The sequence below is a fragment of the Xenopus tropicalis genome, chromosome 1 (genome assembly GCF_000004195.4).
Source record: "Xenopus tropicalis strain Nigerian chromosome 1, UCB_Xtro_10.0, whole genome shotgun sequence".
Classification (NCBI taxonomy): domain Eukaryota; kingdom Metazoa; phylum Chordata; class Amphibia; order Anura; family Pipidae; genus Xenopus; species Xenopus tropicalis.
In genome coordinates, this window is record NC_030677.2 from 80438041 (window position 1) to 80582219 (window position 144179).

The 144179-nt window shown below is 37.3% G+C and overlaps 1 protein-coding gene across 1 annotated transcript; it reads left to right on the forward strand.

Moving 5' to 3' along the window:
* The first annotated feature begins 7878 nt into the window (after window positions 1–7878).
* adamts3 (ADAM metallopeptidase with thrombospondin type 1 motif 3) lies at window positions 7879–121174 on the forward strand. Its single transcript, XM_012955366.3, has 22 exons — window positions 7879–8664; window positions 12758–12785; window positions 20021–20427; window positions 47674–47824; window positions 76057–76256; window positions 76957–77040; window positions 77777–77933; window positions 79000–79105; window positions 81160–81303; window positions 82015–82147; window positions 88644–88757; window positions 92503–92648; window positions 93706–93881; window positions 94161–94294; window positions 94949–95072; window positions 98155–98235; window positions 103134–103297; window positions 104863–105028; window positions 107661–107793; window positions 108132–108339; window positions 115322–115439; window positions 118343–121174. Exons 1-22 carry the CDS (start codon window positions 8593–8595, stop codon window positions 118894–118896), a joined length of 3600 nt encoding a protein of 1199 aa, XP_012810820.2. The 5' UTR covers window positions 7879–8592; the 3' UTR covers window positions 118897–121174.
* Window positions 121175–144179: the final 23005 nt, after the last annotated feature.

Below are 144179 nucleotides of genomic sequence, written 5' to 3' on the forward strand. Positions count from 1 at the left end.
TATAAAACTAGAACACAAAATCTAGTGGCACATACAGAGGCATAAAAGTTACAGCAAAATATCTTTTTACCTTCTGATATGGGTAACTCTGCTCATTAACTCATATTTCTACTTGGTGGTTATAATGCTTGCTCTCCTCTAGCCTGTTGTTCCAGTGCCAACTTTTCAGCCTGTATTTTCAGTCCTGGCTCCCCTCCAGGCTGTTTTTCCATTGTTAGTTTCCTTCCAACCTATGCTCCAGTGCTTGCTTCCCTTTAGCAGCTTGCTCCAGTGCCAGCTTACCTCCAGCCTGCTGATGCAGTGCCATCTTCACCCAGTCTGCTGATCCAGCGATAGCGTCTATTCAACAGCTTGCTTCAGTGCCAGCTCCCCCTATGCCTGGCTATTGCTGGTTTCCCTGCTGCCTGACACAATGTTGGTTTCCTAGCCGCATAACCCAATGCCCACTGTTTTTGCTGCCTGATCCAGTGCTGGCTTCTTACTCCCTAACCCAATATTGGCTTTAATGCTGCCTGACCCAATGCTGGATTGCAATCTTTTGCCTGGAATTGAGCCCCTAGAATGGGAGTCAACCTGACTCTTTGCCCCTTGGAAAGGGACTTTAGCCTGACTCTATGTCCCCTCTAATGAGGGGCTTTTCTACAAATAGAACTAGAAAGACTGCTATGGCTGAAATGATGCAGCTGTATGACTACAGCTAAACCTAACAGATATTCCACAGATAGAATACAAAATATACACACATGTTCAAAGTTCCACACAAGGTTCCATTATAACAACCCATCTTAATAAAACAAAAGCCAAGGCAATTAACTCTCTAATGAGTAGCTCTTCTAACACTTTTTGTTTTACAGACCAACACCTTTATGTCTAAATAACACAATCACTGAACAGAAAATATGATTTATTAGAACTGACATACTAGAGAAGGAAAGGTAAAAACTAAGTAAGCTTTATCAGAAAGATCTATGTAAATACAGCCATAAGCACTCACAGAAAAGCTGCACTGAGTCCTCTATCAAAATTATAAATATTTCTTGTCTCCTTTTTGTAAATATGTTCTTAGGGTATCTGACTTCCTCTCTCAAAAAAATCCTTCATTCCTGGGGCCAGAGTCTGCAGTTCTCTCCCCTCTCCTGTTTCGCCCTCACACAAGAATCCTACGAACTCACTTCCCTCTCCCTTAGGAATGTGTGATCTGAGCTACAACAGCTATAGCTGTAGAGGAAGCTACTTAAAATGGCAGCTGGTTTCTTAAACAAACAGAGAAAGCTTCAAGGGCTCTTTACTATGGTATGGTAATGCTTTCATAGTTATATAGGTTTGATAAAAGACCAGAGTCCGTCAAGTTCATATTCTATGCATTAACATTTAGCATTCTAGGCATGAGAATATGCCATTACAACATCACAAGGAAGGGCATTCCACAACCCCACTGCCCTCACCATAAAAAACCACCTACGCTGCTTTAAATGGAAGCTCCGTTCCTCTTATTTAAAGGGGTGGCCTTTTTATGGGAAAAAAGAAAACCCCCCTATCTGCCTACATTCCCCTCTAATGTACTTGTACAGAGTAATTATGTCCCCTCACAAGCGCCTCTTTTCCAGAGAAAACAACCCCAACCTTGACAGTCCTTGACAACCTTGACAGCCTCCAGCCCTTCTCAAATCCCCACTTCCAGCTCAGACATATTGCCAATATTAACACCATTTATGTCAACTGGACCCCGATCCGCCCACTTATGTCATGGCTCAGCCCCTTTTGCATCACTGCTTTTCCCCATACTTCATTGCCCTACTCCATTTATGTTACTGATCCACTTACTCACTTTTCCACCATTCTTAGTGCCAGCTAGAATTTTAACTACAAAAAGGTGACAACCCTATGCGAGAGAGGGTTTCTCACCTCACCTAAGAGAGGTGAGAAACTTGCTTCAGGTGGACTGAGTGACCATCGAGAAAGGGTAATTAAAAGTAAAACTTAATGATTTTAACAGGAAGTTCACATCTTTTATTGTATGCAAGTACAATAGCATTCTTTACACTAGTGAACCACCCCTCCCTCAGAAGGCGGTACGGGAAGGAAGTAGGGGCAGCATAGCTCTGTCACCTTAAATGCCGTAATACAGCCTTCCTTGCTAATGTCACACTGACGTTTTTTTGACCAGCTTAGTTAACCAAAAAACACTCACCTGCACTGCCAGGCATTTTCCATTGCAATTGCTGTTTCCCATCTCAAGCATTCACAGCTGTTTTACAGCTAGCAGAATTATGCTGGGCTAAAAGTGCCCCATGTGATATTTACCATAAATATTGATATTATGCAGTAAAGGAAAAGGGCAAATAAGCTGAAGAAATATGTGCTGTAATTTTCATTTACAGCTGCAAAAGATATTCTTACAAAATTAATTTCAGATGGCACATGAAAAAAATTATCACACCTAATTAAATCAAGCCCAACAACTCCTGAAATGTCTTATTATAGAAGACAAAGACATATAAAGTCAGGCTTTAATTATTCAAATAAAGAAAGTTAGTGAGTGAATTAACATGTTTAGTATTTCATTCTTAACATAATTTCACAGCTAATCTGAAAAGACTGCCAACTCAGGAAGAATTTTTCTGACTATAAGTAGACACAGTAAACTAAACACAAAAGTTGCCAACTGAATACATTGAACGAAAGGAATTCATGAGCATGTCAATAGAAGTCATATTTTATTCTTCATCAAACAGCTCAGTTTCTTAGAAGGAATCATAAGGACTATGTACAGTGAGACATTAGCACAGTACAAAATATGTGATGTATTAACTTGGTGCCCTTGGTGACTAACACAGGAAACAGTGACCTACCATTAATAGCCGAAAGACTCTACTGTGTAATGTAACTCTACCCTCAAATCCAACCAGTCAGGACACTTGTACTCAATCTTTAAATGGAAGCCCACTTGTACTCAATATGCTGTGTTCCAATACATGGATTTAATATAGGTATAGGCAATTTGATAGCAATCAAATAAAAAGGGTAAAGTTTGCTCCAGGTCATAAAAATCATAGTAAGATCATAGGGCTTATTTAAGAGCACAGTGTAATATGTCATCATTTCAGTCACAATACATCAAAGTTACATCTGTGTCTGATTCTTTAGTTGTAAGTTTGCAGCTTTAATTTATAAAGGCCAGGCGGCAGCAGCCCCGATGCCGCCCCCTCTCTCCAGCTCCACACTTAGAACTTACAGAGTGTGTCCAGAGAGGGCACTAGTAGAGCCAAATTTTAATTTAAAAAAATGAGAATTGGGCTTTTAAAGTTACCAGAGGTGGATTTTTGCCTTCCCTGGTAACTGCCTGCTGTTACTAGGAACCAAGGACTTTTTGTTGTTCTCCAGGAATTGCCTCATTCTTAGGTGGAAAAGGATGACTGCCCAAGTTGTTAGTTGTTGCAGGCTGATTCATTGTCTGTTCCAGGACTGAAACCCCTCTCCTTCCCCATCCTCTCCTCATTATATGTTTGTCAGAAAGTAAAGCTTTGAACAAATGAACCCCCCCATTACCCCACTTTGCTCTGTCCATTCACTTCCTCTTTCCTCTGTAGCTTTATTGTGTCTAGATTATTGTATCTCTGATAAGCATTGCAACACAAAGAGTATTGTATTATTTTATTTTATACATTTTATATATAATTAAGTATATTTTTCAATATGAACTTTCCTGTATTTTAGCAAGTGGAGAAATAGGTAAAACTGCCTATGCTGCCTTTAATTCTCTTTAAAGGAGAAGGAAAGGTAAAACTTAAGTAAGCTTTATCAGAAAGGTCTATGTAAATACAGCCATAAGCACTCACAGAAGAGCTGCACTGTGTCCTCTATCAAAAGAAACACAGGATTTCTTGTCTTCCTTTATATAAACATGTTCTTCAGTATCAGACTTCCTCTCTCTTCAATCCCGGGGCCAGAATCTGAGCAGCTCTCTCCCTTCTTCTGCTCCCCCCTCCCATAATAATTGCTTTTGTAGGTGTCCATTCAAATCTAATAAATATACCCCTTTGCCTTCCACAACAAATCTTGCTCCCTTCAGTACCTGAAAATACCTTTGCTCCATGTGTAAATAGTTGCTGGTTAAAACTGACCTTTTTATGTAACTATGCATAAATGCAGAATGGATGCATGTAGAGATGTATTTTGGGTGCTTTGTTGCCTGTTGTGAATGTGATTTTGTGTGGACAATGAAGTGCTCTGTCTGCCTTGCTACAGCACATGTGGGATATGGGGTTTAATTGCTGCTTCTGTGGAAAAAACACAAAAAACCCCACAATTTCTGATAATGGATAATTCTGATGCAGAAGGAAATGTTCACTGCTCCTTGGTCATCTTGCAAGGTGCTTTTTATGTAATATAATCAGTAGTGGTAATGGGGCATTTTAGCTAACTGGACAAAATGTCCTGTTAGCCATAGCCCTAATAGCTTATACTGCTACTACGGGTAGTTATTAAGGAAGAGAACTGACTGTACTAGCTGTAATTTTAATACAGTGAGAAACAGTGGGAACTTTATCCCCGTATACAGTGAAAAGGCAATGGGTCCTGACACCCCAGAATTACCCTTTCAACAGTTTACCTGAAGTTTGGAGAAGGTTTCAGTATTGAATATATAAAAATGATTAAATCGCCTGCATTGCTAAAAATGCTCTCATGCTCCACCTAGTGGAAGATATGAGAAGAGCAAACAAGCAGCAAAAATAGTAGAAAAAGAGTTCTTCAGGACTGGGAGATAAGGATTGATTAGGTGAGACAACAACTTCCTGAAAGAACTTGCATTTTGATGTGTTGGCTCTTTGTGAAAGCACAGGATTATGCATAATGAGCTAAGATGGCTGCCTAAACTCAATTATAAATGCTAAAAAAATAGATTTATTTGTTCAAGAGTTCAATTTTTTAAGGTATAACAAATTATGTACACATTGTAATACAGTATTAAAAATGATACCATAAAAAATCCTGAATCCATTTAAGTACAGTGCTACCATTATGTCTTTTAAATTTACAGCATGTATAATAAGAACAATCTTGACCCTTTCACCATAGCACACAGGTAGGTAGGGGCCTAGTAAAGGGCTGAAAGTCATAAAAAGGCTAATGTAATGGTTTAATATACAGGAAGAAAAAAATATAAAAAAGAACATAGGATGCAAAACTGTGAAATGCGTTCATATACAGGCCAGTGGTAGCAGCAACCAGCAGACTGAGGCAGAGTCCACTAATGGGCCAGGGGTCAGGGCAGGCAGAAGGCAGACAGATTTCAAAAGACACGCTGAGGTCTGGGCAGGCAGCAGGCAAGCCAAGTCAGAAGAAAACAGTCCAGAGGTCAAAACTAGGAGATCTACAGCAATTGGGCAAGGAGAAGACTGTAGTACATGGAGAAGGCAGGGAACAAGGAACCAGGCAAGGACCAACAAGGCCAAGAATCATAGGAGTTCAGAAGAACAGCAGGCTGAATCAAGCTGGGGAGCTTTAATGATAAAGCAGCTATCTATTGCAAGAGGCAGAGGCAGGCTTATATTAACTCTTAAATGAAAAATCATTAACACATGGAATTAACAAGGTAGGTGCAGGAAAGAGAGCAGGAGGGAAAGATAATAGATCAGCACCCACTCTAAAAGCTTCCACTGGCTCAGTAGATTAAAGGGGTGGTTCACTTCCCAGATAATTTTTAGTAAGTTATAGAATGGGCAGTTCTATTCAACTTTTCAATTGGTCTTCATTATTGATTTTTTTATAGTTTTTTAATTATTCGCCTTCTTCTTCTAACTCCTTGCAGTTTCAATGGGGGTCAGCCAGAAAACTGTTACTTTGTGAGGCTACAGGTGTATTGTTACTGTTAATTTTAAGTACTTATTTTTATATTCAGGTCCTCTCCTATTATTATACCATTCTTTCATTCAAACCACTCCCTGGTTGCTAAGGTAATTTGGACCATAGCAACCAGATAGCTGTTGAAAAGCCAAATTGGAGAGCTGCTAAAAAAAATTGAAATAATTAAAAAACTAGAAATAATAAAAAATAAAGACCAGTTGCAAACTATTTCAGAATATTACTCTCTACATCATACTGAAAGTTAACTCAAAGGTGAACAACCCCTATAACGCAGCAGCAATTCACACAGCACGCATTTCAAGGATCAGACCCAGACAGATCCTAACACACAGTTTAGCTGAGTAATAAAGGAAGGCTGGCCAGCAGAGATGAGCACTCAACCCTAACCCTCCCAAAGATTTAAAAATATGTATTAACCCAACACCCCCTAATGACATTAAAGATAGGCGGTGTATTAGCAGGTACATGATAAGATAGGGCGTAGTATCAGTGGATGCATCTATAAGTGGGGATAATATCAACAATAAAGAGGGTCTGGAGTGCATGAATCTTGGCCCATCACCCCAAATGAACCTGGTGGTTTGTTGACACACTCATCACTACTAGCCAGCTTTCAAATCAAAAGAGCCATTTAAGGCTGGATATAACCACTATGAATAAATATAAATGAAGATCATGCAATATACTTTCAGCTTCCAAGGAAAATTAGGGATAGCCTCTGATCAAAGTGCCAAAATGTAAGTAACACTATAGGGGTCAGAAAGCCACAGAGGGGTCAAAAGGAGCCAAACTGTTGTCAGTTCAGTAATTTCTTGTTAAAGGATATATATGAGGACTGTCTAGAAGGTGCAAAATAAGTATAAAAAGGTACCGGCTTTGGGTCCCAGTGGGGACTAATATATATAGGCTAATATATAAAATAGATTAATATAACACATATGTTTCCATGCATAATACCTACCTTTCTGTGTTATAGACACTGCACTGAATTTAACATCATTAAGAATGTGTGTTACTGGACTCTTCCTTCAGGGCTTGGTTCCTGTTATTGTTTATGGGCTGTATGAGACTGTCCCATGTTGCTTATTGTCTGTGGTCTTTGTACATGAATGGCAGCCATACCTATCCTTGCACGTGTGTCAATTCATAATTATTTAATTGATACTCAATTAACTGCTTATGTGGATAAACTATATAATTAGTATTAGGGCAGGAAAGGAATTGGTCTGTCAACATGTGTCAGTGCGGTTCCATGGCCTGAATTTACTGTTCATGTTTGTACTTATTGCTCAATATTCACAGGTACACAACTCACTTTCTAACTTCCCAGTCAGTCTGCTGCTGGTCCTTTCTGTACCAGTAACGTCAGCAGGGACTGCAACTGTGCTTGTGGACATAAATGAGCCCTTTTGTTACCCATTTTGGATTAGCAAATGTGTACTAACAAATACTGATTATGTCTTTTCACCTGCAAAGAATGACTACAAAATATGTTTTTTAAATCTGTGTATTGTAAACATGTTGGAATTTTATTAATTAGGGATGTAACAAATTCACAATCTTTGGATCTGAATAATGAGCTGAATCCTAATTTGCATATTTAGATTTGAGTAAAATCCAATAAAAAAAATGATGTGGAAAAAATGCAACTTTTAGCACACCAGTGATTTAAAGTAACATGATGCTTACAGTACACATTTGATTCGGCCGAACACTAACAATTTCACAGAAATGTCAGTCCCACAACATGTGCTGCAATTCAGTCGAATCCCTAAATGAATCCCAGATTTGCTGTATCCCTACTAATAATCATGACTCAAGTTGGTAAAGTAGCATATTGTATCAGTTTCTCTTAAACACAAATGTCAAGACATAAAAAATGCCTTAGTAAAAAGATACTCAGAGTCTATCTGTTTACCTGAATTCTAATTGCTGGTTTCCATAATGGAAGCTCCTATGCCCCTTCAGTCCCCTAATTCAGCCTGGATAGAGGGAGGGGGATGCTGACGTGTGAGGAGGAGGTGACTGAGCGCCAGGCCAGTATTAGATGTGTGTGAGGCTTCCCAGGGAAAGCAGATAGCTCTCTGAGCAAAGGGGAGTCACAGGCGGCTCTCTCTCACTCCCTCTCTCTCCTCCCTGCTGCAGGCTTTGCTTCCTTTGCCTCTTTACCAATTCACTTTTAGTTCCCGCTTCTCACTAATCACGGCTTCAAAACCCACACTCCCGTCAGGACTTTTTAAACAGCATTTTTAATTCAATTGGGCTAAAAAGATCCTGTCAAAAGAAAAGGAGCAGGTTTAGAAAGTAGCAGCCGCCTGACTTTTCCTTTCTCTTAAAGGGCTAGCGCAGTTCTATTCTCCCGATCACACTGACCTATTGACAAGAAATCTTCCTGTTGAAGATTTCCACTTTCTTTCCCTTCAGTGCCGAGAGCATGTTTAAGCTGACAAGGCACTCGTGTCCTTTTCTTAAATCCTAACTGGAGAGCTAAGAAATACTACCCCCTCCCCACCATTCAATCGTTTTCTCCAGTTTCACCAAGACTGGTCCTTAGGGACCTGACCGGAGAGAGAGCGAAAGAGAGGAAGAAACGTTGGCAGTGACACATTCGGAGGGACAAATCTGCCAGACTGACCTGTGTAGGAAAGTAACGGCGCTTTTGCGAGTGTGTGTGAACTCTTCCCTGCGGAACGGTAGTTTGTAGGAACTGACTCTGGACTCGTGATGGTTCTCCCGTCACTTTGCCTGGTAGTAGCGGTGGCGCTAGTGGCAGCGTGTGAGACTGCGGCTGAGCAAGTAAGTGACGCTCTGACCAAGTACTACCTGCCTGTGTACCATGCTCCTCTGAGCTTTATTATTATCCTTTAATCAATGTATTCTTAAAATAATTATGTATTATATGTAAGCAATGCTCTAATTATAAAATTAGTGGTTGGTGATATTCATGTGTGGTAAACTCAAAAAGTGTCAGTAGTCGTTCCATGGTATGGGACCTGTTATCCAGAATGCTGGGGACCTGGGGTTTTCTGGATGAGGGATTTTTCTGTAATTTGGATCTCCATAATTTAAGGCTGCTAAACACCATTTAAATATTGAATAAACCCAATAGGCTTGTTTTGCTTTCAATAAGGATTAATTATATCTTAGCTGTGATCAAGTACTAGGTACTGGTTTATTATTACAGAGAAAAAGAAAATCATTTTTAAAAATTAGAATTATTTGCTTATAATGGAGTCTACGGGAGAGGGTCTTTCCGTATTTTGGAGATTTCTGGATGATGGGTTACCGGATAAGGGATCCCATACCTGTACTTGCATGCACAGAGACAGGACTAGACTTAATGGGTTGATGGGCAAGGGCAAGTTATCCAATGCTGGACACCAGAATGGATGTCCTTACACACACACATACAACTTATATAAGTATAGAATAGGGGGCACTGTCTATTTCCAAACTGTCTTATTTGCAACCTGAAGGAAGGCTCTGCACAGGCACAAATAAATCACCTTTCACATAAACCCAAGTGTTATAATAAAGACTAACACATTTGGGAATCATGGCTCATTCATTATGAATCAGCTTTATTAATTAGCTTTATTAATAAAAATATATATGCCAGTCTCCTGTTATAGAGTTAAATGGTACATTGTGTTTTAAGGGGCAGATTTTTTCAAAATGTGAGTTTAGAGCTTAATGCATTAAAACTCAGCCATGTTCTATTCATTTCTATGGGATTTTTATTTTTTCAAATGGTGAATTGATAAATACACTTCTAAAAATGGCAAAGAAATGAATAGAAAGTGGGTGAGTTTTTATGTATAAAGCTCAAAACTCACATTTTGATAAATCAGCGCCCATATGTCAGATTGGTAGCTTTCTACGTTTATTTTTAAATAATTGCCCCTGAACAGTGCAGCCCAGTGGTATGCCAGGGGTTAAGCAATATGACATTTCCCTCACTCTTTTTAAATGTATGTTTTGTCTACCACAAAGCTGGAATTCCATTCATTTGCTGTGTAATGACTTTGCTGCAGCACAGAATTTTTAAGGGTTAGCAGATGACAGAACCTTAATGTAAGGGAAAGATTAGCACATTGGTACGCTCATGTGTAAATACAAAGGAGGGCAGCAGCGATTGTTACAAGTGTCAGCGCTGGGATGTGTTGAAGTTAGCTTGACAGACTGGAGGAGAACAGTCCCGCTGTTTGACAATTCTGTCAAATGGCTGGATTCTGTTACTGATGTAGGGGGAAAAATCTCTGGATTTTATCTCAAACTCTTCTTGCAGTTGGTTGGGAAAACTGAAGAAAGACCCAATGATAAACGAAGTTGAGGTAATAGAATCCAGACCAGATTCTCCAGTATTAGACTTACACCTGATTCTAATTTTCCTGCCTAAATGCTTTTGTGACATTCTTTATTACTCCTCAACATTCACTGACTCTCCACAGAGTACAGTTTTCTTTCCTCTATAGCTAAATGCCTTGTTCCCCCTTGAACAAAAATAGACACAGACCTGCTCTTAGAATACTGAGGCTTTACAGACCAATTTGGAAATAATAGTTCTGTCCTAGTATTTGATATAGTAATAGGTAAGAAATGGAAAAGAACATGCATTGGATCCTGGAGCTAGTCAGCTGTTGCTGTTCTGCAACTAAATTGTAAATTGTTGCTAGGAGCAATATATATGTAGTGTAGCTGTTTTCAGAAGATTTGGGTTTATGGTCAAACAATTAGCCCCTTACTTCATAACAAGATAAACATTTTAACACACTCTGCTGTATCAGTCATTTTGCCATAATTCCAAGAAATTCTGGAACAGCATATAATCATTGAATGTAACTCACATCCCATGTGGCCTTTAGGCTTTTCTTTGAGGAATGACTAGGGCAGCAAAGAAGCATTCAAAATCACCCTATTTGACTTTTCTCTGGGCCTCATGTAGACAGATTTGGCTATAGCTTATGCACAATCATCTTGCAGTTAACTTTCAGTACTTTGTAGACAAATCCATTCTAATTCAATTTGGGTTTTGTCCTTTTATATTTTTTTGAATTTTTAACGTTATTTAACTTTTTGATTCTGACAGTTTTCATATTTCCATATTTATTTATCTCTGTTATCTAGATTCATTAAGCCTCATTTATGAATGCAGTGCATTGTGTAAAGTCCAATATTTGGAAGCAAGTTGCAGTGTTTTTTTTATCAACAATGTGTTTTTTCCCAGGATCCCAGTAAAATTGTGGGCACTCCCTAACTTGTGTCCACTGGAACCTGCTTAGATACACTGATACAGATGTAAAATAGCCCATCCCCACAGGTACCCACAAGTTGCTAGGAGCATGTATAGCAGGGGTCTCAAACTCGCGGCCCGCGGGCCATTTGCGGCCCTCGGTACAATATTTTGTGGCCCGCACCAACGCCTTCTCAAAAGCAATGAATGGATCGCGATTTTTATTGCGATCCAAGGGATAATGCAAGGCTTGGTGGGCGGGAGCTGCTGATTGCGGAAATGACGTTATGCCATCATAACAGTTATTATGGGAAGATGTTCTGTGTGCACAGTTAGCTCCTTAGCAGCTAATTGTGCACACAGAACGTCTTCCCATAATAACTGTTATGATGGCATAACGTCATTTCCGCAATCAGCAGCTCCTGCCCGCCGTTCCTTGCATTATCCCTTGAAAGCCAATTTTTTGTGAAATCCCTTATGCGGCCCAGCCTCATCCTGACTTTGCCTCCTGCGGCCCCCAGGTAAATTGAGTTTGAGCCCCCTGATGTATAGCTTCAAGTACCTCTTGTGAATTGTGTTAGTGTGAAGTTTTTCTTACAAACCACAAGAACACTTGTCACAGGCAGTCTGCTTTTTTATGTGTGGCAGTGTCCCTAACTATTAGCTAGCATCACATTTCATTTTTGAAAAGTGTAAAATAGTAAGGCCAGTCATTCAGAAAGAAGCTAAAAAGGTTATTTATATTGCTGATCTGCAACATACTAAAGCTTAATTTAAAGTTATGTGTCCACTTTAATGTTACAATGAATAGAGTATAGCAAGACTACCCCATGCACACTTCCAGCATTATATACTCATGGCATTTGCATTTTATCAGTGATGATTCTTTTGTATATTAAGTTATGTTATTGGATATTATTTAAAGGGGCACTAAGCAAAAAGTTGCATGAAAGGGAATCATGCAGCTTCTGAAGACTTGTGCCCTCCTATATGGTGTATTGAATGTTATACATTAAACTTTAGGAATGTTTTGGTTAGAGTTAGGTAGGGACTATGGAGCAGATTTATTAATGAAGTATGAAATTAGAGCTCACCACAGTAAAATTCTTCTACCCTCTATTAATTTCTATAGGAGTTTTAGAGGTCTGTTTAATTATGAGCTCAAACATTCACCCATTGATAAATACACCTTTTAAAATCCAACAGGCAGTGGTGGAATTTTACTTTGGGGAGCTTTAATTTCACGCTAAATAAGGAATTGTTTATTTAACATCCCTGTTATTCTGGTTGGTTGCAGGAGTTAGGGCTGTATATATCATTAGGCCATATATATATTAATGCTATGATCATTTTTTCAAGCAGGATCCGTAGCACCCACAGTAAAAGGTGCTTAGTTAGTTTTGGGGTGTTTGGCTGCTAAATTTGTTGGCACAACCCTTTATCTAAGTTATCAATAAAACTTTTGAAATATTGGTGGTAATATATATGTTTATTCAGTCATGGAAAAACCCTGCTAATAAACTTAAAAGTCACTTGAAGCAATTTTGGTTTTCTGCTAAGCGCAGACCATACAATGTATGTCACTGTAAAGTACATGTAAAGTACTTAAACCCATTACACTGAGGAAAACTAACTGTCTACTGTGTTTTTTTTCAGGCTGGAAATGTAGGACTCACCCATATAGGTAAGATCCTTTACATTAAAAAAAATCTAAGTTTAAATGAAACTAACAATAACAGTTTTGTTTAAGAAAATGAATTTACATATAAATCAGAAAAGGACTGTTTCATAGTTCTGTGGCTAAAATAACTGTAGAGAAATGCAATATACTGTATATTGATGTAAATATAGAAAAAGAGATATACAACAAGGCCTTTCAAGTACTGTGAGTGTCTATACATTTTACATAGTTATGTGTTTGCTATGAACTTGTTCCTGTATGATTTGAAATGCTATTTGTAACATTGGGCCAAGTAAAATCCCTTAGAGTTTGAGGTCTTTGAGGTTCTCTCTGGTGTGGCACACATCAAATAGTCCAACAGTCTTGTATGGGGTAGATACTGCTAGTGTAGTTATCAGCCAGTGAGATAAAATCTGAAACCCTTATGCCTAATGTTCTGGGTATACATAGAATGATGTTAGAATACAAACAGCATACGTTGCAACAATAACTTGAAAAAAATAAAATTTAAAAATGTTGCCTTAATCTCTTGTTGTGCTCAACTTGCAATTTTTTCTCTTGGTTCTATGAAGGTGTTATAGACTTGCATTGTTAGTCTTGCCTAAGGCTTCATTATTCTTAGCCTTTCTTATATCCTTCAGTAAACCTTCTGTAGTTTCATAAGTGGGAGTTCACCTTAAAATCGACTTTTAGAATAATGTAAACAATTATGCAAACAAAGCATTTCCATTCTGAATTTCTTCAAACTCTAATGCTATTAAAAAAGCAAATCCTTTTATAGGAACAGTAACACCAAAAAATTTACAGTATACAGGTTATTGAAATATAATGTACTGTTGCCTGGCACTTGTAAAATGTGTGTTTGCTTCAAATCCCTACTATGGTTTATATAAACAAAGCTGACTTGTAGCTATTCAGATTGAAAAAAAGGAGAAAGGGACAGGTTACATAGCAGAAAACAGATAAGATGTGTAGATTGAAGTTGTATTCTACAGAGTTTATCTGTTATCTGCTATGTACCCTGTGCCTTTTCTAAGTTTTTCCAGCTTGAATGGCTGCTCCCATGGCAACTTATTTATATAAATTATAGAAATCTTTCTAAAGCAAACATAAGTGATAGAAGGGATTGGCCGCCTTTGCCTAATGCAGATTTATGAATTTTAGGAGCAGTTACCCTTAGGAAACAATGCCTGTGAAAAGTGTCTGCTGCAACAATGTTGCAACAGATGTTGTTTGATTGCGTGTGGTTGGCACTGGGTAAAGGGCTAGATTAAGCAATGGAAGCCATACAATACTCCATGGCGTACCCAGTTGTTCGAGTCATGGTACCATCACTGGCCCTACTGTGGTCCCATTACTTTAAGAATTTTGAAACTAATAAGTATATTTTTGATGGTTAGTGGTTTGGCCCTTATCCCTACTAGTTTCATAGTGTTTGGATTCACAATGCATATGATAAACTGAGTCTGCTTGTTTAAAGTGATAGACACAGTTATATATTTTTTTTTATTCATCATAAAACATTACTATAGTTTTATAGCGGGGATAAGACTTTGGTTCTATTCTTTTTTTTTTTTTTTTTTTGTCTGTTTGTACAATTGCTGTACTATCATGAGCCAGTAGATGGAGACTGTGGTCACTTTTCATGCTACCTACAGTAACTTAGGTCACCAGCAATGACTTATTTGGCTAGTCTTCAGGCTGAGATTGCTACTTGCAAAATCAATCCAAATGCAAATTGGTAATGCTCACCTATAACAACTGCTTACAGTTATCCACGCAAGCAGCCGATGCAAACTAGTATTTAAGTAGGTAGTACCACTTGAGTGCTTCTGTTTGTATATCTTTTACTTTAATTACAGAAAGAAATTGCCCAGAAAGAAACCTGGATAGCAGAACTAGAAAAAAGGATTGCTTATAATGTGTACATTAGTGCAAATATAGAGGAATAGTTCACTTGTCAAAAAGCTCTTAGTCCACTCAAGGTTAAGCATGAGGAAAGTTGCAGATCTTTACTTGTGCCCTGGACCTGTACTTGGCACAATCTATTAAACTAATGGAAATTTCCATCCTTGTACCGTATATATTAGCACATTTGCTTTGTTTAAAGGGTTTAATTGATGTCCATTGATTGCTGTAGCTGTTGCTCAGTCTTGGACAATAGCGTAAGGAAGACCGAGCTATTCCTTGATCTATAATCCTCCATTACTTTCACTCTAAATATTTATAAAATGATTAGGGAATTAACTCTGTCCAGAGACATGCAGGGAGATAATAGGGCTTATGGTTTGGTCGGCAAGGTGATAAGCTATCCATGTAATGCTGACAGGAGCTTATCCTTAAGGACAAAACATAAGCACAGAACACTGGATGGATGGCAATTAGTATTTGGCTATCACTGGATTTTCTGTATTTCATAGGGGATCTATTATTAATATTTATTTTTTTGTAGCAAAATGGATTGGGATGTTTTTTCTTTTATGGAGGGGTGGGGGGCAATAGGTCAAAGACCAGAGAGTCACGTCTAGAATTCTTTTTTATTGTTATGTTATGAAAGAGTATCGCTAGTTGTTTTTTCTTTTACTTATGGTACTTTCATATTTTTTGTAAGTATTTTCTTTTGCACTATACATTAACAGGTCTTCAACAACAAGCTGCATTTACGAAGCAGCCTTAATCCACACATTCTTGAACTTTGGGTATCCTTTAAAAAAATAAAAAGGAGTCTATCCCAGGCGATAATCATTGTTCTTAATATGTTTTCTCTAAGTAGCAATGAAAATATGTTACCCTGCCTAGAAACATGGCACCAGTAATGGCAGAATTTGCCAGGATGTTATAAATCACATTTTGAAGCTGAAAGGAAAATGATTTGCCATTATTTGGGATGTCAAGAAATAATTTTGCCTGTCTGTCTAACAAACAAATTATTGTAACACACTCCCAATATAAGGGAAAATGGCCCTGGTGCATCCAAGAAAAACAAATATCCACATGATAGATAGATTTAAAAAGGTGTTATATAAACTCTATTGTGTGCTTTGGATATAAGTTAACAACCTTTGTGCATGCTCAGCAGAACCTGTGGTTGCTTAGTAATAAAAGTTGGATAATAATTAAATTAAAGGGATACTCTAATCAGTCAACAATTCCTTTAAAAAAAACAAATTTGAATAACTGTACCTCAAAGATTATAATTTTTAAATAATTGCCATAAACCTAATCTAAATTGGACAGCCTTACTTTCTGTAAATTCAGGACATGACTGATTCAGGGTCATTGTTGTTTCTATCTTCTAAGGCAGTGCTGTCCAACTGGCGGCCCACGGCCGCATGCGACCTCCTCTGTGTGGCCCCCCACCTGTCTGGCTGCTTTGATAGCTTACCTTTATGTAAGCTTTAAATGGTATCAGTACTGGCCCCCTGCATGGTTCTCACCTCAGATTAAGGCTGTAAAACCCCTGTATTATTTAAAAATGTAATCCCCTGTGTTGTTCACACCTTTTAATCCCTACATTTTCACCCTCTGCATTGTTCACACCTCAGGCTCAGACTGTAATCACCCACATTGTTCACTTCTTCACACCTCAACAGTAGAAACCCACAAATAAACCCTGCACACTATAAAAAGAACATATACTAAGGTGGTACTGCAATTAAAAAGTTTTTTAATATATAGTTATTGTGCAGACTGTAGGAGCAGTGCCAGCATTGTGTCAGTGCCTGTGTGTGCCATACTCTGCCTGCCCTATGCTGCCTGTGTGTGCCATACACATAGGCAGCATAGTGCAGGCAGAGTATGGCAGAGTATGGCATACACAGGCAGGGTAGGGAAAGTAGAGTATAGCACACACAGACAGCATAGGGCAGGCACAATATGGCACACAGGCAGCATTGGGCTGGCAGAGTATGGCACACAGGCAGTATAGGGCAGGCAGAGTATGGCACACACAGGTAGAGTAGGACAGGTTTTTGCTGTACTACCACCATTAATATGGGTATGGTCATGGGTGTGGTTTCAAGTTGGTGTGGTTTAAAAAGGGTGTGCGGCCAAAACTGGCTTCCATTATCGGCCATTAAGACCATAGTGCCAGCTTCATAGTGCTGTTTGAGCTGTTTAAGCTGTGCCATAACTTTGTATGCAAAACTTTTTTTTATTATGGCTAGCTATGTAATGGCTTTACGAACATAGCAAGGCTATACAAGGTAGTTCATCTTTTACTTTCTATACAGTCAGTAGAAAAAAATAGCCATACATTTTAATATTGTGCTCACAAACTGTATTCTAAATAAATTTGAGGTAGCTTCATATTTTGTCTATGGATAGACTAAGAGAAGGCTAAACCTATAAAAACAGGTTAGAATAATAAGTATTGCAGGTTTTTGCAATGCCTTAAATATATCTGCATTTTAAATCTTTTGTGGTGGTGGGAAATGCCAAATTGTTTCCTACTCTCTTAAAGTGTGTGTTAAGGTTGCTTTTAGCAGAGGAAGTACATGCAATATTTAACTATTTAAGAAGAATGAATGATACGCCAAAGAAGGTCTGGAAGCAACCAATCAACCATTGACTGGAATTCTATAAGAAGAAAAGTTTACTGGCACACTTTTGTCACGCTATTTAGGTCACATGACAGAACAGAATGCATAGGTTAAATGATCATTGCAAACATATGTTGCACACTCACGCATAATATAACCTGAAGCAAAAATTTTCTTTTCCCACACTGTAAACAAGTCACAAATTCAACACATCTCTTTTTCATTGATGATTCTTTTTCCACACATTCTAATAAGACTGTGCACATTTCAAAATACAGAAAATAACTACCCATTTACTGAAAACAGGTAAGTAAAGGAACATTGATGGAAAAGAGAATACTGGCTGTTAAAGAGAACACTGTTCACTATTCACTAAATGATACATTTGCTGTTTGCCATATAAATTTGGGTCAGATAATTTTAAAATATGATACTGTAATAATAGCTTTGCTACAAGAATTATTCCACTCATTAGCAAATTAAAAAAGATGCCTAAGTGAGTTTCTAGTCAATCTCCACTTTTCAGTACCTGAAAACAGTTTCAAGGCTAGGGAGAAACCCCACAAGCGGATCTTCTCCTTATATGCCCATCTAAGGTAGGGGATATTGGGCTACTTTGGTAGTCGCCACGATTTCTAAAATCCATTTGCAGCAACTAATTGCCACCACTAAGTGGGAGATTTACTAATCCACGAACGGTCCGAAGGCGTCCGAATGTGTTTTTTTTGTAATGATCAGTATTTTTGCGTCTTTTTCATCGCCGTCGCGACTTTTCCTTATGCTCCGCGACTTTTTAGTTGCCGTCGCGACTTTTTCATATATTTTCCACGACTTTTTCGTCGTGTCGCAGAAAAATTGGATTGGTTTTTCCGGCGTTTACAATCGCTCAATATGAAAAAATCGCGACAGCAAGGAAATAGTCACGCAAAATACGTTAAAGTCGCGGCGGCGACAAAAAAGTCGCGACAAATACGAAGAAATTGCGACGGCGACGAAAAGGTCACATAATTTTCGTTTCCAATATGATTTTTTCCCTTTCGGGATTCGGATTCATGGATTAGTAAATCTCCCCCTAAGTGTAACAGGGACTTTTACCACATGGTTGCGCTACTGTATATTTTACACAGTGGTTAGTTGCAGCCGCAACAAATCACCCTGTCTGTTTTCGTCCTAATCTGTCCTAAAAGACTGATGCCCATTATCACTATGGACCATACAAATTAACTGTTCTGATATTTATGTTGACCTGTAAGACCATCTATCTTTCCTACAACCAATGGTTGCTAAAGATCGTTATTATACCGTGTATGGCCACCTTTAATCCTAAGAATTAGAACTTTACCTATAGCCCTGACCTTTTTATTTAGTTTGGGAAATATGTCATTTAGCAACTTACTGACTATTCTATGTCTTTCCTGGTGTTTGACTCACTGTCACTCATCTTTATTTGTTAAAACTGTTGCTTCTATGATTGTCCTGCTCTTTTACTCCACACTCTTTACCACTATTTCCAAAGTAATTTTATCAGGCTGTTGGCATACATTTTAAATGTGAACTAGCCCCTCCATCTATCCCACACATTTCGCAGACTACCTGGATTTTTTAGTTTGGCAACTCTTTGTTGTATCCACGTCAGTACCATGCTCAATTGTGATGTTGAGTTGTCATTAAGTCATTACACTATAGCATAATCTTTAATTGGTGCATAAATTGTATGCTTTTATGCTACCTTATTGGTGGTTTATTCATGTTCTTCTATTTCCTCTAATGGATATTATTTTATCATGCACACACACACACACACACACTGTACAGTATAATTAACAAGTTTGCATTTTGGAACTCTGACTTTGGAAAGTTTGTATTTGCCTACCAGATATATCTTTCTCTCCTTTTTTTATTTAAACATAATTGTGGAATTACACATGGAGATCTTTTCCTACAGAGGTCCCTGTCACTGAATAGACTTCATTGTAACTTGGGACTCTAATTTTTTCTCACTTTCTTCACATTCATGTTTATTTATAAGTATGTTAGACATAAATGATGCTTATTGGCCTTAGGTAACCTACCCAGTCCCACTGTGAAGCCAAATGTGGTTTACTCAAGTCCAAGATGGAAAATACTGAATTTCTCATGTTCAATTTAATTCATATATTTGTTCTAGAGTTTGAAAAGGAAGAGACAGCTACAGCAATGTGTCATATGTATGTTAGTGCCATGTCATAGATGCAGACTGGTCATTTGCTATACCTATTGCTAAATCATTGAACTGCCTTAATTCTTTAAGGTAATGTATTTAATTGTAACATAATAGAATAGGTTTGTTGGGGCTTGTTAAAACTATAACCAGTCGTTGCTATTTTCAGGAATTAAGTATAGGTATTCTGATTCTTCGTTAATGAATCCCTATAAAATTAGGTTTAACATGCAGTTAAAATATAACAAGTAACTGACTGGGCAAACACGCTTTTTAAAATATTTTGCCTGTAAAATACTCTCTTAACAAGCAATGCACATATGCATGGATTATGCAAAAGCAACAGCCTGCCTACTAGAACCTGCTTTATGTGGCCCTGCATTGCTATTTGTAGCATACTGTATATGGATGTTTAGTAGATATATTTGTGAACATTAACCAGACATGAAAGAACAAAAGCTAACATATAAACATTTGTATTTATTTTTTTCCCTCAGACTTATTACAGAAAAAACTAGGAGAATATGAAGTAATAACACCTGTGAGCACTGATGCTGAGGGACGTCTTATGTCAACTATTGTTTCAGTCAACCACAAGAAAAGGTTTACAAGAGATACCTCCCAAGTGCAACACACACTTTATTTCAATGTTACTGCTTTTGGAAGAGAATTTCACCTTAAGCTGAGACCAAATACAAAACTCATAGCTCCAGGAGCTGTTATAGAATGGCATGAAGACCAAGTAAATCTGACTAATGGATTCCATACTGGGAATCAGAACCCTGATAATGATACCGCACATCAAATATGGAGAAAGGAATCTCTTTGGACTAATTGTGCTTATGTTGGAGAAATAACTGACAGTCCGGGGGCTTTAGTTGCTCTTAGCAACTGTGATGGTCTGGTAAGATGTTTTTATTACACTAATTTTTTTTTTATCAAAAATCATTTCAGAATTGAATAAACCCAATAGTATTTTTTTTTGCCTCCAATAGGGATTAATTATATTTTAGTTAGGATCATGTACAAGGTACTGCTTTATTATTACAGAGAAAAAGGAAATAATGTTTAAAAATTAGAATTATTTGCTTATAATTGAGTCTATGGGAGATGGCCTTCCCGTAATTCGAAACATTCTGGATAACGGGTTTCCGGATAAGGCATCCCATACCTGTACAAGTATAGGAGCTGTTTTCCAGAATGCTCGGGACCTGGGGTTTTCCGGATAAGGGATCGTTCTGTAATTTGGATCTCCATGCCTTAAATTTGCTAGAAATCATTTAAATATTGAATAAACACAATAGGCTTGTTTTGCCTCCAATAAGGATTAATTGTATCCTAGTTGGGATCAAGTACAAGGTACTGTTTTATTATTACAGGGAAAAAGGAAATCATTTTCAAAAATTAGTTTTTTGCTTATAATGGAGTGTATGGGAGATGGGCTTTCTGTAATTTGGAACTTTCTGGATAATGGGTTTCCAGATAAGGGATCCCATACCTGTCCATCAAAAACAAACACAACTAAATGAGATTATTATCAAATGGTGTCATAAGTGACTAATTTAGGTATAAATGCGGTGAATCCCGACCCACTGAAACATTTTTAAACAAAAGTTTCAAAATATATGGACAAACAATCCCTATTTTGCTTAAACGGGAAGGGCATTTCTTGGTAGCTTAATGCACTTTAAATTGATAATTTGTGAATGCAGAGGATCTCTTGTTTCTATTAGGGATGCACCGAATCCCAGATTCGATTCAGAATTCGGGCCAAATCCAGCTTTTTTTTTAAAGGATTCGGTCCCGACCGAACCGTCTCCGAATCCGAATTAGCATAAATGAGCATATGCTAATAAGCAGTTTATTTTAGACAACTTGATGTATTTTGTATTCAATAACCCAGCCCCTCAGCTACACTAGGTTACAATGAATGCAAATATTATTTTTTGCATCCACTAATAACTTAAAGGAGAACTATAGCCCCAGGCTATAAAAGCCCCCTTAACTAGCACTGGCTTGACCCCCTCACCTCTCCCTTATCCTTTAAAACTGTCCCTATCCCTGACCCCAAGCTAAAAGAGCAGAGTAGCGCACCTGCGTACCTGGTCATCCTCTTTTCTGGAAATGAACAGTCTTCGGGTCTCAACCCCGACACGGACCCTGCATGCGCATGCACAATTTAAGCAGATTTCCTGCTACCACCAACTGCGCATGCGCAAGCAGGGTTCATATTGGCAGCAAGGCTCGAAGAGTGTTTACTTGTGGGGAAGATGTCGGCCAGGTACGCAGCTGCACTGCTGTGCTGTTTTAGCTTGGGGTTACATAGTTACAAAGTTACATAGGGTTGAAAAAAGACCAGTGTCCATCAAGTTCAACCCATCCAAGTAAACCCAGCACACCTAACCCACACCTACCAATCTATACACTCACATACATAACTATAAATACAACCACTAGTACTAACTGTAGATATTAGTATCACAATAGCCTTGGATATTCTGATTGTTCAAGAACTCATCTAGGCCCCTCTTAAAGGCATTAACAGAATCTGCCATTACCACATCACTAGGAAGGGCATTCCACAACCTCACTGCCCTCACCGTGAAAAACCACCTATGCTGCTTCAAATGGAAGCTCCGTTCCTCTAATCTAAAGGGGTGACCTCTGGTGCGTTGATTGTTTTTATGGGAAAAAAGAACATCCCCCATCTGCCTATAATCCCCTCTAATGTACTTGTACAGAGTAATCATGTCCCCTCGCAAGCGCCTCTTTTCCAGAGAAAACAACCTCAACCTCGACAGTCTCACCTCATAGTTTAAATCTTCCAACCCCTTAACCAGTTTAGTTGCACGTCTCTGCACTCTCTCCAGCTCATTAATATCCTTCTTAAGGACTGGAGCCCAAAACTGAACTGCATACTCAAGGTGAGGCCTTACCAGGGACCTATAAAGGGGCAAAATTATGTTCTCATCCTTTGAGTCAATGCCCTTTTTTATACAAGACAGCACTTTATTTGCTGTAGTAGCCACAGAATGACACTGCCTGGAATTAGACAACTTGTTATCAACAAAAACCCCTAGATCCTTCTCCATTAAGGATACCCCCCGATAAGGACAGTTTTAAAAGATAAGGGAGAGGTGAGGGGGGTCAAGGAAGTGCTAGTTAAGGGGGCTTTTATAGTCCGAGGGTTTTCGTTCTCCTTTAATGTGATGTGAACCTAATGCAAACCTGCCAGTGGCATCACAGAACTTTGGAGCAGGAATGTACAAAAAAGGTAAAAAACGGTAAAGGCTAAAAGCCAAAAGCATAAGGTAACAATAATAATACAGAAGACCCTGTGTATTGCTATAAAAATGAGTCCATGTATAGGTGCTGTTTTATTTGGTACTTAAGCTGCTTAATGAAGATATTTTCACATTTAGTCATGTTCTGCATTACTTAACTTGCTGGTGGATTTTGAGTCTGCGCAGTCATCAATACTGGAAGACTACAGTGCTTTTTGAAAATAAGGCACTCAAGTATAGTGTGGGGTCAGGTTCAAAGGAACATTTTTTAGGAGAAATCTCACATTTTTAAAAGCAGATAAAGTTTATAACTACAAGATTACAATTACAGTAATGTAGTTATAAAGAATTGTTTGTAAACTTATATTCGACCATTGAGTGTAATTACTGAACACAAACACATTATGATCTTCTGGGTATAGGATTGCATATGCAGTTTACATGCATTTTACTTGCAACTGAAATACTGCCATATGTTTCCAGCACAAACCTTAAAAACTCCAAAAATCAAGTAAAGGAGCCTTATATTGTATATGTACCAGTAAAACACACACCTTAAATATTGTAATTAGCTTTTTAACTTAGATCTGTGTCTCGTGTGTATGTCTTTTTGTATATCATATATAATATAATATCTATATATATATATATATGTGTGTGTGTGTGTTTATCCCTCTATACATTTCAATGTCTCTTTTATAATTATGTAAATAGGATCATTCAGAGACCAACAGACTCCATAGGAAAAGCTCCACCATTTAACATTACATGCCTGCTGTTTTTATAATCAGACCAAAGGAGAACTGAATGTTATACAAAGCTTAGGAGCACAGGCTGAAAAAAGTTTTATTGATGATAATTTCCCTTTCAACAGCAATATTTAAAAATGTGCTCAGTGGAATTTCCATGGGAGACAAATGGGGGTCCTTTAAATTACAAAAAGGTACTGTCTAGCTTAAGGTTTTTGGTCTGAAATCAAATGTAAATCAGTGCCAAGTATCCTGGAAGACACTTTGGCCTGAATTTGTATGCCACACTAAACAGTATGTCTGCACAACAGCAGGGGCAGGCAAGTATTTACTGTGGTAACCCCGCGGTCTACCAGGATAAACACTTTGCATTCCCAGATACACACTGCCTGAAAACCCACATATGCTACAAATACTAATTCAATCAGTGCTGTAGAAAAAGAAACACAACAACAGCTGTTTTGTGTTCATTTAGTTACAGTAGAAACTCCCTTTCCTTCAGGACCACATCAGAAAATACACTGGAAACTGAACTTCTTCACTGGCTTTTCTTAAAGAACACTTTATGTAAAACTGTCCATCCTCTTTTTTTTGCTTCTTAACCTTACATTTAGTACAAATCATATTACTATTTGTGATTGTATATTTCATTTGCTTTTCCCTTTAGACCTATCATTATATGAATTCTGTAATTTTCCTAATATGTGCTGCATGTCATGTAGTGGTTACCACAACATAAATAACCAATACATAAATATCTAAAATTATACCAAAAAAGGTGGGCACCTATATGTTCATTTGCAGCCCACATACTAGAGTTCCATAAGAAAGGCTTTGCTTTCTGACTGTACATATTTTACAAATGTTATGTGTGATATTATTCCTGAGGCTGAATGTTTACTTCTACCTGTGCATGGGATCCTTTTTCCGAAAATCTGTTATCCCGAAAGCTTCAAATTACAGGAAGGCCATCTCCCATAAAGTCAATTTTAAGCAAATAATTCTAATATTTAATAACCCTTGTTGGAACCTTGTACTCGAGGTTAATTAAGCTACATGAATCCATATTGGTGGCAAGGCTATCCTATTGGGTTTATGTAATGTTTAATTGATTTTTAGCAGATGTAAGGTATGGTTATCCAAATTATGGAAACCCTCATGAATCCCAGATAATAAATAATATATATGTATTATCTTTTAAATATGATTAACCAGTGGCTACATCTATAAGTGAGGTAATCCATACATTGCTATCATATGTGTATGAGATTGCAAGGGATATGTCTTCATCTCAGTAACTAAATTACTATTTATGAATGGCATACTGTGTAATAATGTCTTAATTACATGGCAATTTGATGCAAGCAGAGCATGAATTGGAGCATTAACAGTACAACATTTAAAAGGGTAGTTCAATTTCAGGTTAACTTTTTTAGGTTTTAAATTATTAGCCCTCCTCTTCTGACTCTTTCCAGCTTTCAAATGCTGGTCACTGAACCCAGCAGCCAAAAAACTATTGCTCTGTGAGGCCATATTTTAATTTTTTAAATTTTACTTTTTATTACTTATCTTTCTATTTAGGCCTTCCTCTATTCATATTCCAGTCTATCTTGCAAACCACTGCCCAATTGCTAGGTTGAATTGGACCATAGCTACCAGATAGCTCCTGAAATTACAAACCAGAGAACTGCTGAACAAAAAGTTAAATAATAAAAAAACTGTAAATAAAACAAAGTGAAGACCAAGTGCAAATTGTTTCAAAATAGCACTCTTTACATCATCCTATTTGTGTCTGTAAGTTACCCTCCCATATAAATTGTAAGCTCTACGGGCGGGGACCTCCATCCTCTTGTGTCTTGACTCTTATCTTATTACAATTGTATCTTTTATTTATTTGTGCTTATTGTAATACTTTGTATTTATCTATTTTAATACCCCCTGTTTATATTAATGTATTCTACTGTACAGCGCTGCGTACATAAAGTAGCGCTTTATAAATAAAGATATACATACATACATACATACTTACTAAAAGTTAATATAAAGGTAAACAAACACGTAAAAGCTCCTGCCAGAGTTGATGTTTGCTCTGCAGTCTCAATTATGATTTGATAACACCCTGACAGACATCAAAAAATTAATTCAAATACTCTAACCAGCAGACTTCTTTAAAGAAACAAAAGGAACAACACCACAAATGGAAAATGTATCAAATATTATATACTGTTTCCCTGCACTGGTAACATTGTGTGTTTGCTTTAAAAAGACTGCTATTGTTTATATAAATAAAACTGGGGTTAGCTATTTAAATTAAAATAGGGCTAAATGGCACGTGCACATAGATAAGCTCTGTAAAACACAACTGTATGGTACAGAGCTTATTTTTAACCTGTGCATTTGCCCCTTTTTTCAAGCTTAAATACCTGCCCCCATGGCTGCACAGCATATTTATACAAATTGTAGTAGTCTTTCTGAAGCACACACAACTTTCACCATTGCAGGGCAACGGTATATTATATTTGAATTACTTTGAAACACTTTTCGGTATATTATATTTGAATTACTTTGAAACACTTTTTTGGTGTTACTGTTCTTTTAAGCATCTTTAAAGCACACAATGAAACTTAAATGTGCACCTTTCTTTTCTCTTCCTTTCTCTAGACTCATTTGTTTAACCCCTCTTTTGCTGAAGTTCAGCATTTAGTGTAATGCTGACAAACTATTTTAATACATTTCAGCTCCAGACTACAAATATAAGGTCCTTAAAGGTGGAGGAAAAGCTAAGTCACTTGGGGGTGCCAAATTGTTAGGCACCCCCAAGTGACTTGAATTGCTTACCCCGTACCCCTGGTGCCCCTGTACAGAGAGAACAGCACCAGCCCGGGGTGCCTGCAGCGCTTCCTCCTTCCTTCTTCGCCATGCGCGCATGCGCAGTAGAGTGAAAAGCCGAACTTTAACAGAGAAGTCGGCTTTTTCACTCTACTGCGCATGCGCCTGACTCACAGTCAAGGCTGAACGGAGCAGGAAGGAGGAAGCGCATCGCCCCAGGTGCCCCAGGCTGGTGCTGTTTTCTCCTAACGGGCACCAGCCCAGGGTACGAGGTAAGCGATTCAAATTACTTGGGGGTGCTTAACATTTTAGCACCCCCAAGTGACTTAGCCTTTCCTTCCCCTTTAAAATGGACAAATGCACAATACATAGGTAGATATACATGGCTTTTGACCACTCCCCTTTTTTAAACTGCACCCACTTCAAACCACACCCATGTTATCACAAAAGCTTTTAAGACCTTGCCCACATTCATAATAGTAGCACAGCAAAACCCCAAAAGGTTGGTGCTCACTGCAGGGATATCACCCTTCATTCATATGTGAAAGAAGTTAATGTTATATTAAGACAAAATCTTTAAATCTATATGCCTCTCCTGTGAATAGCACAGCAACCCCCAACACATAATTACACACCTTAGGGACCGTATAAAGACTACATCTAAAATGCTAACAAACGCCCAGAAAAAACCCCTGCCAGGTTAACCTCCCACAGGCAGCATAGGGCAAGCAGAGTATGGCACAAACAGGCAGCATACTGCAGGCATTATATTGCACACACAGGCAGTATAGGGCAGGAAGAGCCTCGCACACAGGCAGCATAGGTCAGGCAGAGTATGGCACACACACAGGCAGCATAGAGTAGGAAGAATATGGCACACATGAGCAGTATGGGGCAGGCAGAGTATGGCACACACAGGCAGCATAGGGTAGGCAGATTATGGCACACTCAGGCAGCATAGGGCAGGCAGAGAATGGCACACTCAGGCAGCTTGCTTGGCTGTTATGCCACTGAAAAAGGCACTAACTGCATATGTAAATGTATAAAACATATCATATAACACATTTAACAAGTAAACACTGCTATATATTGTATAACATGTTTTGGAAAGTTGTTTAGACTTTCTTTTATTTGGCAAAAATGACTTTTTGGGTTTAATTGGATGTTCACACAACTTGTCCAGCCTTAAGCTTGACATCACAGCTTCAGAAGGCAAGGATAAAGAGTTACCAACACAAGTACGCAAGAACATGGGGCCTTGAGGTGGCAAATTAGGGCCAGTAAGGTTTTTTTTTTCTAAAATCTAAAATGTGATTAGTAGCACTTTAAGTTAGTGCTGGGCGGTATGACCAAAAATTTATATCACGGTATTTTTCAAAATTATATCGGTGTCACAGTATTTGACGGTATTTTTTTTTTCCAATTAACATTGGTTGGCCAGGGCCCCTAAATAGTTTGCAGGCCACCCCCCCCCCTTGAATTACTCTTTATTTGTATTCTGCCTGTATACGGTCAGCTTTGACAATTAAAAGTATATACTTAGAGAGTGTGTGCTATATAGCAATTAATTAGCCTGGTGTGATACATCAGGTCTCCTAATCAAAATTGCTTACCCTCTCAGACATGCATTCAAACATGTCCCCATGACAACAATCCTTAAAAAAATGTGTTATCTCCTCAGTAAATGTATGGGCAAGCTTGAAGTCAGACTTAGGATAGCTGGCCAGGCACCTCCCTAAAAAAAAAAGCAGGATTGCAGGCCAGGCCACCCCTGAAGATAGCGCCCCCATGCGTTCAGTGGAACTTACCTAACTTCGGGATCCTCCAGCGATGCCGCTTCTGTTGCGTACTGACGTCACATACGCACGCGGCACTCGTGCGTACTGACGTCACATACGCACAGGGCGCTCGTGCGTACGGACGTCACGTATGCACGGGGCGCAACCCCAATCCACTTGGAAGAAGATAGGAGGCGCGCGCACACCGGTATTGGGGTATGCAAAAAATTAATATAATTTTTTTTTTAAAAAACGGTATTCGGTATGAGGCGGTATACCGCCCAGCACTACTTTAAGTTGTTTAAATATTCTCTTTATGATTCCTTGTACTTGATTGTAACTAAGCTAGCATATATCCCTGCTGGTGGCAAAACAAATATACTGGATTTTTGAATTTTAAAATGTTTTTGGTTGCCTTAAGGTGTGGCGATCCAGAAACCCCCTAAGCATCTCTTTTAAGATGCTAGAATAGATAGATCCATTAACTGCATAACTGTAATAACAAATTGGCTAGTATTCTTTTTATTCCCCACATGATTAGTTTGCTATTTGCCTGTCTATTTGTTTAAGTTCACATAATATCAAAATAGTACATTCCTTTGGTTATAATTAGATCAAGAAACGGCAGAATAAGACCGTTTAAATATTGCTTCCTTAATAATGGCTATTGCTATAGAAACTCATTTGCTAATTAAAGTTTTGCCAATTATTTGACAAAGAGACTAATATTGAAAGTGGTGCCAATGTCATAATGTTTGGTATTCTCAAAGAATTAAAAAAAAAGTTTTCATTTTAATGAGAAGTTAATCTCTATAAATAAGCCCCTCTTTTCTTCATATAAATGACTAGGATCTTGCCAAAAGGGTACTGGCTCAGCACTTAATTAAAACATACTTAGAGCTCTTACTTTAATAAACTTTGTTTTATCTTAAGATTTACTTTAGTGCCAGTGAATAATTACCCAGCACTGAAAAACTATTTCCAGGGACCCTTTGTGTTTTGGCTAAAGAATTTCTTAAAAAGGAGACATCTACCATATATAATGAGGAAACTAGGCATAATTACATCATGGTATTTCATTAGAAGAACTCCTTTCTGACTGCAACTTACACAGTAAAGGGAGAGCTACTTTATAGTCAAAAGAAATTCAAGTTTTTGTTAATTTGTCCCGGTTTGAACCTGAAAGGTTTCTAGTGTAAAGAAAATTTTCTGATAGTCACAACTAAGGACTTTCCCTGGATAATGCGAACAATTGCATTTAGGAGTAATGTATAACAATCCAGGAATTATTTATTGACTAAAGCTATAAATAGTGTAAAATAACTCAACAATATGTTATTTGAAAGGTTCATTTACAAACACAAATAACACATATGGATGCAAAATGAAGTGATCATTGACACTATTTAGGAAAGCTTTTTCTTCAGACAAATTGCACACAAGTGCATGGATTAATGCAAGAGAACCCCACATTTGCAGCCAGCCTATAATTAGAGGGTTTCTTTAATAGCTGCTACTCACTTGCACCAAGTGAATAGGTTGCTAATTTTGTTGTCAGTGCTATATGCTAGAAGTGACACAATTCCAACACAAATACAAAGGAAATAATGCGAGCTGCAACCTGTACAATTTAAAAAAAAATAGATGCTAATTTGCACTAAACTTCTGGGAAACGTAATGTGGGTAAAAACAGCGATATATGTCTTTTTTTGCACTTTGTGCTGGTAGTTATAAAATATCCCTTTAGTCTTTTATTTAAGGTGTTTAATAATGTCAACTATAGGGAAGTGCAAGAATCATCTGCAAGAAACTTTTAATGAATGGTGTATATGCATTAGGGATGCACCAAATCTAGGATTTGGTTCGGGAATCGGTCAAGATTCAGGCTTTTTTCAGCAGGATTTGGCTGTACCCATGTTCCTGGCCAAACTGAATCCGATCACTTTTCATCACGTAAATACGGAAGTTGAAAATTATTAACTACAGCGCAGTTCTCTTTAACTTTACCATAGCCTAATTTGCAAATGCAAATTTGGATTCAGAGCGGTATTCGCCCAAATCTTCACAAAGGCTTTGGGGTTCAGCCAAATCCTTAAATAGTGGATTCATTGCATCCATAGTAGACATACAACATATTGCACCCATTTCTGCACAACAGCAATTGCGGCTGCTGAAAATGAATGTCAGTGAGTGTCTGAATCTTAGAATACATCAGTGTTTATAAGAATTAAAGGTCAACAGTTCCTTTATTTTTTACTTTTTTTCTGTAAATTAAGGTTCCATCCTATCACATTGTTCTTTATTAGCACTCACAACCTTCCTATAGTGTCATAATCCTTTTACAGAGACTATGGACTGGTGAGAAAAGGGGTATGATCTGATGTAATTGGAAGCCTGATGAGTCAGGAACAAAAAAAAAGGTCAGTTAAAAATGAAACTATATAGGAGGTTATATATTGGCCATCCTTTGAATTATCTGACTGAATTGGCCATTGTGGGTGATTTTGGCATAGCAACGTGCATCCTGCAAGTATAGGGAAATGCTAGAAGCAGCTTTGGATGCTAGTACCTTTATTTAAAGTACATGCATGTAGGAGATATAATTTACTAAGATTAATTTGTAATTTTTATGTCATGCCAGTGCAGAATGCCATTGTCACAGAAATAAACCAGTACACGGGGTACTTCTCTGCACCTTTTTAGTACAGTTTGCACTTTCAGATAGTAAATCATGGAATGTGTTTATAAATATGTGAGATTACCGTGTAAAACTATGGACAGCAACATAGGGCCGTGGACTTACCAGTTGGGCTTACACACAGGAAAAATAAACCCTGAAAGATAATTTATCAGTGCCCTCTTGCTGCACTTCCTGCCAGTGAAACCTTTCAAATGATTTCTAAAAAATCTGTTTAGATTTTACAAAATGTGAAATCTGAACACAGGATTTTAATTCACTATGGTAATTGATTTTTTGCGTGGCAACATGGTATACACTTGAAGTAGCAATAGTTACCTTTTAAGCTCACTTCTTTGGAATAAAAAACCCAGGTCAAAGAACTGGCTGCCAACAAACCTAGATCTTTATTACACAATATGTTACCTATTATTTTACTAGTAGTAGATTTTAGTGTGAAATGTATTCACCTTTATTTCACCAACATGATTCTCCTCTGCTTCATACCAGACTTATCTTATCTTAGAAGTCAGTCTTAATTTTTATGGAATGCCTGTGTTTGCCATCTTTGCAAAACTGAGAATGTTACCAAAAACAATCCCCCATATGTAGTAAAAGACACCAAGGGGATAATTTAAAATCCAAATCCAACAATTCACCAGATAAAAATTGCTGAGATCATGTAGAAGGATCCTTCTTTTGTGTCGAAACTTTGGTTTTTAGAAAATTTTGCAGTTAGGCAACTTTTCTGCTACGTTTTCCTGCACAGATATTTAAATTCAGACTTTTAAGTAAATATCAGTTGGAAATGAGTTTAAAAAAAAAAAAATTATGTTAGAGAAATTTTAAACAAAGAAGACCGCTGGTTTGAAAGAGGTGTAAAAAAGGCTATTCATGTTAAAGTGGAGAAACCATCCCAAACCCCAACCCTTCAACACTATCTGTCTGCTACATATAATGCTGTTCTAACATCTGTACCCCAGCAGTTTCAGAACTCTTTACACATCCATTCATGCAACTCTAACAAGTAACACCTGTTTTGATGAGTTGCATGATACTTTGGTAATCCTTTCAAAGTAACTCCATAGCATTCACACCTCTGTGAGTTTCAGATGTCACCTCTCTGAAGAGTTACAAAGTGCCATTGTGGTTGGATTAGTGGAAGAGTACATATGCTGAGGACTTCCTATACCTGTCAGTTGAACTGATGAAGCGCTCGGAAGAGTAGTAAAACGTCTTCAATGATTACTTAACAAGTCCAGTTGCTTTACATTTATTTATACTAGATATACCATGACCTGGATGAATGAAAATCTGCATAGTCACACTCTTTACTTCTGTTTTATTGTTCATCTCTTACTTTTAGTCCTACACCCTAACCTATTCTTGTCGTCTCTACCCCTGTACTTTTTCATGTATTTTGATTTTTCTCCATTGCAGTGTAGGCAAAATGGTACAATTTTGCTCCAGAGATGCTAATAATGAAACAAAATGCTCAGATTACCTCTCTTACCCTCTAAGCTCTCTCATGATTGTGAAGTAAATTGTGAAGTAAATTGTTTTGCTTTGCAGTCAGCACAGTGATGTTTTTCTTTTACTGAAAACTTTATAATCCAGCATCCCAATGCAAACAGATACTTGTGGCTTTTTGCAGGAACACAAAACACTAGGTTGACCATAGCACAGAACTGTTGGCCATTTGCTGTAGTCAGAGTTTCACAGAGAAGTTAATAGGGATGGAAGGCAGTTTGGACAGCTTATAGTAGACATTAAATACAGGGGTTCCTTGCTTCCTTGGGACAGATGCACTGGGGTGCAACAAGGGCGCTTTATTGTATTGTGTTATGAGAGCTACCATTTTGCACATTTAGAGCTTGCATCTTGTGTTAGTAACGGAGGCCTCATTTCTTTTATTAACTGCTTATCGTGCTGGCTCTAGAATTGAAATGTGGATGATAAGAAACATAAAGAAGGTCATTTTATCTGCCAGTGCAGGGAGGAAACAGCAGCTTCTGGGGGCCTAATAAGTTTTCAGTAGACACATCTATATGGATTCCTTGCTTTTTTCATGATAATTAAATTAATCTCTTAAAATCTCTTACAAGAACTGTGAAAATTAGGCTATTACTTGAAATAGCATGCAAATAAAAATTATTAATGAAAGTCTGTACTCTCAGCGAATTCCAAGTTGAAGAGCTCTGTAAACAAGAGGAATTCTTGACCCACTATTTTTTCAAGTCATCACGTTTTAGCACTGTTTGTTAACGCCAGTTATGGGCAACTTAGCCTTTAGAATGTGTTTGAGGGTCTTATGACAACTGGATTCTATAAAAGATTATTTCATTAATTAAATATAAATTAAATTAAATGCTTGTTGACTGACTGCCATTTAAAAAGTTGGTGATCTAAATAGCAACTTTAGCACAACTTTGCCATTCAGCTTCAAATATGACCTTAATAGCAAAGGGCAATGTTTCCAGTTCAAGGGGATATAAAAGAAATACGTGTAAAGGAATTCCATAATCAAATAACCAAACATGTTTAAAGTTTAAAGGAATTCCAGAATAAAATAAAAAAAAGTTCAATTTACCTACATACATATTTTTTAATTAATACATATGATAATGAATGGTATAGATATAGATATTTAAATTACAGTAATAAGTGACATCTACATTACAGCCTTTTATGAAGTTCCTTTAAGGTATCTGATACATCCCTAATGCCTATATTCTGCTGTTCATTCCTTTCCCAATTTAAAAAACCTACTCATTTTTTATACCATTTTTAATGTTTATAAGTGCTCTGCTGATGTCTCTTTTGCTCCCAACATGCACCCCTGGAACATGCAGTTTTAACTCTAGATACAGTAAAGAACTGCACTGAATAAACAAGGCAGATCAAAAAGCTATTACTGAATGTGTCTTCTGTGTTCTGCTCCTTCAAAATACACTTTCATATGAAGTCTAAGCACCACAGTCAATAGGAACTTTGATTCAGGTTACAAGGATTAACCTATAAAGAGACTGACTATTTCATTTACCTGTTTACATCTGTACATCTACAGTATGTCCCTGTACATTAAAATAATACTAGGGCTCACTGTTTTAATGCTCAATCTTGCCTTTCATAACAGCTATCTGAAGTTCATGCTTAAAAGCACAGAACTTATGCATTTTATATTTCTAAGTGCAAAGGTCTAAACCTTAATTTGTCTCTACACTGAGAAGGTGCTCAAAGCCAGGACCATTGTCTAGTGTATATATTGTTTATTTTCTTTATTACATAGTTTAAAATATATAGTGCAGTATTCATAGCCAAAGACAATATAATTTCTAAAACATTTCTTAAATTGTTTAGATTCATGTCTTTTAACTTAGACTTGAGTGCTTCTAAGTGGAGGTCTGCCTATCACCACCTATGTGTGGTTAGTTTAGTCAGGGCATTTCAATAAATGGCTATTGAAAGTGTTGACAGGTGTATAGGGACTTTTTTTCTGCTGCCATTTTCAGCCTCATTACATCAGTTGTCAAAATGCTTTATGGGCCATAGTCCCAGATGATCATAATATAATGGCATTTTTTGCACTGGGAAATATATTTACCAGCATATTTTCTTTATTTTTCTGAATGAGGGCTACTGCATCTAAATTCCCTTTGTTGATTATATTTTATAATTAATTTAAAGAATACTTGGGACCTGGGGTTTTCCAAATAAGGTATCTTTCCGTAATTTGGATCACATTACACATTTAGTTAAATATTAAATAAACCCACAATGATCATTTTGCCCACAATAAGGATTAATTATATCTTAGCTGGGATCAAGTACAAGGCAATGTTTATTATATTATAAATATTTTATAATATATATTATTGATTAAAATAGAGTTGGAAGATGGCCTTCCCTTAATTCAGAGCTTTCTGGAAACGTTTCCAGATAACAGATCCCATGCCTGCACTACATTTTGCTCCTATTATTACTATATTTTGCAAACTTTAGTTTATAGTTTTTTTTTACTAAAAAAATATACTTAATTATATGTAAAATATACTAAAAGATGAAATTAAAATATATAACAAAAAAACAAACATTTTGATAAACATACATTTTCTGTAATGTCGTTACCATCATAAAACAAATACAATAAACAGAGAGAAGGAGAGAAAGAAGAATGAGAGTTTAGGGTTGGGGAGTTCACATGCCCAAAGGACTTATTTACAGTGTGCAAGGTGGGATGCAAAACTAGCGCAGTCCACCATGTTTTTGCACTTTCCACCTTGCCCTGCATACCAAATTAATTGCTGCAGGTCTATGTGTAGCCACCAATTTAAATATAGAACCAGCTGCATTTGGTAGTGTTGTATTCATGAGGGGAAGAGGAGGCAGGTAAACAACCCCCTACTGTCCTGTGATGGGGAAGGAGAGGTGGACTAGTCCTCTTCTTCCTCAGGTAATGTTTTAGTCCTTAAACAGGCTATATCGGCCTGTGATAGTCCTAGAGAACCATAATACATCCTTAATGCATGGGAACAATCTGTAAAGTACAGAGTGGTATGTGTACAAGTTCCTCAGCATGCAACTCATCTTCCAGGGCATCTACCAGGGTCTGTTCAGAGGGGCAGTTCCAAATGTTGCCCAGTATGAATAAGATTACACGAGCATCTGAAATGTAGAGAACCTAAAATGAAAACAGCACATACAAATTATTATGTAGGTCACTTTAGACAGAAAACCATATATTTTTGGAAAGTACACATACTGACAAATCCAAAATGGGTTAATATGTCTTTTTGCTTTAAACTACCAAACTGCAAAGCTATAATTAACTTGGTGGTTTGTCATTGAATGCTTGAAAATTATATATGAATTTATACTCTGACTTATACTCTGTCTGCTCCAAAATAAGCACCCTGTATGTGTATTATGTGTTATAAGACCCCCTACCCTAAATCCGAAATGGGTAAATATGTCTTTGTACTCTGACTACTAAATTGCTAAGCTACAATTAACATTTTGTATGAAATTTTTTGAAAAATTCTCAGAGCTTGCATTTTACAACATCATATGCCTCACATACTCTAATGTACCAACACAAAACATCCTTAATATGAAAACCAGGGCACTTCTAAACAGTTTGATGCCCAGTATGATTAGATCAGATGTTCCTAGGCAAAACAAATAATCAAGAACTTCACAAAATGCCATAAAATCATTGAAATCCAATAAAACCAATACATTTTTTACCCTGGTAAAAGGGGTGGTCAGAATCTTAATTACAATAGTTTTGCTATTCTAAATAATTATTAATATTATAATATTTGTGAGTGCTCTAACTGTGTAAACCCCCCAAAAAGAATGTGAATATACAAGGTAGGCATGCAGGCAGTCTGAAGAGGACCCTTAGATCTGTAAGAGGGCCGCCACCATGTTCATGATCACGAGTGGGGGGGAGGGGTACTCTGGAGGGCAAAGGGAAGCCTTAAGGTGGCCATACACGAGGCGATTTCGCTCATTGTGCGATGAACGATTATATCGACAAACGATCGTATGGCGATCGAGTTCCCATACGATATGCCATCCACGGGCAACGATAATTCGGGAAAGATTTCGTCGCATCATTATCGTAAAATACGTACGATCGTACATCTACGTACGATCGAATGTCTTTGACTTCCGCTGCTGGCAATCGTGACATGCGCAGAGAACAATCGTTGAAAGACAAATGTCTGACACTCACACCAACTGGCAGATTTTATCGTTAAACGACCAAAATTTTTAAACCTGGCCGATCGATTTTGGGGACGATAATGTCGGCTCGTTTAGTGGGCCGACGATCGTTCGTACACCACCAACTATACGATAACTTAACGATTCCATCGGATCGTTCGGGAATCGGTCGTTTGTAAGTAAAAAATCGGTCCGTGTATGGCCACCTTTAGGGTGTATTTATTATGCTGTGTAAAACGAATTCGCTGAAAAAATGGAGTAAAAAGCTGTGTAAAATAAATGGAAAAGATCACTGTCTGAACGCTGGATATTACGCCGTTATTTTCCGTAAGTTATGGTGGAAGAAAAAACGCGTAAACAAAATTACGCAGATTTTATGCCGTTTTTACGCCATTTTTACACGGCAAAGTTTGGCAATGTGTGGCGAATTTTCTTGCCGTTTTTTACACAGCATAATAAATATGCCCCTTAAACGGTTAAGGGGTTACTACATTGTATAGCATTATGTATGCACACATGTTAGTAGTTAGATAATCTAGAAGTTAAAAAGGGTATGATCATTTATTTTATACCTGTGCTCAGTTCCTTCTCAGGTTGGGGCATTTGAACTGGATGTTGCATAAGTATATTTAATATTTCATATATATATATATATATATATATATATATATATATATATATATATATGAGAGAAATGACGGCACTCGCTGGAATTTTCACACAGGAGACATCAAGTCAAGTGAAAAAAGTGAGGTTTTATTGAGTCCCACGTTCATATCTGCATAAATGTCTAAGTTTTGAATGCTGAATAATACAATAATGATAAAATTATAACTAAATAAATGGAACCTTTTCATGCAATTACTGTATTCACTTTATAATTTCAGTGAAATTGCGGAAGTTTCCTCTCAAGGCAACGCCGCCACGTATGCCATCCCACCGGCGATCTACATTTTCGCCGGTGGGATGGCATTTCGGGGAGATTATTCGCTCGTGAACAGGAAGATTTGTCGCGGGCGACTAATCTCCCCATGTGCCAGAGCCCTTATGCATTTGCCCAGTGCTTTCACATATCTCCTATATTCCTGTATGAGGAACTAACAATTCTCACTGACTTGTTGGCAAAACAATCAGGTTTAAAAACTTCAAGTACCGTATATACTCGGGTATAAGCTGATCCGAATATAAGCTAATGTATCAAATTATACCTAAGAAAACTGGAAAAACTTATTGACTCGAGTATAAGCATTAATTGAGGCATCAGTGGGTTATATGTTTTTAAATATTTCAAAGGAAAACGGTAAACTAGCTCTGTGCGTGGAGAAGAGGGTCAATAAAAACAATATGGTTTCAACAATGATCATTCAAAACTATATATAGTTTATATAGAATATAAAGTGCAATGTCTAGTGCAGGATGGGACAGGTGAGGATGGTAGATGAAGCAACTGAAGGTGGAAAAAGTTGCAGCCAGAGTCTCTAGAAGGATGCCTATGAGTAGAGCATAGAGAGAAGGGGACAGTTATAAAGTTAGGCATAAAGATTAAAAAAATGTGGGGCCACAAACTAAAGTGTCAGACTTTTGGGGCTTAAAAATAAAATTAAAGAAGGTAGCCGTGGGCCATTGGCATTATGGAGTAATGAACCCACCCCCAAAGTTTGCTGCAGCACGATAATTTAGCTCACCAAAGCAGCAGCAAGAAGATCCACTTCTCCGGACTGGTCTAAAAGACTTCAGATTAGAAGGCCCTGCCTGCAGCAAGCGATGATGTAGAAGAGAGTACTAGAAGGAAGGAAGGCAGGCAGCCACTCCCTCCCTCCCTTACGCGCCAGCACCTCTGTGTCCAGCGTGAAGGACGCCAGCGTCACATCATTACACTCATTGTGCATTGGCTAACTGACAACAGACCCGGTCCCGGAGAACACGTGAGGGAAAATATGTATTGCGACTGAGAGTGGGCCAGGGCACTGGAGGGTCTGGTTGTGGGTAGCCTAATTTGCACACAAAGGACAGAGGGTGCTAGTCTGGAGGGACCCATTGCAACTGACTCGAGTATATGCTGAGGGTGACTTTTCAGCACATTTTTGGTGCTGAAAAACTATACAGTACCAATTATTTACAAAAGCAGATCACAAAAAACAATCAGCACTTTTAATATACATTACTATTTTGAAGAGTTTTTTCTTAGTGTCAGTATCACTACTCTTCAAAATAGTAATGTACATTAAAAGTTACCTATAGGTCATGTTGATTGTTGAACAGACTACTGCTGCACAAATATGGCAGCCCCCTTATAGAGGAATATAGGGGGTCAGATAGGTAATGTAAAAGCATTGGCCAAATACTTGAGGCAAAATTAGAAATAGCATGCAAAGACAATGTTGTGAAAGACATAACAAAAATAATTTCTGGTGTCAGTATCTCTTTTTTAATTATTTAACAAACCCAATAGGATTATTTTACCACCAATATGGATTCATGCAGCCTAGTTACCATCAAGGTAACAATCGACTCTTTTTTTATTAAAGAAGAAAAAGGAGATCATTTTTAAAAATTAGAATTATTTGCTGATAATGGACTCTATAGGCGAGGGCCTCCCTTTTGCATTTCTTTCAAAAAATACAGCATGGTTTTGTCATTATAAAATATCTAGCCATATTTAGTTACACAAATGATCATGTTTGATATCAATATAACCATCTCATCAATAAGAACCAATACAGGTGTTATATTGTATTCAGTTCAGTCATATTGTAAGAATTATCGGATGTGTGCTGATGATAAAAATGTTGCCACTAATAATTTCAATAAATTTGTTGCTTGTGGAGTCTGGCAGTTGACATTTTAGTTAAATAATACTGTACACTTGTCAGCTTATTTCCAGACAGTTCCTGTTTGTCATTGTGTCCATATAAACGATCGTATTAGTCGCATAACCAAAAAATCTTGTGTATAATTATATTATAGTTACTAATCCATTTTTTATAATTTTCTTCTATAAATTACTAAAATAATTTCCTTGTCTTGATACATATCTCATCAAAAATGAATCATGTAATGGGTAATTATCAAAATCCTAGTAATCAGCCCAGGTGGTGTCTCCAACACAGAATATAAGCAAACTGACCTTACCAACATTTTTTTGGAGGCTAAAGCTGGCCATACACGCACCAATGATATGGTACAAAACCTCGTTTCGTACAATATTCGGTGCGTGTATGGCAAGTCGACAAGACGACAGATATTGCAGAAGACTGCGGATATCAGTCGACTCGCCGAGGTTAAAAGATTTTGATCGGGAGCCATTGAAGGCAAAATCTACCTTCAGGGCTGAATCGGCAGAAGGAGGTAGAAATCCTATTGTTTCTACCTACATATCTGATGATTCAGCCCTGAACGTCTGTGGAGGGTGGGAACCGATGGTCACACGAAAGATCGAAAATCGCACGTGTGTACCCAGCTTAAATCCCACCTGGTTGAATGCATGTAAGCATTTAAATGAAATGAGTTGTAGAAAAAAAGAAACACTTCCCTAATGCAAAAAAAATAAAGCTGGCCACAAGCATCTGCTAGACTGCTAGCCTGATATTAGGCTAAAAATCTGTAAGATATCAATCATGCTGCTTTGTGAATCCCATCTATGGTTGGTCCTAAGCCCAGTGATAAGATCAACTCAATTAGGCCTAGCATGTGGGTGGCCAAATCAGGCTTTGTATAACCCTCTTTGTCTTATTGCTTTATGATTTTATGACTTTTTAGAAAAGTTAGTCTAAAATAGCTAGGAAACAAGTCTTTAATGATCTTACACACGAATAGCATTAGAACAGATGACTTCCTAGTATTTCTTATAGTCTATACAGAGATATACTATGAAGGTATGCAAGCATAGGTACTCTAAGATCAATTCAGTTTAATGTCCTGGTAAGAAATAGGTTATAGGGGCATAATAGGGATGTAATGAAAGTAAAGTAAATTAAACTGGTACAAGAATGATGAAGATGCTAATTCATAATACATACACATAAAACATTGCTGTTTCAGTAATTAGGTGTTGAAGTGAACAAGTGTTCATTCCAAAACATTTTCTAGACCTTGAAGCTGTGCTTTCAAGGCAATCTAAAAGAGCACAAATCTCTACCTTACTGCCCTAAAGCAGGGTTCCCCCCAAACTGTGCCCCTCATTCCCCACTCCTAAAGGGGGGAAATTACTGATCTAGATCTTTTGCAATGAGTATAAGAAAGTGCCAGAAGACCTAAAAAAACAATATTATCCCCTTTGTAAAATTCTACCATTTATAAATAGTACACTGTATTATTTGTATGATTAATACCCTGATGTAGTGGTACATGGTACATTTTATAATGTGGAGTTTGTGAGTTAATTTGTGGCTTTCCTATCATGCAGGTAATGTTCACTTCTATTGTGTGTTGCACACAGCACCTACAAATGGTTTAAAATGGAACTCTTGTTTCCGCAGCAGACAATAAGGTGTTTTTCAACATAATTTCCTCATTTTACACCCTCTCTTCCAAGCAAATATGCTTTATTAGTAGATTTATACTCATGAGGATTATAAGGATGAGGAATGGCATACCCTTTATTTCAAGTCACAGTTTGACTTACATTGTGAACCCCCTAAAACTTTGATTTTACTACATAAGTCAAACTTGGGCTTTAATAAGTGTCAAGAAGCCTAGATGATATATGTAAGTTCTGTTCCTATTCTTTTATGATTATATTGTATGGTGATGTTAAGACAAACATCCAGGGAACAGATGGCACCATGAGGAAAGAGGACTGCAGGTGAGAATCATTTTATACACTATTAGTGGATTTAACTATACAAGACAGAAGGAAGAACACACAGCTTCATTTACTGCTTGTCAGTTAATTATTGGATTGTTAAAAGCATGACTCCTCAGATAAACTTACCACTCAGAGTGCAAAGGATGGATTGGATATTTTGAAGTTCTCATGTTGTGCCTTTATCCTGTTCATGATAGGTATTCTTAATGTTATATATCGTTGGTAATCCATTTCAAATTAACTTTCCATGATGGCTACAAGTGCATATAATAATGCTTATATTTAATGTAATAGGATTACATATTATGTAAATATTTCCAGGAAATCTACCCTGCAGGGCCATGTTATGCTTTTAAGTTGTCAACATAATAGTGCTAATGCCGGTGCCTTTTTTGAGCTAACTAGATTGGAGAGATTACATTAGAAGTAGGGAATGCACCAAACTCAGGATTCGGTTCGGGATTCAGGCAAGATTCGGCCTTTTGCTGCAGGACTTGGATTTGGCCGAATCCATGGTCCTGGCAAAACTGAATCTGAATACTTAAAATCATGTGACTTTTTGTCACATAAACACGGAAGTTGTAGATTTTTTGCCACGCACTATGCACACGTTTTTTGTTTACCCCCTCTGTCCCTTAATTTGCATATGCAAATTAGGATTCGGTTCGGTATTTGGCAGAATCTTTCACAAAGAATTTGGGGTTCGGCCGAATCCTGTAATAGTGGATTCGGTGCATCCCTAATTAGAAAACTCCGGATACTTCAGGAGCAAGTTGTCTGTTACATAGCTTTTAGGAAAGCATAGAACATGGACTTATAAAGTTACAAATGTTTTTAGAAAACTATAAGATTCATTACTTCCTTTCTGGTATTAATTACCTAAATATTTTCCCATTTTATGTATAACATACTCTGATTTTGTCCTGTGATTAGCTCCCATTAGCTTTTTTTAAAGGGGACCTGTCACCCACACAAAAAAAAATTCTTTTTTAAAAGAAATCATCCATACCTGAGGCATCGGGCCAATGTATGATTAACAGCTCAGATTTTTAACTACAATTTCTTTAACTTTCCATTCAAAACTTCCTAGATATCACCTAGATGGCAAATACATAAGATTTTGGGGTGATACAAAGCTTTCCTTAATAAGTGTTCTCAAAATGACACAGCTTTCCTGCTGGCTGTGACTGTAAATTACAAGACTGAAGGGAAAATAATGAAATAGTTTATATAGTGTAAGTAAAGTTTATTTTGCTCTACTAACATGATAAAAAGGATTGGGAATTATTTTTTAGGGTGACGGATCCCCTTTAAACTAACTGTTGCCTGCTCTTCCTTAACTTAGCTTTTGTGTGCTCTAAATGCAGTGCTCAATTCTACATCTCTCACCCATGAAATAAAATTATAATAATTAATATATTGCCCCCCCCATGTAGACTTTTTAGACTTTTATCAACTTAAACTGTTCTGTGTCTCAGTAGTTTCATACAACCTAGCATTCTTGAATGGAAAATTAAAAAGGTTTAGGCACTTTCTTTGCTTTCTTTCTTGTCACTTGTACTGCCAGAATGTTTTGTGTTGCACATTTGTTTACCCTTATCACATAAAGTTATTCATACATGCATAAATACTAATAAATACTAAATTCAAATTTCTTCCCTGATCACTTTCTTGTCTAATGTAATTCAAAAATAATTTTGACTATCATATACATATTTTGTTCTTTGAAAGTACTACTTATTTAACTAGCATTCCAAGAATTCTTTTAAATCTATAAGTTGAGCAATCATAGTTACTGGAAATAGAACTTTGTGAAAATATGAGATGTTTATATTGATAGTTTGCACCCTCAAGGGAATTTTTTAGCCAAATTATTGTGACCCAAACAGTTTCTACTGTTTGGGTTAAAAAAAAAAAGTAGAAAATGAAACGCAGGTAACTATGACGCAGCCATTGAACTAAGTACATCTTAGAGAAACAGTGAGGGTGAAAGGTGGCTGTGTTCAAGCAGGATTCTGTGCTTTTAGACGAAGCAGCACCTTTTGAATGAAAGCACGTTTATTCTGACTCCTTAAGAAGTTTAGACTAGAGAACTGTCTCTAAAAACCAGCCCCCCGATCACTTCAGCTGAGTCCCATATGTTTGCCTTGGCAGGCAGTGCTGTCTGCTTGGCTAGCGTTAATGCTGGGATATTAAATTGATGGAACACAGAGCTCTTGATCCTTTTCATTGGGGCTTCTATTTAGGTAATGGTAGGCTAGAGTTCTGTCAGCCACCTGCAATTGTCCAAGTATTTAAAACTGAGTTTAGAAGGGTAAAGGAAAGTAGATGAGAGGAAAAATCCTCAAAACATTTCTAAATTGATGAGACACTGGAGGCAGATGCACCTTTATTTTAGTTATGTGTTTTTAGGGTGGTTTTATGTGAATCGTAATATTTTAAGCTCTTGAAATGTAATAAAGGTTAGCAATTTTTGATAACTTTTTTACATAATAATTTTTGAAACAATATAAGTAGATATAATAAGCATGTAAATTACCATACAGTAAGCACTTGCAGTAATGTTTATTTTCATTTGGTGCCAAGGGGCACTCTGATACAGTGATTTTCATTCTAATGAAAATGATCTATGCTTTCACTTGACTTGAAGATTCTCAAATGGATTTTTGTTTGCTGGATATTGATGTCTTTACATAAACTGGACGTGGTTTTATCTAATTGCTGGAGACTCTTAATCACTGTGTTAGATCCCTGACATCACTCCACTGTGGAGAGTTGCAAGAGAGCCCTGTACCTAACACCTGGGTTAACGGAGTACAGGGCTTCCTTTGTGCACTAAGCCCATGCATGTTCTCTATTGTACATTTAAACTTGCACACAGTTAAAATGCATGTATCTGGTCATGATTTACCCCCCCCCCCCCTTCTGCTGCCCATTTTGTCACAGTGCAATTTGCACACCATTTACTAAATTTTGCAGTTGCAGAATTTTTCACAGTATTTGGCACTGGCAGCTGCAGTTCTGCTGGAAACACCCCCCCCTTTGTTTTGTGGGTAGAAAATGTGGCAGAAGCACAGTTTTATATCTTCACAGTTTAAGCACTTTGTTTTACATTTTTCTTCTGTTGTAGGGCCAATTTCACTGTAATTAGAAGAAGTACTATAGGGATCTAAACAGCATGTGGACACATTTTTGGCCCTCATAGATTAAGAATCTTTGCTCTGGTTGATGCTTAAAGGACATGTAAACCCTACATTTTCCTACCATGTTTATAAGTTGGGCACATCTCTCCCACCGATACCGCATAATTTGTACTGCATATATCTCCTCTGTTCGCCAGCACCGTTGCAATTTCCTAAAACAAATAGCAGCTTTCACCAGGTGGCCTTTTTTACTCTAAGATCGTCAATGACATTTACATGCATGTTACATGCAATAAAGAATGCAGGCTTACACAGGCAGAACTTACTTTGATAAAAAAAGATCTGCTTGGATCAAAAACTCTAGTGATTAAGCTGAGCTAAGGAGAGGAGGTTAAGAGAACAACATGTTTCTCCAGCAGACCATAGAGCTAGAGCAAAGTTTCTATGGAAATCAGCATTGCCATCTCTTTATTGGCTGCTAGACTGGAGGGCATGTTTTATAACCCAAGTTCAGATGAACTGAGCATGCTCAGTAGCCAAAAGCCAAAGTAAATTCCTAAGGGAAGAGGCCCAGTAAGTTAGAGGAGCAAAAGGAATCCTAATTGATTAAGGGGATGCTGCAGTCTTACTATTAAAAGGGTTGTTTACCTTTAAGTTAACTTTTCGTATGATGGAGACAATATTCTGATACAATTTGCAATTGGTTTTCATTTTTAATTATTTATGGTTTTCCAGTTATTTAGCTTTTTGTGTAGCAGCTCTCCAGTTTTGGATTTCAGTAGGTATCTGGTTGATTGGGTCTTATTTACCTTAGAAAATAGTTTGTGGTTGGTGATCTAAAGGTTGCCATGGTATTAAGCAGGATTTCTTTCTTCTTTTCAAATTATTTTTCCCAAGTAGGTTTTATTATTTTTTCCATATGTTTTTAAGATATAGATGCTTTATTATTGTGTGTTCTCAACCGAATTTTCCTTACTGCAAACAGCCCAACCAGTTGATTTTTTTGCAGCACACTGCAAAAGATGGCTCATACTGTTGCCAGCCAGTTACACCAGGTGAAATCTGTCAGGGACTTGTGCATTTGTGTGTTGCTGGCAGTTAAGAAAAAGTTTAATATGAAGAAAAGACTGAAATATGCAAAAAAGTCAAGTTACTCAAGGAAAGAATATGTATTATTTTTTTACATGGTACAAAACATACTCTGCAGATCACTGTGTCCACATATTCCCTGTTAATGCATAATAAAACCAGATAGCTTTTGCAGACAATAGCTTCAACCTGCCAAGGTAAAATATTAATTTGTTAGCATGGCAACCATTGGTGAAAAGTTTTGCTAAGAAGGGTGACATGCAATATACTGGCAAGCAGATGCAGTGTGCAAGACTAATACAGCCTTACAGGAATGGAAAGGTGACCGTGAGGCTGTGGCTTTTTCCAAGATTCTCTGTCAGAAAGGCTCAGTGATTTTTGCCATTGGGATAACACTGAAGAAAAGAATCAAGTCCATAGTAGCTACAAATTACATAACATATAAGAAATGTGCTACTCATAAAAAAGGAGTTAATGATGGAAACAGATGACTTTATTATTTCACTGAAGGCTTAGTCATACTGGTAGGCTAGGTGACCTTAAAGAAACTTTCAGAATGAACTAGGCAAAACATGTGGTTTGGCACTCAAGTAAACAAAATATTCTTATTACAAGTGTAGCATCCTGTAAAACCTAAATGAGGGGGATATTAACCATGTCCTTTCAAGGAGAAATTGTATTAATAGTTTTGCTGGTGCCAAAAAAAAATATTATTATTGCCCACATATAATTAAGTGTTAGAATTTTGCCAAATCTGAACCAATATTCTATCAAATCTATTAATATTTTTTTTGTTTTTTTCTTTTCACAATGCTGAAATGGGATAATCAGAATTAAGTGGTTTGCTTTTTTTCTGAGTTTTTGCAGCTTAATGGTATACCTTAAACAGCTGATCTAGGAAACAAAAATGGTGCAGCTCTTTGAACTTCTGTGAAACCAGTGCCCTTCCACATTGTCTAGTTCAGCACCTCTAAGGGCTTGTACTTACAAGCCCTTTATGTGGTCCACTGTGGTGAAGTTTTCCTGCATTCTATCACAGGTGAGCACAGGATGACACACATCCCATTCCTCCATTCTTTATGATGGGCTGTACTAACACACACATGTAAGCACTTAATGCAGGTGAAATGAAACATACTGTGTTCCACCAGCGTTTGGCACTTACATGGGCCTGTGTTAGTACAGCCCCATTAGGAAGAATGTGAGGTGTTTCCTCCTGTGCTCCCCTGTGGTGGAACACAGTTCTAATTGGAATATCAGTAACAGCATGCTGGCATAATTAACTAGATTTTTGTTTAGAGAAGGCTGAATGAAAATGGACCATTTACCACATTGAGGGGATAGAGAAGTGTAGAGTGTTTGGGGCACACCACAGGGCTGCACGTGTAGGCTAATGCTGATTTGACTTCGTCATGGAGCAGAACAATAATAATAACAAAACTATATTGATCAGGTTTTATGGCTGGTGGCACACAAAGAATTTTGACCACAACAGTGCTCATGTGAAGAACCAAAGTGTCTTATTTGGGACATTTTGTCATGCTTAGTTACGCCCAGACACCTCTAGTTTGTCTGAGATTTAGATCCTGGAGTTGGCACCACTGAGGTATATAGAATAGTAAATGACTTGATAAAGGGCTGGTTTAAGCCCGAAACGTTGCTGTGTGCACTTGAATAAAGTCACTTTTTTCTACAACATTTCCGGAGTGCTGCTGTTTTTTCATTTTATCTTAGATCCTGGAGTTGGCACCACTGAGGTATATAGAATAGTAAATGACTGCAAGTGGGGAATATAATATAGATCTCTGCATTTCTGCCTGAGACCACCGAAAAGGTTGTGTGCTATTGGCCTGAGGTTGCATTATGACATAACATACTGCAGTATATTGCCTAAAATACTGTTCCCTGGAAAAATGGATGTGTCACGCTGCGCTGTTAAAGCCTACATTTTCAGTATATTTTCAAGGTTGTTCATGTCTTATTGAAAAATGCTAGTTATCATAAGGTTTGACAAACACTTAACAGAAATGAGTTGAAAAAAAATCGTTGTCACTTTTACTATAGGCTGGAATGATAAGAACAAAGGAAGATGAATATTTTATTGAACCACTGGAACGAGGCAAACAAAAGGATGAAGAAAATGGAAGATTACATGTTGTGTACAAAAGATCCACTGCAAAGCAGATTCCTACTGGTGACTCTCACAATTTCTCAGGTAAGTGCAGCTCTGATAGAGGACTTACTACCCATTTTAAGCCCTTCAGTTCTTCAAATAGGCAACTCAAATTTATTACAGGTGCAATAGAATTCTCCAGTGAAAGCATTCTTAATCGCACTGCATCAGACATTTTGTTGTCATCTAACATACATGTAATCAGACTCCTGAGGATTGTAAATAATGCTGTCTAGGTGTTCAGAGATAGAGAAAACGTGTTTAATGCTTTATCTGGACTGCTATTCCTAGAAGTAATGTTACTGTGTAGTAATGCTTTCAGAATCCATCTTAATGGCTGTTAAACTACAGCTCCCATCATGCTTTAACCCATGATAATATGTTTAAGAAAGCTTGGAGCAGTAATCCAGTTACATTAAGCAGTACTGCTGTGGAAGGTTAAGGATCCCTTTTAGGGCAACGGCACAAAGGGCATTTCTAACCCAGACAAAAAAAAAAGCCAGAAAATACCATACCATATGAAAGCATTGTAAATGCAAGCATGTCAGTAAAAATCTATAATAATGCAATCATGTAATAGTGACCATTTTTGCAATGTTATGTGGTCTTATTATATGTATATTTAAAGTAAGACATTTACATTAACATAGATCATAGGGTATAAAACCATAATTGATTTCTGGCAGTAATACCATTGTAGTACTTTACATTTAGACTTTACAACCAAGGACGATTGCAGTGCTAAAAATTCCTTAGGCAGCCGGAACCAACACGTGTTCCTGGATTTATAAAGAGTTAGAAAGTATGGTTTGCAGAATATGAAAGAAATGGCAAAAGTTCAATTTTACTGTGCAACAAATATATCTAAATTCCTTATGGCTAATATTTTGTAAGATGGCTACGTTTTTTTTAGGATGATAAGCTACAGACACACGCACTCATTTGTTAATAAATTTTGCTTAAATCCAACACACTTGGAGATACGGACACCTGCCAAGTTTGTTGGGCCTATACGCATCAGAAAAAGCCAAAATAAATGTTGTGCAATAGAATTCATGTTCATATAGCCAAGGTGTGGAATCTATTATCCAGAAACACCAAATTAAAATAATGCAATTTTCCAAAGTTTCCCTTTAAATAATTCTTATTTTGACCAATTTACTGTTTCTTTGTTATAATAAGATTGCCCCTTGTTATTGCTGTTAATGCTGTAGCAGATATAATTCTATTTGCAAATAGTTTATGTGTTCTTGTAAGGTACAAAATGTAGTACATAGCAAGTTTGGCTCAAGCACACAAATATGAGTTGAAATTGGACCATTTTGTACAGGTTTCTTATGCATTATTTTGCATTCCACTCATTTTTTATTTAAACCACATTTAAGCAGTTATCCCAAGTGTGACTATACAAGCATAGACTATATCATGTGCCAAAGGAAAGTTACCCCACCCATTATGTGAGATATATTAATTCTTCAATAGTTTATGGATCAGGATACTCATATTTTCAACAGTCGTGCTAAAGGTAAAACTGCTGGCTGAGATTTTTGAGGCTGCAGTTCTTAGCAGCTAAAAATTCACAAATGCTTTCTTTTATACTATTTTGAATATAATTTATTTAAGAGCGAGAACTTTTCAAGTAATGGAACTTAATTATCATTGGATTAGGGAAACACTGTAAAGATGTCCCCACAAGTCTACTAAATCATTGTGGCTCATCAAAACTACCAGCCACGAGGTTAAACCACAAGATAAAAGTAATTAATTTTTTGCTGGTGCCTAGGGTAATAATGCCTCTTTATAATATAGAAAAATCCCCAATTCAAATCTTTTTACATTAAAACAAAAGAAAAGCTGTTTTACATACTTATTTAGGGATTACATTAGCAAAATGTATAGCAAAAATTACTATATTCCAGGGAAAACCCATGTAGTTATTTGTACATATTCATTATTTCCCAGCAAAGTAAGGCCTTTATCACATCTCACTTCCTTTGAGGATTTTCATTTCCTCTATGGACTGCATGCTTGTGTATAGTGTGAGGTTGTCATGACGCTAGATACTGGTTTCTTTGTCACAGGTGGGAATTATGCACAAGTGAAGGATGATTTGGGTGTTGTTCCTGGTTGCTTGGGAATGCAAGGCCTTGGAGCAGACGCTAAAACAATAGCATTGCTGGGCTTCTAATGATTCCCTTGGGATATCAGAGATTCTTTGTTAGCTCCAAGCATTAACTTCAAACCAATTGGTGACCTTGCTTTTTTAAAGAAGATTCCTTAGATTCTGACCTAATGTGTTCTTATGACAGGTAACAGAATGGTTGGAAAAACAGATTGTTCATTTAAAGAGGAACACTTGAAATGTTTATTATTATCCATAAATATAATTTTAGCCTGTTTAATGAATCAGTACATTGTCCTTCGAATACCTAAAAAATTAAGTTTACTTTAAGGAGAAATCAAAACAGCTTTTATAAAGCACTTAGCAGTATATTAATGTATTAGCTGTTCTGCTTAAAACAGGTTTTAACTTTGGTGCAAAGTGCAGTGTACAGATAATACAACAGTACCCCTGGGATTAATAAATGAGGCCAATAGGCTTTAAAATTATGACACTGTGGAATTATACTACATGTATGGCACAGACCAGTTTTTGCCCCTAATGCCAAAAAATTACTATACCTTGGGATGCCCGTTTCTATCACCCTTCATTTCCCTCTAGATTAATGAGAAAACAGTTAGTTTAAAAGCATTTACATAGCAACCACTTGTATGTAGTAGAATGAATGCAGTGGCTTTCCTATTACTCTAAACAGACAGCTTATTCATAAAGATGTTTCATTCACCCTCGTATGAATGAACTTAGCCAGATGTTCTTCTGTGCATTACAAGTGTCTTTACAACTCTGTGTGTTTCAGTCCCCTTACTGGTTTCTCTGGAAACAGAGTTGATATGTGGGGTATTACTGTGTGTTCCCCTGATCCATTAGTGAACCTGTCTTCAACTGGTTATCCCTTCAGATATTCAAAACCAAAATCTGAAAATCTATACATGTTAAACCTTAATAGATGAGCAACCTAGAAATTTAATTTGTAAATTTTAAATACAAATAAGGATCACTAAAGAAGTTTGGGACCTCTCATTTTGATGAAGGGATAGACACCCACAAATATATGTGTACAAAGATATGTATAGAGAGACAAATAGACTGTCAGATACAGATAAATAGAATAAAAAAATGTATTTGCTTTAGAGAAGATCTTTTTTAAAAAAAATAGCAGTGCTTGATAAGACTATATAAAGAAAGTTTATAAAATTACAACACATATGAACTTCAAGTAACTGTAGTGATTTTGTGTAGGTGTTTCTATCTATCTATCTATCTGTCTGTCTGTCTCTCTTTTTGTCTATCATCTACAGCGCTTTTGAATGTGCTGGCAATTTATTATGTCTTAAGGTATACACACATATCAGCAATGCCATGTGGAAAGTATTTAGCACCTCTCTTTTAAAACATCACAGTAGGTTTTTTAGTTAACCCAATTCTCTTTTTCCCTCTCTGAAAAGCTGTAATGAATGCATCTTGTAATTGTTGCTGTAAGAGCACCCCAATCACCATAGTGGTTAGGGGTTAGCTCTGGCTTTTACAACCTATTGCAGTAAGATTTCTTTAAACATTATTCATGCCTACAGAGGTCAGATAGAGGATCCTTTTAGTGGTACTAAACCTACCATTTAATCTGTTCTTTCCTGTGGGAAATCAGGTCAAAGAATAGAACTTTCATTTTTAGAAGTGGTGTACTTTAACATTGTGCTTCTTTATCACCATATTAGTTCTTTGCTAACAATACTCTGCTCATGAATGCACAAGAAACATTGAACTGTTTGCTTTTATTGCAGGGGTAATCACAGGGTCTCTGCTGCTTTGAAAGAAACTTAAAATGCTTCCCAACCTAACTCTAGTCAGACTAATCTTAATGAACAAAATAATATTACAGCCAAAGCTACTGGGAATTTTATTCAGATGGGGCACATACCACTGCAGTTAATTATATGGCTTCCGAAATAAGCAACAAAGGTTTAGCACACTTACATGAAAACTATCATGTGCTTATAATCTTTGTATTTCTCTTTAAAAACAATGTATAATATTTAGTAGAGCAGAATTTTAAAATTAAAAGTTAAAGGCACTTATGTCATCTAGCATGACACAGTGCAACATAACAACCCCATGTTATAATTGTACTGAATGGTTTTTTCCTACCATGTTGCATTATTTCTGGACATTTTTTCATTTTGCAGCTGTATTTATCAGTATGAGTGCCATAATGGTTGTATTTAGTAAGACACCATTGAAAAAGTTAAGTATCTTTCAACCATGGGGTTGCCTCAGAAAGACAGCCCATTCTAATTATTTACATTGAAAACTTGAACTAATGGTCCACTGAGAAATTTCTGCTTCCGAGGGTAACTAATCTCTCCGAAATGCCTTTGGACCAGCAACAAAGTACCGTATATACTCGAGTATAAGCCGAGTTTTTCAGCCCCAAAAATGAGCTTAAAAAGCCACCCTCGGCTTATACTAGAGTATATGGAGAATTTGAAGATGTACCTTAACAGTCCGACATCCTGCTGTGTGCGCTCGCACATCCCCCAACCCCCCCGTGTCCGGCATCTGTTGCGCCGATGCGCCGTTGCGCTCGCGAGACTGGCCTGTGGTTTTTGTGTGTATGCTGGCCCTCCTATTCCCTTGCCTTGGCCTGTCAGCAGGAGCCTGTAGCCTGAATGCTGGGCCGGCCAGCGCTCCCGGGGAGCAGCGCCCAGTGAGGCCTCTCAGCCCAAACAGTACTAAGAGCAGGCCAGATCCGAACCGCCTGCCCCTATCTCATGGCGTCCGACAGCGACACAGAGGAATTTTTTGATGCCCCGGAGGATGTCAACCTATACCGTTCTCCTGCGGTGTGAGTAGCGCCCTATTCTCGTACCTTTCTCTCCCCTCTTTATCGACTGTCTCTTCTTTCTTATTCAACGTCTCCCAATCTTTCTGCCCCCATACTACAGCTCTTTTCTATTAGCTTGTGTTTTCTGCCTTCTTTATACATGCAACTCTCCCCTCACTGCACGGAGACATTTGTTTCTATGTAAAGTTTCAATTCCTTTTCATTCTCTCTTGCTCCATGTATGTTTATCCTCAAATATTCTACGTTTTTCTGTGCTCATTCGACTCTTGCATTTTATTATAATCGCGTTGCCCAGCTTAGTGTTTTCGCTGCCCCCAGAACCTGCATCCCTCTGCCCCCAAAATCGTGCCTTACCCACCCCTCAGGCTCTCTTCTTTAACTCTACACACCCCTCAGGCTCACTTCTTTAACTCTACCCACCCCTCAGGCTCACTTCTTTAACTCTACCCACCCCTCAGGCTCACTTCTTTAACTCTACCCACCCCTCAGGCTCACTTCCCTAACGCTACCCACCCCTCAGGCTCACTTCCCTAACTCTGCCCACCCCTCAGGCTCACTTCCCTAACTCTGCCCACCCCTCAGGCTCACTTCCCTAACTCTGCCCACCCCTCAGGCTCACTTCCCTAACTCTACTCTAACTTATGAAATGAACAAACTTAACTGAAAGGTAAACCCAGAACAATGTCACAAGACATGTCACACACAGGATGGGAGCACACACACACAGGATGGGAGCGCACACACAGCATGGGAACACACAGCGGGATGGGAGCACACACAGCGGGATGGAAGCACACACAGCAGGATGGGAGCACACACAGCGGGATGGAAGCACACACAGCAGGATGGGAGCACACACAGCAGGATGGCAAGTACTTGATACTTAGTATGGCAGCTTCCTTAGCATTCCCAAACTTGCCTGACAGTTAAAAAAAAAAAAAAACAACTTAGCAGTAGCAGCTGCATTTCCCACCGTAGGCTTATACTCGAGTCACTAAGTTTTTCCAGTTTTCTTAGGTAAAATTAGGTACCTCGGCTTATATTCGGATCGGCTTATACTCGAGTATATACGGTAAATCGTTGGTGGAAAGGAATATGTGTTGCTTCCTTTTCTGAAGTTGTGCAAAGTTGCCTGCAGGAGGAAACTTCACGCGACTTTGGAAAAACGAAGCCATGCGAATGCCTTTCCACCGGTGATTCACTTTGTCAGACATTTTGGAAAGATAAGTTGCCTGTGGTAGCAGTAACTAATCTCCCCTTGGGATACTAGACTAGAGAATTTTGTGACCCTCATCTTAATGTAGCACTGTACCGGTATGAGATCTCTTATCCGGAGAACCGTTATCCAAAAAGCTCCGAATTGCAGTAGGGCCATCTTACATAGAATCCATTTTAAGCAACTATTTCCTTTTTTCTCTAAATTAGTACATTGTACTTGATCCTAACTAAACTGCATATATTGATGGCAAAGTTATCCAACTGGGCATATTCAATGTTTTAATGTTTTCTAGTAGATTAAGTATTTTAATTAAAATTATAGAAAACTCCTGTATCTAGAAAATCCCAGGTCTAAAGCATTTTTGATAACAGATCCTGTTCCTGTACCAAATTGGAGACATAGTCATACTAAGATGTATGAGGACCACATGATCAAATTTATAGATTGCTGTAAAACTCCCATCTGCTCTGCTCTTGATTGGTGGTGTCCAAATTGTTTAGAGATTGTCTCAGACACCTCCTTTGTTCGAATCATGATACACTGAAAACACCAAAATCTGATTTTACCTTCAAATTGTATGAAATCCTAAGGATTCACTTACTTTTGTCACACGCTCATATGTTATTGGATCATTTTTTTTCAATAAATACATGATAATTTCTGTTTCATTTGTTTAACTAGGTTTTCTTCATATACTTTTAGGACTTTAGGAAAATCAAATGATGTTTTAGGTCACATTCATATAAAAATACAGAACATTTTAAAGGGTTCACAAACTTACAAGCACCGCTGTACACACTCAGCACAGTCAGAACTCCCCAGAATCTTCTAAACTTCCTCTGAGGCCCATGTTATAGGTCATACTGTTTGTTGAATATGGAACTCATTACCCTCAGGGCCCCTCAAAATTCTAAATTATTGAAACATGCTCATGTGTTTATCTAAGCATCCTAAAAAATATGTTGCTATATGTTACGTCCTCTTTCCAACACCTGTTTTCAATGATCCCCCTATGCTAGGATCAAGTGCAAGGTGCTGTTTTATTACTACAGAGAAAAATTTGAATCATATCTTAAAATGGAGTCTTTGAGAGATGGCCTTCCTGTAATTAATATCTTTCTGTAAAATGTGTTTCCAAATAATGGATCTCATACCTCCTTGTTTCTCTGCTTGGTTAATATATTTCAGGACAACCATTTAATTTATTTTTACCTTTTCTTGAGTAATGTTTTAAATAAGAGTTCCTTTAAGAATATTAAGGCTAATATAGTCTTTTCTGGTACAGGTATGGGATCTTTTTTCTGGAACGCCTGGGATCATGGGGTTTGTCTGTTATTTGAATCACCTTACTTTAAATCTGCTAAAAAAAATTTAAACATTAAATAATCCCATAATAAATTTTTTTTGCATCATTATGGATTTATGCAACTTAGTTACCACCAAGCACAAGGTATTGTTTTAATGTTGCAGAGAAATAAGGAAATCATTTAAAATATTTTTTAATTATTTGATTAAAATTGGAGCATTCTGAATAATGGGTTTCCAGTTAGGGGATCATCCCATACCTATACACTAATTAATTATACTGAATATTTAAGTTCAAGTTGGCAGTTGTGCATAGTTTTGTGTGGTTTTGCCGCTGCATATGATACTGCTAATAAAAGCAGATGATTTAACAGATTTTACACTTAGCTTCATCAATGCAATATCACATCTGGTTCACATGTGTCAAGGGCATTTTAATATAAGTAATAGTTTACTGTGTATCATGTTGTAGCCATTTGGCTGAACCATATAAATAGGGAAGCATACTTATAATGAAAAGAAGTTTTGATGTTGGGGAACCTCATAATATGTTCCCGTATTAGTAATATCTTTAATATATTACTGCTAATCCACATAACTGCATATAGATGTGTCGGTTGATCCTCAACCCATGGAATCCCTTGGTTTACTCCTAGGACAGGTGGGTTTGGCTGAAAATTTTGTTGACCATTGTGGGTTTGGGTTGACCTGGGATGTACACACATACCCTGTCCCTGAAGATTCCATGTCTTTGAACTAAAGTTGCAAGCAGAAATAGTGTATGGAGCGTGAAGACATAGGTACAAGTTGGGCGTGGGTCCTACAATGGCATCAGGATCAGATGCAGGTTAAGGTTTTGGGGGTTAGGGTTTGCTGCCGTTTGAGTATTTTCTGACCTGCACATCACTAGCAGGTAGGCTTCTGCAATTTAGTACTTTAGTTGCAGGCGGGCACGTAAATTTAGCTCTAGCATTTATTTATATTATATTAGTAACCATGTGTCACTGGGAATGTGGTTTGTAAATGGCAGAAATATTCTTAATGAACAATCACCTGTTGACCTTTTGGATAATGTGTACTTATTCAATCCCAATGCACAAATTGATAAGATATGTGTTACTACATTTGCCAAAGCATTAGATGATAAGGTTTAGCTTGTCCTTTAGTCAGCAATATTGGTATTGTCACAACTATGAAGAACAGAACTTAAAACATATGTTCTTCCTTCCTTTTGGAAGGAAACTGATTTCTAATTATGCTGTTATGGTTTTTTATGTAACTTGTAATTTTTATTAAGCTTTATGAGATTTAAGGGTAAGTAAGGAGGGGGAAAACAAAAACAAGAGGTGGTTTATACAAATAAAATATATAAAGCAAATAAAACACATTCACTGCAGCATTTAGATGGCGGTTGTCTTACATGGCATAATATGTTTACTGGAGTCAGTGGATAGTGGGTAGCGGGGCATTCTCACATATCTTGGGGGGAAGCAGTCCAAAAGATAGTAAGGAAGTGCTTCAAAGATAGGTGACATATCCTCTTAGTTCCCAGGTGGCTTAACATGTTGGCTATTTCCATCCACAGTGGCTGACTAAGTGGACATTCCCAAAATATATGAATTAGGGTGACTTGTGCTCCACAATTTTTTTCTGCTGTTATGGTTTTGACATTAAGGGTTCACTTCCAAGGGAAAATACCAGAGGAAAGATCTCTTATCCAATACATGCATTGATAATGGGTTTTATGGCCCAAAACATATTATATGATGCATGATCTATGCTGAGTTGGTTAATATCAGTTACAATGTATTAGTTTATTATTACACATAAACAGGATAGCCTGTAGGAATATATATATATACTTTTTTTGAACAATACACTGAGGGTAGAAGCAAAAGTTGGTCTCTGGATAACAGATGCCATATTTGTACAAAGTAATTTTTTAAGTTGCTATTTTTAAGGTGTTGTGGAGGCACATGTCTAGAATTCAATGGTAGGGGGTGCTAGGACCCTAGGTGCATGCCCTTTCTGCCTCCTATTCCTTAGTTGCTCTTAGTTGCCAGTCAGGAAGAAGAAATATCTCTTATTTCTCCTCCCCCTCCCCATTGGGAAAAAGAAAAAAGAGAAAAAGAAGCTGGAGAGGTACCAAGTGGGGGAGGGTGGGAGCAGAAGTGCAGAGTTTGGGGAAAAGTTGTTGAGTGTGGTGAGAGGGTGAAAGAGGCTGTCACCCCTAATACAAGCAGCAATATCTTATACTAAACTTTCTAAACAGAGAATTTAAATGCAACGCTGCTGTTAGTAATGTTTAAAAATTAGGTAAACATTAGTTTGCTATTGATACTGATACACATCTATGTTTTGATAAGGCATAAAATAGTTTAAATGGAAAGATGAAGTAAACGCATACCTGCACAAGCCCCTTTCCATCTCCCCAACCACACCCAGACACTCCAGGACAATTCCCTTCAAACTTTGAATCAAAAAGCAGAGCTGTGCAGCAGGTTTGGTTGCTGTGTTTGCTGCTTTACTTCCCCTTGCTTGATGACACTGATCACCAAATAGGACCTTCTCCTTGTTAGCAATTGCCACCAGAAAGCCAGAGACAGGAAGAAAAGCTCTGCCTTTTCAGTTTATAAGGGATTTGAAGAGAGCTGAGAGATGGCCAGGGCAGCAACATCATGATTAATGTTGTGTTTTACTTATTGCTTTAATATGCTTTTCTAAAGGTTTTATTCATGGTTATGAGTAGTTTGAAAGGTTGTTATGGATTTTTAGACGTGTCCCAAACTTTGCACCTGTTATTCGACTTGTCATGTTCTCAGACATTTACTCTCATTTATTTTAACACAAGACTGATCAAAGAAAACTTCTTTTGCTAAGGGTTAAGCAAATAGTAACCTTTGTTAATAAAAGAGATCATGATGACTGTTAAATAACTTGGTGTGATTCCACAAAGAACCACATAGATCATTACAAATTAATAATTGCTACAGTTGTGGTTGTCAGTTCCAACTGGTTTTAATGTCTTTAAATGTCAGACCTGCATTGTGGATCCAAAAAACTGGGGCGAGTGAACAGAACATGACCTGGCCACAATGGCATGGACAAATACATTTTAGTTTTCAAATCCTAATTAATGGGAATTATGTAGCTGATGTGAATACAAATAATTATATTTTTACTCTAATCTTTTACTCATCTTGAAGCTGACATTTTTTAGATTAACTATACTAGATGCATTAGCTCTGAAGCCTCACTGCTGTTATAACCATTTTAATGGCAGGATGAAGATTTAATAAATTAAGTGTTTAATGTGTAATTAAATTAAGAGTTGGTTTAAGTTGGTTTTGAGTTAGTTTTAAGCTAATGTGCAAACTTTGTTTGCCTGTTCAAAATAAATATTAACTTACACTCTTTCATATCACAAGTGGTCATCTAGGGATGGGCAGCCTTTAGTTTCCCTAAGGGCAACACACTGTTTAATCTATAACTATCATTAAACTGCCAGCCATTTATAGAATTACACAGAAAGCATTGTTTGAAAATAATGTAACTTGTATCTTGTTACCAATAATTAATGTGAAATATGTTTCCTTTTCACTAGATATTCTAAAGGCCTAATGATCACAGGTAAATTCAATCTAAATTTAATCTGTGGTTTCTGTTGCTTAAGTAGCTGTACACTGTAGCAGAGTTAGTGGCTTTTGAAGTGCACATAAGCTTCAACCAGAAATGGTATCCAGCCAGCATGCTTGTGTTAAGTCCTGAAGATGCTTTTTTTTTTAAATGCAGACCTCCACACACTTAAGGACAAAACTAATTGTTGGGTCTTGGCAGAAGGGGTGCATAGAATTTGAGTGGTCGTTTTGCATTTCATGAAGATGGTACGCAATCATAAAATTATGTTCTGTGTCAACAAGGCACCAGGGCCTTGTTGACCGGTACTAAAAGCGTTTAGTTCAGTGCTTGCCAGGCCTCTTATTTCTGATATTTTCAGACTCCCTTTCATCTGGTATGGTACCTATATATTGGAGGAAAGCTGATGTCATTCCTACATTTAAAAAGAGATTACTATCTCAGCCTGGCAATTATAGGCCTGTAAGTTTGACATTCGTGGTCAGCAAGTTATTTGAAGGCTTTTTAAGGGATCACATTCAAATTATGTTCTGGAGAATGGCATTATGAGCAGTAATCAGCATGGCTTTATAAAGGACAGGTCATGTCAGACAAATTTGCTTTTTATTTGCTTTTTATGATGAGGTTAGTAAGAAACTGGACAGTAGGGTTGCAGTACAACTGCTTTCTAAACTAAGGTCTGTTGGTCTACAGAGGGTGGTTGTCAATGGTACATTTTCTTATTGGACTAAGCTTCTTAGTGGGATTCCTCAGACTTCTGTACTGGATCCACTTTTATTTACCTTGTTCATTAATTAGTAAGACAAACTGGTGATCTGGGCGGCTAAGTAGCAGATGAGATTTAATGTTGATAAATGTAATGTCATACCCGTAATAGGACAGCACTAGGCAAATCCATAATGGAAAAGGGCCTTGGAGACTTGTAGACAATAGACTTGGCTGTGGTAAGCAATGCCAGGCAGCAGCTCCAAGGGTTTTGAAAATGCTCAAATGGTACAATTTTGAGTTAGAGAGGGTCCAGAGAAAGGCAACTACGATAGTTAATGTTAGTGAAAGTCTCAGTTATAAAGAAATGGTGGAGAAGAGGTGCTTAAGGGGTATATGATAACTATGTTTAAATATATAAGGGGATCATATAATTATCTCTCTAATGCTTTATTTACCAGTTGGCCCTTCCAGCAGACACAAGGGTACCCATTCTAGTTAGAAGTAAGGAGGTTCAGTCTGAATATTCAGAAAGGGTGAGATCTGAGAGTTGTGGAGTTCTCTCCCTGAATCAGTCATACTGGCTAATACATTTGATAGCTTCAAGAAGGGGTTGGATGGCTTTTTCGCAAGTGAGGGAATACAGGGTTATTGAAGATAGCTGATCCAGGGACTGATTCGATTGCCATCTTGGAGTCAGTAAGGAATTTTGTCCTCCACTGCGGCAAATTTGAGAGGCTTCAGATGGGTTTTTTTTGTCTTCCTCTGGATAAACTAGCTGTTAGGCAGGTTATATATACAGTGCTTTGCAAAAGTATTCACCCCCCTTGGCATGTTTCATGTTTTGTTACATTCCAACCTGTAATTTGGTACTGTCAGTGTCAAACAACTAGGACACCCTTTATCCTTCCTTTGATTAAGTAAGGTACTGACTTACTGTGTCACTGTATCAAACTTTTTTGCGTCATCTGATAGTTATAGCTTTTTGTATTAGTTTGTGTTAGTAGGTCCTGATATATTTGATTATATAATGAGTTATAAGTTGGAGTAGAAACTCCATCCTTTATATTCAGTAGTTAAAGGGGTTGTTCACCATTGTGTTAACTTTTAGTATGATATAGAGGATAATAATGTGAGACAATTTGCAATTGGTAACATTCCGAAACAAATTGGTCTTCATTTTTTATTATTTTCAGTTTTTGTATTATTTTACTTTTTGTCCAGCAGCTCTCCAGTTTGGAATTTCTGCAGCTGTCATGTTGCTAGGGTCCTTATTACCTGTAATTGGAATTCTCTTAGTGACAAATGAACAATTAAAGCCAATTACTGTATGCTTCTATTCATATGTCTGTAGTTAATGATTAACTCTGTGTGGTTCGCTGGAATGAAATGATCTATTGTAAAAACAAGAGCAGTTTATGAGTCATCCCACCCCTGGGAAAGCATTTGATGTCCCTTTTGTTTTGGTTCCAGGTTTCGCTTTAAGTGTTTCTCACAATATTCTGTGCATTAGGTTATATTTTGGGAGTTTGTGGGAGTAGCCGGCCTGCTTTATACATCCTACTCCACATACCTTGAAGGCATCTTTCCTATGTATTGAAGCTATGAGTTTATTGTAACTTTCCTAGCTACTGTAGCTTTCAGGGATATATATTTTAATCTAATATTGTAATTCTTTAGTCTTAAGGTGGCCATACACGAGCAGATCCGCTCGCTTGGCGATGTCGCCAAGCGAGCGAATCTTCCCCCGATATCCCCACCTACGGGTGGGCGATATCGGGGACCATTTAGGTAAAAAAAATAATAATCCGATCGTTTGGCCCTGGGGCCAGACGATCGGATTATGTGGGCGGCTATGGGGCAGTCGGATCGGGGACCGCATCAACGAGCCGATGCGGTCCCCGATCCGACCAGATTTTCTAACCTGGCCGATCGAGATCTGGCCAATTTCAGGCCAGATATCGGTCGGCCAGGCCGATCTGCTCTCTGAATACACGGGCCGATTAGCTGCCGAATCGGTCCAAGGGACCGATATCGGCAGCTATAGTCGGCCCGTGTATGGCCACCTTTAGAAGCTCCAGTGATGTTTGTTTAGCAAAACTTGTTCTGTGACTGAAATTCTACAGACTCCTAGGGTATTAAAACCCAGATTTTCCCCTCTGAAAAGCTAAAACAGAAGTGAACTGAAAATATTTCTTGAATGTGGGTTAGCCTTTTTTTCATCAAACCCATTATTTTTACTGACTGAACAATGGCACCAAAGCAGAGGATATCATGAAATTGACAAGAAGTAACCATTTTTTACAACTAAATGACTTTATCTTTTGTATAGAACTGTGTGGCCTTGCAGTGATAGCATTTACAGAACTTCAGACTGGCACTAAGCATGGTATAACTTGGATACTGGGATACCCAAAGCAGAAGTGCATTTAGGTTCTTAATTTATGTCACATTTGGGATACTTCTTCTCAAGTAGGAAGTGTAACGACCCGGTGTTTAACACTGTTGCTATGCATTGCTGGTGTCCTTAGATAGACTGTGACCTAGGCACTATCTACCAGCAGTTTGTAAGTTCTGCATGTGTTTCCTCAAAGTACTCCAGAAACATGCAGGTATGTTAATTGGATCCTGATTAAATTGTGTTTTGTTAAAGGAACAGTAACACCAAAAAATGAATGTGTATAAAAGTAATAAGAATAAAATATACTGCTGCCCTGCACTGGTACAACTAGTGTGTTTGCCTCAGAAATTTATATAAACAAAGCTGCTGTTTAGCCACGGGGGCAGCCATTCAAAGGAGAAAAGGCACAGGCACATAGGAGATAACAGATAAACACTATTGTATTCTAGAGAGGTCATCTGTTATCTGCTTTGTAACCTGTGCCTTTTCTCCTTTTTTCTAACTTTAATGGCTGCCCCCATGGCTACACAGCAGCTTATTTATATAAACTATAGTAGTATTACTGTAGCAAACACACAAATTTTACCAGTGCAGGGCAACAATACATTATATTTTAATTACTTTAAAAAACTTTCATTTTTTGGTGTTACTGTTCCTTTAAGATATTATAGTGAAATGCATTGTTCCAGGAAATGATGAGAATGACGACCAATCTATACAAAGTGCTGCATAAAGGTGTGAAGATGTGCTGCTACGATAAGAAAAGGTGAGAACCTTGCCTTAGGCGGCAACACCCCGTGATTTACCAGAGGCAGCAAAAAGCCTCTCCTGGTTGCTTTAAAGGACACATCAACCCCAAAATAATTTTTTGCCTAATAAAAGAAAACATAATTGTAAGCAACTTTCCAATATCAATTTATTAAAAATTATTAGTGCTTTAAAAGTTATTTGTAAATGTAATCTCTACAGAAAGCAGCATTTGCTGAACTCCTGGTTGTTACTTTTTAAACAATGTTTCAAGTGCCAGGCCCCTCCAACAAGACAGGTCTGTGAAATCTGCTGGCGTTTGTTATATTTTTTCAAATGCCAGAGCCACCAGGGCAGAGAACTGCTTTTAATAGCAGTTATATATACAAATAACTAAAAAAACATTACAAATATGTAATGAATGTATATAGCAAAGTTGCTTAGAATTATGTTTTCTTTTAATTAGGCAAAAAAATATTTTTGGGGTTGACATGTTCTTTAAGAGCCCAAGTTCTGGTTATTAAACCAAACTTTCTGCTCTTCTAGTGCAGAGAGCGTGATTAGTCTTGCTGCACTGGTGATGCAACCTGCCCTTAACCCGCCCTGAATTTTTGAGCGTGGGGGGTGGCTGCCGTTTGGGGCCCAGAAGGTGCTGATTCTATAGAAAAGAAAATCTATGAACCGTAGTAAAAAAAATAAAGTTAAAAGGGTTGTTCACCTTTGCGTTAAATTTTTGTATGATGTAGAGCAGGGGTCCCCAGCCTTTCTTACTCGCGAACCACAGTCAAATGTAAAAATACAAGCATCATAAAAGTTAATGGAGGTGCCAAATAAGGGCTACGATTGGCTATTAGGTAGCCTCTATGCACACTATCAGCTTACAGAAGGCTTTATTTGGTAGGAAATCTTGTTTTTATTCAGCCAAAACTTGCCACCATGTCAGAAATTCAAAAATAACTACCTGCTTTGGGGGCACTGAGAGCAACATCCAAGGGGTTGGTGAGCGACCAGTTTGAATGAGAGACTGGTATATGAATAGGAAAAGACCTGAATAGAAAAACACCGTATATACTCGAGTATAAGCCGATCCGAATATAAGCCGAGGTACCTAATTTTACCTAAGAAAACTGGAAAAACTTATGGACTCGAGTATAAGCCTAGGGTGGGAAATGCAGCAGCTACTGCTAAGTTTTAATAATCAAAATAAATACCAATAAAATTACATTAATTGAGGCATCAGTGGGGTATATGTTATTCAATATTTATTTCAAAGAAAAAAGTAAACTAGCTCTGTAAGCGGAGAAGAGGGTCAACAAAAACAATGAGTACTACCCCACGCTCATTGCACATTGGCAAACTGGCAGCGGACCCAGTCCCGGAGGAGATGTAAGGGGAAATAAGTATTGCTAGTGGGAGCCTAGGCCAGGGCACTGGAGGGTCTGGTTGCAGGTGGCCTAATTTGCACACAAAGGAGAGAGGGTGCTAGTCTAGAGGGACCCATGGCACCCGACTCGAGTATAAGCCGAGGGTGACTTTTTCAGCACATTTTGGGTGCTGAAAAACTAGGCTTATACTCAAGTATATACAGTAAGTTGTAAAAAATAACAATAAAACTGTCATCTCACAGAGCAACAATTCTTTGGCTGCTGGGATCAGTCACCCCCATTTGAAAGCTGCAAGGTGTCAGAAGAAGGCAAGTAATCAGTGTCGGACTGGCCCACCACGATACCAGGAAAACTCCTGGTGGGCCCAGGTGTCAGTAGGCCTTCTTGCTTCTAACTATTTAGTCTATTTCATGGTCATTCCATATTTCAATATGTGAACAAGGAAGCTTGGTGGATGGAAGAATAGAGTATAGTATGTAGAGAAGAGAGACTAGGAGAATATAAGAGTTTAATGGAGGAGAGGAGGAATTAAAGTTTTGAAAGTAGGCCCATGGTCCAGGGTTTTCTGGTGGGCCCATGTCATCTCAGTCCGACACTGCAAGTTATTAAAAAAAACATAAATAATGAATAGTTGCATAAAATACTATAACATACTAAAAGTTAACTCAAAGGTGAACCACCCCTTTTAGATAAAACTTAAAAAGAAAACAAGAGATTGAATGATAAAGACAGGGAGGGAGTGTAGCTGCTTTAAAGAAACAGAGTTATGCATAAAGGTCATCCAAGCACACTCTCTTTGTCTATTATAGGATTCTTTAGAGACAATAGGGGTCATTTCATTGGGTGCACCAGTGGTTATCCATTTACTGCTACTGTTAAAATTAACTGGACAAATTATCTATGCTGTTCACCATAAACATAAATAATACAAGTTATCCTATATCTTAGTATTTTAATATTACTGTGTTTACTGGCATTTTGAACCTATTGGATAGAACTTGCAGTCTATGATTTAGTTCCTAAGGCAGAGGAAAATAAAGTGGTTTGGTCAGGGTCACAATGGTCCCTTAAATCAGGGATCCCCAACCTTTCTTACTCGTAAGCCAGAGTCAAATGTAAAAAGACTTGGGGAGCAACACAAGCATGGGGTTGGTGTTGCTTACGAGCCACTGGTTGGGGATCACTGCCTTAAATGATTGTTATACAGAACAAATTAGTGTTCAGTAACCAGGAGTTTTTCCACAAAGGCACAAGGGTATGAGCTACTGTCTATACTGTAAACCACACTTGTTTCTAATTACCTACTGAAATGATGTCTCCAGACATCCTGTGCACTTTTACCCTCTCTCTTGTGGAAATCCCTGTTTAAAAACCCTTGATGACTTTTAAAGCCTGCAGGAATGATAAACAAAGGTACACGTTTTTCAGCATGCTTTTAGTATGTATAAAAATAGACCTGCATTATAGACCTTAAAAACTTTTAACAATAGTGCCTCATGCGTTCTTTGGTTAATGTGAAATATGCATGAAATCATTTCTAAAAATAATAGCTTCATGTGTTAATGTGTGGTAGCAGACCAGCAGTCAAATTGTTTGACTAAGCTTTCTAGGAAGTATGTTTTAGTTGAACATTCCTGAACTATGACTGCCTTTAAAATACAGTAAACCAATTTTTTTTGTCATAAGGTCTGACATAATTACTAGAAGTGATTGTATTGTCCAGAACTCTTCTGTGTACTTTATTACTCCCTTTTTCTTATAATTCATTATTGTGTTGAAATCGTTGTAAATACTTCCATATAAAGGAAAAAGTCTGGCACTGAAATAACAGCAGTCTTTCCTTAATAAAGTGCCATATTTTTCCCAGGTAACCAGTAACCAATAGCAGCCAGTAACCAGCAAATACCACTTGCTGATTTGTTGCTATATATGACTAGACTTTTTATTACACAACCCATAATGTTGTATTCATTTTTCTTATTTTCATTAAAGGTTAATTATGATGTTCAAACATAATCACCCTGGTTCTCAATATATTTGTGTCACCCTTGTATTTTATTTTATTTATTTATTTATACTTCATCTCTATATTTTTTTTCTTAGAGAAGAACCCCATATAAAAATATTGGGGCACCATGAGCAGTGTTGCTTCACATAGCTTCTTCATGACAATAAAGTATAGGTTTTAGCAGGGTCTTATTTATATATAGGTACCTGAGGGTCCATACCTAGGGCACAAACCTTAGGAGGGCAACACTTGGATGGCTATATATTGAACATTTTTTTTTATATAATATAAAGGAAAATAAAAAATCTCTCCTGCCACCAGAGACTACCTTTGAAAATCCGGTGGTGGAGCTAGGGGGTCACCAGGCACAATATGGCAGAAGTGACGTCACGTATAGAGGAAGTGATGTCACTCATAGCAGAAATAACTGGGGGAGGCACAGATATGTTTGCACTAAATACAGGTTTGTACCTAAATACTGTGCTATCCATGAAGCAGCACCCTCTGAGACCATGGCCATTTTAATTATTTTTATGTCTCCTTCACCAAAGTCAGTAGTTATACCATCACTATAAAATCTTCTCTTTTTAATATTACAGTATCATTCATAAATTATATTTTGACACAGTTCAGTTGCCTTTGCTTATCGTTTTTCTTTGAACCACTCTTCTATTTAACTGTATTAAACAACCACTAAAGCCAAAATTTTCAGGCATTCTCAGGTGGCATTTTGTTGCAGATACTAGTGGTCAAAAATTAAAGTTCCAAAAATAGAAAGAGTTGTCACAGACTGCCTTTCAGATTAATACATTATTGGGAATTGGTGATTGGTTTCTTTCCTTTCAATAAATTTCTCCCCACTATTAAACTAAACACAGTATTCATTTCTTGGTACAAACGACCTGTTTACTGACTTGGTTTTGACAAATGAATATATTTCGTGAAGTAAGATTTAAAGTATTACATATACAAATTGACTTTTAATAAGGCTGATGATAAATTGATTGCCAATGTGTTTCTATTGCCTGAAAATATATCCAAGTTCTTAAACTATACCCAGCACACTGTATACTGTATATTTTTTACACGTGATCCACTAATAAAACAAGCTAGCACTGTAGATATAATGGTTCTATTCACAACTTCCAATGAACTAAACACCTGTAAATGTTCAGTCATGTATAAGCCAAGAATTTAAAGAGCATCCTTGATTCAATTCTCCGAATGCCATCTGGAATCGCTTTCCCATCAAACATGAAAAATGTGTTATTGCTAAGCTTTGTATGTTCAATGCGTAATAATTAGTGTGTAAAGTGATACTTCTAGTGTACAACATAGCTTTGTAGGTTGACTACAGAAAACATATACTTATCCATCACAACGTGTTTTTAACCTGTTAAGTACTAAATCTAATATTTGTATTTTTATTCATATGCACATAAAGCTTCGGAATGATTCAGCACAAACTGTATGGTAAGATGTCGTGATATGAGGAGACTGAGCTATATGTTGCCGTTTGCACAACCCCATTTTCAAAATGCCAGAATATTTGTCATTCTTGCATGCTTTTGGGTTCTGTCATGCGTCAAACAAAATCCTGCTCCTACTGGGTATCAAATATTACTCTTTTTACTCAGCCTTGCTTGCTCCCCCTCATCAAGTAATGTAATTAATTCCATGAACAGGGGCATTTTGAGGCTGTAGAGTCAAGGCACAGCAGTGTGTACTAAGCACCATAGCAATACAGTTCAGCCACATGGTTACCAATCTACTTTGTTTGAGGGTGGGGGGTGGGAACTAATTCTATATGAATTAAGTTAAAATAGCAAATTGATTAATTTTTATTCATGGTTCTTCATGTTGTAAGATATTCTGTTCTCTGTCACTACACAACAGATTTTTAATGAATGAACATTGTTTTATAATTACCAAGGTTTCCAGCTCATTACTTGTTTTGCAAGTGTTGGTGTTCTCCAGCAGGGGTAGCTCTTCCAATTGATAAGCAGCTTGCTCATCAGAGAGGAGGAAGTACACAGGGCAGAACAAAGTGCCCTGTACCTGATGGGGACACTGTTATTCTTCATGTTGCAGTGCTAAATGGACAGCCCACTGGGGGTGGGGATCAAGGTGACCACTCCAACATTACATCATGTTTGTGGCATTAATATTCTACAGTTGCAGCCACTTGTGGAATAAAGTAGGCAAGAAGCACACTTTCCTCTTATTCAGTGCTGTCCAACTTCTGTAATGCTGAGGGCTGGAATTTCTCTAGCATACATAGTGGAGGGCCACTAATGGAAGCCAGTTTTGGACACTCCTCTTTTTAAACCACACCCACTTCAAACCACACCCATGTTATCACAATGGTGGTAACTCAGCAAAAACCCAAATGCTTGGTCCTCACTGCAGGGATATTAACCATCATTCATATGTGAAAGAATTATATTATGTCATATTAAGACACACCCTTAAACTCATATGCCTCCGCCTCCCCTGTGGATAGCCCAGCAACCCCCAGCACATAATTACACACCTTAGGAACTATTTAATGGCACTGCCAGAACAAACCCCTGCCAGGTTTACCTTCCATAGGCAGCATAGGGCAGACAGAGTATGGCACACACTGGCAGCATAGGGCAGGCAGATTATGGCACACACAGGCAGAGTATAGCACACACAGGCAGCTAAGGGCAGGCAGAGTATGGCACACACGTGCAGTATTTTCCAGCCCTATGCTGCCTGTGTGTGCCATGCTCTGTCTGCCCTATGTTGCCTGTGTGCCATACACAAAGGCAGCATAGGTCAGGCAGTACATACAGTGACACAATGCTCGCACTGCTCCTACAGTCTGTCTGTAGGTGTGAACAGGTGAACAATGTGGGTCTTACAGCCTGAATCTGAGGTCTGAACCATGCAGGGGGCCAGTTAATCTCAGTACTGATACCATTTAAAGTTTTCACAAAGGTAAACCATCAAAGCAGCCACACAGGGGGGGGGGGTTGCGGGCCGCCAGTTGGACAGCACTGCTCTAATTAATGCATGCATGCAACAATATGTATAACACTTCTATCATTCTGTTGGTATAGTCACTGCATCCGATCAACATCCGGTATCCTTTTCCCTCTGGTATGAAATTATCTGCAGTGAGAGAACATTCTGTGGATACAGTAAACGTATATAGACTTAAGTTCATTTGTGGAGACAGGGTAAGGCTTTGGGGTTTGTTATACATTTTATACATAATTCTCAAGCTGAGTTTATGACACACATGGACTTTATGACAGTTGCATCAATGGTTAGACTTATTTTGTTTTGCATATGTACTCCAGCTTAACTCTGCACCTTGCACACTGCACAAAAGTGTCTTTAGCTGTAGAATCCGGGCTCCCATGATATTTAGAATTAGTGTGCTAGCAACATTTTGGGGAGAATGTAATTAAATAGTTGACTAAACATATGCATAATACAAACAAATAGTCTTCTATGCAAATAATATTTGCTTTGCACATACGGCAATGGATCTGTATGTCTGCTAAAACTGGCTGTAAATATTAAAGCTTGGTGTCGGTGTTCATAGGGCCTCTTCATCAGTAGGATTTGGACCAGCCTGAGAGAAAAAAAACCATATAGTATAGAATATGGGCATCCGTTAATAGATGTATATAATGAAAGAAGAAGAAAGTGATAAAAACATTTATTTTTCCCAAATAAGACCAGTTTCTGAAAGAGCAGTATTTGTAGCATTCTAAACAGCTATTGTAACATCATTCAATTATGATTAGTAGAAACACAGGTCTGCATTGAGTATACAATGATTTATTAAAAAAAGAAGTTTGATTAGTTGACTGCATGGGTTAATTGGTTTTTATCTGCTGAGAACTACAGTGTTGGTATATTATGTTACTACTAAGCAGTTCGTATGTGAATCACAGAGGGCTTAAGCTATGTAGCATCTCAGCTTCAAAACTGAAGTACATTGAGATCTAGAGAATGAGATCAAAGGATCAAATTCCTCATACTGGCAGGTAAAAACAAAGCAAACAAATCCATAAAAAAACCCAAAGCAAACTGAATCAGGGTGCTTTTGTCTCCCATGTAAAAGGTGCAAGATTTATTTAATTTTTCCTGTGTTAGTTTCTTGACATTTTATTTCAGTATGCAAATTTACTAACTGTGGTTAATGAATATCTATTATGTTAAAATTCTAACCTCATACTGTTTGCTTTGTGCAGTTTCCCTTATTCAGTAAGACAGAAGGGTACAACAATGGTATTCATACTAATATGCAATTAATAAAGGACTGTGCAATGAAAAGATACATATTGGTTGTTACATAAGTAGAAGATATATTGTTATTGATATAAATAAACCTATTGGTATGTCTCATTTTTGCACATAGCTGTGACATATTATTGCCGCTGTAAAGATTTCTTCAATGTACATTGTAGGAGGCCTTTCCCAAGCTATAAAGACACATTCTCTCCCTTTTTATCACCACCGCTTACATCCCCTCCTCCATTTTTTCCCTCCCTTTCACTTAACTTTTTTGACCCTTTTAGTGCCAGAGCATCTTTGATCTGTTTCACCACATGTTGGCACTCAAACATCGGTGTTGTGTTAAACAAATAACTGACCAGAAACGAAGACTCTATAGTGTGGCATAACACTGGGAATTGCCCAGTGCTATTGATTTAACAAAGCATTTTTTAGCACTGTTTCAAAAATTTAGTCTGAATCCTATGCAGGATTGTGAATCCTTGGGAATATTATTTAGCAAAGTGGTAAGAGCAAGTAAGCAAGAGAAAGCAACAGCTTTCAACTATTTCATTTTATAAAGCAGGAAGGCCCATTTATCAACAATCTCATTTTGGTGGTGTTAGAGGTTTCTGAAACCACAATTAAACTCAATTCCATGAATATCAGTCATTTATCAAAAGATCTGAATTGAAACAGCATGAACAAAAATCACGGAATCCCCAACTGTTTCATATTGTTATACCAATGCAAGCATAAAAAAAACCCAAACCATGAAGCAATAAAAGATCTTGTAATAATTTTGGAGCAGGAAAATTAAAATAGAACAGTAATAAATGCCCCTCTTGGTATAGTTAGTTTAGTATCTGAAAACTTCCACAGTGTGCACAACAATGCCAAATTATATGTTTTAATAAATAGTCGGGAAAACTGCACACTGCCAGCATGGAGATAATACCTGGGTTCCAGTGCAGTATTCAGACATTTTACGCAGTTAGTGATAGCACTCACAGGAATTTAGACACAACAATAATCAAGTGAAAATAAGCGATGAGGTTTATTCAGTCCAACGTTTCAGTTCCTGTTGGAACTTTTGTAAGGGACACCAACACTATGTGAATTACATATAAATATATATATATATATATATATATATATATATATAAGAACAGAATGCCGCACACACAAGGACTTAAAAAGAACTTTATTTCTCTGTTCTTCTCTGTTCTTCATTTACATAAACTTCTTGCCAGCACCTGGGGCAGTTGATTGTTTGTAGGGAGTTCTCCTTTTGTTTCTTTTATATATATATATATATATATATATATATATATATATATATATATATATAAATTTATTTAATCCCATAACATTGCCTAACACTGTCTGTGCTGCAAAACTCTGTTATGCTATAAAATAATAATAAAACCCTATTAAACATACTGTGACAGATACCTGCTCACTTCAAAGCAAAACTATAGAGGTGGTCATTTACAAAGTGCAGGGTGCAAAGTGCAAAAAATGGACACAAACTGCCAGTTTTTTGCACTTTAGCAGCATATTGCACCACGGATGTCGGTCTTTGAGCTCTTTGCTTACTTACTTACCCCCCACAAATACAGCAAAACATCAGTGCTGTATTCATGAATGGCAGGCTGTTTGAGGCAAGGATATCCCACTTCCCCTTAACTCGCCTGCCAATCACACAAACAAGTTTTGGAGCACCGGTAAGTGTGTGCTAATGAGCCTTGTCCTTACCACCTACCCTATGACAGCTATGCTATAAAATTTTTCAAGGTTGTGAGTGTCCTTTTACAACTACAACTTAAGTCGATAAAAGTACATATTGCTCCAAAAGTGTTTGTGTTTTTTTCCTAGTTGCTACACTCAGTTCCTAATAAAGGCTAACCCTACTTTTTGCAATATGTTACTTTGAGTCTTTCCAATTGCTGCAACTTGTTCTGGCTGGGTTACTAGAAACAATAAGCAGCAGGCCTAAAAGGATTCCCTCTCAGTATAGAAGGAACAAGGAAAATTCAAATTGTCCCCAACACTTAATAGATAACAGGCCAAATAATGGAAATGATAATACCCACAATGCTTATTATTTATGAGAAATGCAGAAAACATAATAATAGTAAAAGCTGTAAAACAAATAGTATCAGGCCAAGTACAGCCCAGGAGAGTTATTCATAATCCTTTATTATCTTTTTTTTTTTTTTTTACTAATACCTGAACTGGGGCCAGTATTAGCTGTATTCACAAAAACTATAACTGGAAACAGAATTGTAGTAATGAGACCCAGACATCATAAATTGCATAAGTACTATGTATTATTCATTGCCAGAGAATTGAGAAATGAGACACAGAATCCATAACTTAATATTAACTAAATGCAAGGCCTTAATATACAGTTAGGTCCATAAATATGGACAGGGACAACATTTTTCTAATTTTGGTTCTGTACATTACCACACTGAATTTTAAATGAAACAACTCCAATGCAGTTGAAGTGCAGACTTTCAGCTATAATTCAGTGGGGTGAACAAAACGATTGCATAAAAACGTGAGGCAACTAAAGCATTTTTTTTAACACAATCCCTTCATTTCAGGAGCTCAAAAGTAATTGGACAAATTAAATAACTGGAAATAAAACGTTCATTTCTACTACTTTGCTGGCAATGACAGCCCGAAGGCTTGAACTCATGGGCATCACCAGATGCTGGGTTTCCTCATTTTTAATGCTCTGCCAGGCCTTTACTACAGCGGTTCAGTTGCTGTTTGTTTGTGGGCCTTTCTGTCTGAGGTTTATTCTTTAACAAGTGAAATGCATGCTCAATTGGGTTAAGATCAGGTGACTGACTTGGCCATTCAAGAATTTTCCACTTCTTTGCTTTAATAAACTCCTGAGTTGCTTTTGGCTGTGTGTTTTGGGTCATAGTCCATCTGTATCATGAAATGCCACCCAATCAATTTGACTGCATTTAGCTGGATTTGAGCAGACAGTATGTCTCTGAACAGCTCAGAATTCATTTGGCTGGTTCAGTCCTGTGCCACATCATTAATAAACACAAGTGTCCCAGTGCCACTGGCAACCATGCATGCCCAAGCCATCACACTGCCTCCACCGCGTTTTACCACGCTTTGGATAATGAGCTGTTCCATGCCTTCTCCATACTTTTTTCTTGCTATCATTCTGGTATAGGTTGATCTTGGTTTCATCTGTCCAAAAATGTTTTTCCAGAACTGTGCTGGCTTTTTTAGATGTTCTTTAGCAAAGTCCAATCTAGCCTTTCTATTCCTGAGGCTTATGAGAGGCTTTCACCTTGCAGTGCACCCTCTGTATTTACTTTCATGCAGTCTTCTCTTTCTGGTAGACTTGGATATCGATGTGCCTACCCCCTGGAGAGTATTGTTCACTTGGTTGGCTATTGTGAAGAGGTTTCTCTTCACCATGGAAATGATTCTACGATCATCCACCACTGTTGTCTTCCATGGATGTCCAGGTCTTTTTGCGTTGCTGAATTCACCAGTGCTTGCTTTCTTTCTCAGGATGTACCAAACTGTAGATTTTGCCACTCCTAATATTGTAGCAATGTCTCGGATGGGTTTTTTTCTGTTTTCGCAGCTTAAGGATGGCTTCTTTCACCTGCATGGAGAGCTCCTTTGACCGCATGTTGTCTAAATCTTCCACATGCAAGCACCACACATGAACTCCAGGCCTTTTATCTGCTTAATTGATAATGACGTAACAACGGACTTGCCAACACCTGCCCATGAAATAGCCTTTGAGTCAATGGTCCAATTACTTTTGAGCCCTTGAAATGAAGGGATTGTGTTAAAAAAATGCTTTATTTTTATGCAAATGTTTTGTTCACCCCATTGAATTAAAGATGAGTCTGCACTTCAACTGCATCTGAGTTGTTTCATTTAAAATTCATTGTGGTAATGTACGGAACCAAAATTAGAAAAAAGTTGTCTCTGTCCAAATATTTATGGACCTAACTGTATGTTCAATCTCTCCTTCGAATTAGCACTGAAACTCATGCAAAATATCCAAAGTTCAGTTCCTGCCTCGCTACAGCTTTTGAGACATACTCTCAGTGTGAAGGACATTATGATAACATAAACACTGCACATACTGAATCTGTAAAACAGATGGGAGGTATACCCACAGAAACCAAGCACATGAAAATATCCCATGTGAGTTAATTCACTGGGAAAACTTTGGCCCATTTACTACGTAATTTCTTTTAATGGCTTTCTTGGAACATTGAAGATTGAGGCTCTGAACTTTCGGACAGTGCTTTCTGTAAGCTGCACATGTGTGCACTTGCATTGAAGTTATGACACCAACAATACACATGACAAATTGTGGAGCACACTTAATTACCTGAACTTTATCCCAATTACATTTCCTGCGCTACTTCCAATTGCCAGCTATATTTCTTGCAGTATACTTTCTATTAATTCAAATTTAATTAATTCAAAAATACGTCTAAAAAATCCAGCTAGCAGGGCTGAACTGTTTGCAGTTTATTTTAAATGTAGTCAGTGGTGCCCTACAACATGAATTTATTGCTGTGTCCTTGCATTTTCAAGTGATCTGGTCACCCTAGTTTCTATGCTAAACATGCCAGTCCCCACCAAAATGTTTAAAATATACTCATGTTGAGAATTTTAGTGACAAGCGTATTCACAAATAGTTGTGATGAATATTCTATTCATAACAGCAGGTTTATCGCATGATGACAGCATATTTCCATTGCATGTGTTTAACTCTACCTGCTAGATCAGCCAGTAAGAACCCATTTTAGAACAAGACCTAGCATATGAATTTATCACCTACATGCTAACACAGTGTTCCCACTTTTAAGTTAAAACCTTGAGGTAGAACTGTAACATTGTGGCATGTCTGGTGTTTTACCCACAGTAACCAAATTGCTGTTTTGAATGAAGCATAAAGAAACCTTTTTTTGATGTGGAAAACCAAATGTTAATGTTTTTTTTTCAAAGAGACCCTCCTGCTGAAATACAGTAGCTTCTATTGTAAGTTATATGTATTCCATTCACATGCAGGCGCACACAAACACACACACACTTTTCTAAGTGTGCCGATACATCTGTAGATAACCTATGGATTATTAAAGCACATATTTATTAATGTATGTATTTATTAAGAGAAGCTGGCAATTTATCTCAGATTCCCAGATTTCTAAGCTGGCCTGCTGGTTTGCATTAGTTGAAGGGATTTGCGAAACAGCATTCACATTGTGTAGCATATATCATTATTCTTTTAGCTTATTTTTAAAGTGCATTTATATTCAGACTGTCTTATTGTACTGGGGAGAACACAACACAAGTGCTTACAATACTTGTATAGGCAGGAGGTAGTGAGGGCGTACAGTATGTGTCTCTTGCCCTAAACTGTGCATAATTCAGTTGTGGGGGCATATTTTTTAAAAGGTGAAAAAGACCACAGGTCAGCAGAGGGTAATTCTGCTGCGTTCTATTTAGTGGTAAGGGTGGAAGTGACACTAACCTTATGAACTCTTTGTAATTCATTATGATCATGTGTGTAAATATCTAGTGCAAAATTTAACAGCGTAAAGCTAAAATGTGTCTAATATGTTTTGTGATTTTTTTTTTATAGAGGCAGATTTTGCTGGCCTTGATAATGTGGACAGCATATTCAGTAATATCGAAAAGCAAGTAAATGAAACTCTTAGACGACGCAGACATGCTGGTGAAAATGATTACAACATTGAAGTACTCCTGGGAGTGGATGATTCGGTTGTGAGGTTTCATGGAAAAGAGCACGTTCAAAACTACCTGCTTACCCTGATGAACATTGTGAGTAATTTTGTTCAAAATGCTAATTTACATGAATATAGCATATTCTGATCTGCTAAAGTTAAACACCGGTTTTCTTGAAGTTAGATCTTTGAACCAGGAACTGTGATCAATAAAAGACTAGACTTTGCCTTGAGTAACTATACCTAATTGTTAAAAAAAAGACTCCTATTACTTTATTTTTCCCTCTTTGCAAAACAAATGAAATGTTGGTTTTATTTTTTCAAGAGAAATGTAACCAGTGGCCAATATTCTAAGAACTCTGAAAAGTCACTTTGTTCCAAAATTATTCAAGTAGAAACTCATGTCCTTGTAATGAAACTTGTTATCTTTGTAGAGCTTTCTCTTAAACTTAAGTATTTTGTTCCCTCTCTAATGGCCAGAGTAAACATGCTGCAGGGTTTCCATTACATTGTAATAGTTTGTTTCCAAATAAGATTTTGGATTAAATTGCGTGCATTTAAGTAATGCATGCATTCAACCTACCAAAACATTTCAGTGGAACCTACATTTTAATGTATTTTAAATGCAGAGATCTTAAAATGGTATGATGTACATTATTTTAAAAAGAATTTTAAATTAAATATTGAACACTGAATTGTAAATGAAATATATATATATATTAAACACATTTGTATTTTATAATATAGTATATATTTTTATATATGCATCAGAGTACATTTTTTTTTCTCTTGTTCAGGTTAATGAAATTTACCATGATGATTCAATTGGGGTCCATATCAATATAGTTCTGGTCCGTATGATAATGTTGGGTTATGCAAAGGTAAGAAATCTTATTTTTTTATTTAAACAGCAGAGAAAATCGAAATGACCACAAAAACAGTATAATGAATTTGCATGGTACTTGCTGTTTGAGTACTTTTACTTTGTTTTTTTTGAAGCATTAGTAATAGTGCATAACACAAGAAACGTGGGTGTTATTTAATGTAGTACATGCAACATAACAACTTCATCATTCAGTAAATATTGACTGATCCCCGTTGGGCCATACACAGAACCTTGTAACTCAGTTATTAGAGATGATAATTAAAGATTTGTGGGTTGCTGATGTCTGACAGTTGGCCTTGTCAGTGAGGTAAAAACCAGCTTTATAAAGCATACTGCATTTCCTAGTTGTACCTGTTAAGGAAGGTCCTCAATAGGACTTTGGGAAAGCGTTCTCAGATAGTGTATACCCATACCATTCCATTAGGTAAGTTGATGTTTAGTCTTGGGAAATGAAATAAAGCAATGTATTTGAAGTAGCCTCATTTAGCTATGTTGAAATTTTTCACAGTGTTAAAATTAAACAGAAAGAGCAAGCATCATAGGTGGATACTTGTTTTGTTTGACAGGTGGGCAATTTGTAGAGAAGTCCCAGTTTTTTAAATTGTGTATTTATTTATTAATTAACAGGAGTATTAATTGAATGGCAATAAAAGTGCAGTAACAGAAGTGTAAAAGATAAAAAATCAACATTCCATTTTATTCCATAATATTGTGTCTTACATTTTGTTAAGTCTATTAGCTTGATTGAAAGAGGCAGCCCATCAAGGAGTTTAGACAATGTGTGCCGCTGGGCAAGCCAACAACAGAAAGCAGATCCCAACCATTCTGAACACCACGATCATGCCATTTTTCTGACCAGACAAGATTTTGGCCCAGCTGGAATGCAAGGTGATTTATAAAAATTAGTGTACAATATGTCAGTCACAATATAGCAGAAAGGCAGGGCAATCAGCTAGAAATCTAAAGAGTTCCTAGTTATACTATTGTAACAGGTTCAAAGTCAGTAACATTATTGTTATGCTGCTGACAACTAAATAAAATTAGTATCTCTGTCAGTTAATAGTAGCTAGTAAAACTAGTTATTCTTAGTGTTTTTTTCCAAATCTTTTTCGGATTTCCATGACCTGTATTAAAGCATACATCCTTCGGCCTTGTTCCTGTATCTGGTCATGGAACTCCTTGGTGACTTGTGATTTGCTTATATTTTACAATAGGATGTACATTTTTTACTATAAAATACACAAGAGCCATGACTATCCTGTAAATTATATTTTTGTAAATGGTGCTTAGTGATGGTTATTATTGGTGGGACTGACACTTTCCATAGGCTGTATGAGGAAGCATGGAAAAGTAAGGCTAGTAAGCCTCTCAATTAATGATAACCTTAAAGGGATTGTTCACCTTTAAATTAACTTTTAGTATGATGTAGAGGATGCTATCTGTGACAATTTGCAGTTGTGCATTTTTTTTTTTTAGTTATTTGGGTGTTTTTTTAATTATTTAGCGTTTTGTTCAGCAGCTCTCCAGTTTGAAATTTCAGCTGGTATCTGGCTGCTATGGTTGACCTTGCAACCAGGCAGTGGTTTGAAAGAGAGACAGGATTATGAATAGAAGAGGGCCTAAATAGAAAGCTAAGTAACAAGTAAAAATAATGAAATTGTAGCCTTACAGAGCAATAGCTTGCTGCTTGCTGGGGTCAATGACCCCCATTTAAAAGTTAGAGTCAGAAGGAATGCAAATAATTCATAAACTATAAAAAATTAAAAATGAAGACCATTTGAAAAGTTGCTAAGAATAGGCCATTCCATAACTTACTAAAAGTTAGGCTGAAGGTGAACCACAGAGAAACCCTGAAAGATAACAGCAAAATTAATAGAGGGGGTGTAACTGTTGTTATTTTTGATTAATATTGTATTTAGAAGTCCTTGTATTCATTAAAACCTCTTTCATACAGGATATGCCCCAGTGACAGGTATGTGCCATCCAATGAGAAGTTGTACTCTGAATCATGAAGATGGATTTTCATCAGCTTTTGTGGTTGCCCATGAAACTGGCCATGTGTAAGTTTTGTTTGCTGTCATAAACATTTGTAAAAATCATGATGGCTTTACAGATTTTCAAGAATCCCTTGTGTGCTGCTGATAAAAAACAGATTGCCTTACATTTTTCTTTAAAAGAAAATGAGTTTTAGACCAGGTTGCCTTTTGCTTATGCATCCCTAGCTTTTTCATTTTTTTCATTAGGGTATTTTGTTTTTTAAATGCCACCTTTTATTTTTATTGGGGAAATTAGGACAAGAGGATTTGGTTCACTTTGCTAAAGGGTCCTTAGGTGGTAAACAATTCTCCTTTTATTTTATTTATAGAGAACTTGATGGACCCTCACCCCAGGACTTAGGAGGTTAAGGTCCCACTTTTGACTCCTAAAACCACTGGCACAAAGAGGTGAGGAGTCTTAGTACAGGGATTAATGTTAAATATATCTATATATATGGGAAAAACCCTTACTTTGCTTACATTATATGGGAAGAGGGTTCATTAGAGGTACAATTTTTTTTTAGTCAACCTACATTAAACACACCTCCCATGTCTTAGAGGGGAAACCAGGGGAACTCAATTAGTGCTCTGCACTTCACTGTTCAGAACTGTGCCATTGATCCCAAACCAGTACATGGGATAGGACTTGGTAAATACATTTACTCAGCACTATAAGGACCTGGATAACCTCAAATTTGACATACTCTGTCATTGGTGGCCAGGGGGTATGGCATTTCTATTAACTTTATTTTTTTATTGTATTTTATTTATATTGTTGTCATTCAGAATGGTGTTTAATTTTTTTTCAATAAAATTTGTTTTGGTAAAGTAATCTATGACCAGTGTTATGTGTAGCAAATCACCTTAGTAATTATAAGCCAATATAATAAAACACACATTTTCCCAGATCTGTAGCAAACATTGAATCATTTATTACATTATTTCTAATTATATTAGACAGCAACAGATGAACCTGAGGAGCTGTTCTTAGTCTGCCTCTGCAAATATTTGTAACAATGATTCTCAAAACTAGCAGTTAATGTGGAATTGCAGAACAAAAAAGTGTTTCCAAAATCACACAAAGAATAAAAAACAAAGACCATAGGCAAATTGGCTATGGCATATTTAAGAAACAAAGGCAGCTTATCAAATGCTTTTTAAGTACACATATACTAGCGAGCTTTTCTTTTTGCATTTTATGTCTTTTTGTGAATTGTACATTTTGTACTCCTGAGTAAGATGGTCTTTTATTCAATCTATTTAGCCCTTTCAGTTACATATGGTGACATATTTCTTGGATATGTAGACTAACACAGTTCATCTTGGCTCATCTTTGCTGACCAGATTATATAACCATACATGTATACGGAAAGTATTACCAGCAGTGTTTCAGCACCACCTTTTAGCCAAACTTGACATGCCAGCACTCATGTTAGGAACAAGATCATACTGCCTGTATAGCATGAATCAGTTTGTTGCAAACAAGATCAGTAGCCTGGAATTACAATCCAGTATGTGTAGCTGAGAAGAATGACAGGAAAACACTGGGAGTAAGGTTGTGTAGCACCATTATTTAAAGCAGAAAATACTATCCTACATATAGTGGCTAATGTACTGTAATATATAAAGATATTAGATCTCACTAAGGAGTTATGTGACCATGTTTTATACCGCTCACATAACTCTGAGGTAACTACTAATGTTTTTATTAATTTTAGTAAGAGGACATTATTTTGTAATGACATCTCTGCTGCAGGTTGTCTACAATTGTACACAGACTCTCTGACATCAGAATTCATTGTTTTTACGAATATAAATTACAGGAATATAAGCAGAGTGTATATGTTTGTATATGAACCATTAAGTTAAGAATATACAATATTTATTTATCCAATAAATGCTTAGAAATGGTGCATAATATTGAATCATTGATCATTTGTAATTGTAATCAACACCTAAGAAAAGGAAAGTATGCATTGTTATACAGTCTCTTTCTTAAAACATATATATGTAGTATATTAATAGGGTTTTATAGTAAAGGTAACTTCCGGCTAAATGAGTCTGTTTTATAATCATAGACTGGGAATGGAACATGATGGCCAAGGAAACAGATGTGGGGATGAAACAGCTATGGGCAGTGTTATGGCTCCCCTGGTACAAGCAGCATTTCATCGATATCATTGGTCTCGGTGTAGTGGTCAGGAACTAAAAAGATACATACAGTAAGTATATCCATTTGTTCTTTTATTTTATGGTTGCTTAATTTTAAATTTCAATTAAATTAAATAATTATGCTTCCTGTCTCATAAAAATAGTTTGTTTAGGCTGAAATATAAACAGTAATGCTGTTTATTTAGCATTGTGTATTTAGTGCCAAACAAACATAAACTAAACACAGAATTCAGAGTTGATTTAGATCCCTGAATTAGTTGACCCATACATTCCTAACTTTGTAGTTGAAGATGGCGATTATATGTAAACTCAAAGTAGGACCTATGTATCACAGTTCTGGTAATTTCTGATTTTTGTTTTTGCAAGTAAACATCTAAGCATGTGTTTGTCAAACAGTAAATATTTTACTATTTTAATGTAATTATTTGTGTGGCACTGTACAAGGATTATTGAAATAACTACTACGGTATATTTTAATTTATATTACTTACATCTATCTAGCGCCTGAGTTTTTTATTTAAATATAATTCTGGCACAAATCAATTAAAATGTTATGAATAAATTAAGAGCACCCTTTGTGTATCATTATAGTAATGTTTTTGGTTAATGATTATGATCTGTTTACTTTAATCTCCACTGTAATATGCCTGTTATATTTGATGATTCCACAGGTGAAAAAATATTATATGGTTTCTGATTTTAGCTAAAGGCTTTTATTTTGTTTCATTTTTTAATTCATGTGATTTATTTGCATTCTTCAGTTCATATGATTGCCTTCTGGACGACCCTTTTGAACATGATTGGCCTAAACTTCCAGATCTCCCTGGGATTAACTATTCTATGGATGAACAATGTCGATTCGACTTTGGCGTTGGCTACAAAATGTGCACTGCAGTATGCTACATTTCATATGTTTTTTTTCCTTTATACTTAAACTATGTCTCTTTCTGTGTGTCTTATTCTTGCCTTAAATGCCTTTTGTGCTAGGACCTGTAAGGTAGTTGTGACACAAGAGATTTGCTCACAGCCATTAAAGCAGTGCCCACCCAAAAACTGTTTGAAAGAAAATATAATTCTAAGAAACTTTACAACATACATTGATTAAATGTTTGTGGTTGTAAAGACTTTTACAAGCATAACTTTAATTGCAATTAATACCAAATAACAAATGCAGTGATAAATATCCCGATGGAATATTATCATTAAATCTGTGTTTAATTGTATATAAAGAAAAAGAATATCATTCTCCATTAAAAAATATTATAGCTCAAGGTAAGGGAGAGTCAGTAATCTGTACAATGAGTTCATGGGTAATCATCTTATTTACTGAATATAGTGTCTATAGTGTAATTTCCAAATTATCTTGTTCTTAGGGCTCTGGTACACGGGGAGATTAGTCGCCCGCGGCAAAACTCCCTGCTCGCGGGCGACTAATCTCCCCGAGTTGCCTTCCCCCTGCCATCCCACCGGCGAACATGTAAGCAGCCATAACATTCAAACTTTGTTTAACAGACCCATAATGTTGAGCAATAATGCAGTGCTTTTTCAATTCCTTTTATTTTGAGTTAGGTTTGAGTAGGAGAGACATTCTTCTATTTTTTTGTTTTATCGAACAGCAAACTGGTCAGAGTAAGAATTGCCACAATGTTTAAATGATTCAATGATCCTTGATCCTTTAGATAAACTTGCAATGCATGTGCAGTAAGTAAATTTCCAATACTGTCCATGTGCATAACTAATAAAGGCACAGCTGGTGCAAAGCACCACAAGTAAAAGTCTTCAAGCAGGAGGCTTGAAATCAGCATTTTATGTCTTCCTATTAGATCAATGAGCTATTAGAGTAAACACATTTAATTATCTTTATTCATGAAACACTGAATTACAGCTGCTGCAAACTTAATACTAAGTAATTTGTCAAACCAAAAATGTATTGCAGCAAATTTTCCTCCTCAACTTATATGACTGCTACATATGTGACTTGTTTCCCTCACATTGTGCTGGGTGCCTGTGCCCAAGACCATTCACTGATGCAATTACTGCCAGTCATTCACACCACCAAATATGAAGGAGAATTTTCACTTATCACTTAATGTCTGTGGTTCAAGTGCTGCACCCTAAACCTGTAGTTGAGGGGAAGTCTGACTTTTCAGAAACTAGGTATTCATACCAACAGCTGTTACAGTTAAAGTGATGCTGTCATGATTTTTATGGTATATCTTTTATTTCTAAATTACACTATTTACATAGCAAATAATTCACTCTACCATTTAAAATGCTGTTCTTGAACCAACAAATGTACATTTTTTTAGTTGTAATATTGGTGTGTAGGCAGCCATCTCAGTGCATTGTGCCTGAGTCTGAGCTTTCAGAAAAGCCAGCGCTACACATTAGAACTGCTTTCAGATAACCTATTGTTTGCCCTGCTCCCATGTAACTGGAGGAATTCCAAGCCGGACTTGGATTTCTTACTATTGAGTGCTATTCTGATATCTACTGGGAGCTGCTACCTTGCTACCTTCCCATTGTTCTGCTGATTGGCTGCTTGGAGGAGGATGATATCACTCTAACTTGCAGTGCAGCAGTAAAGTTTGACTGAAGTTTATCAGAGCAGAGGTCACATGGTTGTGGCACTCTGGGAAATGAAGAATATAGCTAGGATTCTGCTGGATGCTGGAGAAGCATTATTAACTGATGCATTTTGAAAAAAACATGTTTTCCCATGACAGTATCCCTTTAAAAAGATTTTATACAAAAATCTTTATTCCTGCAAATATTAACTAAGTTTTCCTAGGAAAAGCTGTAGATTTATACAGTTAATGGAACCAAAATCAGACAAATGGTTTGATTGGTCTGAAGTAGCTAAATCAGTTAGTCCATATAATCTTGGAACAATTAGATTTCAGACCGACCTATGCATGCACTGATAGGTGATCTGATGGATGTATGCCCTCACTGAAGGTATAGCAGTTACACTTTGGGTGCTATTATAGGAAAAGTTAAGAAGTTTGGTACAGGTTTAGCAACCGACAGCAATCGATCAGATGTTTGTTTTACAATAGCAGACCAGTAAATGCAGCCTACTGATTTTTTACTAGATGTTACTAGGACTTAAGGAACTTTGAACCTCTTTTTTTTTTTTTTAAAAGGTTTTTATTTTGCATTTTTAAACAAACAAAAATAAAACAAGAGAAAAACAGATAAAGTAACTTGGCACTTACACCATCTTTATTACTTACATATCATTTACATTATACACTTGGTGACAGGTAGAACTCCATGTGGTATCAACTTGTCAAGGTACACCAGGGGTTATGTGCGTATTAATCATCCGGTAGAGATATACTGGGGTTGGCATCTAGCCAGGTTTCCCATATTTTCTCAAATTTCCCAGGTGCACCCCGGGCATTGTATGTCAGTCTGATCAGTGGAAGTGTCCCATTTATTAGTTCTATCCATTGTTGAATTGTGGGAGGAATGGGGCTCGTCCACTTCATTATTACTACCTTCTTTGCGAAGAACACAAGGGAGCGTAGTAATGTTCTTGATTTTTGAAGAGGTATTAATTCGTCAATTATTCCTAACAAGCATACTTCGGGGGACCTGATGCCAGGAAGGGACAGGTGTTCCTCTATATAGTGAGTGACTTCTGTTCAGTATGTTAGTACTTTGGGGCAGTCCCAAATCAAGTGAAGGAACCCTGCCTCTGCCATATTACATTTCACACATTTAGATCTTTCTAATTCCCCCATGGCCTTGAGTTTCTGGGGGGTAATGTATATTTGGGGAATCATCTTAAATTGGATCATTCTACCTCTGAGTGATATTAGGAAGTCATATAAGTTATCAGTTGTTTCGTCCCACTGATCCTCGTCTAGGGATGGAACAGTTGCCAGCCATTTACGTTTGGCCTCAAATGGAGCCGGGTGTGAGGTCTGGATTATGCTATATAGTTGAGAGACTAGTTTGGTGGGGTCTAAGGCCCAGAGTCTAGCTTCCCACAACAGTAATGTGGGTGAGAGTTGGTAGGTCCCAAACTGGGAATGAAAGGCATGTCTAAGTTGAAGATAAAGAAAAGACTGAAAATTTGGCCCATTGAGTTTGACTTTCAGTTGTTCTAATGATGCAAAGCAGTTTTCCACCAGTAGATCATCTAGGTGTCTGATTCCTAATTGTGGCCAATATTGGAAGTCGACTAAGCGTCTCATATGTGGTAGGTTGGAGTTTCTCCATAGGGGCGCTTTGCCTGATAATTGAGAAAGAGGGGTACGGACCTTAGTTTGTAGCTTAACCCAGGCTTTCCTAGGAGTGGTAAGTACCTCGGGCAAGGGGGGAAGGTCAGCCTGTCATCTATATGGCAAGTTGCGTATGGCCTCTAAGGAGCCCATAATTGCCGCATGCAGTGCAGTCAATGAGTTGCTGCGGTCAGGGCTAAACCAGTTATGTATATAGGATAGTTGGGCTGCAAAGTAGTAATTTTGTAAGTGGGGTAGAGCCAGCCCCCCTTTTTCTTTTGGGGCCTTGAGTGTAAGCCATGCTATTCTTGGGGCTTTGTTGGCCCAGATGAAAGAAATTAGTTCACTGTTTAGTTTTTTAAAGAACTGGTTAGTTATATATATCGGCGAGTTCCACAGTGGGTATAGAAATTTGGGCAGGTATAGAATTTTAGAGAGGTTTACTCTTCCCCATAGCGTCAACGGTAATTTGTTCCAGTGCGGAGTTACAGATTTGAATTTTGCAAGGATGGACTCTAGATTCTCGTTGGTGTACAGTGATGGGTCTGTTGTGACTAAAATGCCAAGGTAGCGGAATCTAGATACTAGTGAAAGAGCGGGAGGGTTATCTCCAGTGGAAAAAGTACAGATTTAGTTTTATTTATCCATAGGCCACTTAGCCTCCCAAATTTCTCCAATATTTCTCTTGTAGTGAGAGATTAATGTCTGCTAGGAAGAGTAGTACATCATCTGCATATAGTGCCACTTTCTCCTCTAGGTTGCCAATCTTAATTCCTTTTACCATGGGAGTTTGCCTTATTTTTGCTGCCAGAGGTTCAATGGCCAGTGCAAATATAAGGGGTGACAAGGGGCATTCCTGCCTGGTACCTCTTTTTAACGCAAATACTTCAGATAGTGTGTTGTTGACCCTGACTTGCGCTACTGGCTTCTTATACAGTAGTTTGACCCATGAGATAAACATAGGGCCACACCCTATTTTCTCCAACACCTGCCACAGATATTGCCAATTGACGAACGCCTTGGTTATGTCTAGTGAGGCTACTGCCCCAGCAGTTTGACATTGGTTTGCTAGCTGAATATGTGTGTATAGTCGCCTGAGATTGATAGAGGTGGTCTTATGCGGCATAAAGCCTGTCTGGTCAGAATGGATGAAAGATGTAATTACTTTTATGAGTCTGTTTGCTAGTACTTTTGCGAGTATTTTAGTGTCAGTGTTGATCAAAGAAATAGGTTTGTAAGACTCACATGAGTATGGGTCTTTCCCATCCTTAAGTATTAATGTGATTATTGCATTGTAGCATGAGGAAGGGAGTTCCTCTGTCTGTGATGCATATGTGTATGTTTCAAGGAGCTTAGGGGTAATTTGGTCAGCCAGTAATCTATACCAGGCAGCTGGTAGTCCATCCGGACCAGGAGTTTTGTTTGCTGGGAGGTCTGCAATTACTGCGTCAATTTCTGCTTTTGTGAGTGGGTTGTCCAGGAGTTTTACTTCTGCAGGTGACAGTTGGGGGAGTTCAGAGGATCCCAGAAATTGTTAATCCCGGAGGTACAGGTTTGCGGGGAGTAAATCTCCTTAAAGTATTCTGCAAACATGTTGGCCATAGTTGTGGGATCAGTGACTATTTCTTGGGTTTGGGTTCTAATGCCCGGAATTACAGTAATTGGGTCAGTCAACTTTGCCATGTATGCCAAAGTTTTGCTATTCTTATTGCCTAAGTCAAATCCCCGTTGTTTAGAGTATAGTAGTTTTTTCGTAGTACTATCTGCTAGCAGAAGATCTAGATCTCTTTGGGCCTTAGATAATGAGTCCTGGGTGTCTTTGGATTTTGCTTGACAATGAGCCTGTTCTGCCCTAAATAGTTCCTTTTCTGCAGCTTTAATCTCTGTCTTTTTTTATTCCCTTGTTGCGTGTATTGTGGCAATCAGGGTACCTCTAGCCACCGCCTTTGCTGTGTCCCACACAACCAGAGGGGATGCTGTGTTATTATTAACCTCCCAGTACTCCCCAAACTCTTTTGTACAGGTGAACTTTGCACCTCTTTAACATTATACTCTATCTATAATCTATATAGTGATTCTGTAGTACTGAATTAAAATGAGATAATGCACTAGGCCTTAAGAATTATGTTGCTGTGACCTAAAAAGAATTAGTAGCCTAGATATTATTTACTTTGACAGCAGGCATGGTAGTAAATGTGTTATTGATACCAGCTTATAAAAAAATCCCTTACAGTCCATTCTTTACCATTTAATTAACAGAAAGAAAAAATCCAACCTTTTAAGTGAAAGTTGAATGTAGGAATAACTGGAGATAATAGAAAAGTGCTTTATATACTTCAGCCAAGATGGAATGAGGCCAAAATGGTTTATTGACATCTATGCAGATGTTTTACCAATACCCTGAGGAGGCCCCCAGGAGTGTCCAGCCTTTCCCATACACAGCTTATTTAGTAATGCACATTGTGTATTTATGTTTGGGACACTGATAACATTGTGTGATTAATGTATTTTTCGCATAACTCTGCAGGGGTTGATTAGGACAGGGACCTTTATGTTCATCCATGTTAATATATGTGGTTAAATGTATATTTTCAATAGAGATGTTTCATGATTGTTTTCAAGAAACCAGTTTATTTTTTATTAAAAAGGCATTTTACCTCACTCGATTATTGCTGAATGTTAAATACTAAGCTACAATAATGCTTTTCAATGTATATACAGTATGTAGATTAAAATATACCCGCTAGATGTATGTATGTATAACTTTATTTATAAAGCGCCACAAGGGTACGCAGCGCTGTACAGTCTTACAGAAAACAAAATTACACACAGGGAGGATGAGTGATATAATAAATAAATACACTAAATAGATATATGTATATATATATATATATATATATATATATAAGTGCCATGTGGTATGAGACACAGTAGGAAGGAGGTCCCTGCCCCGTAGAGCTTACAATCTATTCATGCATTTAAAAGCATTTATAAATTTAGCGTGTAACTATTTATTTTAATGTTAAGCATTTTTTACATTATTGTATCTCTATATAGGTAACAGATTAGCAGCATATGTTGAATATCTCTTTGCAACCAGTATGTGCATATTTCAAATGTGGTACTGTAAATTTACAGATTTACTCCCTGTGTTTCAGTTCAGAACATTCGAGCCTTGTAAACAGTTGTGGTGCAACCATCCTGATAATCCTTATTTCTGTAAAACCAAGAAGGGACCCCCTCTTGATGGAACTGAGTGTGCTCCTGGAAAGGTCTGTATAAATGAGAAACTAAAGCCTGAAATAATTCTGCGTGTGTATTTGTGCTATTGCAAACAGCTTCTGTCTTTCCCCAAAAAAACATTTTGACATTTCAAGCTGGTTAACTTTCCTAATGTAATTGGCCTGTTTCATGCACAGAATGGCTTCCAGTAGTCTTGTACGGGTCTGGTTCAACCCACTATGCCCCTTACCCTGACCTACCAGGTACCCCAACCAGGATACCTGCATTAGCACCTGCATAGTCAAGGAATCAGGGACTTTTCATTCAAAACCACTTTTGAAACATCAAATGTTTTCTTTAAAAAAGCTACACAAAAAACTGCACATTATTTTACTCCCACTTTCACACCAATTTTTATCTTTGTCGAATAGTTTACTCATCATAATAAATATGCCCCTTTGTGTAAAAGAGGCTGGTGTTAAGGCAAACTCTGCTTTAAGCCATTATGTACTGTATGTGCTCCCCATGTAGTAGAGCTTAAAGTAACAAATCAGAAATAGCTAAAAATGGGTTTCATTAACTTTTAACTGGCAAATATTTTGGCAGCTCATTCATTTTAACAGTCACAGTCATTGCATTTAGCAGTATAATGAAAGAGAGATTACTATTTAAATAAAGAACTGTAGGTATAATTAAATCCTACTTGGCTATACATTAAAATAAATATATATATCTGTTTATAAATTCCAAATTCTACTAACAATCTGAAGTGAAAGACCTTAAAACACTAAATTGCTAAAACTGCTTGACTTCTAGGAGGAGGAAAGAAGATACATCTTTTTTTTCTGCTAATTACTGGCAGTCATTACACAGAAGAAGCATGTTTATTATTGTTACTGTACAGTCAACATATATCAAAGCACTGTAATGCTACTGAAGTGCAGACTTTAAAGAGAACATAATGCAATAATAATGTTGTTTATAAAAGTTACAATTATTAGAATAAAAACACTCTATAAGAGATAGCCTGCTTTTAATTCAGAGCTTTCTGGGGATCAGGTTTCCTGATAAGGGATAATATATCCACTATGCATGAAGTCTTGGGCTGTGTTTTTATTCTGATTTGAATTTTTTCGGGTAGTGATGATTGCCTTGAGGATAGGCACGTTTTTGTTATGAGACCAGGTGAGTCAATGCAGAGGCAGGCCAAGACAACTGAGTAAAGAATTTACAAAGCACCTATATATGTATGTGTAACCAGGGTTGTTCTATGAGCAGCGCATTGTGATTGAGGAGGCCATCTCCAACTTTGTATGCAAAATAGCATGAATTCCAGAAAGAAATCCCAGTTTTGTTTCTTAGTTTACCATTTTCACAGCTATAGGCTGACACTCATTAAGTGGTTTTGGTGCTCTAAATTCACACATCAGAATTCCTTGCACAGACGGGTCCTAGTTTCCTGTTGGGATCTAAGCAGTAGCTATCCTAAACCTGGAAAATCAAAGAATCCTTTAGGAAAACTCAAAGGGAGCAAGGGTCTTTTAGAGAAAGGTTGTTGTCAGAATTAATACTTCCCAAAATAATATTCATTTATATTCAAAACCCCTGTAAAAATATAACCAATAAACCTAGTTTTATTATAAAGGAACTCAATAATACTGCATTTTCACACCCCACTAGCACTCCTTAAAATTAACAGCTTTTGGTAAAATTTCTAGCAAAAGAATTTAACCAAGCCCTTCTCAGTGTAGTCATCCTAAAATAACAAAACTTTAACCATCATGACATACCCTACTGGCATAAAAAAATACATTTCATCTGCCAAAAAAATTTCAGATTTAATGAAGTTTTATGAGCCAAGCTGGAATGCAATTTTTATTTGTAGAAAGTATATTTATAGGGATTAATTATACACCATTACCTGTGTTTATTGCAAATTTTTCATGGACTCTCTTTTTGGGTAAAGTATTCTGGAAACGTTTTCATTAGTTTTATTTTCTTAAACTTCCATCACTTCTACTGGCAAGTCAGAAGGGCTCCTTTATGTCTGCAAGTGTAGTTGTGGTCCCCACAATCAGTTTCATGTTGAACCACTTTCATTAAAAGCAAAATGTGCTCCATGCACTTCCATTTAGTCGTGCTCGGTACGGCTCAGACCAACCTGCCTTCCTTTGTGAACAGAGCGTTGCTGCGCCTATTGACGCAGGGTAATCCTGAACCTACTACAGCTGTCAAAGTAGCCAATACTCAACTAGTATGTTGTAAAGTTGCTCAACTACTGGAACATGAATATTATCATCAATTATTTACACAAAGCTTGTAGATAATTAACACCTATCCTTGCCCCAGTGAAATATCAAAAGTACTTACCATGCATGCACACCTTAGTTTAATCAGGAGCCAGTTATCTAATTGGATACTTTTTGAGTGGGGGGGGGGGGGAGAAAAACAAGCTCATGATTGGAAACTAAGCCTGGAAGGGTATATTTAAGTATTCACTCCATCCTACCCCACACACAAACAAGGAGTAGTGTTTAAGAACTAACATGGTACAAAAATTGTATAGAATTTTGAAATGAATTATGTCATCACAATACAATGTTAATATATCATAACACTATGTTATAGTACAGAGAGCAAGGGAAATAATGTCAGAGAAGTGTATGAGCAGGAATAACTGCTTACTCATTTGTCACTTTCTCTGGAATTACCTTGATTGTGGTGTAGAGGCTTATCAACAACATTTTACTACATCAAAATATTTATGGTCATCACAAGAATGTACTATCCACTGTGGTTTAAGAAATACTGGCATCTTTGCACCTTACTACCCACACCTGTCCACATTGTATCTTTGTCCACATTGTTCCCATAGCTTAATATATGTCACAGTCTATGACTTTAACATTACTTATGAGGAAACTGTAGAAGTGCATAATCTTATTGTCATAAGGGCTGCTTTACCTCTGGTCTGGTACAACAGCAATTCCATATCGTGAGCCTAAATTGTTTGAATATCTTTTTATATAATGTCCACCACATATACAACGCTTTTTTGTACCAATATAATACAGAAACATAAGTAATCTATTGACTTCTGACTCACAGTAAGCCTTTTATGTAACTGGAAAATGGGCATTGCAGTGTCAGAAGTCAAAATGAATTCTGGATGATCTGCAATTGCTTGAAAATGCAATAAATATCTAAACATTAGGAAAGGATATGCTTGTCTGTTAAAGTTTTTATTCTAAATTTAGACATAGGAATGAGACAATGGAGAAGTGTTCCAAGAGCTGGTTACAGAAATACACAGATTGTGTTATTGATGCATTTTAAAACCTCTACATGGGGCTTTTTTTTTTTTAATAAGCCAGTACTTGGCATACCCTTCCAGGGAGAGGCTTCTGTGTAACCTAGTCATTGCTGAAAAATTAAGCAAAATGGCATTTAAAGTGATAATATTAATGCTACATAAAATAGGATAGCATTCATGGTGATTTCTTACACCTTTTAAATAAAATATTTTTCTAAGCCATTTAAAGACAGTTTTCTTTTTTGTACCCAAAAGCTGTAAGTTAGGTTAGCTAGCATATCATTGTAGACCAAGAATTCTGGGCATCAGTGGAAAATGGTACTATATCATAAAAGGTGACCAAGCATAAGCAGGCACAAAGTATTGAAAGCATTTAAAATGATATAATAGATGCTACATTAAATAGGATGAAATACAGTTATCCATTGTACTACTATACGTATGTATGTAATTAACAATGCAATTACTGTTCTTCTGCTTAGTGGTGCTACAAGGGTCACTGCATGTGGAAGACTACTAACCAAGTAAAACAAGATGGAAATTGGGGATCTTGGACAAAATTTGGCTCCTGTTCGAGGACTTGTGGTATAGGTGTCCGTTTCAGAACACGGCAGTGTAACAACCCAATGTAAGTCAAACTATAAAACTATCCCCAGTGACATACTGATTCTGGCAGTACTCGCCATACCTGCACTTTTGATGCTGACATTATTCCTACTGCCAGTAATGGAAGGTTGTAGGGGGCAAGTTCAGACTTTTCCAGGGGTGGAAAAACATGGTGGGTAAATCACCTCAAAGTTGCCTTGTTTGCCATTCTGATGCATAAAAAGCACTAATCCATAAGACTATGTGAGAATAGTATATTATACTATTACTATAGTAGAATAATCTACAGTTTAATTGTACAGTTGTTAAATGCTAAAATTTGTCATGTGATGTAAAATGTTTAGTGTTAGATGAGGTAGAGTGGACAAAATTATAATTACAAGTTGGAGGATTTTTATGACGTGAAGTCAAGAACAGCTGCAGTTAACTTTTTTTTTAATGGGCCATTAACTGGCCTGATTGTGTGTGTGTATTTATTTATATCTGTAACTACTTGAAATGTTTTTGCTTTTTGTCATCCTCATGTACATTAAAGCAAAGCACATATAATAGAGATGGAGTATTATTGAAAATCCACTAACCCATAATTGGAAGCTGATGTTCCTTTCCTTGCTTCCAAAACCTACCACTGACAGCAGATGGGAATAGATTTTGCATTTCTTTTGAGCATTCCTTATCATGCTACCATGATCATTCTTGGAAAAAGTAAGATTTTTCCTTATTAAAAGCCGACCTGGCAAGTCTGAATATTTGATTTATTTACTTTTTGCACAGTGTATAAAGAAAACATGTGAGATACATTATTTTAACTTGGCCTAACTCCAACACACACAGCTGTAGTCCCGTTAACATGAATAACTTTGATATGTTTGGTACAGTATGTTTATTAGGCACAGCTCCTGCAAATGACACCCAGCACGAAAAGCCAATAGCAAACGTTGGTCATTGAGCATCTTCCTCCTGTATTTAAAAAAAATAATTTCATTTTTGCATTAAATTTATTTCATCTTAAAAGTGTTGCTTTGTAGGGGTTTGTAATTCTTTTTTTTTTTTTTTTTTTCTTTAAAAAACCTCCATAGGCCAGTCAATGGTGGCCAGGACTGCTCTGGTTTGAACTATGAATATCAACTTTGTAATACTGAAGAATGCCCTAAGCACTTTGAAGACTTCAGAGCCCAACAGTGTCAACAACGAAACTCAAACTTTGAGTACCAAAACGCCAAACACCACTGGCTTCCATATGAACATCCTGATGGTAAGAAATTGAGTCTTGCAAATGGCTAAACATTTTCACCAAAAACAGTCTATTACATAGTAACATAGTAACATAGTAAGTTGGGTTGAAAAAAGACATACGTCCATCACGTTCAACCATAATGCCTATATATAACCTGCCTAACTACTAGTTGATCCAGAGGAAGGCTATTGTGCTTCTTGGGACATTTTTTTAAACATCATTTATCATTAATGTAACTGATTCCCTTATCTGCCACGTTCATAAATTTTGTTTTCCCATGTGTTCTGTACAAAACAGCCAACAAACGATGTCAACTCTACTGTCAGTCTAAAGAAACTGGAAGCATTGCATCAATGAAACAACTTGTTCATGATGGGACTCGCTGCTCCTACAAAGACCCACATAGCATTTGTGTGAGAGGGGAATGCATTGTAAGTTCTCGCTACAATATTTTTGCAGAAAATGATGTGATTCTTGCTTGTATAAAAAAAATCAAAATGTTAGTTTAAAGGTGAGCTCCACCCAAACACAACTAAAACTTTTTTCAACCAACTTTGTAATCAATTAAATCAGTTATAAAATATATGCAGCCTTTTAATGATTTGTAACTTAATAATAGGGTTTGGAACAGTTATCTTGCCCCCTGCTCTCCTGCTGATTTGGCTTACTACTTTACAGTAGTCGACTATGCTCAGCCTGCCTTCAGCCTGCATCCTCCAAACCCCGCAATCCCCTGCACACTAGTGATGAGCAAATTTGTTATGTTTTGCTTCGCTGGAAAATTCCCGAAACTGCGAAAAATCCACGAAACATGTTTGTCACACAACTTTTTTTTATTGCCCATGTTTTTTCATATGTCTATTTTTCCGCGACTGCTGTGAATTTTTGCGAGAGTTGCGAAATGCGGAAATTTGCTGCGAATCCATGCCTGGTGAAAAATTTTTTCTCATCACTACTGCACACATGATGTCAATTAGGAAAGTACCATCACAGGGCAATGCAATAAACAAGGCTTTATTTAGACACACACACATATATATATGTATAAATATTTTTAATATTTTCTCTGAATTCCTCTATTACAGAAAGTTGGCTGTGACAAGGAAATAGGTTCCAATAAGGTGGATGACAAATGTGGTGTTTGTGGAGGAGACAATGCCCATTGTCGTACTGTGAAGGGAACATTCACAAGAACACCTAAAAAATCTGGTAATAACATATTTCTGCATACGTAATAATGCATGTTAACAATGCGTTGTTTGGAAAACTGCAGAAGAAATAAAATATTGGTAGAAATTTCTCAACAAATTCAACTAAAGACGCTTTTCAAAATTAATTCTGCACATATTCTTCCTGCTTATCATTTTATTGGTCAGACAGTTCATAAATTATTTTTAAAATCATTCTATAAATATTAAGACGACTCGGATACCAAAATACTTTGAATTCATTTTAATGACATTTTTGCATGGAGTAAAAGATACAGTATGTTGTCAAATTGTAGAGGATCTGTTGGAACATTGGTTCAGTCTGAGTGCTTGAATTCTGTAATGAGAATCTTTCCTTTAATATTTTCTCTGTTATCCTCAGACATTCAACTTAAAACATTCCAAGACATTGTCACCAATGCAAATTGAGATTCAAATTTTACTCTTTTTTTGTCTTGGATTTCTGTACCTGTCCTATGAAAAACATATTTAATTACTGACATCCCATTAATATGTTTCAGATAAAGAACTTTTGCAAGTAAATATATAATTCGCATTTAAAGCTATACACTAGGCTTCAAATACTGTAGTCTTGCATTTTCAGGTTTATCATCTATTCTCAAACATTGCATAAAATTAGGTCTGGCTCATGCATTCTTATAGAGATCTTTTAGCAAATATGTATTATTCTTTATTGAAGTGTTATGTGCATTTTTTGTTTATTGGTCATAACTAGTCTAGACTACACTAGAATTCTGCATACATAAGACTCATATCACTTATATGTACAGCCTGATAATCTATGAAAATGCAACTATTTAATTTTTAGGCTTATTGTGCACTTTTATTCTGATTGCATTGACCCCCCTGTCCATTGCTTTGATTGGTATTTTAACAGAAATAGATAGTGTCATTTGAAACAGCGTCAGTTTTGCTTTAACAGTAATCTTATTCACAGCAGTGGCACTATGACCCCAGCATCCTTCTGTACTGAAAAGAAAATGTTCCAGTTTTTCTATTGCTTTACCTAAGTACTGGCAATTCACTCATTAAATAGTGTAATTAAACTCTTCCAACAGGAAAACAATTAAGCAAGAGGTGCCAAAAAGAATTCGAGTTGCTGGAAAATGAAATCTGCAAGTATCTAACAACATACCCGCCTACACTTCATTTTATTATCTTTTCATTGACTATTAGTATTGTTCTTTTTACACAAGCTATAATGGCAGAACTATATGGGTCATTTACAACTGCAAGTGCAGTGTGCAATGTGCCTTTTCAGATGCAAATCTCTGTGTTTTTATCCTATGATGCCAAATTATTTCAGCATAATTGTGGCTGTTTTACTTGCCAAAATTGTACCCAGTGCACCCATCAAATTAAAGCAATTGCAAGTGAGCAAGTCAACAAATCAGAGTTGAAATTGTTTCACTTACAAAGCACAGAGTTAAAATGATGTTTCCGTCTGAATCTTTGGGTCTTCTGTGCCTATTGACGTATCCAGCTGTGGGAACCCTGGAATTATCTCCACATTAAAGGGGTGGTAGCTCCAAGGTGTCAATAGGCACACATGTGTACACAATGGCCCTTAGCACAACTATAGTGAAATTCAAGTACTGTGTTTATCCTTAAAGGACATGTCAACCCCAAAAGTATTTTTTTGCCTAATGAAAGAAAACTTTGCAATATACATTCATTACATATTTGTAATGGTTTTTTAGTTATTTGTATATATAATTGCTATTAAAAGCAGTGTCTGCCTGTACTTTCTATTCTCTGCCCTGGTGGCTCTGGCGTTTGAAACAATTTGAAACAAACGCCAGCAGATTTTACAGACCTGACTTGCTGGAGGGGCCTGGCACTTGCAACATTGTTTAAAAAGTAACAACCAGGAGTTCAGCAAATGCTGCTTTCAATAGCAGTTACATTTACAAATAACTTTTAAAGCAATAATTTTAATAAATTGATATTGTAAAGTTGCTTAGAATTATGTTTTCTTTTATTAGGCAAAAAAAATATATATATATTTTTGGGGTTGACATGTCCTTTAATGAATAGTGTCAATAAGCACTGTAATTGCATTCATTGTAGTGCAACTGCACTTGTGGCTGTCTAAGTAAATGACCCCCCCCCCCATACATACTACAGGAAAGTGAAAAAAATGCAGACAAACCGCATTGTAATGCATTATTATGATAAAAACTAAACTACCAGATATACTTTATTTCTGAAATTGCAAACGATGATTTTTCAGAAATTATTGGAAATATTTCCACATTTTAACTAAAGTAATATTTTTACTAACATACTGTATGTGGCCCGTGTCATACCAAATTCTTTGCTTGGCCATAGTTTTTTATTTTTTATGGAAGAAAATGCCACCAGAATAAAGGTAAAGGCCACAAAATTCTCTTTTGAAATAGATCTGCATCCAGTATAGATTTAAAGTACATAAAATAGTCGATGAAAAAATAATAATGTTGCCAGTACACTAATTCATGATGTTCTGTTCAAGGGAAAACAAGAGGAGCATTTACATTACCTAAGGGAGCTCGAAACATCACCCTGTCTGAGTCAAGGCACTCTAAAAATCTTGTGGGTAAGTGGCATCCCAGATTACAGATAATCTGTGATGCGAATAAAGGCCAGGGGTGGAAGCTCCCACAGCAATATCTAACAAGCGTTGCTGCAAAAACAAACAAAATGTTCATTCCCCATGTCTGAACTGTGGTTAAAAAAAAAAAAATCTTCACACCAACACTACTAATGTTTTATGCAGTTTTCTTAATTAATGAAATCATGGGCTGACATGAGAAAAATGAATATTTTGTCCCATTCTGTTATTTTCCGCATCCATGCGGAAAATAATCATCAGACGATGATCATAACGAGTGAGTCACTCCTTTTAACTTTCTCCTCTAGGAAAGACAAGACACTGGATTGAAGCTTGTCATAAAATGATACTTATTGTCTGCACTTAACCATTTTTCCTCCCATGCCTTCTGCTATGATTTAATTCTATGCTAACCTTAGCTATTATTTTCTTCTTCTCTATTTGCTGTGCAATTACAACACATGTATAGGGTACCTAAAGATGTTTGACATCCCCCCTGGTGCTAGACATGTGTTTATCCAAGAAGACGAGGCCTCTCCTCATGTTCTTGGTAAGTGTTTCTCTCCTGGAGACTGGCCTCATTCCTGAATGTTAACACAACAATATGAAGCCAAATAAATAACATTCAGAATGTGATACTCAGAGAAAGCAGCATTTAGTCACTGTAAAATGGATATTTTATGCATTTTATAGTATCTTGCAAATGAGCGTTGCCTTTCACAAACCACTTGAAGTGAAAAATATACCCTATTTATAAACAGTTTATCTTCCATTTATTTTTCCTTAAACATGATTGAAACCCCCTGCCCCAAAAACATAATGTAATAATATACATATTTTAATTTTTTTCTGTTCTGTTGCAATTTAATAATATTTCTAGTTCTATTCTGTTAATGTGCATTTCTTCAGCAGCATCAGGCTGTTACAGTGGTTAACTGGCTGACCCAACAGAGGGTTTAATATCTGATGAAGGCTGTGCTTCCGGAAACTATTCTAATAGTTTTCTCTTCCTGTCTCATTACCATTTTAATCTTTCAATTCTATATGAGAGAATGAACTTTGCAACTAGTGATCCTCTGGGTGTCTATGGGCCTGCTCAGCTTTACTGGGAAAAGACACAATATCAGGAAAACACAACAGAATAGAAAACGCATGCCAATTGCAAAAGTGTTCCAAAAAACAATCTGAGCAATTTGACATTATTTTTTGGGGAGGGGGTTAAATATTCAGTAAACTATAAGATAATAGCGTTCTGTTTACAGAAGATTTCTTTGCTGAAGATTTATCTTTTTGAATGGGTACTGCAGTATTGCTTGACTTGGCTGAAGGAATACCTATAGTCCATTTACATATCTACAGTGAGTTAAATGGCAAGAACCTTCGCTGTCATCTCTGGGGAATAAGCTATATGCTATATATAACCTATATGGCAACTTTTTTTATAAGTCTGTTCTTTGAACTCAGTAAGCTATACATTTATAGTTTTCTGTCCAGTTTAGGTAAAATAATATTTAAGATAACTCTGTTTAAATGTTTTAAAGGGAATTATTTTTCATGTGGTCTTGAAAACTTGATTTAGCTTATATAACCATAAAATCCTGCCATAATTGAAAGGCAATCTGTGTAGAGCACTGCAGACAACTGAACTAATTTCTTCTATCTATGCTGTACAATTCAGTGGTTTGCTGTGAGGAATGCAAAGAGAAAAAAAGTTTTGCCAGATTAAACTACTCATACCTTGAATGCTTTATTATATGCTTGATTTTTGATTTATTATTGGTTTCAAGACTGGATAGGTGTTAACAGATACTCACATGCAGATATTAATCAACATACTCAGTGCTGTAACTAAAGACTTATGGGCGCAGTGCCCGTCAGGCCTCCACAGGATGCCTACTGATGCGGTACTGCTGGCCTCCCCTTTCAGCGCCACAGGCCTTCTGCCACTGAACCTATTTTACTCAAAACATGTTATATGAAAACTAAACACTGACATATTGTATCTGATGCAGAAAAACCTTCTAAAAAAACCTTGCTTAGGCAATTATGCCCTAAATGGAATGATCACTGCTGCCTAGTTCATGAAAACTACCATTGTTGTACACTGTCCTTTTTAAAACTGGTCTTAGGCTTATGGCACATGAGGTGTTTTGCCTTTCACTATCTCATGTGGAAAACGGCTGCATTCAAGATTACCTTTGTCCACCAATCACCACTAGGTAATCTAGTAGGTAGACCACAACTGAGAAATGCCAAAGCAAATGGTCCATATGTCACTGCCAACATTGCCATAAGAATATAATTTCCTATACATTTACAGATTTTTTTGGGGTGCAGAGACATAGCTGTTTTCTTTATGAAAACAGTAGCGGTGAGCTATTCCCCAGATTACAATGGAGCACTGGGAAGATACAATATACTGCATCAGAATGATTGTGTTTCATTTTTCTGTAATTTATCACAGATAAACATTGCTATTATATGTGAAAAATGAAAACTTAACTTAAACCCTGATTGATTTTAATGATACAAAATGGTGACCAAAAATTAGGTAAAAAAAATCAATATTTATTATTACCACTGCCAACAATGATTTAAAAAATAAACCCAACCCATAAAAACAGTCATGAGAAATGGTTGGGGCCATTCTATATGAATGTGTATTACAGTTGTCAAATCCATTCTGTGCTGCACGGAAGCAGGTCCCCTCTTCTCCTTTTCTCTCCTTCTACAATGGCTCCATGATGGCTGTTAGTGATTCTATCTGACTGAATGTGGCATATTTTCTATATGCTGTGCTGGAACTGAAGGCAACATGGACAAACTAGAAATTATCCCATACTAATAAACTTACATAATTATGGGGGGGGGGGGGTTGAAAAAAGACCATCAAGTTCCACCCTTCCAAGCAAACCCCAGTGCACACACACACAGACCCATACTGACATATCTATACACTCACATACATAACATATACATACCAACATCAATACTATTCGCAGATTTTAGTGTCATAATAGCCTTGGATATTATGCTTGTTCAAGAGATCTTCCTAGACCCTCTTAAAGGCATTAACAGAATCTGCATTCACAACATCACTCAGAAGGGCATTCCACAACCTCACTGCCCTCACCATAAAAAGTGAGAGTTCTGTTCTTCTAATCTAAAGGCCTCTGGTGCGCTGATTGTTTTTATGGGAAAAAGAACATCCTCTACCTGCCTATAATCCCCTCTAATGTACTTGTACAGAGTAATCATGTCCCCTCGCAAGCGCCTCTTTTCCAGAGAAAACAACCCCAACCTTGATAGTCTAACCTCATAGTTTAAATCTTCCATCCCCATTACCAGTTTAATTGCACTTCTTTGTACTCTCTACTTATTGTGAAATGCTACATCATCGACTTGGATTGGTTATATAATCCACACTCTACCAGGATGTACTAAATGCAGTTGCAACGTACATATTCCAGTTTACATAGCATAATATGGCCATTTATTATTTGTTTGGTTTTTATGATTGAATAATGCATAATTTCGCTGGCCAGTTGATATTTAGAATTGTAATACACATACATATAGAGGGGCCTCTCCTGTTTTTCAGTGTTTTTATGGGTTAGGTTTAATTTTCAAGTAATTGTTGGCAATAGTACAGTAATAATAAATATTGTTTTTTACCTAATTTTGGTCACCATTTTGTTTCATTAAAATCATTCAGGGGTTAAGTCCTATTCCAATTGTTAGTTTATGTTTTATTTTCCTTTTGTTCTGCATTGCTACTAAACTGGGTTTACATGTTTAGATTATTTTGCAAATAAACTGAACCACAGTATTTACAGATCTATAATATAAAAATGCACACATTAAGCTATTTAAAATTCTACAAGATTTTAGGATAATAAAAAATTACAGCCAAAATTTTAGTCTACCACACAGATCTGCACATATCCATCCATGTCAGGGAACAGAAATGTTTTTGCTGCCCTCTATAGACTGCTCAGAAGTGTGCACTGAAGCACAGAATAAAATAGATATCTGTTAAATGTAAATTGATAACTATGAAATAAAAAAGGCAAATTGAGGTATCGATTTAGGAGGGAATTCAAGTAAGTGTAGAGACAAAGAAAGATTGATAGATATGTGAAGAGCAGTATCAAGAAATGGAGGAAGGATGGAAAATAACACCTATTTTAATATACAAATCAAATTTGGTGCACTCAGTATTTTAATCTTTAGACTGCAATAGAATATTGCTTACATTATGGGGCTGATTTATCAGTCCGAATTTAATCTTTAGACTGCAATAGAATATTGCTTACATTATGGGGCTGATTTATCAGTCCGAATTTAATCTTTAGACTGCAGTAGAATATTGCTTACATTATGGGGCTGATTTATCAGTCCGAATTTAATCTTTAGACTGCAGTAGAGTATTGCTTACATTATGGGGCTGATTTATCAGTCCGAATTTTGGATCTTAAAAAGTACGATTGCAAAAAATTTGTATTAAATACAATAATTTATGTTGTGCATTAATTGCACAAAAAAACGTATTGTGGTCGTACGAAAATATCGCGGTATGGTCCAAAAGTTCAGAAACTTTCTGAATTTGATCCTTCAGTGCATGATTTTGGAAGCCTCCCATAGGACTCAAAGGCACTCTGCGGCTCCAGCTTGGCCCAAGGAAAGTCACGATACCGAAGCTTGAATGAATTTCGAAACTTTCGTACTCGTTGTGACAAAACTTAGAAAAAATACAAATTTTTTGCGTTTGGACTCAATCGTACTTTAATTAATAGGCCCCTATATGTTGTTATACCATAAAATCACCAAATAATTATTTTTATTTGCTTTCATTGTTAAAGTATTAAACTATATTAAACAGTTAATTAAAATTCATTTTATATTGTATCAATGTAATTCATTTCAATAATCACTATACACCTGGATCCGTATTATGAAGTTATTTTAAAAGACAAGGAAAGGCTAAGTATAATAAGGAGTTCAGTGAAAGTAATTCATTTCAATAATCACTATACACCTGGATCCGTATTATGAAGTTATTTTAAAAGACAAGGAAAGGCTAAGTATAATAAGGAGTTCAGTGAAAGGCATGCGGTGTAGTAATTTCGCTGAAGCTTGCCCCTGTTTAAAAGATCCTTACCCGTTTACTTCCCAAAATCTGGAAGAATGGAACCAGTTTTTCTGAAAAAAAGGTAGAGGAATAGTGGAATAAAACTTACAGTAAAATCATGCATAGTTATAATGCTCCTGTTGCTTTTTGAACACCATTTTACAACTCTTTATGTCATAAATTTTGTCCCTTTTGCCATTTTTGGGTTATGCCAAGTGTGAGGAAGTATAAAAAATGGCATAATTTTCTGATATGTATAGCAATGTAAGTAGCTGCAGTATATAATTTGGTTTGACAATGTGTTTTTTTTTCTATAGCTATTAAAAATCAGGCTACAGGACATTACATACTAAATGGAAAAGGGGAAGAAGCAAAGTCCCGCTCATTCATTGACCTTGGCGTAGAGTGGGAGTACATAATTGAAGATGACATTGAAACAGTGCACACAGACGGACCTTTGCATGATGCCATTGTGGTGCTGGTATGTATGAGGAATGTTAATGCTTGTATGAGAAATGTTATATTATTTTGTTATTTTCTTATTTGCGTCAGGAAATGCACTGGAAAGCTAATTTTGATAATCTCAAGTCTTCCATAACCAGGGTGTTTGGCTTATAAATGGAAGAGGGTGCAGGTGAGCAAAACAAATCTTACTGCTGCTAAGATAAATAGAGATATTCCTAAATGGGCACCATCAGTTTGAATATCTTTTGTCCAAGCTTACAGGAGGCTTTATTTGGTAGTAAATCTTATTTTTATTCAACCAAAACTTGCCTCCATGTCAGGGATTCAGAAATAACTACCTGGTTTGGGGGCACTGAGAGCAACATCCAAGGGGTTGGTGAGCAACATGTTGCTCGCGAGCCACTGGTTGGGATCACTGCTCTAAAGTTATTGCTAGAGCTAGCTATTATTGTTGGGTACTAAAGTGGATGTCCTAAACTGATTTAGCAGTCCTTTTCATCTCTTAAAATACAAAATAATAGGCAGAATTCAAACTGTGGTTCAGTCAGTACTGGCAATCATGATTAGTCTGTGAACTTTATTGAGTGAATTATTCATAGTGTGCTGATGCATAAGCGTTAACGAGAGAATACTCTATAAAGCTGTTCTAGAAAAGGAATTAGAATATCCAGTAACAACTGTACAAAAATAAATCAAATGGCCCCTGACTTATATCTGTTCTGTTTTTGTAAATATTTTATTAAAAACCTATATTGTCACAGTTTATTTAAGAAAAAAAGCATTTGCATGAAAAAAACTTGGCTACTGAAGCTGGAAATGTTTTATAGAAATCAAAGCATCTTTTGAGCTTGGGGTCAAAAAATTTACAGTTTACTCAAATTCCTACAGGAAATATGTTGCCTCATAGTAACTGTGTCAGGAGTAGCATTGGTATATTAGTGCGAAATGCAGTTTGTTTATAGTATACAATTCATTATTGGAAAACCCATTACCCAGAGAGCTGTGAATTATGGGAAGCCCATATAACCTAGATTTATAAAAATGATTTCCTTTTTCATTATAATGCTAAAATTGTACTTTGTACTTGATCCTAACTAAGCTGCATTAACCTTATTGGTGGCTAAACAATCCTATAGACTTAAGGTATGGAGATCCAAATCACAGAAAGATCCCTTGTCTGGGAAATGTCAGGCCCTGAGCATTCTGGATAACAGGTCCCATACCTGTATTTACTCATTACACATGCTGAATACATTTCAAGGTTATCAATCTGTTTGTCAAGTCATTTAAAATAAAGTTAGAAAGACAAATAAATGTTTGAAATTTCAGATGGGACAAACAGATCCACAAATACAATGTCACCACCATCTGGTAACAGTCATCATCTGTATTTTTGATGGATAGACTATAGGAGAAATGTGGATCTATGAAACTCATACTCATTTGTAGCCTCCTGCTAGTGGAAAAACACAAATATTTATAAAAGGGTGTTTACTTACTTTGAGTAATGTTTTAGGCTATCTGTTGTATTGTATGTTAATATAAAATATAAACTTCTGTTCTGTCTTGTCATTTATAAAGGTTATTCCTCAGGAGAATGACACAAAGTCCAGTTTAACATATAAATATATAATTCATGAAGATTCTGTTCCAACAATAAGCCACAACAATGTACTGCAAGAGGAATCGGACACTTATGAGTGGGCCTTAAAGAGCTGGTCTCAGTGCTCAAAACCATGTGGTGGAGGTAGGTTTCCTAAAACAAAACAAGAAAAAGGTTTGGCATTAAACTCAATAATCACATCATGCATATGGAGCTAAATTCTTCAGTTTTAATCACACTGTTAAAAAAGTATCCTCATCTTCTCTTTTTGGGACCCACTAGCTGTTTTAAATAAAATGTGTTGCAGAGAGTAATTATAAAAACAAATTGCATTATCTTCAGAACGGCTCCTTGAACTGCTTCTCAGTTACACTAAAATTACCATAGGCTTCCTCCAAACGTGCCATAAAAGTATTAATATTAAAGTGATCATTCAAACATGCTGTCTGGGATTAACCTCAAAATCTCATAGCAGTGGGGGGTGGAGCATGTCAGTCCACATGTTGGGTGCATAAAAGTGGCGCCACTAAAGCCCAGGGTCTTTTCTACCCTAAAAGACACAGAGCCACAGAAGCAGGACTGAAGTACACAATCAATAGAGATGGCATGGAGGAAAAAAAGAATAAAAAAAAGAACCCAAGCCATCGTTCCGAGGCAACCCGATACAGGATAGTCGGGTGTGGATATCCTTTGGTGTCCCAGGTGCATTCAAATATGTGCAGCTCTTCGGCCCTTAATCATATGCCTATGATTTTCCGTATTCCCCCTATACTGTATTTGCACTGATGGTGGAACCATTAGCTCAAATGATTAGAGCAAATCCAGATATATCAAGGATCACTGCTGCAACAGGCACAGACACATAAAATCTGCCTTTTCACAGACAATGACCTATTGGCCCTGTCAAATCCAACAATATGAATACTAATGTAAATACAGGTAAGACACAAGCACTGCCCATCAGTATCCTGCACAACACCCTACATTCATTCAGACATTCATTCCAATTTGAGTGGAAGGATATATTATTATTATATTATATATTGAAAAGTCACTTAATTTTTAAGGATTCAGATTCAGTTTGACCAGGCACATGGATTCGGCTGAATCCTGCTGAAAAAACAAATCTTTGCCGAATCCTGGAAACAATATCATTGCTTGGTTGTGTTGTCTCAGGGACAGGTATACGAATGCATACCCCCACTGGACATAAAAATTAGTTGGACCATAAAATGGAAATAGCCCTTTTAGAAATATCTCCGATCAAATATCCAAAAGTGACTAAGAAACTACTATTCCATATGTTCAATGCAGCCACTACGCTTATTGCCAAAAACTGGAAAAACAAAATCTAATCTACAATACAAGAGAGTATAGCACAAATAAACAACAGAAACGTAATGGAACAATCAGCAGGAGGAATGGAGGACAATCTTGTCCACTATCATAAGCTCTGGGACACATGACACCATCCAACCCCAGTCACGATCCTGAATCCCTTTAGCTGCTACCACTCTCTTTCTTATCCTTTTTTCTTATAGTTTCTGGTTCTCTGTCACATTTTTAATGATTTCTGTGATTATGTTTGTTATTTACACACAATGGAGACACTGCTGTACTTCATTGCTATGTTTGTCTTTTTGTGCAAATAAAGCTAAAGTAAAAAAAAAAAAAATCTCATATCAGTGACCCCCAAAACTTCACCCAGAGGCACTACAATTGCATGGCATTATGTATACCATTCATTTTGGTAGTGAATAGGAGAAGTTTTGGAAGGCACATAATAATGAAACACAAGTCCTGATTTATGAAGGATTGTACCTTTGGTTCTGGCAATACAAAGCAAGAAAATGTGAGAAAGATATGAATCAGTTGCCCAATTTCCACTATATTGTTTTCATCCATGATTGGGTTTTTTAAAAATAATAATCCTAAAGCTGGCAAGCTTTATATTAAAAAAAACAAACAAAAAAAAACAATCATGTATAAAAAATAGCAAACCATGCAAGAAAGCACAAGCAAGATTAAGAGCTTTCTTGGGTTTTCTTACTATGTATTGGCCAATCTAGACTCTTAGAGGCCTATTTATTGTGGTGGGTAAAACATTGTAAAAAGCTGTGTAAAATAAATGGAGATTTTATACCGTTTTTTACACAGTGAAGCCTACACATTTTGTCATTGTTTTTTTTCACAGCATAATAAATCTGCCCCTTAGTGACACTGCCAGCAAAAAAAAAAATCAAAGGACACAATGTATATGGAATGGTAGGGTGAACAAAGTAATATTGACCATCTATAATGGGACCTCAGTATGCAATAGAACAGAGGCAAGCACTCTGACCTCAGATGCAGATGCTAAAGTAACGTTGAAATGCGTGCCTCTATTGCCTGTCTCATAGCACCCTACCCTTCTCTGTTAAAGTTCGGCTTTTCACTCTACTGCGCATGCACGCGCGACAGAAGACGGAAGGAGGAAGCGCTGGCAGCTACCCTGGGCTGGTGCCGTTCTCTCCGAACAGGGGCACCAGCCCGGGGTAGAAGGTAAGCGATTTAAGTCACTTGGGGGTGCCTAACATTTTGACACCCCCAAGTGACTTTGCCTTTCCATCTCCTTTAAGTAGGTGTAATTAGGGTTTTCAAATCCATGTTATTGTAAGTTTGCAAATAATAGGTTTTATAAGTACATCCTATATAGTTCAATGGTTTAGCAAACTTTTGCTTTACATTTGCATTTATTCTTTGAATTATAAGTGAGACTTATTTATTATTCTTTCAGGCTTTCAATACACAAAATACGGATGCCGTAGGAAAAGCGATAACAAAATGGTTCACCGCAGCTTCTGTGAAGCAAATAAGAAGCCTAAGCCAATTCGCAGAATGTGCAATCTTCAAGAATGCACCCAGCCAATGTGAGTTTTAATCCTAATTTATCTTCCCATTGTTTTCTTGGTTTAATTATATGAGAGAGTAATTAATTTGTGTAATGACTGAGAAAAGCACATTACCTGGTAAAATATTAAATTGCTGCCAAAGAAGTATGTAATACTTGTCTAACTTTCTGTTTTCACAAATGTCCCAAGATTATGAGATTACTGGTGTTGTATAGAAATAAGCAAAGTGTGTGATAAACTATAAATTTTGATGAAACTGATAGGTTCAATGAAACTCTAATGCCATCTAATATTTAGCAGTGACTGGAATGAAATTGGTTTAAATAATATAATAATGAGGATCTTTATCTTATTAGCTGGATAACAGATGCATGGGAACACTGCACAAAAAGCTGTGGAAGTTCTGGCTACCAAATTCGTTCTGTACGATGCATCCAGCCCCTCCATGATGGTACCAATCGTTCAGTTCACAGCAAGTACTGCAATGGAGATCGCCCAGAAAGCAGAAGGCCTTGCAATAGAGTGCCTTGTCTGGCCCAGTGGAAAACAGGGGCATGGTCTGAGGTTAATAATTCTTATATGCTGTACAAGAGTATATTTACTTAGACAGGATCATTTATTATTGCAACACTTCCACCTTTTCTGCCTGGATCAGAAGCAAATCCCTGTGGTGATAAAATTACCAGGCAACTAATTTTTGATCAAATCTAGTACTCTGTTCTTGGAAAATGCACCCCAGCTTAGCCCACCTGGAAGTGCAGAAGAGCATTGTACTAAACATCAGCCCAAGGCCTCGATCAGCAACTTTAGGGCCCTGTACAAGTTATTTATATGGAGCCCCCCATGAACACAAGCACACAGTACCAATATTTTTGGCCTTGCCCATCCTATGTGCTACACAAATGATCAACTTGCAGGTAGGTTTTGGCTAGGACAAATGGTTGAATTTGCATTATTTTTAAATCACAACTACTATGGTATAAACTTGCCAATCATTTTTCTGAAGGCAAGGAGGGAGGGGTTCTTACTGTGGAGCCCAATAGGTAGTCAGTGGAGACACTCATATCATTTAGTAAATAGATAGAAAATACTTACCCAACATATTATAATATGGGCCCTATTGAAGAATCTTACCAGACTGAAAGACAGAACTAACATGTATGTGTGCCCTTAGTTTGTTTGTGTGCACTGTGAACGTATGATTCCAGGGGGGTGGCCCTCAATACTTAAGGAAATATTCTATTTAGGAGTACCTAATAGTACATACTACTAAAAAATTATATTTTTTTGAACATTTTTATATAGATGAAGCAGGGTTTTACATATAATCTAGTGTATGGTTTTCCTTTAAAATAGTTAATTAATGTACTAATCAGGGATGTAACTACAGAACGAAGCCGACCCAGTTGCAGGGGTCTTCGAAATGTAGAGGGGCCAGTAAGGCCCTATTTAATGAGCAATTTCAATATATCTTCATAGAATATGTCAAATTACCAGTGTTTCGCTGTGGGGCCCAGTAACATCTAGTTACACCACTGGAGCTAATTAGTCAGTTCATTGGGAGTGGGGAGCAGTGGAATTTACCTTAAATATTTGAACTCTTTTATTTGCTCTTTAAGTGGGACTCTGTAAGTGGAGTTATAAACTCAGGAGTTAAACACTAAGGGAGTTAAAAATAAGGTAAAACAAGGTATTTACTACAAGTCCTTACACCTATTTTTGTTTAACTGTTCTTGTAACTGGGAGAATGAGTGGTAGCAACATTGAAGGTCTGACACAGTGCACAGCCTGCCACATGTATGCAGTTGTGGAACAACAGTTCCAAAGTGCATACCTCTGTTGTGGATGTGAGCGAATTGCCACTTTAGAGGCTCGCGTTAGAGTCCTAGAGGAACACGTCGCAACACTGCGTTCAATCAACAATCTTGAGAGGGGTCTCTTGTTAACTGAACAAGAACTAGTGGGGTCAGATAGTAGGGGGGGAGGGGAGCAGCAAAAGGATGATAGGGCAGTAAGCTGGGTGACAGTTAGAAAATCTAGTGTGGGGAAAAGGAAAAGGGAGGCTGCTCCAGGGTTTGCGCATCCCAACAGATTTGCCAGATTGTGTGAAGAAGATGGGAGTGTGAACTCTGGATTGGCGGTTCTAGGTGAGGCTGATCTCTCTAACAGCCGGGAGACCAGTTTCACTAGTAGTGGTGGGGAGGAGAGCAGAGCTAGGCCTAAACAGATGGTGGTTATAGGGGATTCGATCATTAGGAAAGTGGACAGGGTAATCTGTCAAGCGGATCGCTTCAACCGGACAGTTTGCTGTCTTCCTGGTGCCAGGGTTCGGCATGTGGTTGATCGGGTTGACACATTATTGGGAGGGGCTGGGCAAGACCCGGCTGTCTTGGTACATATCGGTACTAACGACAAAATGAACGGTAGGTGGGGGACTTTAAAGAGTGAGTTCAGGGATCTAGGCTCTAAGATTAGGCAAAGGTCCTCCAATGTCATTTTTTCGGAAATTTTGCCGGTGCCGCGTGCAAGTTTAGGGAGACAGCGGGAGCTTAGGGAGCTAAATGCGTGGCTAAAGTCTTGGTGTAGGAAGGAAGGGTTTGGGTTCCTAGAGCACTGGGCTGACTTTTCCTTGGGGTACAATCTATACAGCCCTGACGGATTGCACCTCAATGGAAGGGGGTCTGCTGTGCTAGGGGAGAGAATGGTTAAGAGGTTGGAGGAGTGTTTAAACTAGACAAGGGGGGGGTGGGTGAGCTAGAATTCCATGGGAAAATTAGTGTAGACGGGGTAGGGGGACTAGCAAAGGGTTGTGGGGGAGGAGTGAGGGGGGCATATAGTTTATCAGATAAGGAGCTTCCGTTACAAGGAAAGCAGTCTCATAATTGCCTTAGCTCTAATTCTCCCTTAGCTAATGTAAACATCAGAGGGAGAAGTAATAATCTCCGCTGCATGCTGGCTAATGCGCGTAGCTTGTCGGGTAAATTAGGGGAGCTGCAAGCTATTGCATGTATTGAAAATTATGATTTAATAGGTATCACTGAGACCTGGTGGGATGATAAATGCGACTGGGCTGTGAATTTAAATGGGTATACACTTTTTAGGAGGGACAGAGAGATTAAAAAGGGTGGAGGGGTTTGTCTTTACGTAAAGTCAGACTTAAAGCCATGTAATAAAGACATTACCAATGAAAACGTCGAATCTCTTTGGGTAGAAATTTCAGTAGGGCTGAAGGTCACAAAGAAAATGATCATTGGTGTATGTTATAAACCACCCCGTATAGATGAGGGGGATGAGGCCCAGCTATTGTTGCAAATGGAGGAGGCTTCAAAACTGGGTCAAGTTGTTGTTATGGGGGACTTTAATTATCCGGACATTGACTGGAGTAATGGGGTGGCTAAGTCAGAAAAAGCTAGTAGGTTTGTAAATATGCTAAATGACAACTTTTTATTTCAGGCAGTTCAAGAACCCACTAGGAATGACGCTATTTTGGACCTGGTGATTTCTAATAATAATGAACTTATCTCTAACATTTGTGTGGGTGAGCATTTGGGGAACAGTGATCACAACATGGTCTCCTTTGAGATAATGCTGCAGAGACAGCGCTATAAGGGAGTAACTAAAACACTCAATTTTAGACGTGCAGACTTTGCCAGTATAAGGGCATCTCTGCAATGTGTCAACTGGGAAAGGCTTTTCATGGGGTTAGACACAGAAGGAAAATGGAACATCTTTAAAACATTGCTTTGTAGGTATACGCAACAGTATATCCCCCTAGTAAGCAAGGAGAGGCATCGCAAAGCAAAACCTTTATGGCTGAATAAAAGTGTTATTGTCGAGGTTGGTAAGAAAAAACGTGCTTTTAGGGCATTCAAGTTAGCTGGGACAGCAGAAACTTTCATCAGGTACAAGGAAGCAAATAAAGCATGCAAAAAAGCTATCAGGCAAGCTAAAATAGAGATGGAAAGGGATATTGCTGCTAGGAGTAAAAAGAATCCAAAATTATTTTTTAATTATGTGAATAGTAAAAAAATGAAGCAAGAAGGGGTGGGAACTTTATTATCACGGGGGGGTACGTTGGTTGATGAAAACGGGGAAAAAGCTGAAATTTTGAACTCTTATTTTTCATCTGTCTATACATCTGAGGAGCCAGATAATGAAGGCTTCCCTTGTAATATGCCCAGTTCTAGTAATTTAGCTACTGACGCATGGGTCACTCGGGAGGAAATTCAAAAGAGACTTGAACATGTAAAGGTAAACAAAGGTCCAGGGCCGGATGGGATTCATCCCAGGGTATTAAATGAGCTGAGCGCTGTGATTGCCAAACCTCTTCACTTAATTTTTCAGGATTCATTGAGGTCTGGCATGGTGCCAAGAGACTGGCGGATTGCTAATGTGGTGCCGTTATTTAAAAAGGGATCCCGTTCTCAGCCTGAAAACTATAGGCCTGTTAGTCTGACATCAGTAGTAGGAAAACTTTTGGAAGGGGTAATAAGGGATAGGGTACTTGAATACATTGCAGTTCACAATACTATTAGTTTGTGCCAGCATGGTTTTATGCGTAACAGATCTTGCCAGACTAATTTAGTTGCCTTTTATGAGGAGGTGAGTAGGAACCTTGATGCTGGAATGGCAGTTGATGTCATCTACTTGGACTTTGCTAAAGCGTTTGATACAGTACCTCACAGAAGGTTAATGATCAAATTAAGGAATATTGGCCTAGAACATAATATTTGTAATTGGATAGAGAACTGGCTGAAGGATAGAGTACAAAGAGTGGTTGTAAATGGAACATTTTCTAATTGGACCAGTGTGGTTAGTGGAGTACCGCAGGGGTCAGTCCTTGGGCCTTTGCTGTTTAACTTGTTTATTAATGACCTGGAGGTGGGCATAGACAGTATTGTTTCTATTTTTGCTGATGACACTAAATTGTGCAAAACTATAAGTTCCATGCAGGATGCTGCCGCTTTGCAGAGCGATTTGACAAAATTAGATAACTGGGCAGCAAACTGGAAAATGAGGTTCAATGTTGATAAGTGCAAAGTTATGCACTTTGGTAGAAATAATATAAACGCAAACTATCTACTGAATGGTAGTGTGTTGGGGGTTTCCTTAATGGAGAAGGATCTAGGGGTTTTTGTTGATAACAAGTTGTCTAATTCCAGGCAGTGTCATTCTGTGGCTACTAAAGCAAATAAAGTGCTGTCTTGTATAAAAAAGGGCATTGACTCAAGGGATGAGAACATAATTTTGCCCCTTTATAGGTCCCTGGTAAGGCCTCACCTTGAGTATGCAGTGCAGTTTTGGGCTCCAGTCCTTAAGAAGGATATTAATGAGCTGGAGAGAGTGCAGAGACGTGCAACTAAACTGGTTAAGGGGATGGAAGATTTAAACTATGAGGTTAGACTGTCGAGGTTGGGGTTGTTTTCTCTGGAAAAGAGGCGCTTGCGAGGGGACATGATTACTCTGTACAAGTACATTAGAGGGGATTATAGGCAGTTGGGGGATGTTCTTTTTTCCCATAAAAACAATCAACGCACCAGAGGTCACCCCTTTAGATTAGAGGAACGGAGCTTCCATTTGAAGCAGCGTAGGTGGTTTTTCACGGTGAGGGCAGTGAGGTTATGGAATGCCCTTCCTAGTGATGTGGTAATGGCAGATTCTGTTAATGCCTTTAAGAGGGGCCTGGATGAGTTCTTGATCAATCAGAATATCCAAGGCTATTGTGATACTAATATCTACAGTTAGTACTAGTGGTTGTATTTATAGTTTATGTATCAATCAGAATATCCAAGGCTATTGTGATACTAATATCTACAGTTAGTACTAGTGGTTGTATTTATAGTTTATGTATGTGAGTATAGATTGGTAGGTGTGGGTTAGGTGTGCTGGGTTTACTTGGATGGGTTGAACTTGATGGACACAGGTCTTTTTTCAACCCTATGTAACTATGTAACTATGTAACTATGTAACTCATTGGTGGTCAGTGGAGTTTGCCCCTTACCTGACCCTGTGCAGCTTCTCTGCATTGACAATGCTTGATACACAAGTTATAAAAGCTTCTATGTAAGTTACATACATTCTATGCCAGTGGGACAGTATTTGTGGAAGTTATGTAAATTGCATACATTTTAAGGTAACTTATACATAACTTTATACATAACTACATAATAGCAATTTGTGTAACTTTTGCAATGCTCCTGTGCCCCCTTTCAGATGTAGATTTCATAGGGCCTGCTTTTCAGAGGTGCTCTGCTATTGTACAAGACACCTAACTGTGTGAATTGGTCCCCTAGTTCTAATTCTTAAGGACTGCTTTAAATGATATCACTACCTGTGAATGTGACGTAAGTTTCGAATCAAGAAAACATTGCTTAAATTAAATAGCTCTACATTTGTCAGCATTATCTTAATATTGAGTGAAAATGAGCCCATGTTTTGCAATCAATATACATTTTGTTTAGGGCTCTGTTTCTAATGTTTTCCTGTCATCTTACAAGTGGTGGCTGTGTTTGAGACATGCTGATATATATCAGTTGTGTTTATTGATTCACTTGCAGAATAATTCAGCTGTAGAATTTTTTTTTTCTCCACTTATAAAAAGAAAATTGATGCCCCATCTCTCTGGTTTGGATTATTATAAAAATAATTCACTTTTATCTTGTTTTTTTAACATAAATTCCCTAATGGTACTGAAACATTGCTTATATTATCATATTGCCAAATGTATTTCATTTGAACAGTACTATCAGTTAAATTAATGTTCCATATGCTATTTTTAAATAGGTGTACATTTTATTAGGGAAATTGGGACTTATTTTTCTTTGAGAGGCTTTTTTATTTGCTTATAACATGTTCATGCTGTTGCAGAATAGTGCTTAAATACTCTCTTTCAGTTTTAGAATATGATATTTGGTATCCCCAGGTATATATTTTCATGCTTGTGGTTTTCCCTAACTCTTTTTACATTTGAATGTGGTTCAAGGGTAAAAAAGGTTGGGGACCCTGTTCTAGCAGTTAATTGCCTATGTTGTATTTACAACAGGGTTTTTGCAAAACAAAGCAGGTTTCACTTTTACACAGCATATGCAGCAAAGTTAGGTTAATTCTGCTGGAACCACGTGCATTCATAGATCTGTTTTTCAGTTCTTTTACTCTGTCTCATAACGCATTCTGGGACTTACCCCAAAGCCTCCCAGCTACAGTGCCGCAAGATGTGAGTAACATTGTTTTTCCCCCTGCCAAAACCTATATACTTCATTTGCATTATTCCCCTTGTTTTTTTCCATGTGGTGATACATTCCTATTTATTTTCCAAAATCTTAATTAAAGTGAAAAATCATGAACAGAGCGACCCTAAATAAAACAATACTGCAGTATAAAACTTTATTGCTTAAATATACTTTATGTAGGAATCAGTCTTGTTTTTTTCAGACTTCCCATATGGGTCTAGATCATGACAGCATATGGGAAAGTGTAGATAGCCTGTGTTGAGAAAGCACATCTGTGCATTTGGTCTGTGCATTAAGCAGTTGCATTTTCCATTTAGTGCTCCGTGACATGTGGCGAAGGGATCGAAGTGAGACAAGTTCTGTGTCGAGCTGGTGATCAGTGTGATGGAGAGAAACCAGAGTCTATGAGGGACTGTAAACTGACTCCTTGCAGTGGTACGTATGCCAATGGTGTGAGGCATAACCCTGATAAAGTATAACATTTTTATTCAATTTTAAAGGGGCAATGTATTTCCATGTTCAATATGAGTTAAGAATTAAAAAGATGAATAAAGAAGTTGAAAATAGTTTCCATTTCCAGCTCTGTAGTTCTTGTGAGGTAGTTTATCCGATTACCAGTGTACAGAAAATCACCCTGCATAACAGATTTATCTAGGAGCACTGCTGCCATGAGGCAAGTTGAGAAACTTCAAGCTTTAGCTCTAGGTATTGGCCCTCAGGTGCTTATATAGAAAATACAGCCTGGGTATTCTATGAGCTGGGAATTTAAAAAGGATCCCTGTGCTGTCTACGGTATGTAAACATCCTACCCTCTAGTGGCTTCTTTTTTCTACCTTGCAATATATTCTTCTTTATAGACAATAGTAATATAGTGGTAAATCTTTAATAGTTAACCAAACTTGTCACAGAGGGGATATTGCAGGTTGAGAGGGGTACATCTTTTTTCATCATGTAATTAATTGCAAGGGGCAGAGTTCAGAGGAATAAACTTCTCATGCTATTGACCATTCACTGTGTTTAGAGCAAGGTGTCCACGTCTAGCCATTGAACCTTTAGAATAAAGCGCATGATGTAATATGCATGATATTCCCCAACGTTTCTACAGCATGGGACTATGTTACCCAGTAGTCTAATGATGCTCAAATAGTGCTGGATGGCATATCAGTGTAACTATCCATGTACTACTCTAACCTACCTGCCATATGCATGTAAGCTCAGAAAATGTGAATATATCAATTGGTGCTCTATTTATAGAAGAACACTCTGGAATGCCAAAGCTTGCCTTGTTCATACTGTGCATGTTAAAGGAACAGTAACACCAAAAAATGAAAGTGTATAAAAGTAACTAAAATATAATGTGCTGCTGCCCTGCACTGGTAAAAGTTGTGTGTTTACTTCAGAAAGTCTACTATAATTTATATAAATAAGCTGCTATGTAGCCATGGAGGCAGCCATTCAAAGGAGAAAAGGCACATAGCAGATAACAGATAAAACACTATTGTATTCTACAGAACTAATCTGTTATCTGCTATGTAACCTGTGCCTTTTCTCTTTTTTTCCAGCTTGAATGGCTGCCCTGTGGCTACACAGCAGCTTATTATATAAATTATAGTAGTGTTACTGTAGCAAACACACCAGTTTTACCAGTGCAGGGCAACAGTGCATTATATTTTTATTACTTTAAAGCTCTTTCATTTTTTGGTGTTACTATTCCTTTAAGTTATATTTCGATAAATATAGTTAGCACTCAGAAAATATTGCTATTATCCATCTGGTGGGACATTTTCTTTTCAAAGTAATTCCAACAATAAACTACAATACTGCATATCTTTCTCCATATGTAATTGTATAGTACCTATTGTTGAATTTGATCCAGAGGAAGGGGTAATGTTTGTATAATTTTTATTTTAATCACTGGGGAACCATATATTCCAAATCATATTTCCATACACGTAAAGGTAACTTATTTTAATGCAGGGTGAGTTATCTAAATATGTAATATATGTAGCATTTAGAGAATGACAATATACTATCTCCAGTGGTATAAAGGGATTAGATTCTAGCCTATACATTAAATGCTGTAAAATAATGCAAGTTCAACAAATTCCCCCTAGGTGCTTTTCATACAACTGGAGAGGTAATAGTTTGATTTAATTTTCCCCTCTCAAAGGGCAACAATTCCTACCTCATGTGAAAGTACTAATTATATTTTTTTGATTATTGGAAATAAAAACCTGTGTTTTAATTTATGTTAATAAACAAATTCATTAACAGTCACTAGATGGCAGCAGCATGCTGTTTTTTTTTACAGCATTACAGAGACTTGAAATGGTCATAAAACATTTATTGTCTATATTTTTGTATAGTTCTGCTTATAATACATAGCACTAAGCACATAATATTTTCATATACAGACACAGAATGCAGTCTCTTTTTGCACACTGCTTTCTGCTCTTTAGGAATAGCTGCAGGTCTCTGCACTCCACCAGTTCCCCTGACAAATACATCACTTTATTTAGCGCTGTAATGGTGAGGAGCAGAGGAGGGAAAACATGTTGGCAGCTCTCTGGGGCACTAAATGTTAATAATATGACTTTTTATAATGCCCAGTGTTCTCTTTTGGAAGAACACATTTGCCCAACACATTTTACTCTTAGGTTAAACTTTTGCTCAAAGACATTCTAATGGAATTGCCATTTATTGCTTAGCCCATGAGTCTTATTTGCAGAACTGATTTATTATGCCATTGTTTTAGATTTAACCATTTTTTTCTGGCCTAGAAACTTAGTAGCCCAATTACAGTATTAGGGGTACCATATAATGTTGCATTTTATGACTTTTTTCTAGAGAAATAAAACTCAGATGAAAGCATAGTTTCTAGGGAAAAAGTTATTTCCTATAGATATTTTAGTAAGAGCATCAGGTCTATGTCAGATCACTGACAAGTAGCAAGTGGAGACACTGTGCTAGATGGAAGCAGCTCCTACAGACATGTCAGCCTCCTTAAGAGAACTAAGATAAATAACTGAGAGTGTCTTGGATATGTTCTAGACCTGTGAAAGGGCTGCAGACTCAAAAGCCCCATTTAGCTGTATAAAACTGCTGATCACTAATAAACAGGTAAAAATAAATCAAAATAATTTTTTAAAATTCCTTACAAGTCTGTGAGCAAGTTTACTTGTGTATTTTACTTCCCCTTTTAAACCTGTCCCATAAAATGTATATTCCAAACTAATTAATTGCTGGGTACAGCAGTCCATTGAAAAGGTCATTTGCATTATTGTGTTTGGTCTGTTACTTTATGTATAACGACTTTCTTTATTGTGTTTGTGTTGTAGATGAACCATGCCTTGGAGACAAATCTATATTTTGTCAAATGGAGGTGCTAGCTCGGTATTGCTCCATACCAGGATACAACAAACTTTGCTGTGAATCCTGTAGCAAGCGTGGCACCCAACAACCACCGTATTTCACTGAAGCTGCTGAAACTGAAGATGAACTCTTTTTTGACCCTAGTGATTTGTCCAAGGCCGGCATGACTCCGACAGCTTTAGCACCTCTTGATGCAGAAGCTACATCTGAAAGAAAGAAAGCATTAGCAGCCCTTTCCTTTGCTGAAAGTGATGCAGATCTAGGCATTTTATCTGTACCGGAAAGCAGGCCAAAATTTTCAGATCAAGCCCAGAGAAGATCACATGTAGCTGCAGGCAAAAACCTTGCTAGGATTGTCGGTATCCCACCACCAACTCCAAATAGCAACATTCATTTACATAGACCTTCCATGCCAGACATGGACACAGGTCATCTCAGCTCTCCAGGCAGAACCTCAAGGAGAAATGATAAATCCTTTGAGAAAAGACGTTCTTTGCAGTCATCTACAACAGAACGATGAAGCTTGAAAAATCAAGAACTATATTAAAAAATTTTCTTAGGACACCCTGGTGCATTCTGCTTGTAAAAGTGGAACTCTGCAGATTAACAACTCATTTCAACTGTATATAACTGGACATACAAAGTGCTGGTTCACTTATGATCTGATTTAATTCTCTATCCATTCTTTGCATTCCGTTTAACTTGAATGAAGGGAAACACCAAAGATTCTCCTAAAGGATAACCTCATTTTATTTTTTTTGCTTACTTCCTAGGAAATGCTCAGGTTTTGCATGGCATCATGCAAAAAAAAAATGTTTTTACACCTTTATTAAATTTGAAGAATACCTTTAGTATACAAAGATACTTCCTAGATAACTAACTCGACCTATTGAAATTGCAGCTGAAACATATATGTTACAAAGTCAGTGTTATTTGTTTGCTCACATTTTATTGTTTACCAATGTCATTTTTGGGTGCTAAGAGGAGCATTTTTATTGCAGACTGCCTTATTTACATTCCTTGAGGGGAGAATTTTCTTTGTTTTTTTTAGTTTAGTATACAAAAACACAATTATTCAGCAATACAGCCATGTGGGTCATATCCCCTGGCATATGAAGCCTTTGGAAACCTATGTAACAACTGCAACCAGAGGCAACTAGGTGGCACATAATGTCTTGTGTATTAGACTTTTTTTAGTTGCCGTATTTTTGTATACAAATGAAAATGGTAGTGGCAGCAGACAAAACATATTGAATAGAAAGCACTTTCAACTCTAGAAAAGTAGATGAAGGAAATACTAATATACTAAAAATGTGACTCAGGAGCTATTTAAATTAAAATTAAATGTATGTTCCAATGAAAAAATATACAGGTGAATGTAGACATTCCTAGAGACATTTCCCTTATGCCAAAAGGAAAGCAGATAGTTTAGAATCTAATCATACAATAATATGATTTATAATTAAGATGTGCTTTCTACATGCTGTCTTAACCCATCTTTCACGCAGCCCGAGAGTATGAAAACAATAAGTAGGTATATGGAAACTTTAGGTGGACTTTCTTTATTCAGTGCTGATCAAAGAGAGGAGAGAGATATTTATTTTAACATAAGTCACCTCATTTTTCACAACCACAATGCATCTGACTGCAATAATGTACAAGTGATTTATAATACAAATCACATTTTCACAAATACGCCAGTTCTCTCTCTCTCTTGTACCTGTAAAGTACTTGTATATAGATTATAAAACAGAAGGTATTTATTAAAAAGTTGATTTTCTTGATAGAATTTATGTATTGAATATACACAGTTATAGCATTTGTCATTTCTTCTGTTACATAATTAATACAAATGCATCCCTAATATGCATAGGTTATAAGCTATTTACTACTACTGTTGACGCAGTATGGAAATATAAGTACATAGGCAATATGAAATTTAACATACAACCAAAACTTTTGACAATGTGTTTTTTTTAAAGGTATATAGTTAGCTTAGATAGTTAACAAATGACTTGCAATCTTTTTTCAACAAAAATTGCCTGCAGTAACCCCAAACAACATTACACATGAATTATGTGTATTCAAAATATTTAGATTTAGGAGTACAGAAATTTGTGAAAACTTAGGAACAAATGGAATTCACTTGAACAGTCAAGTAAAAATAGATTTTTGATTTTTGAAACGAATGGGTTTTCCATGTAAGAATGTGTTAGTTGTTATCCGTACACTAACCTTGCCAGCACATATTGACTTGACTCTAAAGAAATGCTGCTGAAATACAGCAAGACTTTGGAAGGTCCAAACAAAAGTAGATTTTTTTTAATAGTTTTTTTGACAACCCCTATTCCACAAACAGATTGTCTTTCTAGAATAGAGATGACGAAATTGTCCCATCCACCGTTGACTTTAACTGGATATAAAAGTGAAGTTGTAGTTTAACAAAAGTATGAGGGCCACAGAACTCCCATGCTTGCCCGATATATATATTTACTTTATCTCCCATGTAAATTGAAACACTTTATAAAAAAATGGGATTATGCCAAAATATATGCATGGGGGAGGTAGGGATGATAGGGGTTCTGGTAGCCATACCCTAGAATCTACCAAATTAAGAGACTTTATTATTTTCTTTTTTTCTTCATGCTTTGTATCATCTCGGTGTAGATATTCCTAATGCTGGGTATCCCTTTTCTTTTTAGTTTGTATCATTCAAAACTCTTTTCTTGGCTATTAAGTGTACACTACTGATGCTGTTTGTTTTACTGGGGAGCAATAAAAAAAGCTTTTAACATATATTCTCTGGCTGCATTACTTTTTAGAAACCTTTTTGAAAATACCCATGTTGGGGCAAGGTAAGTGCATTTTGAGGTTTACTATTTGTTCTCCCAACAATTAAACAACAAAGGAATCAGTGTAAACCATAGCTCCATTTTGCAAAAATGGTGTGCATGTGAAACAGCTGTTGACGAGTGCCATTTATTTGCCATGTAAGTTGTTACTTATCTTTAAAATTAAATAATGCCGGGAAAATTTGTTTTAATTTATTTTCATGGGGAAGAAAATGCCTTAAAACATTAAATATGCAGAAGGTGCTCCTTTTTGTATTTGTGCTATTTGATTTGATATCAGCTATTTCGGTTTAATAAAATATGCTTTTAAAAGTCTCTTTTTCTTGCAGCAATCTGAGGCTCAGTTGTGTCGGTTTCTTGACCTGGCAATGGTGGTATGGAGACCCTTCTATGCAGGTGGGACTTTCTTCATAAGGGCTGGTCAAGGGGTTAAATACCTTATATCAGTCCTGTCCACTTCTGCGGTGCCGAGGGCTGGAATTTCTCTAGCATACATGGTGGAGGGCCGCTAATGGAAGCCAGTTTTGGCCACTCCCCTTTTTTGAACCACACCCACTTCAAACCACACCCATTTTATCACAATGGTGGTAGTGCAGCAAAAACCCAAATGCTTGGTCCTTACTGCGGGAATATCAACAGTTATTCATATATGAAACAATTATATTATGTCATATTAAGACACAACCTTAAATCCATATGCCTCCTCCTTCCTCCCCTGTGGATAGCACAGCAACCCCCAGCAACATAATTACACACCTTAGGGACCATTTAATGGCTGTTTCCAACTACTAACAAACTCCCAGAACAATCCCCTGCCAGGTTCACCTCTCACAGGCAGCATAGGGCAGGCAGAGTATGGCACACACAGGCAGCATAAGGGAGGCAGAATGCTGCCTGTGTGTGCCATACTCTTCCTGCCCTTAGCTGCCTGTGTGTGCCATACTCTGCCTGCCCTATGCTGCCTGTGTGTGCCATACTCTGCAGGGGGTGAACAATGCAGAAACTAAAAGGTGTGAACAGTACAGGGGATTACATGTTTAAACAATACAGGGGGATTACAGCCTGAATCTGAGGTGAGAACCATGCAGGGGGCCAGTTAATCTCAGTAATTATACCATTTAAAGCTTACACAAAGGTAAGCCATCAAAGCAGCCAGACAGGTGGGGGGCCACACAGAGGGGGGGTCGCATGTGGCCCGCGGGCCGCCAGTTGGAAAGCACTGCCTTATATAAATAATCTCCAATCGAAAGCCTCCTGCATAGGTTACCATTCATACCTCCTCTGCCAGGTCACTGTGATCATTTTAATAAAGAATTAATGAAAATGTCAAAAGTTCTTGGGGAGAATTGCATACGTACTTATTTTGATTTAAATTTTTCCTCCCCCATCAATTACTGTTGATTTTGATGTAATTTACGGTAAATATAAGGGATTTTAAGGCAAATAATATTGGGATCTACTTAAAACCTTGGTCAATGAGAGGGTGCTATATTCTCCCCTCCGATGATAACCTGGAATTTCAAAGGTTAAGTGGGAATAGATGGGGATCCATATAAATAATATAGAGTTCGAAGCTCTAGGCCTGACAGTTTAAAAAAGAGAGAATTTTTAGCACCCTATATTCATACTGTTGATTTCTGATTCCTCTATTGGGTTTTAGGGTGATAATTAAACATTTTGATATAATGAAGTCACTACATATAGGGAGGGGATATAAGAGTAATTGTTAATATGGCAGATTTATTAAAATGTGACTAGGGTTTACTACATAAAAACTCATCCATGTTCTATTCATTCCTATGGGATTTTTAAAAGTGTATTTATCAATGGATGAACGTTAGAACTTGCCATTTGATAAATATGCTTCCAAAAAAAAGAAATAAATAGAACGTGGGTACGTTTTTATGTACTAAGTCACATTTTGATAAATCTGCCCCTAAGACTCTCATGGTTGGGAACGTAATAGTAAATCGACACAAGGCCCTCACTTCCTATCTAGCAATCCTTTCCATTGATCAGTATGAGTATATATTTGTGATGGAAAATTAATATAAAACTTCTGCATTTCCTTAATGGAGCAACAGGAAAAGGTGTTTAGCAGTTTCATGGCCAGACTTGGTTCTCTAATTATATATAATTTAGCCAATGAAATGTGGAAAAAAATGTTGTACTTGGTTGTAGTATTTTGTGTCCCACTCTTCAAAAAATATATAATCAGTACATTAATGCTTACTTATTTGAATCCCATTTGGTAGTTACCAATTATGCATGAATCAGTGTCTCATCTTTTTCTCCTTGTAACACAATATCTAATAGGGATTTAGCTTCCAAATTAGCTTTAGCTTTGATAATGTAATTTACCAATGTAGGTCAACGAAAAACATAGTGTCCAAAGTCACTAAGCCTAAAAGCTGTCTATAATTTGGGAGAGAAATATATTTTATGTACAGCTTAGCAAGAACTTGTTCGTTTGTACCATAACTTTTATTGGGCTTATTATTTACTCTGAAGAAGATAGATTCATAACACTGATAATGCATGTACCAAATTCAGTACCTACTAATTATGGCTAAAACCTAAATAACAAAACTGTTGTATTCTACTATATGGTATGTATCATATACAGAGTTTTATTCTAAGGATCTGCATACTGTGCTTCAACTATCGGCATTGCTGACATATAGTAAAAAAAAAAAGGTCACCTGGCTCTCCTTTATTGCTACGTTAAACCACAGTTCCTTTGGGATTACAGAAAGTGCCCATCTCTGTAGGAAATTACATTTGGTCAGACTAATAGGTCTGCATATCATTGCTAATTTCTTTTAGTTTAGGCATTCTTCCAGTCAGAAGTTTAGAACCTGATAGGGCAAGCAGCCAGTACAGGTACGGGACCCATTATCTAAAAGCTCCAAATTACAGGAAGGTCAACTCCCATAGACTCCATTTATTTTAAAGGAGAAGGAAAGGTAAAATCTAAGTAAGATTTATCAGAAAGGTCTATGTAAATACAGCCATAAGCACTTACAATAATGCTGCACTGAGTCCTCTATCAAAAGAAACACAGGATTTCTTGTCTCTTATTTTTGTAAAAATGATGTTCCAGTGTCTGACTTCCTCTCTCAAAAACATCCTTAATTCAGTGGCCAGAGTCTGCGCAGTTCTCTCCTCTCTCCCCTCTTCTGCTCCCCCTCCTACTAGAATGCTAATAACTCCCTCCCCTCTCCCTTAGGAATGTGTGATCTGAGCTATAATGGCTAGAGACTGTAGGCAGGAAGCAACTTAAAATGACAGCTGCTATCTTGAGCAAACGGAGAAAACTTCTAAAGCTGTTTCCTCAGGTATGGTAATGGTTTCTCCAGATTAAATATATTGTTCTAGCTTGCATTAATGTGGCAAATCTATTGGCAGTAAAATGCCAAAATGACTTTCCTCCTTTAATCAAATAATTACATTTTTTTAAATAGCCAAGGCTACTGTGATACTAAAATCTACAGTTAGTATTGATGTTGTTATATATGGTTTATGTATGTGAGTGTATAAATAGGTCAGTATAGGTTTGTGTGTGCTGGGTTCATTTGGAAGGGTTGAACTTGATAGATTTCTGGGGTTTTTTCAACCCAACTTAATTATGTAACTGTAACTATTTAATTTTCTCTGTAATAATTAAACAGCACCTTGTACTTGATCCAAATTAAGATATAATCAATCCATATTGGGACAAAACAATCCTATTGGACTTATTTAATGAAGCATGAAACACTTGACCCATATAACTTAGAATCTACATTTTGTGGCCCTATGATGTATATTATATTAAGTATATTAAGTGATTAGTCTTGGGTGACAGTTGGCTAAATGTGCATTTATCCCTGTGTCACAGACAAGACTCTCAGGGACTCAACTCATCCCTATTCTCCCAGCTGCTTCATAAACATTATTATTTCTATCCCTTTAACAGAAACTGTGATGAGTGGAATTGGTCTGAACATAACTTTAGAAAGTATAGTTACTCACGCTTGCAAACAGAGGCAAATAGATTTTTTTGTTATGAATACCAGGAAGTACTGTTTCTCACCTTTACAAATATGCCAAACAGGTTTTGTTCATTATAGCCCATATGGCTACATTTAAAAAATGTTTTATGGACCATGCTGTTTACAGTAATTTACTTTGTTTACAGGGACACATTTTCAATCTGCAATTTATATTTATAAGTACAGTATTCTAAAGCTTTATACATCAGGTGTTTTTGCACTGAAGCTTTAATGGATTTTCCATTAGCGTGGGAAGTAAGAAACACCAATTTCAGCTCTTGTCCCATGGGAACTTATTGTATTCAACTTTTCATACACAGATTTTTTCTTGCCAATTACTTACTACAGTTGGTAGCCAGGGCTTCATACCTAAAGAATTTCTTTTGTTAGGTTTATTAGAATTCAATTATTTATGATATTTATTCACCATGCAACAAAAAAACCTTTATCACAACCAATCAAGCATCTAGATTCCAAAAGAACATTGGGTTCCGGAAAGTCTCATTTTTGAAAGTATTCCTGTTTTGCTTTTTTGTAAAGGCATAAGCTATCATGTATGTAAGTGTATTCTGAAGGCTCTATTTAAAACTGCATTAAAACAATTAATTTTATTACCTGATGGCTTTTTATTAGCTGTATTTTTTTTTTTCTGTTTACATACACACAGAGCAAAAAAGTATTTTTATGTGTGGCCAAAATGACAGGCTGTGGGATAATAAATTGTACATTTTCCAATGTGAAGTAAGGGAGGGTGTGCATGTAAGGGAGGGTGTGCATGTAAGGGGGTGGAAATGGGTGGTAAGTTTAATTTTAGGATAATTTCTAGCTGTGGCCACAAGGTGGAACTAGTGGGCCATGTAAAAATGTTCTACTTGTAATTATTATATAGGGGCCTCCCACTGAGAGGAGTTGAAAAGGGTATAAAAGGAGGGGAGTGGCAGATGAAGAAGGTACACGTAGGAAGTCATCTGACCTGCCGAAGGAACTGAAACAGAAAGCTGTAGGCAATCTAGCTAATGAGGGCCTAGCACACTGTAGTGGTGTGAGGAAGCCCAGGTTAGTGAGAATGGGCAGCTAAAAGCCGGGGTAGATTCCAGCGGGTACCCTGCCAGTCAGGGTTGAAGTGGATAGTAAGGGTGTAGGAAGGCCTTCTGGGATTCGGCAAGCAGTGGAAAACAGTATTGAACTTCCACTGCAGAGCATCTGGCAAGGCTAAATATTTAGTACTAAATAGTTAGTACACTGCCCTGCTTGTCTTGTGGCTTTATATATTATATACATCATGCACAACTTGTGTACTGTACAGAATGTAATCTACTGTAGTATTTCATTACATTTAGCACAACTTTGCATGAGAAACATCTGTATCTCTCTTTCACACAGACAAAGTAGCCGGCACTCATGCATACACTCATGCATACAGGAAATTAGGATGTCTGGGTGCAGTCCAATATAGTAACAGATCCACCAGGAAAGTATATATACTGTATACCCCACTACAGTACAGCTAGTAAAATAAAAAAAAGATATTCTAGTCACTTTCTTGGTAAGGGTTTAGTTGAAAAGAGGTTAATGATTATTTTGCATTGTCGAGTGGTAACGCCTCCCAAAGGATAGCGATTGGCATTTGAGATTGTATAAAATTGCTCAATAAACTGTTCCACTGTATTTAAGAACCACTGTTGCCCAAAGTTATTGAGAGAGTGAATGCTGTGTACTGTGATTCTATTACCCTAAGTGCCTACCAGGAGCTGCTGGGAGCAGAACATTTTGTGTTTCTCCCCCCATAAACCTGTTACATATAAATACCGGAGATTCATAGACACAGGTACATTTGCTTATGATGCACTGCTTTATGCAAGTAACCATTTGTACTTACTTCTATTTATACATATAACACTTGCAGATCGTTAAAAAAATCAATACAATTGCCTTACTATGAAAATGGATTTACTCTGTAATAACATTAATCTTGTCTTATTATTACTGTGGATGTGAAATAGCAAAAAAGGCAACAATGCATTCATGGATATAAGATCTCATACATGTATTTAAGTGATTTATCGGCTATAACAATTTTTACATGTGTATGTAAGCTGGCCAAATATGATGTTCTCTAGTTAAATGCTTGCCTCTCTGCTGACAAAATGAAAGTACTAAAATGTAGACACGGAAGACTATGTACATCTGAGTGCCTTCCTGTTTTCATATTCTGCTGTTTGTCAACTTATAACGATTCCTTCAGTTGTAGACCCAGTAATTCTCATAATAACAAAAGGAACATTGATGCCACTTCTAAGCAGTGGTCTCTGTTGTTCAAGCTGGTCAGTTCCGTGTCTAATCTCTCTAGATCGTCAGTGTTGATTTAGCTCTTGTGTGGCTATAGATCAGCAGCTGCACAGTTGGTTCAAAGAGCTGAATGTCCCATATGATTAAATTCAGACTGCTTTCATTTAACATTTGCTTACATTTCTTTATGAATACTTGGACTGGAGATAAAACAGTAGATTCCCAGTCCTCTTGGTACCTTTTTTGCCTTAGGTATTCAACAAAGGCAGACTTGTGAAGTGCCAGGTTTAATTCATGTTTTTAATAACCCTTCAAGTTGCTTTTTTCCAGATCATTGTCCAACTGGGATTGGAGTGACAGTTCCTGCTGTACTGAGAATTTTGTCTCTTTGTTCCTTAGAAAAACCAAATGCATTTTGCCTTTTTGCTTGAAGGTTTGCTTATATCATCAAACAGCACATCTTTCTATGTAGCTGGAGATGCATTACACCATACTGAGAACAATTAATCTAAAACAGCTCAAATTTCCAATTTGTCATAAATCTTCATTTAGATAATATTCAGATGCTAATGTATATTTGAATCAATTATCAGTGAAAAACAATGCTCAGGAACACAAACATGGATTTTGATTGGCTGAACAAAGGAAATGCATCTCAAAAATGGTACTGACGCATTTGTTATATACCACCATGCAGTGTTGGACTGGCCCACCAGGATACTAGGAAAACTCCTGGTGGGCCCAGGTGTCAATAGGCCCTCTTGCTTCTGGCTATTTGGCCAATTGCATGGTCATTCCCTAATTCTGTATGGGAAAAAGAGATGGAAGGATAGAGAAAAGGGAGAATTGTTTTCATACTTACCATAATTCTCCTTTCCTGGTCACTCTCCATATCAGCATTACAACTGGGAGGCCCCTCCCACCCCGCCTACAGATCAAACTGTCCCTCCCTATACCAAACCTTTAAGTACACCTGTAGGTACCCACCTACCTCGTCTAATACCAAGTACCAGACAACAAGAAGAGTGGGAAATGCTGATATGGAGAGTGACCAAGAAAGGAGAATTACGGTAAGTATGAAAACAATTCTCCCTTTTCCTGGTCACTCCATATCAGCATTACAACTGGATCTACCAAGCCATGCTGCACGCAAAATAGGGTGGGAGACAATAACAGAGACTTAAAGTGACTGCAATTAATTTAATGAAGAGAAGGCAAGATGAGATCCTGAAGTGAAAGCATGACTACTGGATTCAGACAAGTCTAACTGATAGTGTCTGATAAAGGTCTTGGCTGACGACCACAAAGCCACCTCACAAATCTGTGCTGGAGGAACCTCAGCCCATGCTGCCCAGGAAGCTGAGACAGCCCTTGTCGAATGCACCTTTAAACCCTCTGGAGCTAGCTTGCCTTGAGCCTGATAAGCCTTCTCAATACAGATCCATCTGCTGATAGTGGAAGTAGCAGCCCCCTGTCCCTTGCGACATCCTGCCGGGATGACAAACAACCTGTCTGACTTCCTGAAGGAACCTGAGACTTCCAGATAGTGTCTCAGACAACGAACTGGATCAATACTCTGTAACTCCTCCATATTCTGCATATCCGGAGGAAAAATAGGCAAGGAAATTTCCCTCTTTAGATGGAAAGTCGAGACAACTTTAGGCAGGAATGACTTTACTGGCTTCAGGATGACTTTGTCATGAAGAAAGGAGATACCTGTATGGCCTGGACTGCATGAAAGAGCCTGCAACTCCCCTACTCTACATGCCGAGGCTATGGCCACCAAAAACAGTCTTTAACGTGAGGAGCCAATTGAAAATCATTCTGAAATTTCCAAAGGAGAAATCATTCCCAGATTCTGTAGTAAGCTGCTGACTTGGAAGGCTTCCTAGCCTTTAACAAAGTGTCTACCACACCCTGAGAGAAACCTAGCTCTGAAAGTCTTTTGCGCTCAGCCTCCAAGCCTGAAGGGACAGAGGGGACTGATTTGGATGAAGAAGAGGTCCCTGATTCAACAGGTCTCTCCTCCCGGGGAGGGGCCAGGGAGGAGTCGTTGCCAGCTTCAGAAGTAGCGGGTACCAGGGTCTGCGAGGCCAGTTCGGAGCTATTAAGATGAGGTAGGTGGGTACCTACAGGTGTACTTAAAGGTTTGGTATAGGGAGGGACAGTCTGATCTGTAGGCGGGGTGGGAGGGGCCTCCCAGTTGTAATGCTGATATGGAGTGACCAGGAAAAGAGACTTGGATACTGAAGACATTGAGAGAGAAGAGGCTGAGTGAGGAGAGGTGCAATAATAGTTTAGAAAGTGGGCCTATGGTCCAAGGTTTTCTGGTGGGCCCCAGGCATCTCAATCTGACACTTCCACCATGTTTTTGCTGGCACTCAACAGATCTTTCTGGGTTGATTATAGTAGCAGCATAGCACAGAAGCAAAGGTTCTACAGGTATGGGATCCCTTATCCGTAAACCCATTATCCAGAAAGCTCCGAATTACGGAATGCCCATCTCCCATAGACTCCATTTTAATGAAATAATTCAGAATTTTAAAACTAATTTCCTTTTTCTCTGTAATAATAAAACAGTACCTTGTAATGGATCCCAACTAAGATATAAATAATCCCTATTGGATGCAAAACAATCCCATAGGGTTTAATTAATGTTTTATTGATTCTTTAGTAGACTTAAGGTATGGAGATCCAAATTACGGAAAGACCCCTTATCCGGAATACCCTTGGTCCCGAGCATTCTGGATAACGGGTCCTATACCTGTACTAAGTTTCACTTTATAAAATCAGCCGAATGGGTATTGATACTTAGTACATTTATTCAGAGATTTCAGATATTAAGGCGGAACTAGTTTATATATATATATATATATATATGGATGTTTTTTAGCAATGTAAAAGGTACTGTAACACTTTCATTGACTTCTACCTAAGTAGATTGATTTCCTTCTGCAACCACTAGTTGCTCCCTTACCCAGTTATCAAAGATACTGGGCATATTCGTCACATAATGCAATCTGTAGTTTCTCCAACTTTTTTTGTTTTTATTAACCCTTCCCCCCTGTGCTTTATTGGCTAACAAATACTTGACAATGATTGGTGAGGTTGGGGTATATACTTGTGCCTTGTTTGACCAGCCTGTAATTAAGTGCCCTAGTGTACAGTTCAGCTGTTTGTCTGTTTTGGACTGTTTTGGTCTATTTTGAATCCCAGTCCAAACCTGAGGGGAGTACACCTGTTATTAAACTCCCTGTATATATTCCTTATTGTTTTGTATTTCTCAAGCAGGTTTACTATCAGTATAAAAACAATGATGTCCATACCTTCACTTCTATAGAGAGTACATTTGAATGTTAGAGAGACTTCAGATATTCCCGAATGTATATTTACATAGATTATATGGCATATTGGGGATGGAATACCTACTAAGGCACTCTGTAAATGAGTACAATATCTGTAAGCAGTATATAGTACAGATGTCCCAAAGGAGAATTAACTATCATGTATGGATGCTAAATTAGGTATTACTAGATGCCAACTTGAAAGTATGCATTTTCATATCTTAGTGCTTTACATATTCTACATGTAACCTGACCTTTAGAGTTAGAACACTAACAAGGCAATTTGCAATCCGAATAGACTATTTCATTTATTTAAAAAAAAAAAACAGGAAATGGAATTGGAATTTTAAATAGAAAGAAAGCAGGTAAAATGAGCAGACAGCAAGCTGTAGGTTACAGTAGGCATACTGGTATGGGGAAAATAACATCAATAAAATTGTTACACATATATATATATATATTTGATCTACATTAAATTATCTAAGTAACTGTATACTGTAAACACAGTAGTTACCCACTTTTTCAGGAGTGTTTTGCTTGTGTTTGCACTTAATACAAAAGACATTCAATTAATAATTGTAGAAATGTATGGAAAATGCTACAAAACATTTCTAAAGGCCTAGGTGTATATCAGCAGACTAGGCGGGAGGGGTAATATTCCATGATCCTAGAAGCAAGTGCTCGGGGGTATTTCAGGCTTCAGGGCCTACCTGAGGCGGACAATACCATGTCACCCCCCCTGCCCTTAGATTTTTTTGCGTTGGAGTTGGTCAAAGGGGAGCTGCATAATGAGTGCAGAGATCACAATAATACTCTCTGCATTTGAGGAGCCAAAATTCTGATTTAAAAATCTGAGTGGCTTTTTATTGTACCTGGTAGTACCTGTACCTCCAAGTACTAGAGCACTAAAGGATATAAAATTACACTTATTGCATATTCAAGAAGCTGAAGCTGTGCTGCACTTTGCATCTTGCACTGAAATCTGTCTTGGGGTGCAGAACTCACCACTGAAAGGCACAAGATACCCCTGTCCTTTCTTCCAGCCATAGAGCAGGCAGTACGTACAGGGCTAGTCTGAATTTAAACATGTTATAGGATAGGTATGATGCAAATAAGGGTATAGGAATGGTACAGAGTAGGGTGTTCCTGAAAGCATATTCCCAACTGCCCCTCATGAATACAGCAATGCCAAATGCCGACAGTGATGTTTTCATGCAAAAAGCACAGGTCCTTGTTCTCTGTTGTGGACCTTCTCACCCACAAGAGAAGGTTCACAGTGCAAAAGAAATGGTGGCTTGCTCATGTTTTTACCCTTTGCAGCCTGCCCAATGAGGAATAAATGGCCCCTCGCCTGTTTACTAATGTACAATGGCATCACATATGCCAAAATTAAAGCTTGTAGAATTGTGTTTGCTTAAACACAATTTGTTAGTTCATCTGGCTAAAAGGATGGTGTTACTTCTGGTGTTCAGCATTAAGATTGCATTAGCATGCAGGGTTTTTTTTGTGTCCACCAAAAAGTCTGTTGCTCCAATTGCTGGAGTAGCTCCAGGACTCTCTTGCATCAATAAGTGTATCTGCACACAATTATTCATGACAAACAAATGGGTGCAAGAATGTAGAAATGTAATGAGCATGTTTGAACCTAAGTACCTTTTAATTAATGGTGGCAATACAGACAACAGTTAGCATGACAGCACTTGTACTTGCATTTTTTTTAATGAGCGCCTATGTTAGATAAAAATTCGCTACACGCCAAAAGGATATTCAAGCATGTTACAGGGAGCAATAAGTTTTGAGTTTCCAGAAACTTTCCAGAAGAATTCAAGGGTACCAGCCCTTTACCTACAAGACAATGACCTAATACAAGTGGAGAAATAATCCACTTACAATTTTGTGACCTGACCTGAAAAAAGCTGTTTGTCAATGAATCTTAGCTAGAATCCTAGCCATATAAATGAACTGAAACAGCTTTGAAAGGTTTAAAATTCCTAAGTACTGTGCAAGTCTGATCAGCAGCTCCAGGAAACATATGGTGGAGGTTATAGTATATTAGTATATAGTACAGGTATAGGACCTGTTATCCAGAACGCTTGGGACCAAGGGTATTCCGGATAAGGGGTCTTTCTGTAATTTGGATCTTCATACCTAGTCTACTAAAGAATCAATAAAACATTAATTAAACTCAATAGGATTGCATCCAATAAGGATTATTTATATCTTAGTTTGGATCAATTACAAGGTACTGTTTTATTATTACAGAGAAAAAGGAAATCAGTTTTAAAATTATAAATTATTTGATTAAAATGGAGTCTATGGGAGACGGGCATTCTGTAATTCAGAGCTTTCTGGATAATGGGTTTCCGGAGAAGGGATCCCATACCTGTATATGGTAAGTTTTACAAGTTACTAATAGAAAGGTTCACATATATTTTTTCGCTGTGAATTTTTAAACCATGTGATCAATATTGACTAGACAAAGTGACAGCGTTTTTAGCCTAACCAAGATGCATTTGTGTTTATTTCTGTTATTTTGATTATCTGCAAATGACATTAACATAGTAGTTGATAGAGAATTCCAGGTACAGTCCCCTTAAAAAGAGTCTGAGGTTAGAAATAGCAGACTGGACATTGCTAGGGTCCTTGCTGCTGTACTCACTTTGTTTCTGTGGCAAGGCGTTTGTTATAGATGGAAATGTTAGGGCATGGGTGACATAATAATATCAATGCCAAATATATTTGCCACTCACAAGGGGTGGAAAGGCCTGTTTGTTACTTACCAAAATCTAGTTACATAAAGGGGGTGATTTATCAACATTCAAGTATGATTTTTTTTCACGATTTGAGTTCTGGTGCAGTAAAAAATTTGAATTATGTTTTAAAAATGCAAATGTCTGGTATTTATTAAGTGCAAAAACCCTAAAGCTTGAATGTAAAAATTCGCCATCTGAAAGCTTATCTAGTAGAATTAAGTCTAAAACAACTGGACTTTTCTGAGTTTTTTTCAAGAAAAACTCAGAAAAGTCCAGTTGTTTTAGACTTAATTCTACTAGATACTGTATATCATGACCTGGATGAATGAGAATCTTCATAGACATCTGAAAGCTTGCAAGTTTCTATAGAAGTCAATGGGAGTTGTCACAGGCAAAGTCAAGCCATATTTTTAAACTCAAAAGTTTTTATTCAAACGAGTTTTACTTAATTAGAAATAGGTGAGAATTCAATATGTGAGTTTATTAGATTTAGAAAAACAAGCTTGAATTCACAAACCTGAAAAGTGATAAATAAGCCAAAAAGTGTTTAAAGGCAAATATAGTCTGAAAAATGTAAAATGTCTATAATTTGATATAAAACTGAGACAATAAAGTTCCATACAACAAAATTCAAAGCATTAGCACAGTCATCCTATTAGTCTCAGTGAAGTAATATAATAATGAGAATGTTTCTTCTCTAAGAACATTTATGCTCTTATTAGATTTAAAGGAGAAGGAAAGGCTAAGTCACTTGGGGTGCCAAAATGTTAGGCACCCCCAAGTGACTTAGAGCGCCTACCTTGTACCCCGGGCTGGTGCCCCTGTACGGAGGGAACAGCACCAGCCCGGGGCACCTGTAGACACCGCTTCCTCCTTCCTTTGCGCGCTGCCGGCGAAATCCGCCGGCCGGCGCATGCGAGGAGGAAGGAGGAAGCGCCGGCAGCTACCCCGGGCTGGTGCTGTTCCCTCCGTACAGGGGCACCAGCCCGGGGTACAAGGTAGGCGTTCTAAGTCACTTGGGGGTGCCTAACATTTTGGCACCCCCAAGTGACTTAGCCTTTCCTTCTCCTTTAAAGGGCTGATTTAGATAATAGTGATGAAATACCTATAAAATATGCATTCTGTTGTTTGCAGACATACATTAAGACCAAGCTTTATATAAAGATAACAATAACTAACGGCACTTTAGAAAATGCTAAGAATTCAGCTAACGCAACTGAAAGGCCTTGAATTCTGGGGACTTTTTTATTTTTTTTTATTTGTCATTTTATCAAACTAATCTACCTAGCTGTTCTGCTCTGAATTTTTATATACATCCAACCATTCAGTCTGTAATGTATTGTGTTTAATGGAACTTTTCCTTTAAGGAAGAAATCAAATTCATTTGAAGTGAAAGAATTATTAACAAAAACAGTATGCTTTCTAGAATTGACGCACAATGGACCTAATGGATATATGAATATAGGGTATTTTCATTTTCACACAAAAAAATTGTTAACACATATTAAAGGTCAAATAAAGAGCAATACTCAGAATGTTTATACCCACATATTCATATTTCAGGGTCATATGATGGTCTCCTGCTTAAGAAGGGTTTAATTGAAGGTATTCAATATTGGCTTCTTGAGCTTTACCTCAAGAAGTGGGTTTCATACACTGGACGTACAGAGTAACATATAAAGCAACCAATAACTGATACAAGAGGTGAAGAGGGCCCTCTCCAAAAGAGCTTACAGTCTATACCCTTATTAAGAATATGAATAAGGAGTCAGCCTCTAGGTTCCACGCAAAGATCCTGGAGGAGGTGTCCATGCTGAGAATATGGGATATGTACAACCAGAGAAGGACAAATGGGTTGCTGTTTAGCTTCTATATTTCTTGTTTTAAATGCTAAAAAGAGATAGCGTAACTAGGATACCGAAAAAAAGCTGTATCTGTTAAGGAGTTATTATTGGTTAGATTCTATTATATCCTCCTGTAAATCCTTTATAATGTCCCATATTCTAAGGTGTTTTTGTAATTGATTTAATATGCTATAAATAAACAAGCTGTGGCCTTTGCACCACCTCATTCAGTGACTTTGTCTCGTCATTACTTACCTGATTATGGACGGTTCTTAACTACCAACCCCATGAGGTAAATGCTGGAAGTAGGGAAAGAAATGTTTATATATAACTTAACTTTAATTGTTTCTTTAGCAAGCAGTTCTAATGGTATATGTTTAGGAACTGACAATAAATACACAGTAACCTGCCTAAAGGTAAATATGGGCATACACGGGATGACCAGAACACACTCCACCTGATCATCCGACATGCTGGACATATGGGGAGAATATAAAAAGCCACAATGGTTTGGCCCACTTCCTATTGTTTATATTATTCCTACAAAGCACAACAATGAGTGGAACAGCAGGAAATGCACTAGCTCTTATGGGACATCTGCAGATGAAGCTTCTAAACCTGCCTGATAACTGAACCAACCATGCTACCTGGTTGGGGTCAGTGGACTGATATTGCAAAATATTATTGGTATGTCCAGCTTAACTTTAACCCTCTTTATCAAAAAAGAAGATATGCGTCAGCCATGCCCTGCCATATTAGAATATTATCAAGCCATTAGGTCTCTATGGTGCAGATTGTTATTTCTCCTCTCCTGTTCAGTCCTGTACTTGTTCTCAACTTAATTTGTGTCTCTTCTTGCTTGTCTGCTCTCTACTCTCATGTCCCCCAGTACTACTATAAATTAAACATCTCTAAGATCGAAATGGTTCTCTTTACACCAGCCAACACCTTCAACATCCTATTGTTTATCACAGTTAAGAACACCATTATCACCCCATCTTCTCAGGCCTGGTGCCTTTGGGTTATCCCTAATTCTGCACTGTCCATTTCCAAAATATGTTTATCACACAAGATGCTGCCAAGAGTGTCATTCTCATCATGTCACACATTGATTACTGTAAGTCTATTATTATTTTTATGATTAATTGGCCTTCCCCTCCAAAGTCACCTCACCAGCTGGTAATGAATACTAGGCTCATATGCCTCAGCAACCACTCTTCCTATGCCATACTCTGCTTGTCTCTGCACTGGCTTCTACTACCATTTCAGAATTTAATGCTAACTAATAACACTGACATTTAAAGCAGTTCATAACTCTGCCCCATGCTATGAATCTAGGCATAGGCAGAAGAGGAAACTGCCTACGGTGCAACATTGGGGGGTGGGGAGCTACTCAGGTACATCTTCTGCCTGCCACTAGTCCACATGGTGGGTGGTTGTGTGATGGCCCGCTGGGTTGCCTACGATTCTTTGTCGACTTGGCCTGACTGCTAAACTCAACTCCTGCTACTCACTAAACTGCTAGTTATGTTCCTCTAATGGCCTGCTCCTTAACTCCTCTCTCATTACCTGTTCACTGCCACCCTTATCTGGATTTTTTTCCCACTGTCTTTCCAACTTTCTCACAATATCTCTGCCTTCAAAAGATCACATAAAGCACATCTCTTTATGGAAGCTTGCCCTATCTATCTTAGCATAATTTTAATGTTCACTAAATGTTGAAAAATTCAGTGCTCAGTTCCATACCTATTACCTAATATTGCTCATCCCCACACCTTGGGGTTGATTCACTAAAAGTCGATAAAACGAGCGCTATTATAGCATGCGTTAAAAATGTTATTGCTTCTTATTATTTGTGACTTAACGCTCAATTCACTAAAAGGACAGGCATCGTAATTAAGACGAGATGTTCTTTGCGTTATTTAACTCGCAATGAGTGTTCTCCTTGCGTTAATTCCCGCCGCGTGCGTTATTGCCTGCTGCGTGCAATATATTTCGCATTTGCTATATTAACGCACGATTTTACGCACATAACCATTACTTTCGGAAAACTTCTGAAAACTACCATTTCCCTGAAAACTGGAGGATGCACTTGTACTCAGGTTACAGTTAAAACACTATTTCCTATTGGTCTAGTTAGGTTGTTCACACCCCCTGCAGACTGATATAGTGTCTAGCAGGAGGGTGTGGCTTCCTCTTTGGCTGCCTCTGCTTCTCAGGTAACAGCACCACTGAGCCTGGGAGCAGAGCATAGGCCCCAGAAGCCATTGTACCCCAGAGACCCCCATACTCTCTGGAGAAGTTGGGGACAGGGCCCTGTGAACGAGGTCTTAGTAAGCACAGCAGATTTGTCATAGCACTTTTTAGGAAAGTGAAATAGTCAGCTCTAGTAAGCAAGGGAAGTCTAATAGCCCCATCAAAGGAGAGTTTAGATCTGGGAGTATTTCTCCTATCCGGCAATGTTGCCTCAGTGTAGGGCCACAGAGTAAGGATAGTGACAGGCCAGAATAAACCCTGATCCCTACTCACCTGGAGGACTCATAGGCTAGAGGTTATCAACCTGAAGGAGCATATATCTACCCAGACTACCTCCACAGGGGTATTGGCTGAAAGGTGTATTTACCCTGCCCAGACTCTGCCAAGAGGTGGGATAAAATGGTGTACACCCTCTCTTCTTCCTCAGAGTGTATTATCAAGTAACATCTACCTCTGCTTGTGTGTGAGTATTTGATACCCTGTTTACCATCTTGTCTTGGACAAAAAACTGTACCATAGTTTTACCACAAGCGTCCATAATTCCTGCACTTGCACTACACAGCTAGAGTGAGTTGTAGTTCAAGTACACCCTCAGCGCCAATCAGGTCTCTTCCACCTAAGCGAAGGCCCATTCTAAGAAAGAGAGTTGCATATAACACATGCTCTAATATCAATACTAGCCTGGTTTAACCATTTCCTAGCCAAACAAGTGTTACATCTATATAGCATTTTCCCCGGGACAGGACTCCTGCACAATAATGGGTACATAAAAAATAGCATGTTTAGCAAATTAGCATCCACACTTATGTGTGCTAATGGTGTCGCTTCCAGAATTCTATAGCTCATAGCATTGAAAACTGTATTGTTGTGAATTACATTTGGTGCAACTTATGAGTGTTTCAGTGCATGTTAGTAAATAAGCCCAAATATATTAGTCTTGTAGAACAATATTTTTATGAAAGAGCAAACATACAATTGTGTTTAAAGCACAGTGAAATTTTTTGGCTGCATTTAAAGAGTTGCAACAAACTAACTGTCCGCAGTTATTGCTAAATTAATCAATTCGGATCACAAATGTATTCATAAATACAACTTGTCTCTCTTCAGATGGCTTTTATTTATTACATAGAACCACTAAACTACAAATAAAATACATCAGCTCAGAAGGGAAGTACATAAAGTAAAGAAGGTCAATCAATATTACACAATTAATTTCAATATTTTTGTAATTCTGTCAAATTCCAATTATTATCCAGTATAATTTGTTGGCAATATATTTTGAGAAAGAGCTGACTGATAGGAGCTAATATTACCATTCTTGTGCTAATTTTTATAAGATAGATTTAAAATATAAGTTACTCATAATAAGTCAAAACCTCAGCATTATGTATGTTCAATTTTATGTTCTTAGACTTTTTCAGTTCCAGTTATCAGAAGCTTCCAGCAGTGCATCTCTAAACCAGTAATATCACTAGGGATCAAGTATTATTTAAGCTTTCAGAACAGTGTGTAAAGGAGTCAGGGTTTTTATGCCCATGACATTGACTCTGGCTTTTGAACTGTTTCAGTTTTCAATTTCCTTAATACAGTAAAAATCAATAGGAAGACGGCAATAATGAAACTAAAAATCCCTCATTTCTCTATTTTTCTTTGGTGTAAAAGAAATCCATACTGGCACCACATCAACCGTGTTTTTCATGTTTAGTTGTAGACCCAAGGGATTATGTGTCAGAATACAGTAATGTAAATATAATATTCATATATTTTTCACATTAGGTATGAATGAATGTAAAATACCCCAAACACCATTAGTCACTGATAAAGCAACCCTCTCCTGCCTTCTGATTTTGTAAATAATAAATTCCTAATTCCGGTTATGTACATAGCTTGCTATTGTGTTGGTGGGTCACTCATGTTTTATCTTCCCCACCTACCTCTGGCCAAGAAAGGTAGATGTTATCTGTTTCTTAGCGAGTGCCTTAACTGACACTAGTATGACTGTAGTGTTGTGGACCATACCATTCTTCAAAGTTATTTTTTAGTATAATCAGTTGTCTTTAACCAATATTCAGTGCATTGATTGCAAAGTAGAAAACTAGCTATGTATGCTGAGATGTTGTTGGACACTTTGGCTGATTATTACTATACTGCCTGACCATCTGGGCATGTATAACTAGTCAGGGGGCTATTAAGATATTCATGACGTGACTGGCCCACTGAAAATATACCAGTGGGCCCAAGTGCTGAGGAGCCCTCCTTCTGACAGCATCCCCAGATTCCCTTCAAATGATTTTCTTTTCCTTTGCTGCACGGATCATTGACGCACTTGTTATAATACTGGCAAACAGCTGAGCCACTCTGTGACCGGTACAGTAGCAGACATTTCTCATGCTGTAAGTTTTGCCAGCTTTTGCCAGTATTATAGCAAGTTTGCTGATAATCCTGCTTTTGTAACAGTTATTTATAATGAATCAGAATAATTTGATAGCCAACAGCAAAACAGGCTTATCAAAGCTTCAGCAGTAAAGCAACAGCAGGAGAGATGCTGAGATTTGTTGGATCAATGTCTTGGAGATAAGGACCATCAGCTGTTTGTTCTTCTCTGTATCGTGCACTGTAACAATCATTTTTACTATTTAATGATGATTATTTTTAACCTTTATGCCAGCAAAGAGAGAAAATAAGGAAGGATTACAGCGTGATTTAGGGTGAAGGCACATGGAGCTACTAGTTATCAGCTACTTAAGTAGACAATGCCGATCATTTACTGATAATTGTCTCTAAGGGGGAGATTTACTAATGCACGAATGGTCCGAAGGCGTCTGAATGGGTTTTTTCGTAATGATCGGTATTTTTTTGCGACTTTTTCGTTGCCGTTGTGACTTTTTCGTATGTTCTGCGACTTTTTCGTCGCTGTCGCAACTTTTTCGTATATTTTCCGAGACTTTTTTGTTGCTGTCGCGAAAAAAACGGATGGGTTTTTCCGCCGTTTACAATCGTTCAATACGAAAAAAATGAGACGACAACGAAAAAGTCTTGTCAAATACAAAAAAACGTGATGCAGACGAAAAAGTCGCAAAATTTTCATTTCCAATACGATTTTTTCCCTTTCGGGATTCGGATTCGTGGATTAGCAAATCTGCCCCTATGTGTGTTTAGCAGAGGCAATTCTCAGTATTGTCTATGGCAGGGGATTTTCTGCATTTAGTAGCCATGAAAAAATAGTGCTACTTGTAGCTCTGTGTGTCTTCACCCTTAGGCTATTGTGGAACTGGCATGGTCATTAAATTTACTCATTTAAAGTGGCACTTAATGTCAGTATATTCTTGGAGACTCTGGCAGCTCACTTTACAAGAAAGAGACAATTTCACATATTGATGTAGTGCATACTGTAGGTGTAACATTCCATGCAAAATTCCACATAAAAAGGGATATAGACCTTGAAATACACTTCCACTGTACTACACATTCTTCAACTTAAAATTCCTGCCACAAGAGAATACTCCTACCAATGCTATATCTTTCTTTCTGTTATGAAACATATGGACATTACTGTGCAGATTTAGCTTGCTGCTCTTATATGTTAACAATACATTTAAAGGCTGAACACACTGCTGTGTTACTGTTTAGTGCAGTTAAATTTGCATTGACATCTGCATTTACAATTGCAAGATAAAATGAACAGCAAGCTTTACACAAAAGGTGGCAGGATTCTCATTTTCAGTGGGTCACTAACCTTTCAGAAGTGGTGGTACAGTCCAGTAAAATTTAGGCAACCTAGTGGTAATCTAATGTCAAAAATGATTTCCATTTTACTATAAATCACTATTTTGTGATGTGCTTAGTGCTCACTTACAGACTGAGATTAAAAGGGAAAAAATGCAGGTTCTAACTGTACCAGAAAAAAGAGTAAAAGAAACCACTTTGCTCATTCATTGGCCGAGTATGGTTAAAATGTCAGCTTTTCATTTGCTATAATTCATTGGCCCATTTTATCAGAACAAAGAATTTATGACAATCTTACTGATTCATAATGCCGCCTTAGGCCAATTACCCATCAAATATTCTCCAATATCTTTCTGTGAGAGAATTCACTCTATATCTAGTTAAAGGCTGAGCTAACAATGTATCCATAGTATATCTCCACCCACACTTTTAAACACTTGTATACCTTATATGCCTTACATTCCTATGATGGTTCTTTGATTATTAAATACATTGTTACCCTTTAAAAATGAGATAATATATCCCTTTTATTCCAGTATATTTTGAAAATATTGCCTTTATGCCGAAAGCTTTAAATCAAATACAGTAATTAGAAAAAAATAACCCAAATGTAACTAATTTCTTGGATGCATTGTAACTGATGTTTCATGTCCTTCACATGCTGTTAGCAATTCTCTGGTTCTTGACATCCTTCCTTCCGGAGGATTATTGCACCCGAAGCTCACAGAGAGAACTCAGCCTTAGTCTGAATGTTACAAGCAAAGGATTTATGAATATAAATTGCTTTAACATTTTAAATAATCTACACACTGTGACCTGTTCTGCTAAGAAACGTCATCATTAAAGACTCAATACATTCCATATTGAAAAGAAAGAGTACTTTTGGTTGTCTACAAATATATATACAGGTATCGGACCCCTTATCAGGAAACCCATTATCCAGAAAGTTCCGAATTACAGAAAGACCATCTCCCATAGATAAATAATTAAATAATTCACATTTTTAAAAAAGATTTCATTTTTCTCTATAATAATAAAACAGTAGCTTGTACTTGATCCCGATAAGATATAATTAATCCTTATAGGAGCCTAAACAATCCTGTTGGGTTTAATTACTGTTTAAATAATTTTATTAGCAGAAAAAATTATCCGGAAAACCCCAGGTCCCGAACATTCTGGATAATGGGTCCCATACCTGCATATATAATATGTAAGTGTGTATGTGTGTGTAATATCTATGTTGTTTTTGCAGACTGTAGGGATTCATTCTGCTAATGTCTAATGTAGACCAGGATTTTAGTAATGCAAGTAGAAATAGTTTTTCCCATTAAGAAACACATTATACAAAGCTCTGCTAATATATGGAATATTTAGAGTCAAAATGTAGCTGTAAATCTTCCAAAAAATAATTAAAAGGCAAATAGTGAAGCAGCCAGGCGATTACAACTTGTCAGTAGCAGGCGGAAGGCAAATGCTGCCATAGGCAATTATGTGCCAGCAGAGCTGCATTTCTATATGCATCCTCTGTTTTTCATTTTTATTTTTTACATTCAGATATGTCACCGGCATAACATCATAGATTACAGTCAGTTGTGAAAAGTCCATAGCTTATTCTTGGTAGCAGTCATTTGTCACATTTAGTAATTATATTCTTGTACCTCACATGTGATTAGTAAATGTCTTTCATATATGTCTTTATGACATAAATATTCCATAAACTGACTTCTTTTTTTCCATCCCACTTCTTGCCTCTGTTGCATGATGTAGGCAGTAAATAATGTGTAATTGTTTTTTATTTTCTATAGGCAAAACTTTAGGAAGATGGGGGGATTAAAGAGGCATAGAAGGGGAAACATCTACTAGAGCTGAATAAGTGGGCAATCAGGCTCATGACTGCAAATGCCCAGTATTATGTCTGATGTCATTACAGCTACATACATACCACTGCAGGCAACAACACAATTTATAATACTGACATACTATTGATAGAATATTCAGCTGTCAGCACTGCATGTGAGTGCTTCTGACTGGTGGCTACTGAGCCCCCTGAATACAGAGTGAGGGGGAAGGATAGTGTTCACGTGCAGCTGCCCTGGGAAAAGCTGCTGGAGGCTGTTACATGATGGGAAATGAGATGTAACCACCTAAGCTTACAGGAATGAGCATAACACTGAGATCAAAACAAAAAGCAAGGTTCCTGCTGACTTTATTTTCTAGTTTTTTTTAAGCTGTGCACTGCTACTTGTTACTTTGGGGGCTCAGATTTACATTCCTTTCGTGCCTGGAAATGCCATATACTGTAGGTGAGAATGCTATGTTCCAGAACTACACAAGTTTTCATTTCATGCACCTACTACATAACTGTTGTTTCAAGCTCAAAATGAATTGATGCTGTTTGATTGCCAAGTCAGAGATAGTGTGAGGCAATCAATATTCCATGTGAAACATTGAGAAGCTGCAGCATTACCCCTGCTGCCAGGATTGAAAAAGAGTTGGGCTGGTCCTCCAGCAAGAACAGATAAGCAATAGAGCATGAGACAAGTCTGGCTTAGACACAGGGCTGCTTTACGCTACCAGTTGGCCCAGAACAAAGATCTCATTGGTGGGTCCCCACATCTGCTCCAATAAATTTCTAATAGGACTGGCTTTAAGTAGAGGAACTTGAATACAATAAGGCAGGGAATACAGAAAAAATGTGATCAAGT

Bases quoted from the DNA above. Each gene is read 5' to 3' on its own strand.
- adamts3 (XM_012955366.3), top strand. From the start codon at position 8,593: ATGGTTCTCCCGTCACTTTGCCTGGTAGTAGCGGTGGCGCTAGTGGCA. The intron at 47,825-76,056 runs GTAAGTGCAGCT...TTTTTTTTATAG, and splicing joins TGACTCTCACAATTTCTCAG to AGGCAGATTTTGCTGGCCTT. The intron at 77,041-77,776 runs GTAAGAAATCTT...CATTTTGTTAAG, and splicing joins TAATGTTGGGTTATGCAAAG to TCTATTAGCTTGATTGAAAG.